Source organism: Podarcis bocagei (genome assembly GCF_964188305.1).
Source record: "Podarcis bocagei genome assembly, chromosome: 7".
NCBI lineage: Eukaryota > Metazoa > Chordata > Lepidosauria > Squamata > Lacertidae > Podarcis > Podarcis bocagei.
The window spans coordinates 64,930,413-65,072,439 of NC_138132.1; the positions used below are offsets into that span (position 1 = coordinate 64,930,413).

General features: G+C 46.2%; 5 protein-coding genes and 1 long non-coding RNA gene across 8 annotated transcripts; 2 read left to right on the plus strand and 4 right to left on the minus strand.

Moving 5' to 3' along the window:
* Positions 1 to 4,022: 4,022 nt before the first annotated feature.
* On the minus strand, positions 4,023 to 15,480 carry PPIH (peptidylprolyl isomerase H). Its single transcript, XM_081204042.1, has 10 exons — positions 15,320 to 15,480; positions 15,140 to 15,204; positions 11,654 to 11,677; positions 10,549 to 10,593; positions 10,015 to 10,057; positions 8,570 to 8,662; positions 6,631 to 6,718; positions 5,706 to 5,746; positions 5,130 to 5,216; positions 4,023 to 4,149 (listed from the first exon to the last, which is right to left on the minus strand). The coding sequence occupies exons 1-9, from the start codon at positions 15,383 to 15,385 to the stop codon at positions 5,148 to 5,150; spliced, it is 534 nt and encodes a 177-aa protein (XP_081060168.1). The 5' UTR covers positions 15,386 to 15,480; the 3' UTR covers positions 4,023 to 4,149; positions 5,130 to 5,147.
* On the plus strand, positions 7,201 to 11,643 carry LOC308592500. Its single transcript, XR_014010529.1, has 3 exons — positions 7,201 to 7,581; positions 9,289 to 9,378; positions 11,336 to 11,643. It is a non-coding gene; the product is annotated as an uncharacterized lncRNA (long non-coding RNA).
* A 1,643-nt stretch (positions 15,481 to 17,123) lies between the features above and the next one.
* On the minus strand, positions 17,124 to 55,345 carry CCDC30 (coiled-coil domain containing 30). Of its 3 annotated transcripts, none has more exons than XM_081203986.1 (26): positions 55,227 to 55,345; positions 51,349 to 51,531; positions 46,495 to 46,615; positions 41,226 to 41,416; positions 40,125 to 40,214; positions 39,375 to 39,522; positions 37,615 to 37,668; positions 34,681 to 34,796; positions 33,690 to 33,800; positions 32,477 to 32,568; positions 31,587 to 31,779; positions 28,194 to 28,286; positions 27,902 to 28,027; positions 27,518 to 27,634; positions 27,038 to 27,207; positions 26,256 to 26,502; positions 24,999 to 25,160; positions 24,095 to 24,304; positions 23,163 to 23,320; positions 22,342 to 22,507; positions 21,559 to 21,680; positions 20,754 to 20,895; positions 20,125 to 20,261; positions 18,807 to 18,921; positions 18,062 to 18,129; positions 17,124 to 17,781 (listed from the first exon to the last, which is right to left on the minus strand). In XM_081203986.1, the coding sequence occupies exons 1-26, from the start codon at positions 55,242 to 55,244 to the stop codon at positions 17,574 to 17,576; spliced, it is 3,558 nt and encodes a 1,185-aa protein (XP_081060112.1). In that variant the 5' UTR covers positions 55,245 to 55,345; the 3' UTR covers positions 17,124 to 17,573. The 3 variants fall into 3 exon arrangements, with proteins under 3 accessions (XP_081060112.1, XP_081060113.1, XP_081060111.1); XM_081203987.1 differs by lacking the exon at positions 55,227 to 55,345 and adding an exon at positions 54,850 to 54,970; XM_081203985.1 differs by lacking the exon at positions 55,227 to 55,345 and adding an exon at positions 54,655 to 54,801.
* Positions 55,346 to 58,749: 3,404 nt separating this feature from the next.
* PPCS (phosphopantothenoylcysteine synthetase) lies at positions 58,750 to 62,251 on the minus strand. The gene is made up of 3 exons (XM_081204036.1): positions 61,667 to 62,251; positions 60,970 to 61,073; positions 58,750 to 59,297 (listed from the first exon to the last, which is right to left on the minus strand). Exons 1-3 carry the CDS (start codon positions 62,181 to 62,183, stop codon positions 58,980 to 58,982), a joined length of 939 nt encoding a protein of 312 aa, XP_081060162.1. The 5' UTR covers positions 62,184 to 62,251; the 3' UTR covers positions 58,750 to 58,979.
* Positions 62,252 to 62,347: 96 nt separating this feature from the next.
* ZMYND12 (zinc finger MYND-type containing 12) lies at positions 62,348 to 68,986 on the plus strand. The gene is made up of 8 exons (XM_081204034.1): positions 62,348 to 62,543; positions 64,165 to 64,306; positions 64,598 to 64,769; positions 65,350 to 65,519; positions 65,741 to 65,863; positions 66,169 to 66,289; positions 67,069 to 67,214; positions 68,753 to 68,986. The coding sequence occupies exons 1-8, from the start codon at positions 62,428 to 62,430 to the stop codon at positions 68,870 to 68,872; spliced, it is 1,110 nt and encodes a 369-aa protein (XP_081060160.1). The 5' UTR covers positions 62,348 to 62,427; the 3' UTR covers positions 68,873 to 68,986.
* Positions 68,987 to 69,755: 769 nt separating this feature from the next.
* On the minus strand, positions 69,756 to 111,771 carry SLC2A1 (solute carrier family 2 member 1). Its single transcript, XM_081204006.1, has 10 exons — positions 111,461 to 111,771; positions 86,975 to 87,067; positions 80,637 to 80,797; positions 79,278 to 79,518; positions 77,140 to 77,302; positions 76,569 to 76,756; positions 76,078 to 76,182; positions 74,639 to 74,740; positions 73,240 to 73,447; positions 69,756 to 72,405 (listed from the first exon to the last, which is right to left on the minus strand). The coding sequence occupies exons 1-10, from the start codon at positions 111,479 to 111,481 to the stop codon at positions 72,209 to 72,211; spliced, it is 1,479 nt and encodes a 492-aa protein (XP_081060132.1). The 5' UTR covers positions 111,482 to 111,771; the 3' UTR covers positions 69,756 to 72,208.
* Between the last annotated feature and the right edge of the window lie 30,256 nt (positions 111,772 to 142,027).

A 142,027-nucleotide genomic window follows, 5' to 3' on the forward strand; every position in this document is an offset into this window, starting at 1 on the left:
GGTTTTCTCAAAGACCTTACAGAACTCTAGTTTTTCCCTCACAGAGCTACCATTTCCAGCACCCTTACTTCCCAGGAATTTTTTTTTTTTTGGGGGGGGATAATGTTCTTTAATTGTATACTGCGGATCTGCCCTTAGTCAGTGGATAATAATAATTTTATTATTTGTACCCCAGCCCCTCTGATGGGCTTGTGCCAGCCAGTCTGGGAGGCTTCCAGCAAATATAACATAGCACGAAACATTAAAAACTTCCCTATACAGGGTTGCCTTCAGATGCCTTCTAAAAGTTGTATACGTAGTTCTTTATCTCCTTGGCATCTGATGGGAGGGCATTCCACAGGGAGGGTGCCACTGCGAAGAAGGCCCTCTGCCTGGTTCCCTGCAACTTTTCTTCTCACAGAGGGGACCACCAGAAGGATTGCTATTACTCTTCTAACTTGAAAGTAAACCCTGCTCTTTTCAATGGAGTTTTCTCATGCATCCAAAGCAGAATTACCTAAATGTAGTTCTTAATTGTGGGTATACTTGCATAGGACCGCCACATGCAGAAGAAAATGGCTTTATTTTCCCTAATGTGAGTGTTCTATTGCAATTGACTTCAATAAGGCTCGGAGCCTGATGTACACTTACCTGGAAGGGAGGCCCGCTTACCTCAGTGGAACTGACTAGTTAGTAGATAGACATGCATAGAATGCCACTGTAAAACAACTCACTCCAGCACCTGAAAGACTTCCTCAGTTTTGTTTTACCTATCTGTCTATGATCACTTAGGAACAGAGGAACCTGGCTTATATAGTCAGAACATTTGTGCTATCTACACTGACAGTGAGTCTCCAGGGTTTCAGGCAAGCCATGTCTCTCAGCTCTGCCTGGGGTGATGGGGTATTGAACCCAAACCTTCTGCATGTAGAGCAGATGCTGGACCACTGTGCCTTCCACCACAAGAAGACTGGGACTGGCAGTGTTCACAAGCTCTGACCCAGCCTTAATGAGAAAACAGATGGGTTGGTTTGTTCAGCCTTACACCAAGGCCATCAACATCCTGTTAGAAACCAGAATTTTGTATAATTAATGACACACAAAGCACCCCCATGTAGTTTTTACTCAGAACTAAGTCCAACTGTGTTCATGTATGATTTGAATCTGGTTCCCCAAGGTCCTGTTCTTTACTAACAATCCTTGAACATGCCTGGGAACTTTGTGTCCCTCCTCATTTGAACAAACCAAGGAAACTTTGCCAAAGTGAATTCTAGCTTCCCCCATTCATCCTGAAGCCCCTGTGAACATGATGGCTTTGAAATAAGCATGGTTTAGATTCATTCGACCCTCTTACTCGGACCACATTTTGTCCAACCCACATCAGCTCATCTTCCCAGGCACCAGCTCCTAGTTCTTACCTTGAAAGTTCTCCCCAACTTTTTCTATCTGCTTTCATTTCCTTTTAAATGTTTGTCTGAGACTTTTGCTCCTCCAGCTCTGCCACCCTCAGGCCATGCAATGTCAGCCATTCTGCATTGTTTCCCCTTAGGCAGCAGTGGTGCCAAATTTGGGGCGCCCTCTGCAAGTGCACCTGCTCCTAGCATCTGGTTGCTCAATATTTCAAAGAGTAGACAGACCCTCATGTTACTTTTCTTTATTTTTACATGTCTGAGTTCTGATCGTGCTCCTCAACACTGAAGACAAAGAGCTAAACACCAGGAAGATCTATCTGGCAGTAAGAACTGCTTGACAGTGGAACAGACTCCCTCGGAAAATAGTGGACTCTCCTTCCTTGGAGGTTTTTAACCAGAGGTTGGATAGCCCCTCTGCCATGGATACTTTAGTTGAGATTCCTGCATTGCAGGGGGTTGGACTAGATGACCCTTGGGAATCCCTTCCAACTCAGATTCTATGAGCAGATACACTTGCATGGCAAGGACTGCTGGCATAGTTCAATCCCAGTATTGGGCTATGGAAGCATCTTGCTTCTCTTCTTCACCCAACCCTTTGCTCATTCCCCCTCTTCATGGCAGGGATGGGGAAATCTGTGACTTTCTGAATGTTGCTGGGCCATGGTTTTCACTGGGGGAATTGGCCATGGTGTCTGGGGCTAACAGGAGCACAGCATCATCTAAAGGGCAGCAGGTGTCCCATAGACTAGTGCTTGAAACTGAGTATCTGATGGAACCTGCTGCCATAGCAGCATGGAAGACTCGGCTGCATCTACACCCTGTGATCATTGTCTGATCAAAGTATCTGGCAAGCCAGGAAGCTATTTTGCCAAAGATCAGAAGGGTAAGTCTGTGCCACACGTGATGCACCACAGGCTGGCTAGCGTGCAGGCACCACCTGCAAACAGCACACTGGGCAGGTCCATGGATGACTGCAAACAGGAAGCAAGTAAGAGTTGGCAAAGACATTTCTGTAATCTAGGAGAGTGCTAGCTCTAATCCCTCTCTCCTGGTCTGCCAGAAATCCCATTAGGATGTTATAGGCACACGGGCTAGCAGAAAGTTATAGACAAATAGCTTTTGTGGCGTATTGTGAGATTTCTCAAAAGGGACACTTTAGATCTGTATCTGTTCGCTCTATTACTTCCTCTCCCCCAGTAACCCATTAGCCTCTGCTTGAAAATCGGGAGGTAGACATTTTTTTATAAAGTAGGGTGAGATCCAATAGGCATTTGCAACTGTGGCAGCTTAGCTACTGCCCCTGCCAAAGCTGTTGCCTCCCTCCAATTATTTTGCTGACTTTTATGCTGTTCCTTCAGTTAATTGCTTATTTCAACCTATAGCTATACAGTGGTACCTCGCAAGACGAATGCCTCGGAAGACGAAAAACTCGCAAGATGAAAGAGTTTTTTGTTTTTTGAGTTGCTTCGCAAGACGAATTTCCCTATGGGCTTGCTTCGCAAGACGAAAACGTCTTGCAAGTTTGTTTCCTTTTTCTTAAAACCGCTTGAAGAGGTGCAGTTGCGACTTGACCGTGCTTCGCAAGATGAAAAATTTGCAAGACGAAAAAACTCGCAGAACGAATTAATTTCGTCTTGCGAGGCACCACTGTACTGTATCCTTTTGGGGTTTTTGGGCAATTTAGAATATGCTTTTAATAATAAAGGGTTTTGTGCAATGCTAATTCTACTGTATACCCACTTTAATTATCGAACATGACGTAGGCCCATTTCTTTCACTGAGAAAGTTAGATATAACCCATTATTCCTGCTACACCCACACAAGAGGAAAACACCAGGCTGTGTTGCTGTATACTCCTTGCTATGCTCTTCTGGGGAGAGGCAGTGTCCAAATACCCAAACAACCACTTCCTGGGCATTGTGCTTGCTGTCTGCTGAGGATTGTATCCAGTTCTCGCCCTACTCCGCGTAGGACCACTGGAGTTAATGAACACAATAACTTGAGTCCACCACTTTCAGCAAGTCTCTCAGAGTAGGACATCATTGGATACACCCTTAAGATTGAGCCACAGGTGCTTAATGAATCACACAAGGTTTCTCAACTGGATTTTTTCCTTCCTATTTCTCTTGAGTAAAAAATGGACTGCCACACCTAAAAATAAAATGACATATATCTAGCATATATACTGAGAACAAACTTGATTCTCCATGCCATTCCTCATGTAGCCAAAACCACCACCAATGCAGAAAAGAGGGAGCAGCAGGGCTTGAGTGAACCCAGTGGTTTGCAAAAATAAATTTCATGGGGCAAAAGCTTTTTTTGAGGGGGGAGAATTCAACCCAGTGAGGACTAAGAATACTCAGTGGTCCAAAAGACTAATTGTTGGAGGGTGGGAGGGAAAACAGGGGAGAGGGAATGAAATGGAGAGTTCAGGAAGAATCCTGGTGGAATCCTGACCAGGAGGCATGGTGCACTGCAATCTTTTATTGGAAGCCTCACTTGCAATTGACCCAAGTCCAGGTTCCCTGGGATGACTCACTCGATGGACTTTGCTGATGTCACAAGACAATGGCCCCCAATAATTCTTCCCATTTGGCAATTCCTTGTGCATTCCAATGGAACAACAGACACTTAACCAAATTCCTTTATTTACAATGGGGGGAGAAAATTAGTTTGGAATGTGGGGTAGATGAGACACCACAGGAAAAACATGGAGCAATCGGGAGGTGATGGTGATCCAAGATGGAAAGAGACTAACCTGGAATCAGGAAGAGGCAAAGAGTCAGTCATCATCACAGCTGTAACACAGTGTACCAGAAACAGCACATTCCAGCCCAAATAAGATGCTTTGTGAATGGATCTTGGCAATGCCACTAGAGGTCCGTGTGGGGTTGCAGCACCCAGAGATCCTAGTGATCCACTCAACTATGTAGCTGGGGAGCTCACAGGATTGGTAAACTTTTTTCCCAGCTGGAGGGTCACATTCTCCCTTGTCCAACCCTACATGGGACTTTATGCCATTGGTGGATGTGGTCACACCTGCTGTAGGGGTTGGTGATTGCCAAAGCCTAAGAAGAGTCTTAAAGGATGGATTTTATGCCAAGGCAGCTCACACAATGCAGTATATGAGTGTTGTCAGTAGACAAACCTGATTTCCTTTTGATTAATATTTTCTGCATTTATTGTACTTAATAGAATTTGTTTAGCAATGTGCTGTGGGAACTTGAGGGCTCTCAAGGAGAGTGTAGCCTCCACTCTTGACCACTGTAAATCTTTATTCAGCAATTGGTCTGTGTTGGAGACTCCACCAGGCTGAAACAGGATTTCACCACCAGATGAGCAAAACACTCAGTTTCAAAATGTTACATGATAATTACATACCTGCCTCTAGTTTGAATGAATGTTAAGATTCCTACAAAGCTGAATTCTGCACTTTTATGGAGCACAGCATACACTAAGGTTTCATTCAACTGAAGTCACATTCAAAAGTAGACCCACTGAAATTGATGGGCATTATTAACTTAAGTTTGACGATTTGATGTGGTCTACTTTGAGTCTGACTTGGCTGAATACAACCCTTGGCATATGCTGTATTCCATAAAAGGAAAGAATTCAGCTTCCTAAAAATCTTTATTTTTTTACTCAAGCTAGAGATGGATATGCAATATAGCTTATCCACCCTCCCCAGCTTCATTGGGCCAGGTTGCAGCTATCTCAGCTATGGAGATGGGTACCTACCTTGAGAATCGTTTCCCCCTACATCTCACCGCATTGGGCAATCACCACTGGCAGCTTGGGCTTGTTATTTGGACCGGTGGGCACATTCTGAGGAGGGAGCAAAAGGCAGCATTATGAGGAGACCCTCAGTCCCTGCTGGGAAGAGCCATTATATACTTTTCCCACCCCTTAGCAAGCCATTTTCAAGATAATTTTTCTCATCTATGATTGGTTGGTGTCCTCAGGACCTTATTTTTCTACTGGCAAACCTGCAACCCACAAAGTTGTGTCTCACAAACTGACGGAGATCCTTCTCAGTTTTGAACTGAAGAGCTGCCTGCCACTTTGAATGATGTAAAGCAGCAGCCCCATTTACAGTTAACAGATCAGAATGGTTAGAAAGGCAGCAGAAGTCAAGCCTGATCACTCAAGCCCAGGGTGGTCAACATCTTCATGTGCTTTACATTCTGCCACAATAAGGACTAGAATCTTAACTTAGATTCCTAAGCTGCCCAATTCTGCATGGTAATCAGACTGCCGACGTGCACCAAACCCGCAAATTAGCACAATAGTTACTTCTCTGGCTAAAATACTTACTTCAATTTTTCTCATGACAAGCAGCCCGTCAACTATTTTACCTGCCGGGTTTAAAAAAAAAAGAAAAAAAGGATGATTTTAATTTTTCAAGTATTTCCAACTCATCGTCAGCAAAATTAAGGTCAAACAATGCAATATACAGATGTGGCCTTGCTTGACCATGGAGATCTGCAGGGGAATCTCTTCTAGGGGTTCCCTATGGCTCAGACACATGACTCATATCTACTAGGATCTGTGCATTTGGTATTGTAGGATTGATTCTGTGGAACTCCTGACTGAGACCCCCTTCCTGTTAAACTTCTGATGACTGATAAAGACCTTTCTATTTCAGCCAGCATATAAGTGAACTCTCCTGTTTTTATTATTGATTCTATCTACTTCATTTCCTTTGTAACTTTATTGTATGCTGCTTAGAAGCTATGCGTTACAGGCTGAATAAGTTGCCTAAATAAATAGAGGGGGGGGAATGAATCATTCAAAAGCAGATAGCAGTATGGGGATGGGCGATGGGTTGTTTTTTGGGGGGAGGGAACTAAAAGAATTCCCACAGGCCCTCCCAAGGCCATGGACACACCTAAAGGAGCTTTTCTAATCTTGGTCCTTGCCCAGATTGGAACTAAGAGCATAAGAACGTAAGAAGAGCCCATGGTCCATCCAGTCCAGCATCCTGTTCTCAGAGTGGCCTCTTCTGGGAACGCTGCAAGCAGGATTTAAGCACAAGAGCACTCCCCCTTCCTGTGGCTTCCAGCAACTGGTATTCAGAAGCATTACAGCCTCTGACCCCTGGGTCAGACCACAGCCATCTATAACCCTCTCTCCTCCATGAATTTTTCCATTCCTGTTTAAAGCCATCACTGCCTCCTCAGAGAGAGTTCCATAGTTTAGCATGAAGGTAGGACTTAAAAAAATTGTCCTGACTACTCACCAAAGACTACATGCTTCCCATCCAGCCAGTCACACTTGGAGCAGGTGATGAAGAACTGGCAGCCATTGGTGCTGGGTCCACTATTTGCCTGGGGGGGGGGGAATCCACATAAATCATGGAAGGCAAAGGCCCACACTCAGCCTCGCTTTGCCACAGCTGGTCTAGTGCACAGGATCCCAAAGGAACAAATAAATAAAAGGTGGTCCTAAGACCACCCTACTGATATGTTGACTAGCACAGAAGCTCTGATCTGGGCAGCGAAATGAAAATCACTTCTTTTCAGGGTGAATAAGCTAAAAACAGATTAAAACATATACCTGGACATGCCTGACTAAACCATAATACTTTTAGCAGGTGCTACACCAGGCCTTTATTATGGCAGGAAAGGTGAAAAGTACTTTGAGCCCCTGCTGAACGACCGCAGTTTCAGACAGCTTATGAGGAAATTCTGTTTCTTAAAAACTGTTTAATGAGTATTGTGCAATGTATCTGGTTATCTGTATTATAATGTACATTGTAATGTGTTTGGCAGAGGAAATCTTTTCTCTGGTCAACTGAAAGTTAAACTCTCAGTATGCAACTGAAGGACAGAAGAGATGTATACTCTGATTGGTGGTTGCTGGTTTAGAATTCTTAGACTGACAATGTGATTGGATGAGGATAGACTGGGAGGGGCCAGAAGAAGTGAATATAAGGCTGGGTGCTAGTTAGCCGGAGTCTGTCTCTGCTGGACATCCAGAGGAAGAAGATAGCAGAGGCTGAGAACTGAGGAAGAGCAGAGAATACCTGAAAGGAAGGTGGAAGGGCTTGGAGGTCAAAGAGTAGCTGGGGTAGCCAAGTGACTTGACTAGCCAAGACAGGGGAACATAAACAGGTTTGGGATTCAGCAGGGCTGGAAACAGAAGCTTCAATGAAAGCTCTCAGTTAAAGTGTTGGTGAAGTTTGACTGAGGTGGAGTATAATATAAGATCAGTCTGTCAAAAGTTTTATTAGGATTCCTCAAAGATGCCTTTGTTTAGTCATAGTATTGTAAAATAAGCTGCTGGTATTAAGTATATACACATTCAAAGACACAGTAACTACATACGCTTGTGCATTGCATCATAAATGTTAGTACCTTGTCAAATACAGTCATACCTCGCAAGTCAAATGGAATCCGTTCCAGAAGTCCGTTTGACTTCCAAAATGTTTGGAAACCAAGGCGCGGTTTCCAATTGGCTGCAGGTAGCTCCTGCAGCCAATTGGAAGCAGTGGAAGCTGTGCCAGATGTTTGGGTTCCAAAGAACGTCCGCAAACCGGAACACTCACTTCTGGGTTTGCGGCGTTTGGGAGCCAAAACATTCGACTCCCAAGGCATGACTGCATTTGACAAATATATTAACGACATGATTGGCTTTGCCCCATGTTTACATCTCACAGGCTTAGTGGTTGTAAGGGTGTAAGTTATACTAAATGGTGTTAGCAGTATAGGTTCAGGAAAACCATTACAGTGGGAGTTGGGTTTTCTTGTTATTAAGAAAATTATCACCATGGGCTTCAATGCATGTACAACTCTCACATGCCGCAAACTGATGGCTCTTAAGGGCCAGGAGAGATTGCTACCTTTGCATATGGGCAAGAGCAACCCCAGCTGCACCCTAGTTCCAAATGTAGCCAAGTTGCTTCCAAATCTAACTGAAACGTGAGGTGGTGGATGTAGGGTGTATCCCATTCTATCCTTACAGTCATCCAGCAAGGTAGGATGTGTGAGTGGCTCAAGGTAATTCAGCAAGCATCATGCCCAAGTAGGGTACTCCATGCCAAAGACACTTGACGTCCCACTGCTTTTTAAAGGCACACCAAATGGCAGGCCAACCCCATCCCTTTATAGGGGTCAGAAAAGGGAGCCTGAAGTCAAATTAAATTGCTGGACCACAATAATTTTCTCCAGGCTACTTACCATGGACAGCAGACCAGGAGCGGAGTGTTTCAGCTTGAAGTTTTCATCTGCAAAGGGACCCCGGTAGATGCTTGCCACTCCGGTGCCATCTCCCTGTTTTAGAAAGTGGTCATGCACTCAATTCCACAGCTGAAGTTTTATTGGGAGTGAGTAATGTTCTCATTTATTGTTTATTCTGGATGCTGACAAGTGTCTCTTGATAAAACCAGCCACATAATTAGAACACTTGCAGAAATGTGTTTTGGGAACCTCTTTCCCTGAACAGCTACATGGTCCTCCTCTCTTCCTTCCTTCAAATCCGCCCTTAAAAAACAGACTTTCCTCAAGTGGCCTTTGGCTCATCCTCTTAAATCTGTTTCCAGCAGCAACATAGTTTTGCAATACAAGTGTAAAGGCACATTCTTGGGCTGCCCAGGTCTGTTCCTGACACTTTGGCCACACTCATTTTTATCCTTTGACTATGTCCACATTTACTTGTGGCCCTAGGGCAGTTGGCCATTGCTCAATGTGGCCCTTGGTCTGAAAAAGGTTAGCCTGCCCTGATTTACATAAATTGTATGTAATAATAATAATAATTAGCTAATTGAGGAGTTTTGTGTATGGTCTAAATCAAAGTGCTGTGGGCTGATTATTTATTGCATTTACAGTGGTATCTCAGCTTAAGTACTTAATTTGTTCTGGAGGTCTGTTCTTAACCTGAAACTGTTCTTAACCTGAAGCACCACTTTAGCTAATGGGGCTTCCCGCTGCCGCCACGCCGCTGGAGCACGATTTCTGTTCTCATCCTGAAGCAAAGTTCTTAACCCAAGGTACTATTTCTGGGTTAGCGGAGTCTGTAACCTGAAGCGTATGTAACCTGAGATACCACTGTATATACTATTTTTCTGTCAAGGCACCTAAGTAAGTTTACAATTTTAAGGTACTAAAGCAAATGATATAACATCTAAAGTTGGCTGTGGGGCAACTGAACGTTGTCTGTGCCTGCCTCTCTTGACTTCCTCTTCCCTCTTATTTTACAACTGAAGTGTTCTATGCAATATCAAGGCTTGTCCATTCAGGCACCAATTCAGGTAAGTCTGCCAGAACATATCAGACTACCTATTTTGTGAAGCTTAAGGGCAGTTACACAAAACTTTCTGCAGCCTCAGCTTTTCTTGAGCACCCACCAAAGAATTATATTTTGTTGGGCAAAACATGGCTTAGGGTGAACATGCAGACTCCCATAGAGGAGCTCATAGCTGCTTTGCTCCTCCTCTGGCCCTGCTTCTGTGGATTAAGCCATGGTTTGTCTCAGCATGTCGCCTGAACTTGGGTTCAACTCAGCCAGATGGGCGGGGTCCCAACAAGCAATAGGTTGTAACTAAAGGTAAGATTCCAAGAGGAAACACTGCAGTGTCCTTCCCCTTGATGACAACAAAGCAGAATGAAAAAAATGGAGCACTTACATTTACAAAATCGCCTCCTTGGATCATGAAGTCCTTAATGACCCTGAAAAAGTGGATGAAATAAATAAAGTGTAGGCTAGACAGACAAAACAGTTACTCTTCAGCACACAGTTGGGAAGATTGCCAGTTGGCTGTGTGTTCTTCAGTGGCCTTGCAACCAGCCAAAGAGCAAAATTGCACCCACAGGGCCACCTGCTGATCATTGCCGGCATTGGACTAGTTGTTAATCTTACTCAGAGCAGATCCACTGAAATCCATGGTCATAGCCATTTCTATTAATTTCAGTGTGTTTACTCTTGAGTAGGACTGATGTTGGCTACAACAGACACCTATTGTTTTTAATGAAGGAATGGGAAGAAGCTGTGCTGCTGTTCCCAAATTCTGCTAAGCCTTGTTTTCTATATCAACAGTGGGTGATCCAAGACAAACTCTTGAGAAACCCTTCAAGGCTTGCCCCTTGAGCAACACTTCCCAAACATTGGGTTGTTGCCATGCATCGAAAGCTTCACTTTAAGAGTCAGACAAGCAATGTACCTGTGAAAAGTGCTGCCTTTGTAGCCGATAGGAACTCCATCTTTCCTAGAATACAAAGATACAGACATGGTGAAGTTGTGCAGCCTCGGACCACAGGAACTACCCCACCCCAGTCTTCAAGGCATTCACATCTGCAGTGGGTCTTGAATTGGTGACCTGAAAGATCTCAGATGTGGCTTCAGTTGTGTGCCACCAATGAGCTTTGGTCAAAGAAGTGGATTGCCAAAGGCCACCCAGCCCCAAAAGGTCAAGGCAGGTCATGTGCTACTTTCTGACCCTCAGCAGATGTGTCTGGGTCATCTGGCTACATATGGAAAGCAGTCATAGAAGCCAGCTTGGACAAAGTGAGAGGCTGGCTTTCTGTAAGATGGGCAGAAAGTGTCCTCCTCCCCCTTCAGCCTAGTGCAAGTCTGCTTTGATGAAACCAAGAGGCCAAGTGCTCTTTTTACACCTGTCTGCACACCCAGGTGAAGGGCAAGAGAAAATACCACCCAGAGAGGCATCAGTGTTATAATTATATTTAGGACTTATTAGACCAACACTCATCAACACACAAGGGACTCAGACTGCAGAAATAAGAACTTGCAGCTTAAATTGAATGGGGAAAGTGTGAGGGAGAAATCAAGGCACAGTATTTCTGCAATCTAGGAACTCCTCAAAATCCCAGTTTTCAAACTTACAAATTCCCAGTTCTCAAGGAATGTATACACCAAAGAAATTGCTGACTTATGACCACTGTAAAATAAACTCCCATGTCACTCTCTGAGCCTTTCCTTTTGCACTCCAGGTGATAAGAAAACAAAAACTCCAAACAACAACCAAGTACATCTCCGGAACCAAAGAAATGTTGTACACAAGCAGAGATGAGGCATTTGCAAAGCCAGGTAGGTTATTCTTTGGGGGTTTTTGATTCTTCTTCCAAGGCGACAAGCCACCATTTGATCTTTAAAATGGTTTGTCTCCTTGATGTTGTGCACTGCTGCAGTGAAAAGTGCAGCCACCTCTGGTTCTCCTAAGTATATGTATCACAGCTTTAGAACCCAGCCAGGGATGAAGGTTTTCCTGCTTGCTCAAATGCTTATTTTTTTACACCGAGACAACATACCTGAATTCACCTGTGCAAAACTGCCTGAAAAGAAGAAAAAATCTACAAGTTAGTTCTTCTTACAGGGATGTTCTTTTTTAGGTCCACAAGTTTAAGTACTCCTGAATACTGGAATAACTGTTAAGATGGAATTCAGTATTAAGTTGGAATTCTAGAATTCACAGTGATTGCTAGAAAACCAACTTAAAACTTTTAAATTATTTCTGTTACAAAATAGTACATACCAAGTAGTAAGGGACCAATAATAATCTAAGTTCAGTGCTGAGCAAATATTTTTTGGCTTGTGGGCTACTATGAAAAAGACAGAGAAAAACCATTATGTTCTCCCTCCATGGTATGCCATATTCTTTTGAAAAGGATGGAAGTTTGCTCTGCATTTAGAGAAAGACGTTTAGTCCAATACAGTGATATCTTGATTCTCAAACGCCTTGGTCCTCAAATGCCTTGGTTCTCAAATGCTGAAAACCCAGAAGTAAGTGTTCTGGTTTTTGAACGTTTTTCGGAAGCTGAACGTCTGATGTGGCTGTCGGCTATTGTTTCCAGGGCGCCTGCACCAATCAGAAGCTGCGCCTTGGTTTTCGAACACTTCAGAAGTCAAGCGGACTTCCAGAACAGATTAAGTTTGGTGCTTTTGTTTTTGGTGGTGTCAGGGCTGCTTCCAGATCCTAGCTCACAGAGGATCACGCTAGCCAGCGTTCACTTTATAAAAGTCTTTATTGAGTTACAGTTTCCAATTTCAAACAGCCGCATGCAGCCCTACGTCTTATCAGCTAGACCGGCGAAGCTCCGTCTGAGTCCCCGCCTCCTGTACACCAACTTAATAACCTCGCCTTACTCCACCTTTTCCGCCTTCCCCTCCTTTTCTGGGTCCCTCTGCCCCCCGTGGTCTCTTCCTTCCTGGACTCTTCTGACGCTGACCCCCCGGACCCTTCTGTCTCCTTGCGGCGGGCTTTAGGACCTGGCTCCCTTTCCGGGCTGCTTACTCTGCCGCCTTCCTGTGCATTTGAACTTGGCGCGCGCGCCCAACCTCTCACTTTCCGCTTGACCGTTCCTTCGCTCCCCGATGGAGGTGTGGCCACTCCTGACTCATGCCCTCCCCCCTGCGGCGAGCCGCCGGGTCCCGATACCTGGCGCCCTTCCTCCCCACTGCGCTCTGTTGGGGACGTTGGCCCCGATTTCCAACTGCTGCTCTCTGAACCCCCTTTTGTCCCTTTTTCCTGGGGTGTCCCCTTAATCTCCCCCCTTGCTCTGGCCACTGGCGCTCCTTTCTGTGAATCTTCCGATTCACTGGAAAGACTCGGAGATCTCGGGTCGTCGTCATCGCTCATCTTTCCTTCGGACTCCTCCCCCTCGCTCTCTGTTTCCTCCCTTGCCCTCGCCTCTGCTCCTGAACCCCTGACAGGTGGTTTTGTGTTTTTGAGGTTTTTTCACTTTTTGTGACTGTGTGGGACCCAGTTCAGCTACTGATTGTGTGATTGCAGGAACTGATAAAAGCCCCACATCCAAACAATATCATCAGTGCAGATAAGAAAAAAAGTTTATTTTTATTATCTACAATACTATCTTATTTATTTTATAGTATAGTACATTGATTATTGCTTTCATTTTATGGATCAATGGTCTTGTTAGATAGTAAAATTCATGTTAAATTGCTATTTTAGGGGTTGTTTTTAAAAGTCTGAAACGGATTAATCCATTTTGCATTACTTTCTATGGGAAAGCATGCCCTGGTTTTGGAATGCTTTGGTTTTGGAACGGACTTCCGGAACGCATTAAGTTTGAGAACCAAGATACCCTTGTACACAAAGAACAGATTATGTGTAAGTCTAGTCCTTTTCTCTTTCCACCCATTGCTTTCTAGCACCATGTGACAGATTGCCTGGGAAAGAGATGAAGAAAACCCAGAAGCCTTCCCAATCTAGTGCCTTTGTAGTTTTGAACTACAAGTCCCATTAGACCTCCTCGTATAGGGTGGTATTTAAATTCAATAAATAATAATGATCATCAGCCCCAGTCAGCATGTCTAAAGGCTGGCAATGATGGAAGGTGCAGTCCAAAATACCTGGAGGGCACCAGATGGGAAAGACTGTGCCAGAAGAATGGCATAAGGAATAATATTTTTTCACGTGCACTGGCTGAACCAATCTGAGGAAGGGAGGGGAGGTTATTTATCTGGAGATGGTGAACTCCAGATTCAGCCAGTGACCTGCCAGTTACTGTCCTCTGATCAAATCCAACCCTACAGGCAAGAACTAGCTGTGTGGTGAGAGAAGACAGTCCCCAATCAAGGTTTATTGCTGTCTTAATACAGATCTGCCTATGGGCACATTTTGCCATGACAGGTTTTCTGCCTAGATGGACAGCAAGCCAGTAAAACCAGTGGTTGCATTGTTTACTAGACTCTATTTAAATTCTAGTCAACATGAAAAGGCTGGGGAAATCCAAAGTGCCAAGTCACTATGATAACCAGTGACTACTTGAGCAAATTATTAGTCATTGGATCACAATGAGTAAGACTTTGAGGGGCTTCCCATTTCATGAATCTAAGAGTTGACAAAAGCATAAAATAAGGAAGCTTTGCTTTAGGGAACCTGTGGCACTCTTAATGTTACTGGATTACAAGTACCACCAGCCCGCAACCAGTATGGCCAATAGCCACGGATGATGTGAGTTGTAGTCAAGTGACATTTAGAGTGCCACATAATCCACACAAGACTCCTGGTTTCCAACAGTCTTTAGAGAAAGATGCCTTCAGTGGACTTCAGCTGCCTCCTCACCTTTGTTAATTCATGCAGTTGCCCCTTCATCTGATGTCTCCCCTAAAACCAAGACTGTACAACTGCCTAGGAAGGGAAAACATCTGAAGGTTGGTCTCCTGACTCACCACTCCCCTGCGAACTGGAGACAGCAGTCACAGTAATGGAGGGGCCACAGGAAGAGCAGGCCCAGGAGGCTTTAGGGTTGGCAGTGGGGTCCCTGCAGCTACAGGGCAAGGCCAATCCGTAGCACCAGTCCTAGGAGCAACCCAGAGTTGTGACTGGTCACCAGAACAAGCAGCATCAGCGAGGAGCTTCTGCTTTTTCTAACTCAGCATTTCTTGTTTGTTTAAGTACCCACACAAAACAAGCAACCCCACTTGGCTAACCCCATTTCTGTGTCGGACGTCTAGGGTTGCCCGTGCCGATTTCGACAGAAAAGGGGATTTTTTAATTTTATTTTTTAAAAGGGAAGGAAATCAGCCACGTGGGACCAGCGCAGCTTCCCGCGCGCATATGGGCCGAGACGCGTCGCTCTAGGCCTGCAACTCGTTACCCACCGCTACCATCATTGGCATAAAAGGGCTGCCGGAAGAAAAGGAGGCCGGGAGACTATGCGGCCTGGGGCCCAGAGGTGCCGCTCTCGCCGCGCATCTTTATGGCATGCCGTATTGTCTGTCACACACAAACACACGACCAATCCTCCGCCGAGTTTTCTCCTCAGGCTTACCTGAAGTTCTCCGCCGTCTTGGGTACCACGTCGGCGAAGAGCTCCACTTTCATGCGGCCGACCTCCTGGGCATGGGCAGAACCGTCAGAGCCTCCTCTTCCTCCTCCTCGCGCGCCCCTCCCTCCACCCCCACGCCCAGACCCTTCCCCCCCCCTTCAGCCTCCCCCGAGCGAGCCTTACCTGGCCGCCTATCGTGACATCAAAGAACACCACAGGGTTGTTAGGATTGGAAGCCAACACCGCCATGGCGACCACCTCTCACCCGGAAGTGGAAGCTCGGGCCCCCCCTCGCGGTTCACGGAGAGGCACCCGGTTGGGAAATACGTCACATCCTGTTACTTGCCGGAAATTTTGAATGCTCACCGAGTTAAAAGCTGCCTCGCGGTCATTGTTCGGGTTTCCTGTCTGCCGTTGCGCTTCTATTCGTTCGAAGCTTCGACGGAGGATTTTTGTTTCTTTTTATAGAGATGAGTGGGCTTACCTGTTGCCCTCCGCATGGCGCTGGAAACCAACTCTTTTATCAGCCCCCTACTAGCGTGTACAGCAGTCGAGGTTGATGGGAGTTGTAGTCCAGCAGCGTCAAGGCAACCACGGGGTGGGTGGGGCTACCCTGATATGTAGGTAAGGAAGATACGCTGTTCCACCCGTTTAAGGAGCTGTGGTGAGAAGAGTTTCCATTCCCACCCACCCACCCACTGGTAGTCTCTTAAATTTGACTACCCAATTAGTTAATTAATTAAAATCAAATTTGTATACTGTACCATAGCTGTCAACCTTCCCCTTTTTTTGCGGGGAAATTCCCTTATTCCAGCGCTGTTCCCCGCTGCTATCCCGGATTGTTAGATATCCCGTAGACTGTCCCCGGGACAGGTGAGGCTGCTGATCCCTTATTTTCAAATCTGAAAGTTGACAGCTATGTACTGTACCGTCCTATACTCGCAGTTCTCGGGGCAGTTCACAGGATAAAATCACAACACGGCAGCTTCCTTTGTTGGCACAGAGCCACGTGGCAAATATATCTGTGTGGCATTTTAAGTGAGGCAAGGAAAACATGAAGGTGCATGTTTTACTCTAATACACATTCAGAGATTAAAGATGGAAAAAATGAAGATGTTGGATGTGAGCACAACAGAAGGACATGTAGTGTTGATGAACTTTGAAGAATGTTGCCATTGACTGATGAACTGATAGTTAATGGTTACAACTTGGCCCTTGTGATCTACATGGTATTGTTGGATCTTCAAAATCTTCATTCAAAATGCTGTTCAAAATAGGGCTTTAAACGAGGCTTCTGAAGATTCCTGCAGGCGATGTCATTGTGATGTTGGGTGATGCACATTTGGACTATCAAACCTGGCCTGTGAGGGCTGGGGAACATAAGCACCTGGCTTGCCAGGCTAGAAAGGTTCCCCAACCCTGTCCTACCTCAACAAATCCACCTTAAAAACAAGAAAATGGAATTCCTCAAGTTTTGAAAGCAACAGGAAAAGCATTGAAAATATAGGATGAATGTGTAACTATCCAGGAGGCAAGAAAGAGCTAACCTGCATAAGCTTTGTGAAAGCCAGTTAAGATGAATGCTCAATAAACATCTGGAAGGGCCCTTCGTCTGCGATAAAGCTGAGATTATATAAATCCATGCTACGAGATGGAAGGCATTGGACTTTGCACCACTGAAACCAAGTGTGTTCCTCTGAAGCCTGTTGCCTATGGTGTGATCCCTCCCATATTTTGCATTGACTCTGTATGAGATGGCAACAGCATCTCAATACCATTCAAGCTCCAGGGGTTTAGGGCCCAGAAAAAGTAAATGCATATGGAGGCCCAAGGTGTATGTCCAATGTTACTCTTACTCAGAGTAGTCACACTGAATATAATAGGCATGACTACCACAGGACTATTAATTTCAGCAAGTCTATTCGGAGTATACCTTAGTTGGATGCAACCTTCTGAGTCCTCCTTTGTTCAAAAAGTTTGTCACAGATACATTTCTGGAATATTTATTTAAAAATCTGGCACAAGATAAAAGACTTATAACTAAAATAATATGTGGCATATTCAGCAGGAGAAGACAAAACAATTACAGTAGTTTCCTTTCAAGTGGGCATTTCCTTAAGGTATGGAATCCCCACACAGACATGCCAAATGAAAAAATGAAGGAACAAACAGTTTTGCTGTTTTCTTCTCTCTTTTTTGTATGTAAAACTATCCCTCTCTTGTTATAATTTACAAATTTTAATAAAAAATATAATTTAAAGACTCATAACTACATCTGTACAAGTCACATTTTTAACAAAGACAGTAAGGTCTTTAGAAGGTTTTTTTAAAAGCTAAAAGTCTGATAAAGCAGCCTGACAAATGGAAGCAATACTACCTAGCAGTGACAAGAGGTTTCTGTACTGTTACTCCACTTCGGAATTTCCCCCTTGTCCCCTTAGACGTGATCGCAGCACAAGGCTTGACTCTGCTCCTCTGTGCGTAAGTCTGAGGTTTCCCCGGGAGAAGCCACGTTCAAGTAGCCAATCTCCGAAGGTGGGCAGGGCAAAGAGGCAAGCAGAGACCTTTCTGTGTGGTCCTCGGGTTTGCCATCCTGGACAGCTTTCAGAAGGCCGTGAGAGTCCGAAAGCTCCATCACTGAGAAGCTGAAACAGAAACCATTAGCCTCACATGAGCCACTCAGGCTCATAGCATCATCTGACTGAACCTAAACACATCTCCGAGTCCCTGGAGAAAGGCTAGGAGGCCTGCTAAAGAGGTTGGCAGAGCTTTATGCATGTTAAGCATAGAGCCAGAAAACATGGGAGGCAGTTACAGAGAAAACAAATGCACCTGAGCACATGCAAAGGGCATTTTCTATTATTACTATTCCCTCCACCATCCCTCCACCCAGCCCCCCACATGTACAGCTCAGGGGCACAGTACCTTACGCTGCGAAGGGGGAGAACTTTGCTTTGCGGTTGGAATTCAGAGAAGCCGATACTCTTCAGCTCCTGGAAAAGGGGAACATGCACAAAGTAAGACCTTTAACAAAAAAAGAAGAGAGGGAGGAAGAAATCGGGCTGTTATCCATAAATGCTTTGGGCTGCAGCCAACTCAATTTTCTCAGAGTAGACACAATGAAATTAATGGACCAAAGTTAGTCCTGTCTAATTGCAGTGCGAGGAACGGCCAGCCGGCCCAAGAAAGCAGGGAGAGGTCCTTCACCCAGCAGTTCAGTGAACTGCTCTGTGCAGCAGCCTCCTCTCATTTAAAAGGGGGTGGAGTAGAGGGGCAAGGAGATAGGGAGGCTGTAAAGATTTGGGGGGGGGGTGTTGGTCAGATGCTGCCAAAGTGGCAAGAGGAGTTGGTGATCAGAGTAAGCAGGGGCAGGATATTGTGTGTGTGTGTGTGTGTGTGTGTGTGTGTGTGTGTGTGTGTGTGTGACTAGCTATACTGAAATTCTTGGTGGCAAATGAAATACCACAAGGAAAATCATGGCTGTGATCTGAGTATAGGTAACTACTAGAAAGAGCCAAGTGGCAACCAGAGAGAGGAAACGGAGACCTGGTGGACCAGCTGAAAAGGCCCAAGCCTATAAATAAGATGGCCCATAAAGACACTGACTGAGCCGCAAGCCCTGATTCTGCAGAGGAGAAGACCAAAAGCCGCCACAGCAGCCTATCCTTACCTCCAAGCTGTGGCTATGAATGCTCCTCAGCGCCCGCTCCAGGAGCCCAACCTGACCCGTCAGCTGCAGGGTCCATTCCTGGAGCTGCTTGTTCTCCTCGTCCAGAAGCCGCACTCTGGAAAAAGCCACAGGGAAGATGCCTCAGTGGCATGTTCATCCCTGCCAAGACGGAGCTGTGGGAAAGGATGTGGCACAGGACTGCAAGGGAGGGAAGCGACCGGGGCCAGAAGGAGAGAGGAAGGGGGAAGTCGCTCTGGCTGGGACCAGAGCCACTTTCCCCTTTCTCCATTTGGCCCCAAGTGTCACCAGAAGGAGGTGACATCTCCTGCCTCCTCCCGGGAAGGGAATTGTGGCATATGGAGGGCAGCCTGACCCCATCCGTCAACCAGAGAAGGGGCAGGGTGCTTGCACTCCCTGCTTGAAGAAAGCTAAAATAATTAAATCACCTGTTCAGGCCTCTTCACAACTGTCATTACTGAATATATGGACCAATAAGATGAAAGCTTGTTGCTCTAAAGCGCTTTTGACATGGATGTTAGCTGCAGCTAGGATTTCAATAGCTCAGCAATGGAAAGCCCTGAGAAACCTGCGGTATAAGAATTTATGGACTTTGGCTATTGCAGAAAAAATAGTCTGCAGAGGGATAAGGGCAGATACAAAACACTTGTATGTCATCTGATCTGCTTCAGACTTAGATGCCCAACATTCACCATCCATGGCAGCTCAGGAAATATAGATATCTTGATTTATATTGGTGTGTTACCACTTCTTCCTCTAATTATTTTTTGTTTCCTTGCTTGCTTTGTATACGATATGGTGTATTACCCTGCTACTGCACCTTTGGGTTGTTAGTAATGGTCATCATGTTACAATAAAAAAAATAAAGAAACAATTAAAAGAAATACTTATAAAAGAAAATTTTATAAAAGGGGAAAAAAAGAAATGAAAATATGGGGTGCTGATTTATCTTGTCTCGTTTTTATCCAAGTGCTCCTCTTTATCTGTCTTGGTTAACCTCATATCTTTCTGATGTTTTGAACTACAATTCCCATCATCCTGTGCAAGCGAGGTGTGTATGGGAGGTTGGTGAAGGCTGTTCTATTACAAAGGAGACAAATTTAATATTTGGACAAGGTCTTTGGACAAAGCGTGCATTTCATACATTTTAAACAACAAGGGTGAGACCAATGTGGTCAAGATGACTCCTGCGGCTGAATGCCAAACAGCACAGACACCTCAAGCTGCATGGCACTGAATCACAAGGCTTGCAATTCTTTTTTAAGATTTTTTTTTAAAAAAAAAACAAAGCTGCTGCTACCTGCTCTGGATTGTGGAGAGTTCCTGCTTGCTGCTCCGCTCCGCTTCCTCCAGTTTGTGGAGCTGCTGAGTGAGCTTCCGCTTTTCTTGGAGTAAACTGTCGTTCTCAGTGGTCACCTGCGCGATCAGCATTGCATCCTGCAAGGAGGGATGCCACACAGAGCAGCCCCGTCATGGGATACGTTTCCAGCATTCTCTGCTCCTCTTCCCTTCCCCTCCAGAATTGTAACCCCATCAAACCATGGTTAAAATGCAGAGGGGAAAGGGAGCCTCCAGACCGTCAGGATTTTGCATGAGGCATTCAAGCAAACAGGAAAACATCTAAGAGTTGGCACCTGGAGGATTTGAAAGCTTCCACATTATTTTATGGTGACATTTTGATGGGCCTAATAAAGGTCTTGCTCTATTAGGGATTTTGGTGTTATTATTCTGCTACATGCTTTTTTTGTCCAGCATTTTGGCAGACTAAACTCCTTTTTCTTCTTTGACATTTATGATCCAATGTGACTGGGGGTGCAGTTGTAAAACGTATCTAACAAGAAATTTTATTGGAAAGCTTCTTTTTTTATATAACAATTCAATTACTGTTATTATTTTTAGAAATAAACCACCATCTGAGAGGGCTCTCACCTTTTCTGACTGACTTTTGGAGAGCTTGAGTTCGTTCTCGAGGTGCCTGATGCGGACATCACGCTGCTTCACTTCGCAGATGAAGGTCTCCTTCGCTCGCCGGAGCTTGGCCTTATGCCGGAGCTGTCGCTCTTTCTGTTTCCTGGGAAAACAGGCCGCAGCCATCAGAAAGGGGGCCCTGGTGCCCCAGACACACAGCCAAGTCAGCGGAGGCCTGGCAATCCATACCCAGCCTCTGTCCTCCCTTAGTCAGCACCCAACTCCTGACTTCCAACCAGTCCAGGGGGTGGCTTCCTCCTCACCAGTGGCACTTAGATCTATAGATGAACATGAAAAGGGAAGAAGCATATGACCCATCCCAAAGACTCGAGACATGTAGTATTTATTGCCACTGGTGCATGCAGGAGAAACCCCCTATGGATGGCCACTCTTGCCATTAGCCCAGGGCTGAGGAATCTTTCCCAGCCTGAGGCTACATCCTCAAATGGGCAACCTTCCAGAAGCCACAAACCAGTGGTGGATGAGATCAGAGGCAAAGGTGGGAAGAGCAGTGACTGCCCAGTAGGCTGGTTTCTGCATAGGGAACCCTCTCTCTGCTGTCCACCCAAGCAAGCAAGAGGCACGATCAGAGTTCAAGGACACAGTCTAGGCAGACAAAAGTATGCAAGGAGGCTGCAAAGCAGAGCCAGGAAGGAGTGTGGCCTGAAGATAATCCCATGGGAAAGGCAGATAAACCTGGAGGGCTGGATTCAGACCCCAGGCCAAAGGTTCCACAGCCATGCTTTAATCTCATTTGTGTAGTCACCTGACAGAAATGGCCACCTCCTTCAGGATGTGCTCATACTCTTCTCGGAGGGTTTCCCTCTCCTGTTGCAACCCCAACAGCTGCCCTGAAATCTTCTGGCTGTATTTCTGACACTGGAGATGCTGAAAAGGAGATTTGGCATGGGGTCATCAGTCAATTGCCAACCAAATTCAGCCAGAGGCCAGCCATGTGGACAAGCAGGCAGGTGGTCACTTGTGACAGAGCCCATCTAGCTGCTGTTCTAAAAGGACAATCCCTGGTCTCAACCTTGCAGAGCCTGGAACCAGAGCATCTAAGGGCTACCTGCTCCCATATGCTTACCCAAGAGGCACTGTAAAGGCTACCAGGAAAGGGTCTATGTGATGCTGTGATAATTGTTCAGGTAACTATAATACATGATTTAAAGTATGTGTCAGGTTAGGAGGGGAAGACAAAATGTGCTTGGAAGTGATTGGTGATTGAATAAGCGTTTGAAAGGGAGTTTGAAAGCTGATGGGCTCAGTTTGGGGTGGGGGTCAGCTGAGTTTGGGAGTGAGTGGCAGTGGAGAAAGTGTTTGGATGGTAGCAGGACTGGTTTAATAGAATAGGATCAGTAGTGTTATCAACCACTACTTTATATGAGACAAAGTAACAGGTAAGAGAACACAAAACTGAAACCATCTGCTTCTGTACACTAAGTAATCACAAAAGCCTTATTTATTATTTCTGTCTTCGTAGATTGAAAAAATGGTAAACTGAATTCATTGCTGGATTTGTCCATCCCTAGCAGCGACCTTTTCTCACCTCATTGGAGAGGGTTTTCTTCTCTTCTTCCAGGATCCGCAACTGGGCCTCCTGATGCTGATGCTGGATCTGCAGCTCAGCAAAAGTCCTGGCCAGCTGCGCCTCATTCTCCTGGGAGTGCCTGAGCTGCTGCTGCAGATCTTCTGTCTGCTGATCCAGGAGCTTCCTGGCAGCCAACAAGGAGAAAAATCCGGTGATGCAAAACAGGAAATCATCCAGTGTGGTTCGTTTTTCAATGGTCATTAGTAACAATGGGTTGTATCCAACTAAGTTCTACTCAGAGTAAACTTATTAATGTACCTGGGTTAGTGAATATCAATGGGTCTAGCTTTGAGTAGAGCTTGCACTGGACATAACCTAATGACTGGATGCCAACTGCAAATATGGTATTTGGCAAGTTTGACATTTTTGAAGCTTTTCATTTTGTTTACTAAAGATAACTAAAATAAACATGCTAAATTGGATCACTCTCTGGGGCATCACCTTTTTTTTTTGGTAATGCCAATTATCCAATTCAAAAATGCAAATTATCCTTTGCATCTTATCCAATTCAAAATAGCCCTATGCAGATTACCCCATTCATAGTCTCTCAGCCAAGCCTACTTCATAGAGTTCTGAGGATAAAATGGGAGCGAGAAGAAACGTGCATGCCACCTCGAGCTTCTTGGAGAGAAAGTGGAATGAAAATGTAATAATTAATAAAAAATAAAGAGCAAACTTTTCCTGGCCAAATTCCTGCTGATTATCAGCTGGCCAAATCTCCCTACACCACAGAATTTGTTCCTGTCTTACAGAAGAGAAACTGAGGTGATTTCTGCTACCTTTTTCGCTGCTCCTCTTGGAACTGCCGCTGGGCCTTGGTTTCCTCTTCCCTGGCCTCCTTCAGCTGCTCCTCCAGCTGCTTCCTCACCAAGACGTGGGTCTCGGAGAGCCGTACTTGGTGGTGAGATTCCTTCAGTGTTTGCTGCAGTTCCAAAATCTAAGAAGAAGGTGATGCGAGACAGCAAGGACTCTGAGTGGCCCAGGTAGGTAACCCATTAACAAAAGGGACCTGAAGAATTTAGGAACTAAATAGTCACAGCTGCATGGGATGCACCTTCCCAGTCTGCCGGAGAAGTTGGATGGGAGGAAAGAGCAGCCTCAGGAGCAGCAGAGATTTGGAAGGAAGAGATACACAGAAAGCAAAGCATTGCCTCAATGTGGGAGATGCAGCAGGAATGAACAAAGAACTCTTTATGGGCTACAACAACCCAGTGACGCTCATCAGGAAGCAGCAAGAGGGTTGTAGGAGGATGTTTCAAACTAAAGAACATTACTTAAGAACATAAGAAGAGCCTGCTGGATCAGGCCAGAGGGGGCCTGTCTAGTCCAGCATCCTTTTCTCACAATGGCCAACCAGAGACCTATTATGGGAAGCCCACAAGCAGGACTCGAGCACAACAGCACTCCCCCTCCTGTGGTGTTCAGAAGCATTGCTGCCTCCAACCATGAACGCAGAGCGCAGGTATCCTGGCCAGCAGTCCTCAATAGCCCTCTCCTCCATGAACTGGTCCAGCCCTCTTTTAAAGCCATCCAAGTTGGTGGCCATCACTGCCTCCTGTGGGAGCAAATTCCACTGTTTAACCAAGCCACACTGAGGCACATAGTGCAAAGCAGGGTCTAATTTTTTTAACTAAACAAATACTTCTGCAACTTTTCAAGATGGCATTGTCGAAAGCAGCTAGGGACCGTGAATCCAGCTGTGGCCACTGACCTTTCTCTCAGCCTCAGTGGCCCTGGCTTTCTCCTGGGTGATCTTCTCCCTCAGGCCGCTCAGCTGCTTAGCCGCCTGCGTCTGCCTGAGCAGCTCCAGCTCCAGCTCTTTGACCTTCTGCTGGCTGAGCTCCCACTGTGAAGTGAGTGACGAACAGGCCTTGGCGGAGTCGGAGAGCTTCAGCTGCATTTGCCTCAGCTCGGCTTTGACCTGACAGGGTGGGACAGAGAAAAGGTGGCACTTTCAGGAAAGTAGGACAACAAAATGGCAGTTCCCTGATAACAGTCCAGGCCCTCCTTGCCAGGCAAAGAACTCCAACTCCTAGCTATGGGTCTGCCAAAGGCTTCAACACTCAAATTGGACTGGGGCATGAGGCAAACAGGAGGTGACACAGTTCAGCTGGTACATAAAAGTATTGATACAGGGCTAAGTGCAAGCTAAAATGGTGATCCAACAAGCAACACCTTTTGTTTGGAGAGTTATTTGCATGGCAAGACTAGGCAAGCAAACGCCAACCGAGTCTTACTCAGAGGAGACCTACTGAGATTAATGGACCTTAAGTTAGTCATGTCCACTAATTTCCAAGGGTCTGCTTCAGGTGGAACTTGGTTGACCACAGCCCACAAAATCCAGCCTGAAATGGCCAGGAACAAGCAAAGAGATGTCTTTTCAAGAAGCACCTCATGAATATCATAATGAAAATTACGTGTTAGTCAAGTGGAGATGCTTTGGCCTAACAAAGCCAGGGCATAAATCTGTTCAATGAACACATGTCTTAAAAGGAGGAAGAAAAGGAGGAAAAAGAGGAGGAATAAGAAGACAAAGAAGAAGGGACATGTCCCCATCTCTTTCAAAACTGTCACTTGGCTTTCCTGCCCCTATGGGTGGGGATGGGGTCACCTACCTTGATGTTTTCTTGCTGAAGCAAGATGTTGCATTTCAAGTTCTTCTCCCTTTCGTACCTCAGCTCCTTCTCGGCAGAGCTGCCCAAGTTCTGGATGCGCTGAACATCCTGCCAGAGAAGATGCCCGTCCTCCTTCTGCTCAGGTCTCTCCCCCAGCAGACCCTGTGAGACAGAGCAGAAGCTGTGAGGAAGGCAGCTGATACAGTTGCCAGATGAATGCAGAGAGGAGCAACACAGGGCTTGGACTGGGACTGGCACCATTTCCTGCTCTCTGTGACACAACCTGAGCAGTATTGGCCACATGAGTTGGGGACATGCCCAACACTGCCTAGGAGCCTTCTGGGAACCAAGTGATGCTCAGTAGCCAATCCCATGCCAATACCTGCCACAATGCTCCTAGATCTGCTGAGCTCTCTCAGCCTTACCAACAGACCACTGAGGGTTGCCAGTAGACCATGGGTTGTATACATCTATCCAATGTAAGTCCTACTCAGAGTGGACGCACTGCAATTAATGCATAGTTCAACCATAGTTCAACAACAGGAGGCAGTGAAAGCCACCAACTTGGATGGCTTTAAAAGAGGATTAGAGAAATTCCTGGAGAAGGCTCTTGATGGCTACTAGCCATGCCAGCTATGCTGGAAACCACAAGAGGAGAGAAGGTGCGTGAGCTCTGGGTCCTGCTTGCTGGTTTCCCACAGGCATCTGGTTGGCCACAGTGAGAACAAGATGCTGGATGAGGTGAGCTGCTAGCCTGCTCCAGAAGGTTCTTCATATGTTCTTAATGGGAATGACTAATTCAGGTCCATTCTTTTCAGTGAGTCTAGTCTGCATAGGGCATACACCTGTGACTATGGACTATCCACTCACCGCCGAAACATTAGGAAGAACTTTGAGCATAAGAGCTGTTCAACAATGGAACAGACAACCTCAGGAGGTAGTGAAGTCTCCTTCTCTGGAGGTTTTTCAACAGAGGTTGGGTGGTCATCTGTCCAGGATTATTCAGCTGTTATTCTTGCATTGCAGAGGGTTGGACTATAGGACCCTTAGGGGGCCCCTCCCAACTCTACAATTCTAAAAAATAGCTTTGGAAAGTTCTAGGTTCCTCTGTTTACATCTGCATCTGCAATGATTCCGTGTTCCTACTGAGACACCCCCCCCCCAAATCACAGTACTTTCTCTTTTTTGCAGAAGACTGTCTTACTTTGGGGGACCTCTGTCTTGCAGAGAGGTATTTCATTCAGGAAGCCTTCTTACCTGCTTTGGTTCCCCATCTGTGCTCCCCATGGAAGTCTGTGTCTTGCGGGGTGGATTCTCTCCAAAGCCAGCCTCGCGCTTCGCCCTGACGTTTGCCGTGCTCTTGGTGTTAAGCTGACACTGGAGATCCAGCATGTCTTTCCTTAACTGCATGTTTTCTTCCCACAGGCGTCTTCTCTCTTCATAGCTCTCCTTAACCTTCTTTTCTAGTTCCTCCGTTTTCTTCTTGCTCTCTAACAATTTAACGCTTCAGGTTGAAGGTGGAGGGGGGAGGAGAGGAGAGAAAGAGGCCAAAAGACATATGCCATTTACTGCAGCATAACCTATTAAAAATGGGGTGTGAGTTTTGTAATTCCCCCAAGGGACAAAAATATAAGCATGGATACTTGCTGGAGTATTGGTGGCTTCTTGACATGGGCTGCGTACAAACCATCTACTTAAAACACATGATATACCCCAGGGAATCCTGAGAACTGCAGTTTGTTAAGGGTGCTGAGAGTTGTTGGGAGACCCCTCACAGAGCTACAGTTCCCACACCCTTAACAAACTGCAGTGCTCATTTATTAGTGTGGTGGCAGGGAGAGACATGACTGCAAATGTGCTTTAAATATATGGTGTGAAAGTGAGCCAAGCCCTATTCAGAGAAGCCCTATGAGAGTCATGTCTACTTATTTCAGTAGGTCTGCTCTGAGCAGGCTCGACACTGGAGACAGCTCGGTATGCTTAGAAAGGCATACATTGGGATAAAATATACTTTTTAAATCTTTATTTAGATATTTTACCGCAGCTGCTCTCTTTCTTCTCCCTGGCTGTGGATCTGATCTTCCAAAGCCCTCTCCTTAGCTGTCAGCTCAGGGCACATCCTCCGGCTTGCCAACAATATTTCCCCGGGTTTTTTCCCTTCTGTAAGAATGTGGTTCAGCTGCTCACATTCCTGGAAGAGCTCTGACACCTGCAAGGTTAGGAATGCAAATATCCCAAGTTTAGAGTGCTGACCAGGACCAAGTAGTGTGGCCCTAAAGGGGTGGGCTTGTGCAACTCAAACAGCACCCTCACCCTTCCAAATATCACATGGCAGTGTTCTGAAAATGTTGGGGGACCTCACTCTGTAATGTGATGTGGGTCCTACTGGTTCAAGATGGGGAGTGGGAGGCTAAGATCCAGTCATAGTGTACTCGATTGTCTGTCTCAACAGAAGGAAGCTTATTCATGGGCATTGTTTTCAAAGCACTTCTGATTACTAAGCTTCCCACAAGGCTCACCTTCATTTCCAGCATCACATTCTCCTGCTGTAGTTTCTCAAGAGTCACGTGCAGAAAATCTCTTTCCTCAGCTGCTCCCCGAAGCCGCAGAAGCTCTGACTTGGAACTGTGCAGCTCCTGGTTGAACAGCCAAAGGAGTTAGCTGGGCCGGCTTGCAATGAGAGCTCTTTAGCTGGCAAGTTACTGTTATAGTTTGGGGGGGTGGGCTCAGTCTGGATGATACCCAGGGGTCCTTTCCAAGCCTGTGATCTTCAGTATGTGAGGCTGGAATCTCTAACAGGAAACTTGCTGAACCAAACTATTTCCTTTGTCAAGGCATCAGCTGACCTAGTCCTTGGAGGCTCTCTAAAAGCAGCTGACCATAGTAATTTGGGGACCACTCACCTTCTTTCCATCTTTCAATGCTTTCTGTGTCATTTCGAGGTTGCAGGCCAGCTGCTTCCTCCACTCTGCCTCCTCCAAGAGTTTGCTTTCCAGCTCTTCCACTTTCTCTTGCTTACTTTTCTCCACCTGAGACCAGTGAAAATTGCAACCATTGTCAGCCTGCTGAAAGGGGAGGTCTGCAAGTATGGACCATGCAACCCAATGGTGATGGGCCTCAGAGCTGCACCCCCACCTTCCACCTCCTTCCCAATCTAGGGGCCCCCAAAACACCCCCTTCAACCTTGCTCCTTGCCTCTTGGGAATCTGCCACTTTGCTTGTTTCTTCGTCAGCCATATCGGATTTACTCTTCTGCGCTTTCCAGAGTTCTGCCTCTAAACGAGAAATCTTGACACACACCCCAAACAAGAGGGAAGAGGTTTTATTTTAAAAAAAGAAGTGCCTTTTTCAGTCCCCCAACCCCTTCACACAACTCCTGATGTTGGAATACATGGCTTGGCTGCCCAGGTTACTTGAAAGCTCATATGTCCCACTACAAGCCTGGCCTAGTTTTAAGATCCTCAGGGGAGTACCTTCTCTCCGAGAGGCATGGCTGGTGATGACATGAGAGCCTTTTCTGTAGCTGCTGCCATATTGTGGAATTCCCTCCCAAGAGAGGTTACACCCTCTTTATTAACCTATCGCCAACAGGTTAAGACCTTCCTGTTCAGGTAGGCCTTTGGAAACGAAGGGGCAGATGATGCTGACCTGAAGTCAGGGCAAACTGGATTTTAATTGCTGGTTCTGAATGTGTTTTGATATATTTTAACAATTATTTGTATTTTATAACAATGTTTTTAAATGTAACCTGAGAGGAAGGTGGGATAGATGTGTTATATATATTAATAAATTATATTTTAAGATGTGGTAGATATAATATTTAATATGCTTTATAAATTTGCTGAAATTTCAGCAGCCAGTATTCTTTGTATTTTGATTTTGGGATTCATTGTTTAGATTGTATTTTTATGCTGTTTACTGCTCTGAGCTCCCACAGGAGGAAGGGCAGTATAGAAATGGAATCAACCAACCAACCAACCAACCAACCAATCAATCAATCAATCAATCAATCAAAGAAAAGCTGGTTGAGAGTGTGAGCTGAGAACTCATGAGCTCAAACCTCACCTTCCCTCTGAATCCTTTGAAAAGTGGGCTATGCACCGCCACACATGCATGCAAAAAAAGGCCTGGCTTCAGGTGCCGGCATATCTCATGTAGCAAGGACCACACAGGATCACTGCCAGTGGGAAGACACAGCTCTGGGCTAAATGGAGCACAGGCCTGACTCAGGACCAAACAGAAAATACGTTAAACTGGGGCTCCAGATCCTGCTAGACTCCAGCCCCCATCAGTCCTAGCCAGCTGGGTCAATGGCAAGAGATGATGGAATTGCTGCCCCAAGCCCTATGTTAGGGTAAAGGACAGACAATAATTATGATTAATAAACAATGTCCTATCCAGGAGACTTTCCCCATGAGAAATGTCAGCCACCCCACTCGTTCCCTCATTTTCTATTGCTGTGGCACCGGAACAGAACCCCACTTAGGAGCAAAACTGAGAATTATTATAGTTCTGTTCAGTGCTTTTTTTCCTATTAAAAAAATGTTTAGGAGTACTCTCATTTTCCTACTCATATTGAAATACTGCCCCTCAATGAGGCCAAACTGAAATTCACAAAATGTTTAGGGGTATGCGTCCCCCTGCGTCCCCCCCCCCAGAAAAAAGCACTGGTTCCATTCACCTAGGAGAGATAGGATTGTTTTTGGTTTTGCAAAGAACCCTCCATCTCCATCAAGAGATGAAACCCAGGACCTTGTGGTCTGGATGAGGCCAGGAACTGGGCTTAGTAAGAAGCGTTGGCCCTACAGTTAGGCCAGGGCTAAGGAACCTCTCTGAGCCCCCAGATGTTGTTGAACCACAACATCCATCACCCCTGACTGTTGGCCATGCTAGCTAGGGCTGATTAGAGTTGTTGTCCGGGAGCATCTGCAGGGCCACCCTTCTTACAAAGTGAGGAAAACCAAATGAAAATACCTGTGTGCCATGTTCTCTCACTGATCTCCTCCAATTGAGCTACTCCTGGGTATATTATGTTTCTTTCTGGCTCCCTATCACTGAAGTATTCCTGTAGCTCCATCTTATAAAGGGAGGCACACGAGGCCCTTGGCTCAGGAAGACTCCAACTGCTCTTGACAGTTGGAAACTGTTAGCTCAGCCTTATAGCTTCCAATTGTTCAGGGTTCTAGATCGCTTTCCTGCCAGGGAGATTTCCCCTGCATTGGATCCAGTGATCATGCCCCACATCAGTCCTTTTTACCCATCAGCGTATATTCACCAACACAGCATACAAAAAGTATGTTATGTAAGGGCAAATGGCTGACAAGAATGTGCATATTTATTTATTCAGAAGCCTTCTTTTTCTAATTTTAAAATGCCTGCTGAAAACCCTTTTATTCTTCAGTCAGACTTACTGCAGGCAGTTAAGAAGACATGTTTCCACAATAGTACAGTACGATGATTTCTTATTTTAACTTTTCAAATATTATTTTTATTGTGTGGCTTTATGTGCAGATCACTGTGATCACTTTTGTATTTTTAAAATGAATTAGCATCATATAAATGTTTAATAAAACATATGCCACTTGATTGTAAATTGGGAAAAACTGTATATAATGCATATGTTACGGGAAATGTGCCTGAATTTATTGAATAAAGAAATAAATAAATCACAAACTGATGTGGAAAAGGGATGAACTGAACTCAAGGTTGTTTAAAAAAAAGGAACTGAAAGAAATCAAAACTGATAGATTGTCTGTCCTAATAAAACAACAGCAACAACAACAGCAGCAGCAACAACAAATTATTTATACCCCGCCCATCTGGCTGGGTTTCCCCAGCCACTCTGGGCGGCTCCCAATAGAATATTAAAAACAGGATAAAACATCAAACATTAAAAACTTCCCTAAACAGGGTTGCCTTCAGATGTCTTCTAAAAGTCAGATAGTTGTTTATTTCCTTGACATCTGATGGGAGGGCGTTCCACAGGGCAGATGCCACTACCGAGGAGGCCCTCCGCCTCATGCCCCAGAACTTAGAGACTGTCTCCTCCCTCCAAATCCTACCTCAGCCTCTACCCTTTTTCGAAGTTCACTGCCTGCTTGCCCTCCAGTTCAACCAACCATTTCACACCGTACAGACATTCAACCCCAGCAGAGAAAAACAACAACACAAAATGCCTTGATGGTCAACAGGAGTCCAGCTTGCAAGAGTGTGAACTGGGCTTTGAAAGCCCCTCCTGGATCCCAAGGCCTAGAGAAAAGACAGCCCTGTGACTTGCCTCAGTGGGAGAGACAGGAAGCAGAAGGCTTATTCCATCAACTTTGCCAGAGCTCTGGCTCCACCAGGCACCTCCTGCCCCTGAAACGGGGCAGCTGATCATTATACGAATAACTGTCTAGAAATTGGTGTCTGAGTTTTGATTTTCCTCTTCCCTCCCTAACCCTTTTCCCCTGCATGTCATTTTTTAAAAAACTGTAAACTTTCGCAGGCAGGGACTGTCTTGTTTTGGTTGTATGTGGGAGCCTTTGGGGCTGATGAGCGGGGTATAAAAATGCTCTAAACAAGTAACACCTGGCCAGTCGGGGTTACCTTCCTCTGTAGTCCGTCTATCTCACACTCAAACTGCTCCCGCTCATCCTTAGTCTGGTTCTGTGTCTCCCCTAGGAGGGACTCCAGTTCCTCATTCCTCTCCACCAGGTCCTCGTGTTCCCGCTCCAACTTCTGGAGCTTGTGGAGGAGCTGTGAGTTTTGGCATTCCACGCCTTCAATGGCTTGGCGGCACCTACGTCAAAGTGAAACACATTGGCAGGAGGCCCCTGAAGCAGCTGGTACAGTTTAAGTTAAAGATTTGAAATTACAGTGGTACCTCAGGTTAAGTACTTAATTTGTTCTGGAGGTCCGTACTTAACCTGAAACTGTTCTTAACCTGAAGCACCACTTTAGCTAATGGGGCCTCCTGCTCCTGCCGCGCCGCCAGAGCACGATTTCTGTTCTCATCCTGAAGCACAGTTCTTAACCTGAAGCACTATTTCTGGGTTAGCAGAGTCTGTAACCTGAAGCGTATGTAACCTGAAGCGTATGTAACCCGAGGTACCACTGTAATGTTGCCATCTTCAATTGGGCCCGGAAACTGACTGGCAATCAGAGGTGCTGTGCTACCTGATGTAGCCTGAGATTCTACCAGTATGTGTGAATGGACCAAAGCAGAAATTCACAAAATATAGTTTGCAGAAGCAAGGATCGTGGGCAATGAAACAACTGCATGAAAGAAAACAGCACATTTACATAATTTAAGTGGTCACAGAATCACAGAATTGGAAAGGACCACAAGGATCATCTAGTTCAACCTCCTGCAAAGCAGGAATCTTTTGCCCAATGTGAGGCTCGAACTCACAACCCTGAGATTAAGAGTCTCATGATCTACCAACTGAGACTTGGTGGAAATCATTTGCTTTTTAACATTTGCTTAGCTTATTCACCTCTGATGAAGAGCCTTGCTATGTTCAGATTCTGAGGCAGCTTCATCCGAAAAGCTTGTTTCTTCTTCAGCTTTCAGCTTTCCATTTTTATCCTGTGATCCAAGAAAATTTAGGAGCATAGTAAACTACCTTCTATCCAGACAGACCACAGGTCCATCTAGCTCAGCCTGGCCACCAGCAGCATTCCAGGTTTTTAGGCAGGAATCTTTTCCAGCCCATCTTGATATGACCTCCTGCATGCAAGGTGGGGCCCTAACTACATTGTCCCATAGTTGCAAATCCTATTCAGCAAAGGTCCTCCTACAATGTTAATTAGAAGCTTCCTTCTCCAATTACTTTTGTTCATCACAGCTAATGAACAGGCTCTTTACTGGTCCTTAGTTAGCCAGTTCTGTTCTCTGCTTGAAGGCCCATGTTAATTACTGCTTTTTTCTAATTTTTTGTCTATTCTTTCAGGTCTGTTTCCTACCCTCCATGAGAAGTGGGGTTCCTCTACAAGTGTTGCCAGGGCTGGGGGTAAAACACTCAAAACATATATTTAGAACAGCATGATTCCACTTTAAATAGTTGTGGCTTCCCCCAAAGGATTCTGGGAGCTGTTGTTTGGTTAAGGGTGCTAACAGTCATGAGGCGGCCCCTTAGTCCCCTCACAGAGCTACAATTTCCAGAGTTCCCTATGAAGTGGGATGGATTTTTAAGCCACTCTGGGAACCTTAGCTTTCGGAGGGGACTAGGGGTCTTCTAACAACTCTCAGCACCCTTAACAGACTATGGCTGCTTTGGGGGAAAGCCATGACTGTTTAAAGTGGTGCTTTTAATATTTCTCTAACTGTATGGGGTGAATGTGGCTTAAGAGCTGGAAATAAGTGGTGGGTAGGGGAAGTGTTGAAGATTAGCCCCTTCAAATCACAACCTCCCCTCTACCACTTAAATCTGACCCTTATGTGGGGTGGGGTGAGAAGAAATAGACTGCCAGTATGGCATAGAGGATAGACAAGACTGGGAAGATCCAGGTTCAAATCCCCTGTTGGCCCCAAAGCTCACTCAGGAAACATGGGCCAGTAACTCTCTCTCTCTGACTAACCTACCTCACAGGGTTGTCATGAGGATAAAAGGGGGGAATCAATTTATGCCACTCTTAACCTTCTTGGAGAATGCAGGGGACACAAAAATAACAAACAAACATGCAAACAAACAAACAAATTTAAAATACCTGCAACAAGCAGCTTTCTTGTTCTTTAGTTTGGTCCGTCCTGGCTAATACATATCTTGGCTCTTCCTCAGTCACCTGATACTTGGGAACCTCCTCATCAAGCTTTTCCGCCTTACATGCCAAAAAGAAAAAGAAAAAGAAAAAAGAAAGAAAGACTTCCAATGGTTTCATTCAGAAGAGAGAATTCACATCTAACCTCTGCTCTTCTGGGCCAGTTCACTCAGGTTAGAAAGACTCCCCCCCCCTCAGCGCAATTCCTTGCCTGCTGAGGATTTTCCCCTCCAAAATAATCTTGCGTAATCTAAAAACATGGCAACTTCCTTGGCCCAGCACAGTTTCTCTCAGTTTCTCATCTTTCCATTCTTCAGTTCTCCACAATTCCACATCATTATGCAATTTCTTAAAGTAAGTTCTCATGGGAAAAGTACCAGAATTTTGGTGTGTAATTCTCCTAATACACACATTTTTGCAAAGCAATCCCCCCTAATATAATGCATTTTTTATGCTCCCCCTCCCCAATATATGCACTTAGATGCAAACTTTACCCTAGTACTGCATAAGTATTTTTGTACACATTACTTGGCTGGAGAGCTGCATTATAAAATTCAGAGACGTCTTAATTTCAGTTCGCCTCTAAATGCAAACTGAATCGGAATTCTCCCCTATCCCTCCTCAGCACTGAGAGGACCACCAAGCATGGGTAGCTGCAGTTAGCATTTTGGGTCGGCAGTGTAATAGGGTCAGCAACTTGGGCCATTGGCAACTGCCTGAGGATGCCAGCCCTTAGCGGCGAGCCTGTCTGAACAGATCAACACAACAGTTTAACAAAAAGCCAATCTGGTGCTCCAAAGGTTCACGTGCACAACCCCAACCTCCCCTGCCCTGCTCAGGTAAGATGCAGCAACGCTGGTGATGGATGGATGGCTCTTCGGCTCCACCACACCGGCAACTATGGTCACTAGTACTCCAAACATTAGTGACCCAGACTGACCTGCTCCAAGAACATTTGTCTCTCCGAGTCGAGGAGCTGGACTCTGCTGCGTAGTGCCAGGATTTCTTGGTCCAATCGGATGTTCAGCTCCCTGGCCTTCTGTAGCTCTGACATTTCTAAAGGCAACCAGGGGCCATGACCAGCAGGTATCCAAGTAGACGCTGTTCTACATCTCAGAAATGGCACCGTTTTGCATTTTGTGACAGTGGCTCAGGCCACGATTGCCAAGTTTTGGAAGTCTTTTATCTCAACAAGCTGGAATATTGGTATTCCAAGGCATGGCATAAGGTAAAAGTGTCCAGGGGCCCAATTGCTTCTTTGCCATAGGGTCTAATCTTATTTTATATACAGATAGAGAGGCTCAGGAGCATCAGGTCCCACAGGACCATGCGACTGTCTTGGGTTTAGTGCAGTTCAAGGTTACTTTTTATCTTTTTTCACATTAAAAAACATAATTGTTTTTTATGTTTTTGTTTTTTATTGTTTTTATGTTATGGAAGCCTTTGTAATTATAGATGACATATCCTTCCCCTCTTGGTATGTTTTACTGCTGTATCCTCTACTTATTTGTTGGCAATGTGACAATTTTTTTAAAAAACGGGGAAAACTTGTTGGTTATTACTAAAATTCAATTTAAAAAAATTGGGAAACAAGAAAAATTAATGACCTAGTTCTTTAGAGGAGGCACACAGCCCATTATGTTTCCTCCACCAAAATCCTCCTATTATCACAGCAGTGCAAATTCCTGGACACATGACCAGGATATTGTTACTGAGTTGTGTCATAGAAAGTGCTTTTTTCTGGGGGGGGGGGGGACACAGGGAGATGCATACCCCTAAACATTTTGTGAATCTTTGTACTTCTGTCCATTTACTGTATTTATTTTTCCCAATTTGAACTACAAAATGGTGATTTTCATGAGTGAAAATGAGAGTACCCCTAAACATTTTTTTTACAAAAAGCACTGGTCCCTTCACCTGCCCTCATGCCAGCGACCTCTACGTCTTTCAAGGAAACTCCATGAAGCTGGTGGACCTGCAGAGGAGCCCCCGCCTGCCAGGCCCAGCGCTGGCCACCCCCCACGACCACGTGGACAGCGCCTTCTGCACCGCCCAGGGGGTCTTCCTTTTCCAGGGGCCCAACTTCTACCACTAGAGGAGTGTGGACCATCTCCTGGGGGCCCCGGGGCCCGTGCCTGCCCAGAACACGGCTGCAGATGTTTTCTGGTGCCCCATGGCAAGGGGGGCCCCACACACCCCGCTCCCCAGACATGAATAGCAGGGCCCCTTCCTCTGTGTGACTGCCATAAAACTTAGGGAACAAGCTGTACCAGCAAAATGATTAAGGTTTTAAATGATAATTGTAGGTTATATTTTAGTGATTAAGATTTAATTTTTTTTTTAACTGCCGCTATATCTGAATTATCTCTCTTATACCCAATTGTATCCCTGTTGTGTTTTATGATTTTCCTGATATTGTAAGTGACCCGGAACTGGTCTGTGACTGTAATGATAGATTCTGATTCAGGGTCCCTTCCTGCCCTGAGGTGACCCACCAGCTCCCACGCTCCTCCGCAGGAGCCCTGACCCACCTGCACCCAATAAAAGCCTCTGCCTGGTGCCAAAAAAAAAAGCACTGGTCATTACCCCTGCTGGAAGAACCCTCTTCAGAGTTTAGCCTGGCACTCCCAAAGCAATACATCACAGGGGAGCAGTCTGTGAGGCCAACCAGGGAGATCCAGGGCCCTCAGGGGAACTAGCAAGCCAGCCTACCCCGAATGTCATAAGTAGCCCCTTCTCAGGCTGCATTCAGATGACACTTTATTCTGTCTTCTTGTCATTTCTTTACATGCTCAGTTTTCTGTTTTATTTGATCTTTCATCCAGCATAAAAACCACTTCTGGGAATCTAGTGGAAGTTTAATGCTCATCCACGTTAATTGTTTCCGGGAGGAAATATAGCTGTACCACTTCAGGCTACAGGTGGGGCTCAGTTGACTGGATGCTCTTTCTGCACAAAAAGGCTCCTTCTGCCTAGAAGACTAGACGATGGCTCTAGCCCAAGCTTTTCCCCTGGCATGTTTTCAAGTACAACTGGGGGTTGAAGGAACATCCAGTCATGCCTGTTCCTACAATGTGGAGTGGTGCAGCTCAGATGCTAGTTGACTGCCCCAGGGAAAATGTCGTCAGAGAGGGACTGGGACTGAGAAAATACATGGAGACACTGCTAGGCAAGGCCAGGATTTGGCTGTTGCCCAGAAACATTGATAGCCAATGAGGGGGAACCAATGAGCTGCCTGGGCAGATGCAGCTATGATGGAACCGAGCAGGACAGCACAATTCTCTCTAATAACAAAATCAGCTGGTTGAGTGCCAATAGGATCATGCTCTTAAAAGCCACAAAGAAATAAGAGAGGTATGCCAGCATGCTTGTGGGGAATCCTAATGTTTGCAGAAGTACAAAAAAGAAAAGAAAGAAAAAAGAACAAGGATCTTAAGGAAAATCCTTGTGGGGGAGAGAAGGGGAAGCTAAGGGAGCAAACAAACCCTGAAATATTCTTCAAAATTTGTTCATTCACCCCATCCCCCCAAATTGTTAAGTGATTTTTAGGAAAAGAAAAGGAGATGAGGAATGGAACGGAGTATCCAGGTCGCGAGCATGCTGGGGCAGGAGTACTCCATGCTGCCTCTAGTATCAATTTCAGATGATGACTGCGACATTTTGTTGCAGTTCCCCCCACTTACATCTCTGAAAACCAAATGCAGAGAAGGCCTGTTGCCTTCATGCTCTGCTTGTTAAATGCTCTGCTTGTTAAACATCTCTTTAGCCACTGCTGCTAACAGGATGCTGAACCAGATTGTCCTTTGGTCCAATACAAATCATAATTATTCCTGCAAATGGGCTAAGCAAGTGATATAGGCAGCATGCAACTTACCACTGTCTTTCACCTTATTCGCCTCTTCTTTCAAGCTCTCTGCCATGGATGGAGCTGATTGAAAAATGGAGCAGTTTTTTGGGGGGTGGGGGGAGGAGAGTTATAGATTACTGCTGTCCCTATAATTAAACACATACACAGTAAGTACAAACAGTGTGATGGAACAGTGTTCTTAAACCTTGGGTTCCCAGATGTTGGGACTACAAATCCCATGATCCTGGTCAGCATCTGGGGTCCCAAGGCTGAAGAATGCTGCTAGAAGAACTGTCCCAGAAATCTCTGATCAGAGGGGTCTGTGTACTTTAGGCAATGCTTCTCTATTTACTAATTTTTTAAAATCCATTAATTTATATTTTAAATGGATGTCTGTGGGGCACCAATAAACAACATTAAAGCAATTGCTAGGGACTAGCCACATTCATCTATCGTTGCAAAAACAAGAAATAATATTGTTGTTAACATATAATAACCCACAGTGATCTATTAAAAGTGAAAAAGGTTAGGAATAGCTGTTTTGTACCTAAAATAAATCAGGGATTCCATCTGATTTGTTTTGAAGAGGTAGAATAAATCCTTTACAACAGATTTCACAAATTATTAAAACACACAGGTCTTCTTAATACATCACCCAGAAGCCCAAGTTTAACCTAAAGAGCCTATCTGGATAAATTTCTAACCTTGAAAATGGAATGCCACAGAATAACATAAAATTCAAAATACTAAAAGCCATAGATACACAAACAAGTGTAAAAAAAGAAAACACCACTTGCAAATTGTAACAGATTTCTCACTGGCTCAATGCACTCGAGGGTCACCCAGAAAATGAATCCACCAGCAGCTCTGATGGGGATCTGGCGGCGCACTGCTGTCAGGAGGCTGAGGCACATTGTGCAGAACATGCCCTCTGAGGCAAAAGCTGCCCTAAAAATAAATTGATCAACCAAAGCAGAGCAGGAGGTTGGACTGTGCTGAGCAGAGCAGCCAGTCTGGGACCCACACTAACTGACAGTTCTATGGTGATTTTGCAACACTCTCTGCCTTAAGGGAAAAAGGAGTTTAGAGGGTCACATTCCCAACTTGTCAAGTCTTCCGGGGGGGGGGGGGAGCCTCCTGTGTTTCACAAAACAGCTTCCACGTCTTTCTCCTGGAAAGTAGATATTTTGGGGACAGAGGCTGAATATCTCTCTCCTTGAACTCAGCTTCCAGGTGAGAGTTCTTGACTGCCTTGAATGCAAGTTAGAAATCTGAGCTGGCACAGATACCAAAATGTGTGTCAGGCTGTGTCCATCCCCATTTCCTCTTGATGGAGATCACCTGGTCACAGTGGCCCACGCTCTGACAGCACCCAGATTAGACTCCTGTAATGTGTGCTACATGGGAAGTTGCCTTTGAAAACATCTCAAAAACTCTCTTGGATAAAACCAAACCAAACCAAACCAAACCGTAAGTGCTACACCACTAGCTGTGGCTGGCTATATGGAGCACATATTGCCAGTCCTTAAAGAGCAGTGCAAATTCTTGGACATGCAACCAGGCCATTGAGGGCAAATAAAGAGAATAGATCTGTAGCCCCCTTGGCCATTGCTAATATTTTTATATGTTAACATCATCTTAATGTATTCGTTTGTGTTTATATCTTATGTAAGATTGGGGGGGGGGGTTGACATAGTGTGGCATCTTCCGGAGAAGAAAAATGGATCACAGCCAAGGTCCGCCAAAAATGTTTGAATTGTCAGTGGCTGCAAGCAGTTGGAACTCACCCAGTTTGCTCTGGTTTTCCTTCTGCGTGGCCAATTCTTCTGTCAGCCTCTGGATCTCTGACTGCGCCAACTGCAACCTGTGTGTGGCTTCCTCCAGGTGCTGCTCAGTGTGCAAGGCACTTTGTCTAGCCAGCTCTTCAGCTTGAGACTAAAAGACAAAGTAAAATATTTAGAGGAAGGGCCCTGGCTGGGGATGGCCTCTCTGCATCCTAGGTGACAGAACCTTCATTTTTAACAGATGGACACAAGTGGGCAGAATTAAGGGCCAATGACATTGCTTCTCACTCAGGGATAGGAAGGTGGTTGTGGGTGGAGCAAAGCTTTCTTAAAACTGGTGGCTTCATCTTACAATAGCACACAGCCCTAGTACAGAGGTAGCAAATATGGTGCCTTTCAGGATTACAGCTCCCATCAATTAAAACAAACAAACAAACAAAAATCTGTGGGCAAAATAGACCAATCTTCTCCTGACTTTGTACAGGACAGCTTCATAAATTCACATAGATCTTCATCCCATAGGGGACTTTCCATTTCATTCCCCAAGGTTTCTGTCAGTGCTGTATCTGGTCCTTCCACTACAACTTCTATAGACAACTTTTTCCAGGAATTATGTGATACCTTAAAAAAAATCCATGCATGGCTGTCTTTCAATTGACACCATGTTACCCTTGATGCGCCCAAGATACACTACGATGCTAAGCAGCATGAGCAGAAGTGAAAAAGGTTGGACCAATTTCTTCTCTTTATTACTTTATGCGTCATCTCTTTGGTGCACTGCATAGATTTCCGTTGCTCCTGAAGCTCATCTTCTAGTGTCCGCTGGATATGATCCAACTGATCCTTAGACAAAAAAGAAAAAGTAAGAAAGAAGAATTATTAAAAATACATAACTTCACCAAAATACTTCCCCTTGCATTTCTTCATAGTACTAATATAAATAACATGGAGAGTAAAAACAAACATAATGTTTTATAGGGTGAGCAGATGTTATCTGAAAACACCTCTTCTGCTCCTTGAATATACATACTTCTCCCCTATCAAACTGGAGGGAAATTAACTGGGAAATCTTATGTTTTCCTGTCTTAGTGAGACCTGGAAACAAAATGGACAATATATTTTTTTTAAAGGAAAAAGCCAGCTGAGGTGGCTAGCACATTAAGAACATAGGAACAGCCTGCTGGATCAGGCCAATGGCCCATATAGTCCAGAATCTTGTTCTCACAGTGGCCAACCAGATGCCCCAGAGGGAAACCTGTAAGCAGGATTCGAGCACAAAAGCCCTCTCCCCTCCTGTGGCTTCCAGAAACAGGTATTCAGAAGCATGGCTGCCTCCATCTATGAAGGGCAGAGCAGAGTCATTATGGCTAGTAGCCTTCAATAGTTCTCTCCTCCATGAGAGGTCACTGGTCTTCAGCTGCCGAGTCAGGACCCTGTGCTACAGGGTGGGGAACTTGTGGGCCTACAGATGTTGTTGGACTCCCGTTCCCATCAGCCTTGGCCAGCATGGCCAACAGAAGTTGTAGTCCTCGTCAGAAACCACTGCTGATCTACAACACATCACCCAGAGACCTACCAGTAGATTGCAACCTAGCTTTTGTCCACCGCTGGTGCAGACAATACTGAACAAGGCAGACCAATGGCATGACTCGGTATAAGGCAGCTCCCTATGATTCTAGGGCAGAAAATGCTGCCTCAGTAATCCTGGCCCCATATAGACACCATGGCATTTCTGTTTCCGATGCTACACTTGAATGAAGACTATACTATGACTCTTTCGCAAGTTGCTCTGGGAGCCTCTCAGGGCTTTAAGGCAGAATACAAAAGCATTCCAAATAAAGAAGGATGGTGTACCTGAAGCTGAGCAGCGCAAAGGCTTTCCAAACAGCTGGGGGATTGCAGTTTTTGCTCCAATGCATCTATCTTCTCCAGCAGGGTGCTTCTCTCAACCAGCAAATAAGCAACCTGTTCACTGGGGCTGCTGTGGGCGATATCAAACAAGCCTTCCTGCTCCAACATTTCTTCCACTTCCTTCTGCTGAGATTCTGGTGGGGAAGAAATGCACACCTAAGCATCCTAAAAAAGGAACCAGCTTTCTTGGAAAGAGTTGCTGGGCTTCAAAACAAGGCCAGAGACAGGAAAGACCCACCTCCAAGATCCATAGCCAAAGAGGGGGCTGCCTCCACGCCTGCCCAGAGAGCTGAAGGCAATTCAGCTGCTGCTTTGTTGTATTCACTCATTCCACTTCCACCTCCAGAAAATAAGATTTGCAAGATTTTTGTCCCATTTAAAAACAAAACAAAACTCTGTTCTCCACACTTGTCTACCTCTATTCATAAAAAAATATCACTATCAGAGCACTTTACAATAACCAAATACATATACAATAAAACCCACATAAAACCATAAAGGATAAAATCAAAGATCATCAACTGTCTGCAAAAACTTGGTGGCACAGAAAAGTTTTGAGCAGACATTTAAATGTTTAAACAGATGGCACTTGCTAAATCTTTATTGGAACAGCATTCCACAAGACTGGGCCAACAACCCTAAAGGCTCAGTTTTGTGTTACTGTCAGATGAGGCCTCCCAACTTGGGGAACAACGAACGATGCTCCTGCAGGTGATCTCCATGACTGAGCTGGGTTAAAAGGGTTCAAGAGGTATCCAAGTACCCTGTGCCTAAGTTGTTTAGGGATTTGCAAGTTAATACAAGGCCCTTGAACCCAGCATGGTAGTAAGTGGGCATTCAGTGTAGCTGTTTCAACAATGGGGTCACATGTTGTCGGACAACAGCTCCCATCAACAGTCTGGCTGCTGCGTTCTGCACCAGATGGACCTTCCGAATCAGGCCCAAGGGCAGCGCATTGCAGTAACCAAGCCTCATGGCTCCCAATGCATGGACTGCAGTGGTCAGGCTATCCCAGTCCAGGAACAGCCATAGCTGGCAAACCTGACAAAGATGTGGGATAAATCTAGGGTATCATTTGGCTACTGTCTCTAGTTGATCTCTGATTTTAAAATTTTAAGTCGTTTTATTGAATGGTTTTATGTATGATTTTTATGTATGTCTTTCTTCATGAAATATTTTTATAAACAAATAAATAATCCATGCAGCGTGATTCTAGCACAGCCATTTCTGCTCCCCTCTTGCTCCCTTTTTGGTTGTTACTGCCTATCCTCGGCCTTTTGTACACCCCCTTTATTAAACTGCAGTTTAAAATCAAAGGGGATAGTACAGAGTGGAAACTGCAGAGATGTTTTCGATTCCAAGAGCAAATGAAACCGGCAGCAGGGCCTCTGAGTGGAAACATGCAATTGATTTGGTCAGGGAGTACACAGTCTGGCTTTTGCTCTGTTTAAGCATGTGGAGCTCAGGGAGTGGATGGAGGAACAGTCGTGCCTAGGTCCCACAGCAATGATTCCTATGTACTTTCTGTTCACATAGAAACATAGGAAGAACCCTGCTGGACCAAAAAGAGCCCATCTAGTTCAGGATCCTGTTCTCACAGTGGCCAACTAAATGCCTGTGGGAAACAAGCCAACAGGATTTGAGCACAGAAACACTCTCCCCTCCTGCAGCTTCCAGCAACTGGTATTCAGAAGCATTGCTGCCTCCAGCTGTGGAGGCAAGTAGCCATCAATAGTCCCTCTTCTATTTGTCCAGTCCTCTGTGAAAGTCATTTAAGTTGGTGGCCATAACTGCCTCTTGCGGGAGCGAGTTTCATAGTTTAACTTTGCGCTGTGTGAAGAAGTCCTTTCTTCTATTTCATCTCAATCTCCCAACATTTAGCTGTGTTGGATGTTCACAAGTTCCAGTGTTATGAGAGAGGGTTTTGCTCACTTTTGTTCTGTAGGCAAAACCACTGCTGTTCTTCTCTCTAGATTCTTTCCTTCCTTCCATGTGATAAGCCCAAGCTAATCTGGATGGTTCAGACATCAATGTCACTGGACAGATTCTTTTGCATTCACTGGGCTCACATTCCATAAAGATGGCACAGGTCTTGCTGATGACTGACTCTACTCTGCCAGCTGCCTCAGGCCAGTGGAGAATAAGTCGTAGCTCTTCAGAAGTTGTTGGACTCCAGCTTCCATCAGCCTCACCAGCATAGCCAATGGCCAAGGATGAAGGGAGCTGGACCCAGCAACAGTGAATCTTGGATCTTCTGCATGAAAAACAGATACTCTGCTGGCGAGTTTCAGCCTTTCCCCTTACTTTTTTCAGCGGCCCACTTAAGTGGTCAGCTTTCCTCAGTGGCTGACCAGATGCATTTGGGAAGCCAGGAGGACCTGAGTGCAACAGTGACTCTCCTCACCTGCGATCCCCAGCACACTGCCTTTGATTCCCTGCTTCCCCTTCCAGTCCTGGCAAGCACCAGCCACCAATGGTCACTTGGGAGGTGTGAAACCAGGGCACTGTGACTCTCATTGGGGAAATATGCTTTTGTTGGGAACCTTATACTAAGAGGAGAAGAGAGCGCTGGGAACCAGGTTTCAAAGTTAAGATGTGATATGTGGCATGGGTTGAATCAGATGAGAGCTGGAATACCATTACTGGTTTTGAATATGCTGGTCTCTTCTACTTCCATCTCTTTGAGGATACATTGAAAAGGTGATGCCTGTTTTATCTTGCTGCTCTCTTAATTATTTTCCATGTAACTTTTCTGTGCATTGGCAACTGAGATTTAAACTGCCGTAAGCTGCTTCAGGAGGCCAAGTTGGCTGCACAGCCAGGCACAAATACAATAAACGAGCAGGTCAATTTTAAAAAACACTTACAGTGGTGCCTCGCAAGACAAAATGAATCCGTTCCGCGAGTCTCTTCGTCTAGCGGTTTTTTCGTTTTGCGAAGCAATCCTATTAGCGGATTAGCGCTATTAGCGGCTTAGCGGCTTAGCAGCTATTAAAGGCTTAGCGGCATAGCGGCTAAAAGGCTATTAGCAGCTTAGCAGCTTAGAAAAGGGGGGGGGAGCGAAAAAAAATCGCAACACTCGCAAGACGTTTTCGTCTTGCGAAGCAAGCCCATAGGGAAATTTGTCTTGCGAAGCAGCTCAAAAACGGAAAACCCTTTCGTCTAGCGGGTTTTCCGTCTTGCGAGGCATTCGTCTTGCAGGGCACCACTGTATTTGATTCTAAAACATCAGCAAAAACATCTACTCTGTGAACGCTTAAATTGCTCCATTCTTTTTCTTAGTTGGTTTGTGTGCAGGGCAATTTGGGCTTTGTGGTTTGGAGGCTGAGCACGCCCCGCCCCCGCACTAAAGCTGTTGATCCATTATCACATAATGCATCGATCCACTCACTAAATGAATAGCACGGGTTAGGCAACAGCTGTGGAAGTAGCTTCTTCTCAAGGTCATCTCTCCGCTTGCGGCACTGTTGAGAACCACTGTGGGCAATGAGCAGAGGAAAGCAGCAAGAGCTCAATTCTGGTTTTGCAACTATACTCATGTGTATAGTTATTACTTTCCTAACTCATGTTCAACCCTTTAACTTAACCACCTTATGTTCAACATTTATTTAACAGGACGAACTTAACAGGGTTTAACAGCTAAATGGCAAATATATTTAACAGGATTTAATAGGTTATCAATAGCTACTAGCTATTGATGGCTATACTCTGCCTCCACAGCTAGCAGCAGCGATGACTCTGAATACCAGTTGCTGGAAATCACAGGAGGGAGAGTGCTCCTGCGCTTGGATCCTGATTGCTGGTTTCCCACTGGGGCATCTGGTTGACTACTGTGAGAACAGGATGCTGGACTAGGTGGGCCATTACCTGAACCAACAAGCTCTTTTGTAATTAAATTAAAGCATACTTATTGCATCCACATTTACTGCCTGGTTTGTTTTATACTGATTCCAATGCAACAAAGAAGGAGCCAATTTTTCCTTGAAGCCTCCACTGAATGAATCTCTCTCTTTGTAGCTGTATGTCAGAACCCAGATGTTTGCCCACTTCCTGTTTAGTCATTTTACAGAGAAAAATATGTCTCCAAAAAGGGCCAAAGGAAAGCCATTCTGTAGCCCAGAAACATTTGGAGGGCCACAGAATTCTTTGCCCCAGTCCAAAGTCAGTATACCTCTAGATAACAGATGCCGAGGAGGGAAAACGTCAGGAGAGGTTCTGGCCCTCAAGCTCTGTTTTAGGATAAAATACATTTGGAAATGTGTACACTGAGATAAAATGCAGGTCGTATTGAACTAAGCTGTACTCAGGATAGAATCACTGAAATCGCAGAAGTTAAGTCCATTGACTTATCTTATTTTTATGATAAAATGCATATTTAAGAACATATTTAAAACATGGATTTCTGTACAGACTTAAAACCACAGATTAATCCAGTAAGCACATCACAGACACCTGGACTGTGGTTCTCAGGGCTCCTGAGGTGAGCCATTTCATGAGTTCCCCCGGAACAGTCAACAGTCAAATAAGAGGTGCCCAGCACCTCTTATTTAGGGAAACTGGGGGTGGAAGTATAAGAGGAAGAAAGTTACTTCATTGGGAGAGCTCATTCCATCAGCCAGCAGAAAGACCAATTCCATCTGGTACCTCCTGCCTCTGAGCTGCTTCCATGCCAACTGGCCATTATATTTATTATTTATTTGTAAAAATATTTATATACCACTGTATCATAAAAATGTGCCAAGCAGTTTACAATATAAAAACAGAAAACCAGACAATAAAGCAAATCTCAATAGACCATTGTAGTCTAGTTATCGTCTTCCAAAGCAACTACTCTATTCCGAACTTAAAAATGGAAAGCATAATAATGGTGGTCAACAAAAGAGGTTTAATTCTGCTTTTTTCCTCTTCCCTCCCTATCCCTTTCCCCTTGTGTATTGCGTATTGTGCTTTATACCTTGTAAGCCTGTGGTCAGGGACTGCCTTGTTTTAATTAGTTGTATTTAAGCCACTTGGGGAATGTTTCTGGCTGAAGAATGGGGTCCAAATGCTCTAAGTAGATAAAGTAATAAAAAGCAGGTCTACGCCCCACTTTCCAGTTTGATCAAGATCCTTGTGAGCAATGGGCTAGCTGAGGGAACACTTTGGGAGGGTGGCCTCAGCTTCACTGTGCTGGATCTGACACATTCAGCAAAGTGAGGGGGAGAGAGAGTACCTTGCTCAAGTTGTAGCTGTGTAACTTCCACCCTAAGCTGCGCATTTTCTCTCTCAAATGCAGTTGCCAAAGAATCCCGTGCTTCTGTCAACATACGGATGTGGGCCACGTAATTTTCCACCTGAAAAGAGAAGGACAAAGCAAGTCTGTGATTCCCAATCAGCAAGGACAGGTCAGGCTGCATTATTTGCCCATTTTTTTATATATTTAAAAGTACATGCCGCTAAATAATAAAAATATATCTATGCACTTTACAACATGAAAAAGATAAAAACCGCACAATAAAAGCATAAATAGGGGGAAACAATTTGAAAGCAAGAAAGTTAAAAACAAGCATCAATAAACCACTGCAGAAGGATGAACTCTCAATTGCCTGCATAGGCCCTGAGGAAAGGTTTTCAGCAGGCTTTTCAATACTGGTATAGAAGGTGCCTGAATCACTACTGGAAGAGTTCTACAGAACCTGACCGATGACACTAAAGGTTCCATTTCTTGTTGTTGTCAAATGAGCCTCATCAACTCGAGGAAATACCAGAGATGAATAGCTGTCAATGTTTCCAATTTTTTAAGGGAAATTCCCTTATTCCGAATAGGATTCCTCACAAGAAAAGGGAAAAATTGACAGCTATGCAGAGATGCTGCTGTAGATTATCTCACCAACTGAGTTGGGTTTAAGTGGTAGCTGTAAATTAACACAAATCCCTTGAACCTGTGTCATTAGTAAATGGGGAGCCTGGGCAGCTGTTTTAACAACTTTGCTGCATGTTTTCTGCCAGAAGCTCCCATCAGCAGTAACATCTACTGTGACTGGCACTAGCGTTCCAAGGTCTCAGGCATAGGTCTTTCCCAGCAGTTAATAACTGAAACTCTTTCGCTCATGCATTCATTCATTCCTGTCTTCTATGGCAAAACCCAGTTTTTGTTTCTGGGCTCAATTTAAAGCGATGGTATTAAACTTTAAAGGCCTGGTTTATTTGGGATCAGGTTGTTTGAAAGACCATATACCCATACTAATCTGCACTGTGCTGAAATTAGGTAATTTCTTTAACTGTCAGCAGATGGAGTCATTGCTTTGCTTAACTCTTGCTGTGACAAATGAGTTTTTTTCAGCGGACTAACTCACTTCAACACTCCTGAACTTGCTTCAGGATCACAATGCAACTTCCTGTCAGATCGTGCAGCTCTCCAGATCTGACTATGCGGTTTAATGTACAAAAGTAAGGGCACACACAAAAATATATATTTTAGCTAAAATAAGGCACACAAAATGTGTAACACAGATATGAGTTTGGGGCACATTTTTTTTCAATGAAGCTGTACAAGACAGAATGGCACAGGCCTATGCCTTAGCACCCAGCGAGTCAGAGAAAGAACAGAATTAGGTTGCTCAGTCCATCCCTACGAGTGCCCTGCCTGAAAACACTATGGGACTCCCTACACCAGAGCTTTCCAAACTTTTCATGTTAGTGACACACTTTTTACACAAGCATCATTTCGCAACACAGCAATTCAGTTTTACTAGCAAACTCGAGGTAAAACAAACTCCTTTCCAGCCCCGGGAATAGTGTAGGGAGCATTTGCGTGACACACGTATACGCTGCAGCCGACACACTAATGTGTCACGACATACAGTTTGGAAAGCTCTGTCCTATCTTCTGCTCAATACTGAGGTTAACCTTCATGTGGATTTTCACATGTTTGAGAAATCTCCAGAGTCCCCTAGATCAGAATGGATTTATGCCGTTCATAGCTAAAGAAGAAGCCTTCAAACTGTCTAGTGCTAGAGAATAATTTCCATGTTAACTGGTGGGCATGGGACCGTTGGTACATCTGCCACAGAGAACTCCTGCACATCACAGAGGATTCAGGTAGCTTTCTTGGATTATGCCCATTTAATCCAGTGCTCCACTGTCAGAGTGGCCAACTGGATGTCCTAAAGGGAAGCCTACAAGCAGGTCTGGAGTGCCACTTTTCAAAGGTGGCAGCACTCTTCCCACCTATGAATCCCAGCAACTGCTATTCAGAGGCAGATTACCTCTCACAGGGAAGAAAGAACACACCATTTTTGGGCACATAGATCCATCATGACTGATCTTCCCCTTATAACCAAATGGACAAAACCAACAAAACACAGTTGAAAGCCACTGATCTAAAGTTTGAATCAACAAGAGTTTAAGGTCAAGACAAGGGAAGCCTGAAGCCCCCTGCCCACGCCAATATATTTCACTAGAACAAAAGAAGCTGTCCTATACTGTTAGCTCAGTATTGTCTGCACTGAATGGCAGCAGCTTCTCAGGAGGGCTTCAGGCAGAGGCATTTCCAACCCTATCTGGCATTGATAAGAATTGACAGGCTCTTCCCCACTTTATCATTTCCAAAGGGGTCCAGGTCTGGCTGTGCTTGTTGACACTTCCACAAGCACTTGGCCTCAGACTGTGATCTGACCATTTCTTAAGTGGACTCCTGGCATCCTTAGCCCCTGAAGCAGGACACATCCAATGAAATGTGCACATGTTCAAAGGGTCATATTCAATAGAATAGAATAGAATAGATTCTTTATTGTCATTACACAAGTGCAACATTGTACAAAGTGCAACGAAATTGGATGCCATCCCTTAAAACATCAAAAGCAAGACAACAACAACAACCAAACAAACCACATTCCAGCCACACCCACACCACACCCATCAAACTCCCAGGTCACACTATCGAGTTACAGCATTCAATCCAGGACAGGTTGAGAAGTGCAAGTAGGAATTATATATATAATTTAAAGTATATATATAATTTAAATTATATATTTCCAACTGTTATTTTAGACTGCCAGTTCCTTAAGTGCAAGGGTCCCATCTTTTTTTTTTTTTAATTCTTACATTTCCAGAAATGTGAATGGTGCGCGGGGCCAGGAACAGAAAAGCCACACAAAATGGTTGCTGTCTGTACTGTCTCTTTGAAACACTTTGCTGATTTGAGGATTCGAACATACTTCTCCATTCATGCAAGGGGCTTTTGCCACGTTGGAAGCCCATTAGTCCACACAACCAGCTTTCTATGCTGAGGGGGCAGTTCCAAAGCAAACAGCTTTGGCATCATCCCTGCAAGCCACCCCACACTCCAGGCCCTGTAAGGGGGTGTGGGAAATTGCCCTATCTCCTGGAGCGGGCAACATAATAGCATAGGAAGAGACTACTGGATCAGACCAATGGCCCATCTAGTCCAGCATCCTGTTCTCATAGTGGCCAACCAGATGCCCCCATGGGAAACCAGCAAGCAGGATTCAAGCACAAGAGCACTCTCCTCTCCTGTGGTTTCCAGCAAATGGTGACACAGGAGACATCTGGCTGGCCACTGTGGGGAACCTGGACACTTTTCTGAGATGGACTTTTGGCTCTTATCCAGCCGGATGATTCTGGCGTCCTTCAAGTCTGGGAAAACCACCAACCTGAGACATCTATTTTGCTCCTTTTCCGTTCAATTAGCACAAAAAGTCAAATGGCATATTAAATATATCCAGACATATTTTACAGACATCCTCTGTTCAAAGCAGGAGGAGATGTGCTTACACAGCCTTCTGTTGCTCACAGTGGGCAGGGGGTTCTTTACAACTGTGATGTGGGCAGATTTTTCTCTTTGTGGACATTCAAGCCACATGGCAAAGATCTAAATTTCACCTTGTCAAGCTGACGACAGTTGAGAAACGCAATCAATCCTTTGCGTCAGACATAAGAAAGACCCTACCACCTGCTGTTCCTATTATTTTTGCTCTTCTCTTTGAAGGCCACAGGGAAAAAACCCACCTAGAACGATTCCCATCACCAGCCAGCCTGAATCAAACGGGACTTGCCCAAGAACAAAGGATGCCATCCTGTGCAAATCCTGTTCCTTTCAAGAGACCTTGCACAGGAAGGTTCCCTGTGAGCTATGCACTATGAGTACTTTTCCTCTCCTATTGACAACATACCAAACACCTATGACAACCGGATGCAAATTCCAAAACAAAAACCAGGAAACCAACAGAAATCATGGAAAATTTTGCTCCCCTGCCCCATGCCAAGGTAAGTAGGATTTTTTGTTAAAGGGACAAAAAGATAGAGCTGTGTTTATGGACATCTTTGGGAGGCCCTAAAATATGAGAGGGATAAGCAATGGGCTGAACTGGGACTCATTCACACAAAGCTAGCCCTCTCTGGAGAAACCACATCAATTCCCAGTAGCTGTCACGGTAAGCCTGGAAGATTAAAATGTACAGTTCAAACATGCTCCAGCTCTGTAAGAAGATTTGTGCTGGGGCAGAAACAAACCACAGACTTCTATAACATGTTCACACAGCAGCTATATCAGCCTTCGCTAACAGGGCACCCTCTGTGGGTTCTGAACCACAACTCCTCTCAGTCCCGGTTGAGAGAAGCTGAGCTAAAAGCTCAGATCCTGTGCTGTGCCAAAGATGGAATGTAATGCATAAACAAGCCCAGGTCTATACTGCACATTATTAACATTATGGCCCAGAGGACAGGCCCTCCATGCCCCTCTCGTCGTAGTCTGGGCACCTTGAGAGCAGCCACTTTCAGAATAAAAAACATTGTAAAATAAGCACAACATGCCCAACAACTGTGGTGTAACATCCACCATATGCATAAAAATGGCACACAACGTATTTTCAGTCCATGTACCCAATACTTATTTGCTGTGGGAAGTTCTTCAGCATGGACTTCTACCTTGAGCAAATTGTCCACACCTAGCTTGGAACAATCCCAAGGACTGTAAACCTGAAAGCATCTACCTTTGAAAAACCCTTTAGAAGTGGTTGGCCTACTCCAGTGTCAGCAGCCAGTGGCTGACAATCTTCTCACCTACCTCTCTCATCTCTTCCACTTGCTGTCGCCTGAGTTTCTCTAACTCTCCGGCAGCAGAATGCAACTCCTCTTGACTACGTAGGAACAAACTCCAGACATAACAGAGCTGGTCCTTTGCAGGCGCTGTAGTGTCAACCCCTTCTTCCTTGAGCTGCTGAGTTATGTCTTCTATATGTGCTTGCTCCTGTATAAAGGAATGTAGAAAGGAATCAGAAAAGGGGTCTTCCTATAAACAATTAATAAATATTTTTATTTATTATATTCAGTCTTCTCAGCTATACTGCTTCAGCAACTGTATTTGGAAACATTCTGCTAGCCCTTGTGGCTAACAGCTATGGATAGATCTCTCTTCTGTGGAGCAGGCTATATCTTTCGACACTGTAAATCGTAATGCCCTGTGAATTGTCCTCCTGAAAATTGGCTGCCCGGATAAATTTGTGAACATCATTCGGCTCCTCCATGGTAATATTACAGCAACAATCACAGATAACAATGGCTCTCAAAGTGAACCATTCACAGGGGGATCAGGTGTTAAACAGGGTTGTGTTACTGCACCAACTCTATTCATTATTTTCATTGCCATGATCTTACACTTTGTCCAAGGGAAACTCCCCACCGCAGAAGAAATCTTATATCAAACAGATGGAAAGCTCTTCAATCTGAGCAGGCTGAAAGCAAAGAGTAAGGTTACCGTAACTTCCGTCATAGAGTTTTAGTATGGTGATGACAACGTAGTGTGTGCACATGCTCAGAGGATGCCCTCCAAACCATCCTAAATATATTTGCAGAAGTTTACGAAAAACTTGGCCTATCACTCAACATCCAAAAAACCAAAGTGCAAAAAAGTGCAAAAAACCACCAAGTGCGAAATAACCCTTCTGCAGTGCCACAAATCCAACTCAATGGTGTAGCATTGGAAAATGTCGACCACTTCTCCTACCTGGGCACTTATCTTTCCACAAGGGCTAACATTGATGCCAAAATCTAGCATCACCTGAGCTCTGTGAGTGCGGCTTTCTCCCAACTGAAGTGCAGAGTGTTTGAGGACCAGGACATTTGTAGGGAAACAAAATGCTTGTTTACAAAGCTATTGTACTACCAACCTTACTGTATGCTTGTGAAACATGGACCACTTATAAACACCATCTCCAGCTCCTTGAAAGATTCCATCAAAGGTGTCTCCGAAAATTTTTACACATCACTTGGGAAGACAGGCGAACTAATACCAGTGTACTGGAAGAAGCAAAGATCACCAGTGTTGAAGCAATTATTCTTCAACATCAGCTTTGTTGGACTGGTCATGTTGTGCAGATGCCTGATTATCGTCTTCCAAAGCAACTACTCTATTCTGAACTTAAAAATGGAAAGCATAATGCTGGTGGTCAACAAAAGAGGTTGAAAGACTGTCTCAAGGTAAATCTAAAAAAATGTAGTATAAACACCAACAATTGGGAAACACTTGCCTGCAAGCGCTCCAGTTGGAGAACAGGCTTTACCAAAGGTGTCATGGGCTTTGAAGTCACTTGACCTCAGAACGCAAGGGAGAAACGTGCTAAGAGGAAGGCACGCTTGGCAAATCCACACCATGATCAACTCCCGCCCGGAAACCACTATGGAAGGACATGTGGATCCAGAATTGGCCTCCACAGTCACTTACGGTCTCATTGTTAAAACCGTGTTTATGGAAGACAATCTTACTTGGCTACGAGTGAGCGCCACAGAAGGACAAATCTCTGGGCCCAATTCAAAGTGCTGGTTTTGACCTATAAAGCCTTAAATGGTTCAGGACTGCAATACCTCAAGGACCACCTCCCCACATATGAACCGACCCAAACCCTGTGTTAATCATTGGAGGCCCTTCTTCATGTGCCCTTTCCACAAGAGGCTCAGAGGGTAGCAACACAAGAATGGGCCTTTTATGTGGTGGTTCCGTTTGCAGAATGCGCGTCCCAGGAAGGCTCCCCTGGCGCCTTCATTACATATCTTTAGGTATCAGGCGAAAACATTTCTCTATAACCAGGCCTTTGGCTGATTGAACATTCCATGGCCTTTAAAATGTGTTTGTGGGTGGGGGGTTATTGGTTTGTTTTGGTTCTAGTTTTATTATGTATTTCGTGTTCTCATTTTGTATTTTTGTGTTGTGAACAGCCCTGTGATCTTTGGATGAAGGGTAGTATACAAAATAAGCAAGCAAGCAAGCAAGCAATCACATGCTCTGCATGCAAAAGGTCCCATGTTCAGTACCTGGTATCTCCAGGTAGGGCTGGGGAATGCTCCCTGTCAGAAACCCTGGAGAGGGGCTTCTGGTCAACATAGACTAGGGATAGGGGACCTATGGCTCTTCAGATGTTATTGCACTCCAGCTCCCAACATTCCTGGCTACTGACTATGCTGGCTCAAGGAAGTCTAGCAACATCTGGAAGGCCATAGTTTCCTAATCCCTACTGTAGACATTACTGAGTAAAGTGGAGCAAGGGCCTGGCTTGGTATGTAAGGAAGAATCCTATGTTTCCTCCTCCCTTCAATTAATGCATTTAATTCCCTTTTGAAGCCATCAAAGTTACTGCCCCTCACCACATCTTGTAAATCAACATCTATCAGCTGCAATTGTCAATTTTTCAACCAGTCCATGTAGCTGCATCTTTAACAGCCGCATTATCTGCAACAATTGGCCAGTTACAACACTGGTCTCCAAAACATTCAAGACATATCTAGAAGAACATCTGGGCTCTTGCCAGATTGTTGGCACATTTTTCTATCTTTGGTGGGAATGTTCCTTGGTTTCTAAATTCTGAACTGCCGTTTAAATCTCTAATGTTTGTTAAATCTCTGGGGTGGCTAAGTGTGTAATACACACCTGAAAAGATCTGATAACGTGGATGCTGGCTGCACCCAGAATCTCAGTTGCCACAATGGTGGAAAACATCGAAGCACTGACATTTAACACAAATAGAAAAATACATGAACTCTAGGGTTTTTCGGAGAAACCTTCCCAATCTCCAGGGGGTCAGAAGACCTGGAGTGGTTTCACATTATATGGTGGGACTTTATTTCTTACACTTTTGAAACAGATGCACAAAATTGTCTACATGCACTGATGATGGAAATCAGGTTGTCTTGATGGACCCTTTTCCTGAATACGCATGTATGATGCAAAACTTACTTTTGATATTCCGATCCAGTAATTGTTTAAATAAAGTTGTTGGCTTTTTTTGTTTTAAAGAATCTCACACAAAAGAAAAACAAGGGCAGGGCAGGGTGTGTGTGTGCGCAGCAGTTCAGAGGTGCACTTTTACAAGAAATTTACACGAAACAGAAACTTGGCAGCGTAGAGCGATCTTGTTCCAGTTTTCATTAACACAGCAGGGATTTTTTTTAATCTAGCCAGTATGATGTAGTGGTTAAAAATTTTGGGCAAGACTTGGGAGACCAGGATTCAAATCCCACCATTCGCCCACTGGGTGGCCTTGGGCCGGTCATCCTCTCTCACGGCCCAACCTACCTCAAAGGGTTTTTGGGGTGACTTTGGGTCCCTTCCAACTCTACGAAAAGGGCAGAAATGTATCTACAGCAGATATGTATCTTGTCAGGCAAATTCACTGTTGAGCCTCCCCTGGCCAGGCACAGTCTACCTCCCGCTGCCGGTGCGAAGACAGCAGCACAAGGGGAGGTTCGCCGGGGGCTTCCGTGGCCGCTGCTTCTCGGCGGAATGCCGCGCGGCTCTTTTCTGAGGCGCTTGTAGTGTGTTTTGTTTCTCTCCCGACCAACAGCCTCGCCGGGGCAAGGAAGAAGAGAGCTCACGCTCCGCTCCCCGCTACTCCCAGCTGCCCTTCTTTTGCCTTTCTCGGAGGAGCCGCATCCACCCCCTTCCGTACTCACCGGCTGGGCTCCCTCCATGCGAGCTCGGCAGCGCCAGTTGAGAGCCGGTTCGGATTACCCGAGCCCAAAGCTAGGCCGCGGTCACCATGGCAACGAGGCCTACCCTTCCAGGCCCCGGCTAAGCCTCAGCGCAGTGGGGGGAGAAGGGCGCCCCCCTCCCGCGGAGCATGTAGTCGTGGCAATGTGACAACGCCCCCGCCCCCACCGCGGGTAAAACCCATTTCGCTTGCATTGCATGCGTTACTCGGAAGTAAACTTTGCTGCTTTTCTCCCTAAGGCAAGCACCCACAGGGATTTATTATTTCATTTATATCCCATATTTTCCCGCACCCCCCCGCAAGTTGTTTAAGATGGTGAATAGTTCTCCCCAATCTCCTTTAATCCCCCCTCCACGACAACCCTGCGAGGTAAATTAGGCTGAGAGGCAATGACCGTAAAAGGTAATGTGACTTGCTAAACGCACACAGGGTTGTGTTTGCTGTGGGAATTGTGCTTATTTGGAAGTTAAGTTGCCCAGCATTCAATGGGGCTTACTCCCAGGTAAGCATGCAGGAACGGTAGTCACGCACTCGTGGCAAGGTAACAGGGTAAATTCAAAGAGTTCACTAGGATTTGTACGTAAAAGACATGCATAAGTATGAAGCTTTCTGCTAAGAAGTAGGTGCCAATTTCCGCTTTTGAAACATACGACCAACCCTTAAGCATGTTGACTCAAATGTTAAGTCCCAAAGAGTTGCTGGGATCAACTCCAATGCAAGATAGCACAGAACTGCAGCATATGGGGTCAAAATAATCACAGGAAAATCCTATACATTTTTGGATGAAAGACAACTGGAATGAGAGTATTCCCACATAAGGTATGTATGTATGTATGTGTGTGTGTGATTCTTATTCTATCTGCTACACATGCCAAAATGTATGTATAGGATTGCAACCACACAGCTTAGACAGATACATTTTTAACTCTGCTTTGGAAACAGCGGAACTTACCTGTGCATAAATATGCACAGGACCCAGCTTCAAAGTCAGATATCAGACCAGCCTGCATAGAGATACCTGCTGCTCTCCACTGTGAGCCAACCTTTGTCCATACCCATGTCCCTGTCCCTTGTGGGCAGTCAAGATTAGTGTGGTGGGTGGAGAAATAATAGGAAGTCTCAAAACCCAGGTTTTGCCACCCTAGCCAGTTTTTGTGACATTGCTGCTTGATTTTCTGGCATTGAAAAATCAGAACATTAATTCCAATTGTGGGTGACATTTCACTGGCATTACAAACCTATGCTCCAGATTTTCTCAAACTAGATACTTCCATCTCCTGGCACTGCTACCTTATGGTAGGTTGTTTCCTGAGGGTTGTTTCCAACTAAGTCCTAGACAGAGTAAACCCAATTGAATTAAGGGGTCTAATTAGTCATGTTCATTCATTTCAATGGGCCCACTCTGAGTAGGGCTAATGTTGGATACAATCCATTCCTCTGTCAACTATCCCCACAAGGAGACAGAATCTGGATCCTGTATACCTGTGTACTCTGTTATTACTGCTGTTGTGAAATCTCGCTGTGCTTGTTTTCAACATATATATGCCATTGCAAAGTTCCTTTTGTACTTTACATATGGAGGCATATGGATGTGTGTACCCCGATCCCCATTTACTGAAAGACATTAGAGATTTAACTTCACCAGGATTGAAACATTTAAAGAACAATTTTAGTCATCTACCTGGTTCTGAATCTGAACATGAACAAATACATCAGGCCTTGAAGCAGCCTTCTTCAGCCTGTTGTCCTCAATATTTTCGGCTTAAAAACCCATCATCCTCAGGCAGCACAGGCTACTGAAGAGTTGCTGATGGGAGTTGTTATCCAAAAGGTCTATAGTGCAGAAGATGGGGGAGGCTGCCTTTCAGACCATCTAGCACATATTCTTCTTATATACAGTGGTGCCCCGCAAGACGAATGCCTTGCAAGACGGAAAACTCGCTAGACGAAAGAGTTTTCCATTTTGGAGGTGCTTCGCAAAACAAATCTCCTATGGGCTTGCTTCGCAAGACGAAAATGTCTTGCGAGTTCCTGCGGGTTTTTTTTCCTTCCCCCCCCTTTTTCTAAGCCGCTAAGCTGCTTATCAGCTGATCCGATAAGCTGATAAGCCGCTAAAAGCGCTAATCCTTCAATGGGCTTGCTTTGCAAGACGAAAAACCCGCTAGACGAAGAGAATCACAGAACGGATTCTTTTCGTCTTGCGAGGCACCACTGTAAATAGACTTTAAAATAAATGCAACACCATTTTGGTGGAGCTGTGCACTCAAATAAATGAACATAGAAAGAACTGAGGAAGCATGGAATCACATGGCAGGAAATGGACAGACACAACATTCCTTTACTGACCTGGGAGGAAGCACTGCTGAAGTCAAAGGGGTTTACTTCTGTGGAGACATGCATTGCTCCTGCACTGATGTTCTGTGCTGCTCTTTTGTTACCTTCATCACTGATTAGTTTTGTGATTTCATTTTATGGTTTTAATATAATTTGTACCTGGCTTAACTCCGGCGTTTTTGAAACCTACTCTCGGACCATTTGATTAAAGTCCAAATAAATATATGCAAGATTATGCTTTGTGAAGCTAATGGGATTTGTAGTAGAAAACACCTGACAGGCACCAAATTGGGGAAGGCTAGCAAAAAATGGTACTACATACATCACTGCCGCCTTTCAAATCCATCCTCAAAACCACCCTCTCTCAAACCCTGTTCTTAATTCCCAAATGGAAAACTCCTCAGTATAATCATTTCCTTCCTTCCTCTCCCATCACACCATCATCTTGTCACCCCCAACTATTGAAATTCAGATTACTGTATAGCCTCGACATGACATGGCTGTTGTCATTTTCAATGCTTATGGTGCCCTCAACTGTGATGTACATGAGGCACCATATACCAATTTAAACCATGGAAAGTACAGCTGAATACACAGTATTTTACTCCTTAGCAGGAGTAAAAAACGACCCAAATTAGTGGCACATGGCACAAAGGTGAACATCTCCAAGCCAGAGGTGGGTTTCATTCAGTCCTACAGCCTGATTTCAAAAGCCCCTATGCACAATCAGCTCAGGCCTCCAGCAAGCGTGAACTGCTCCTTCCCCAGCAGCCCACAGGGTGGAAAAGAAAAACCATGCCAACTTCTGGCTCTGCCCACGGCTGGCTTCTGTCCCAGCCACTGCCAGCACACAGTTTACCACTGACAGGAATGCAAAAGGAAGGTACCTCGGCCCTGCTCTAACCCTATATAGTATTTTAACATAGACCCAGAAGGTTATGTATTAGCAAGAACCTTTATATAGCAATGCAAACAGCACCAGGGCCAGTCTTGGTCAGACTATGACCAAGTGAAATGGCCAGAAGTCATCATGGTCAAGGTGTAGCCATCTAACCTTGCTTGCAAGGAGAGAGTATGCAAACATTCCCTGAGGTTTGATCACACAAGGCTAAACAAAACAGGAGATAGGGATGGTACACTCAGAAAAGCCGTGACTTAGGAATGTTTAGATTTATATGGTATATATTTCTAACAAGCAGCAAACGTGTGTTGTGCAAAAATAGCCAAAATTATGTCAGAATTTCACCCTTTTGATCCTATACACCATTGTAGTAAAGTTTTGACACGATTTAGCATTAATAAAAACATCTTCGGTTCACCTCTTAACCATTTGTCTATTCTGTTCTGAGGAATCAAAGAAGTCACTTTTACTCAGGAGAAGTCATTTCTCCATAAAAGCCCTGTGCTGGGACTCAAGATAGCTGACAATCTTCTCTTCGATTTCCATGCCTTGGGCCACTTCGTCATCAGAAAGCGACAACTGAGTCTCCACGTCCTTGGTGACCACAATCACGGAGGTTCTCCGGGAGTCCAGCACGTTGGCAACCACCACCTGGTGGCGGTATTTCTCCAATGCCTGCTTTGCTTTGTCAATCAGGATGGAAGGGTTTGTTTCCAGCTTGAATGAGATCACAAACGCCTCTGGAGCCCATTCCTTAACCAGAGGGGATAACATCTTTGGCACCATCTTCATTGTGATCTGCAACAAGGAAAGGCGTATTAGACAAATTCACAGAGGAGATGGCCACGGCTGGAGACAGTAATGATTCTGTATGCCAGTTGATGTAAACCACAGGAGGGGAGTGCTCTTGCGTTCAACTCCTACTTGACAGTTTTCTACAGGCAGCCAGTTGCCCACTGTGATATAGGATGCTGGACTAAATGGCCCTGTGACTTGATCCAGCAGGGCTCCTATATTCTTAAGAAAGAAGTTCAGCATAATGCACACACACTAGGCCTGGGCGATATATCACCCAGGACCAGTATGAGGAGCAGACCGTGAAGTCGGTTTCACTCAGCAGTACATTGCTGGTGAAACAGCCACGGCTCCCGAGCCCTTCTGCTAGCAGCGATCACTGGAGGCACTTGCAGGCAGAGCCAATGCAGCTCATTTTTTCAACTTTGCAGTATATAGCCAAAACGCAATGTTTAGCTGGTGATACACCACAAAGTTGAAAAACTGATATCGCCTAGCCCTAACGCACACATGCTCTTGATGCAGTGATAGCCTGAGCTTGGGAAAGGGATGAGTTAGCACAGAGAGAACAACAAATAACCCAGCCTTTATAAGCAGTCCTAATTTAAAAATCAGTGAACCATTTCTACCTACTCATTGTTTGACAGAGGTTATAACTGTGTCGCAACCCTCTCCCTTATTTCCACATTTCAAGCATTAGGTATCTTGCACACCTACAGCTATCACTGGAGCTGCAACTCTTGTTGTTTACACGTGGACTTTGCTGAGTTTCCAAACACACATCCCCAAACCTCCCTATAAACTAAGCTCCTTGCCTTTAGCTTCTCTTGCACTAAGAGCAACTAACTTGATTATGATCCAAGCAAGGTAGGTTTGCCATGTATTGGACTAACCACCTTCTACTACTCTATAACTGCACTGGTGGTTCTGGCCACAAAGTCAGTTTTCTTCCCGCCTGCTATTCTGTGAAAACAAACATTGGTGTTCCTTGGGTTTGGTATTTATTTGTGTTTTCTCATTTGTCCCAGTGTGATCATTCCATGAACACATGTACAGTACAAACAGACACACAAGCAGATCAAGTAACAGGGCCTAGACTGCCCTGTCTACCCCAGTTTCCAAGTAAGAGATCCATCCCAGGGCAACAGAGGAAAAGCTGATGAGTGCTTCTAGAGGGGGAATATCAAAAAGTGGAGCAAAGTAACAATCTTGTACTACAATCCAGGATTCTGGTGCTTGGCTACAGGCCTCTGTAGCCAAATATATTGATGTATATGTTGTTAAGTAGCTTACATGTGAAGAAATATTGTTAGGAAAATCTGTGAGTGTTTGTGCAGGGGAAAACTAAGCTTAGGACCAGTTTGACATAGACACTGAATTCTTGCTGAATCAGGCATCCATCTCTGATAATGCAGGCATGCTTCCCCTCTGAAAATATTATTTTATTTCTATGCATGCGGAAAGCAAAGGCAAAGGAATGCCTCTATATAGGCCTGTCTAATTTACAGGCCTTTAGCCACTACTTTTGTGGATTCCCCAGCAGCCCCTGTTGCTCTGACAACATAAAAGTAATCTTATACATCACAACTGGAGTGCTTAATTGAAGAAAAGCCACTACACCTCTTAATGGACCACAAGTCTCCAGGAACAAAATTCCAGTACCTGCTGACCTCACCTGTAGAGGTCCATCAGTAGACTGGATCTTATGCTCAGGCATCTCTGAAGCTGGGATGTAGAAATCAGACACAGCTGCTGCCAAGTAAAACATGGCACTGGAACCTGGTTGAGGATTAAGCAAGTGAGAAAAATTGGTACCATAAGTGGTGCTAGTTGAAAGACCTCCACAACAATTTCCACATGAATGTGCAAAATTTTAGACTGGAAGGTTTTAAGTTATTTTGAATTTATTTGGTTTCCAGAGTGTTAATGTTAATAGAAAATTTTTAAAAAGTAAAAAATCCCTAAACCATAAAAGCGGGCATGGAGGAGGCAGAATGTATTTAAACTTATTATCTTAGTCTGTTTTAATTCAAATTTATGATTGTTCTAGACTGCAGTCCTGAGCACGCTTACTTGAGTGTAAGCCTCACTGAATCAGCAGTCCTACAACAGAGCAAATGTGCTCAGGACTGGGCTCCAGAGCTGCAAGCTTCAATACACAAACCTGGATCCATATTACCCAGTGGAAAGCACCACCCAACAAACATGCTCCAGATCCTGACCCGCAGAAAACGACCATAGCATTGCTGGCAGGAACTCCAAGGCTCACACTTGGAACCCAGGAGAAAACTGCTGCCGGCAATACTGAGGTGGACGAGCAGGCGCGGGCACCACGCCCTCCTTTCCTCCGACCTCCCACCACCTCCGCTTACCGAGCGGTGCGAGGGCCCGGGCGGCAGCGCGCAGGAGCGCCAGGTACTCCACCAGGCCGGTGAATTCGAGGACCAGGAGGGCGCCCTCCTCCTTGGCGCGGTGGTAGGCCAGCAGCGCGGGCACGAGGTCCGGTAGCGCGCTGCCGCTGCAGTCGACCAGGACGCGCTGCCCACCTGCGGCGCCGCTGTCGTCACCATCGTGCACGCGCAGAACGTCCAGGAGCGCGGGCCCGCTGAGCGGCAGGGCGCGCGCCCAGGGAAAAGCCGACCGTGTGCGGTAGAGGAAGCAGACGCCGTAGCCGGCGCGCACCAGCCTCTCGGCCGAGGCCGCCCCGCGCCGCCCGCTGCTGAAGTTCTCCAGGAAGCGGACGGCTCGCGCCTCCAGCGGGACCTGCGTCCCACCCGACGTCACCAGCGCCACGCGACGGCCCCGCGCCCGCTGCGCCTCTGCCCACGCCCGCACGCGTCGCTCCGCCTCGACCTCCACAGGAGACACCGGAGGCACCTGCTCGGCCATGGCGGCGTCGGCAGAGAAGGAGCTGCTCTGGCTCCGCGAGCGTTGCAGCTGCTTCTGTTTGCGCTACTTCCGCTTCCGGGAGAGGTGCGTTCATGCTGCGTGTGTCGCTCTAGTCGCCCCTTCTCTATGGGCGCTCCCTTGAGGCTTCAGGATTGGTTGGTTGTGCCGGAAGCAGAAGGAGCGTGTCGGAAGTCCGGCCCGCCGCCTTAGCGACGGCTCCCCTAGCAACCGATGCGTCGGAGCGATGCAGACGCAGCAGCTGGTGCCGCTCGCGTTGCCTCGCGGGCAGAAGCTCTTCTGCGAACTGTGCCGCGGGCCGGCCACGCTGCGCTGCGGATCCTGCGCTGTCACCTACTACTGGTGAGCAGGGCTGCGCTCCCTACTTCCCTGCCCCCACCTATGCCCGTAGGCACGGCAAGCAGGCAGGCATTCGTAGGGTGAAGCTGGGGAGATGCTATGGAGCGGCGTCCTCAGGGGCAGTCGCCTCCTGTGGGCTTATTTATTTATTTAGTTATTTATTTTGCATTTACATGCCACCTTTTTCTCAAGGTGGCGTACATGGTTCTGCCCACCCTCTTTTTTAATCCCCCACGACAATCCTGTGAGGTAGGTTATAGGCTGAGGGGTCGCCTAGGTGAGCTTGAAGGCGACCAAGTGGCGATGCGAACCCTGGTCTCTCCCAGGTCCCAGTCCGACAGGAATAAGGAAGGGCTAGGTCTGGTGATGTGTGGCTTTTTAAAGGTCTATCCAGCAACCCCTTTAATCAATTTTGAATGACGGAGATGGATCCATAAGCAGAGCAAGCTTTTTGTCTATATTTTATTTGTTTTATTTTTTTAACAAGATTTATGTATCACTTAAGGAAAGAAAGAAAAAACCTCCAAGTGGTTTACAAAGAATATAAAATATATGTTGATAATAAGGAAACTGTAAGCATGATAAAACCCAAATATGGATAAAACTGTCAGTTTTACTATATATATGCACACTGTTATTATTTCTGTTCCTTGAGATTATATATAGATAAATAGATATATAGATATATAGAGAGACTGTGTGGTGTAGTGGTTAGAGTGGCAGAGAGACCAGTGCTCAAATCCCCACTCCTCCACAGGGTTGTTGTGGAGATTAAATGAGGGTAGGGAGACCACCTTGAATTCCTGGTTGGAAAAAAGGTGCAGTATAAATGTAAGAAATAAATACAAATATATTAAATAAAAAGCAAGCAAAAATTCTCTCTGTCACTGATCGGGATGCTTTAAACTGGTCACTATTTTTTGTTCTTTCTATCTCTGATTGTCGTCGTCGTCCCATTATATTATTAATTAATTTATATCCCACCTTTTCTCCAAGGAACTGAAGCTACCTTGAGTGTTATGTAAAGAGATGCAGGATATACACCAGAACAATAAAGAAATTGTTTTTTCCAAAATTGTGTGATTGTCATTCTAGCCACTATAGAAGATGCGCTTTTTGTTACTCTTGACAAATATAGATAAAAGTGGTAGCTGAGAAGTTGGGATAATGTGGCAGTTTAGGATCTTAGCAATTTCTCTGAATGCTGTTGCCTAAAATTATTGCACTCTAGTACATCCCTACCATAGGTGGAAGTTTATCCAATTTCTGTACATCCCCTCCAACACCTTAGGGATGCAGATTAATTTTTATATGAGAGTTTTCCAGGAGTCATGTAGCATTTATGAATCAACTTTAATGACAGGCTTGTGTTTAACTGAGTTTTAGTGATAATTTTAAGAGAATATTTTATGTACACTACTTACAGGTTTTTGCAATTAAGCAGACTATCAATTCCATTAATTTAAAATAAATAAAATGAATAAACAGTTGTTTTTTTATACTAGTAAACTGCTTAAAGCCTATTTTGGCAGGAAGCACTATATAAATTACCTAATATTAATTATAATTCATGCACGCATCACAATTTGTGCTGCTAATAGCCATGTCTCTCATCTTTTCTCAGCGATGTAGAACACCAGAGTGCCGATTGGGTCAGCATCCATGAGAAAATATGTCAACTTCTCATCCCTTTGCGTACAACGTTACCTTTTTACAATTCGGAGGAAGAAAGGAAGCATGGGCGAGAGCAGAAGTTAAGAAGAGAGGTAAGGGAGTGGTCCAGGTCCGGTAGGTTCACGGATGGACAGCAGGGTCCCATTCAGTTCATATGGGGAGAGGTGATCCTTGAGGTGTTGGAGTCCTGAGATGTGTCAGGTTTTATAGGTCAGAATAGGCCCCGAAACAAACTGGTGGCTAGAACAGTGCAAGTACCAAAACTACTCATCAGAAATAAACAACAACAATAAAAGCTCTGTGTGTGTGTGTGTGCGTGCGTGCGTGTACGTGTACATGTACCTGTACCTGAGAGTGGCTTAACAATCCATGCTTGTCCACAGAAATTCCTGGCCGAGTTGACCCAGGCAGTCGCTCAGAAATTTCTTCTTGAAGGCAAACACGAAGATGCCATTCCAGCTGCGTTGCATTCGCTGAAGTTCAGCATCAGTGTACACAGTTCAAATGCTGTGGAACTGGTGCCAGCGTACCTCATTTTAGCTGAGGCAGGTCTGGGTGAGTTTGGCTGGAGCTTTGCTGAAGTAGTTTGTCAATTTCTAGATAGGAACAATGGTCTCTTTTTTAAAAACGTAATCGTGTCTTGCGCAGGGATTACGTTTTGGGGATGGGGTGTATATGCGAAAACGTGTATACTCAAACTGCCCCCTTGGAACCACTCCCACGTGAGCATCCTTACCTTTCTGTTGCGTGCGCTGAGTGGGCTTTGCCCCCCAAAGCAATGCAGAGAGCAGATATATACAGTATGATCACAACTTGCACATGTATAAGTTGTGCGGCATCAATCGTGCGCAGTTGAAGGCCTCCTGGTTGAAATTGCACAAATTAAATACAGACAAGTTGCAGATCTTAAAAGCTCTTTTTCGCATCAGCAAAAGCTCTTTTTTCCTGGTGCAGGAAGAGCTTTTAAGCTCTCTGCCTTGCTTACCAGGCAAGTCCTGCTCAGTTCACAGGCTCTGGGGTGCTCTCTCAAGATGTCTCAGGGTTTTCCGAGATCTTGATCAGGATACTGTTTGCACTACAGACACAGACTACCACAGATTGCTGAATCTTTCTTGGCTTCTCTCCTTCCTGCCAGGCCTCGGGCACCTTACCCAAGCAGAGGAGTACCTCTCACAAGCCCAGTGGATTATCCTCAAGAATTCCCACTGCAGCAATGCCATTCAGTCTGACTTTCATCGCAACCTGGGCCTCCTTCACGCTGCCAAAGGGAACTTTGAGGACTCTTTGTACCACCTGGCTAATGACGTAAGCCTCTGCTAAAGTGCAAGGTGGACCTATGTGCCCCCCCCCCAAATGGCTACACAAAGCTGCTTCTGTTGGTGGTTGGTTTTTTTTTAAAAAATAATTTTAGTTGATTTTATCCATTGTATGTTTTTAATAATCTTATTGTAGAGCCCTTAGAAACTTTGGCGATTTCAGTGGTGTACCGATAGCTGAAATAAATAAATACATTTATCCCATTTCAGATTTACTTTTCCTCTTGTGCCTTTGGAACGAACCACATGGCCGCCTCGGGGGGATACTTCCACATGGCCAATGTCTTCTTCCGTCAGAACAGAATGGACATTGCCGATTCCCTGTACACTGAGGTCAGTCGGCTTGAGACAGCTGGGTTGGAAGTAGAGGTGCTGCTGAACGCGGCAGCCTCATCTCAGGTTCCATCTCCCCTCTGTGTCATATCCCCATGGAAAAGTGTTATTTTTCTCAAGTGTGCCTTGCGCACACACACAGCCAGCTGTGCATTGTTGGTAGCGGAAGTGGGGGGATATAGCAGCTATATTCTGGATCAGTTCCAAGAAATGTTCAAAGGTGGCCCCAACATACAGTGGACATTAAGGGGACAGGGATCACCACACCCTTTTCTTCCTTGCTTAATGAGCCCTCTTCTCATCAGGTGACCAATATTTGGCACCACCATTTCAGCCACTTCATCGGCCTCCAGTACCACACGCTTATGACTCCGGCAGAACTTGATATGCTTGCGGAAGAAGAGGAGACTACAGAAGAAGTCCTTGGTAACTTCTGCTCTTTCAGGTGGCTTCCGCTTCTCCCCATTCAAAGAAAATGGGGTGGTTTAAAATTCAGGCTGCTTCCCTCCTCCTGCCAGAGAGTTAGGTGGGGGCAGGGCAGAGAGATGCCTCTTCTGAGCCTGCTAACTGTGGCACATGGCTACATCTTCTGAAAAAGAAATAATATTCCTCCCCGTTCCTTTTCTGAGCTATTATAACATCCGCAAGTGGGTGCAGATTCAGTCAACCATATGAGGCACCTCTTTTTGCAACATATCTGCATTTTGTTTACTCTTAGGTCAGGGGTGAGGAGCCTTCATCCCACGGGGCTTGTTAGGCTCTCCAGGCTCACATGGATATTTTGGCCATGTCACACTCACCTGCCCTGCACCTGGTGTCATATATGACACCATCGTATACGACATCAGGCACAGAGGGCAGGTGAAGACTGAGCTCAGCCAAAACAGTGTTTGCAGGCACCGTCAACCAGCAGTTGGTAATGCCCTGCAAAACCTTCTCAAAGCAGTGTACAAAATGGGGCTTTTCAAAAGTCACCTGATGTCCTAATAATTGGCAAGTAAGCGGTCTTGACAGGTGCATGGAAACTTTGCCTACAAGGGGTGGATGAGATAACAGCCCAATCCATTGTGCTAAAAAGAGAAAGGTCCCCTTCAGCTCGGTTTGGTAAGGCTCTTGCCTAAACAGGTCAGCCAGGCCCAGAGATGGACCGTGCTCTCTTGACTGCAGTAGATCCTCCTTCATGGAGTTCCCTTTCTCCCTTACAGATGCAAAGCAGCGAGCTGAAGCAAAACAGATGCTGAGCGCCATCTTAGAGATCCGAGAGCAGTCTCCGCGACCTCAGCTGGCTCAAATAGCCAAGATCCTCCATACCCTGGCCATGTTTCATTACTTGATCCTGGATGTGCCAAAGGCAAGTTGACAATGCTGTCTGTTTGGGTTGAAATACATCACATATCCCAGACCAGTGTCATCACCTGGCATCCCTAAGCAATTGCATCCTGCCAGGGCCTGCCAGCAATGTTTGCTCTGGTCTTTGTGTAGTTTCCCCCCCACTCGCTCTGGCCCAGCATTCCGAACAGAGTGCAGCATGGGAAATTAAAATGGGGGCTAGACCCAGCTGCTTGAGTTGTTGCTGCTCCCTGACCAGTTTGTGCTTGGCCCCTTGAAACCTAGAGTTTATACCATGTCAGATTATTTGCCCACCTAGTGCAGCATGGTCTGCTCTTTCCTAGTTTTGGATCAAATATTTCTCCTGAAACTTATCCTCTTGACAAATTAAAGAGGCAGATGTGGTGCCCAACGTAGAATGATACTCGGAGCTGATTAATTTTTGGGGTGTGTGTGTGTGGTTTTCCCCCCAGCGCTTAATATGTTCAAAGGAGGCTACAGAGGGAAATGCCTTGTTGGACATCATTGGGAAAGGAATTGAAAATAGAACTACCAGTATTGTAGTGACCTTTGTACGAATAGATGGGGAGACTACACTTAGAAGGTTGTTTCTCAGTGCCACACCTCAAACATGACATTGTAGACCTGGAAGAGGGACCTAAAAGAGGAAATGAAATGATCCAAGGGCTGGCAGAGTTGCTCCTGAGGAAAGGGCTTTTCATTGTGGAAAAAAGGAGAGAGTATAAAATGATGCATTTGTGTGGTTGGAGAGATGTTTTCTCCCTGTCCCATAACACTAGAACTTGAGACATCTAATGAAGCTGAATGTTGGAAGATTCAAGACAAAGAAATTAGTTCTTCACACAATGCATAGCCTAAACTATGGAAAATGCCCCTGTAAGAACTAGCGATGGCCAACAACTTGGATGGCTTTAAGAGAGAGCTAGACAAATCCATGGAGGATAAGGCTATTGGTGGCTACTGGCCACAGTGTATCAATGGCTATGTTCTTCCTCCAGTGGTGGAAGCAATATGCCTCTGAGTGTCAGTTGTACAGAGTCATGAGCAGGAGAGGGTCTTACTTGTGGGCTTCTTGTAGGCATTTTGATAACTGCTGTGAGAAATGGGATGCTGAATTGATCTGCTCCAACAAGGCCTTTTGCCTGCTTCCTTTTCTTTAATGAACATACTTCGCTAAACTACCCATTGCCACTTGAAACCGCAGCAGAGTTCCCTCCCTTCTTCTTCCCCCAAGTGGCCCAATGGGAATGATGTTACATTATGACACAATGTGGTTCCCAGGGGCATTGCTGGAGAAACAGACAGGAGTGCTTTGTGATGCAACATTTTGTTGCATGCCCAGCTTACCTATTTAAAGAAGCAATTGAGGATCATCCAACAACAGAGATTGTGTGAGGAAAGGAATATTATGTTAACTGGAGCCAGGGCAGGGCTAATAGGAATCAGGCATTTAAAAGAAAGTATCCTTTTTAACAATTGCTAAGGAATAATGTTGCATGTTCTTTCCTTCCTTCTCTTCCTCTTGCTTGTCACTCTCAGGCTCATGAACTTGTGATGAAACTTCTGCAAGTTATGAAGAAGCTGCCCAAGTATGAACCAAGTGAATCACTTCACCAATTGGTTAAATTGTTGAAATCCAAACCAATCTATGCAAAATAGACCCACCACTGCCACCCTCAGGCCTGGCTTCCCAGATGAACATTAGATGCCAGTCGCTAATCATCCTTTCCTGTTTCTACTTCGTTTTAATTAAATTGGCACTTCTTAGATATATCTGTAGATTATATTCTTCAACCTGGAGAGGAGCAGATGAACCTCCAGTCCATTTCTTTCCAATTGCCAGAGGCCACTTATCTTCCCATCTGAGCCCCCCACCAGCTGAGTAACAAAATCCAGACGATGATAAATATGCCTTGGGCAGAGAGCAGGCAGGACCCAGACATCCTTTGCAGAGCCAGTTGCTTCAGATTCCTCAGCCAAATGGAAGATAAAAACTCACACACACACCCTCCAAAGGTGAGCTGCTGAAGCTGAAAGCAAAGCATGGCATTTAACTGTATCTAGGGGGCTCTCTGCCCTCACTGCTGTCCCAAATCACCCAGCTGCACAAAATTTAAAGCTGTGAAAATTAACCACCACATTGGTGTTTTTTTAAAAAAAACCTCTGTGCATATGAACGTACAGTTGCACCATGTCTATACGGAGCATGGTTTGGCTAGAGCAAGGCAAACTCCAGAGCCCAACCTCAGGCAATATGCTAAGCCATGATTGCTCTGGGTAGCCCAGGAGCAACAGGATGTAGGGAGGAACGAGACCCGCATGTGCTTGCTGTGGGAGGGAATGATGTTCCAGATTTATTATAGCAGCTCGCTGAGAATTCCCTCAGGGAAGAAAGTTGAGGGCCAATGGAGGGGTGGCCTCCAACCCACAAGGTGAGCAGGCAGGAGATTCCTTCAGAGGACCCCCCAAGCCCAGGCTGACTCCTCCCCCTCAAGGCACAGGATTTCCTGCAAGGGCTGAAATGAAACAACATGACACAGTCCAGGGTTCTCAAACGCTCATTTCATTTATTCTGTCCATACAAGGTTCTCCTTTCTGTGTGTCTTTTTTTCTTCTCTTTACCCTCCCACCCCTTAACCATTGGCTCTTTAGAAAGGAGTTCATTCTGACATCACACCATACACAGCAAATGCAAAAAGTTAACATTTCATTTTCTTTGCAATTCCTAAAAACATATTGTCCTTTTTTTCCAAGTGTGGTCGTGTCTTCAATTTAAAAACAGAAAAATAAATTTTAAAAATACTTATTTTTAAATAGCTGTGTGTCCATTTTCTCTCTTTTATTTTTTTGCAAACCTGCCAAGAGCTTCTATCCAAAAAAACACACTTGCTCAGGGTCCTTTAAGGGCTTGGGGTAGTTGACTATATGGAGGAAGGTCTAAAATGTCAGTGCATTCAGATGCCACTACAGTGCATATTAATTTTATCTATACAAACAAACGAACAGTCATCTTAGTTAAATACAACTCTTGCTAGAGCAACTAAGATCTGTTTTATCATATATTTATTTACAGTAAAGTTGCTTGTCCATCTGAAACCACACTATAACTTAGTGCTCTATTAACATGGTGGAACAAAATAAAATACATACATATATATATATATAATATAAATATTTTCCAGTCTATACACAGTAAGCAGGAAATGTGTGCAGCCATTTTTCACTGAGTCTCTGTCATTTCAGTGAGTCCAGGGTGCTAAGGGAGAGGAGAGGAGCTTGCCAGAGGCCCTCTGCAGCAGACACAATAGAACTGTGTCTTTATGGAGCCTTTTGGTAAAAGATCAATATGTGAGGTTCAGGGTGTTCTTTTGGATTCCTCTCCTGCCCCCATTTCCAAGGCATTTGTCACACCGCATGTCATTAAATGTCTGGAATTTGCTGGCAGAAGGAACAGCCGTGGCCACCGGCTGGCTTAGAGGGCTCTAAAAGGAATTTAGATGAGAGGTCTTTCCAGCGCCAGGCTTCTGTTTCCATGGCTACTGGTTAGTGGAACCTCCATCTTCAGGAGCAGTCTACCTTTGAACAGCTAGAGGTGGGCAAAAAGCAAGCGGGGTGCTTGTCAACTTCACGCCCTCCCCTTGTGACCTCAGTAGAGGCAGCTCATTTGTCACCATTTGAATACAGGGTATTTAATGATCAGATAGACCTTTGGGCCTGATCCAGCTGGACTCTCCTCATAGGGTGGGGAAGCAGTAAGGAGGGAGGGCGTTAGGGCTGAACAGGGAAACCTTGGGTTATGTCTGCTTTGTTTCCTCCCATCCCAACATGTGGTTGTCCACTAAAAGCTAAGCTATGTGGAGCAAGCCAGGACAGGTGAAAATACCCTCACCATGGCATAATGGCCTCAAGGGTCTAGCCCTCCCCCCACCTACAATTTTAAAGAGGGAACAAATGGCTGCATGATAGCTTTAGGGCAACAGTGGGGAAACTTCCAGGCTGAGGGCCACATTCTGGATGCAACCAGAGGCAAAAGTGGGCAGAGCAATAAACATTCCTCTTTGTAGTTTACCTTTCAGACATGCAAAATCAGAGGTGGATACACACACATATATGTATATGTATACGGATGCCTCTCCCCAGCCAAACAAGCAAAAGACACTATCACACTGCAGGGTCAGAAAGGGGCATGACCCTGCGAGAGTCAGCTCCCGGGCTTGAGCCTTTTACGGCCTCTGCTCCACCAAGCCAAAAAAACGATTAAATTTTTCCTAAACTGACTCACTTCTCTCAGCTTCCGCTCTGGCTGCAGCCACCTCTCTCCTCCTGTTGAGGAAGGGTAACCGACAGAGAGGCAAATTAGATGTGAGTGTTAAAGGGTAAGGGTCCTCAATCACTGACCTTTTAAGAAAATATCAAACCTCCTTTTTGTAACAGCCTTATGGGAAGGATAAAAGAAGCAACCTCAATCGTTTCAGGGCCCAACCCAGCAGGAAATTCTTTTGTCATCATGGATCAGACCTACAGTCTCCCCACACCCCTTCAAATTTTTTTAAGTGTCTCATTAAAATCAGAATAGGAACAGTTGTCTTTGGATTAAAATGGGCTGTTTCTGTTATTGCAAACTTGGAAGGGGTGTGTGTGTGTGTGTGTGTGTGTGTGTGTGTGTGTGTGTTCCTGCTGTTCTTTTTTTTTCCTTCTAAAAATAAAAGTGAGGGCCTGGTCACTGGAAGGACTTACTGCTGCCCCACGGAAGAGGCTTGGCCTCAACCACAGCCGCGGCTTCCGAACCTTGTCAGCATTGAAATCCTGGACGTGAAAAACCAGCTAACCGTTCCTAGGGCTGGGCGTCAGTTCATCGCCTGGAAACCAGGCGGCAGCCCCGAAAAGGAGGCCTCGGCGCCTGCTTCGCCATGAGCCTGGCTTCTGTTTACAAGCGTCAAGAACAGGCAGCAAAGGAAGTGAAGCGAAGGGAGGAGCCGGTCGGGGCTTCGGGGCTTAGACTTGGGAGTCTGCGCCCAAGCTGTGAAATTCATCCGGCGTCTTGTTGTCGCTCTGCCCACCGCCCCCTTGGCGGAAGCCGGAGGCAATCTCATCAAAGGTGCGGCCCTTTGTCTCGGGCACCTTGAAGTAGGTGAAGATGAAGAAAAGGATCAGGAGCACCATGAAGATGATGAAGACGTAAGGACCGCAGACTTCCTGCAGGGAAAGAGAAGGGGCGTGTTTCATATTGCTGGATCTGCCCTATCAGTTTGGGGCTGTAGTTTGGGACTGCTGCCAGTCAGTGTAGGCAACAATGAGCTAGTTGGACCGATGGTCTGATTCAGTGTAAAGGCAGCTTCCTATGTTCCTGTTGTGTTTTCCAACCTTATACCCCGCCCCGGCAATTTCACTCCCTCCCTATTTTATTTCATAATTTATTTTATTTCACAAAATGGATACACTGCTTGATTGTAGAAAACCTCAAAGTGGTTAACAAAAAGAATTTAAAAAACAATTAAAACCAGCAATTGTAAGAGTTAATTGACAAATGCTTCTCTTTCATACTTTTCTCATCATTTAAGGGTCCTGAGCATCCTCCTGTTTTGCCTGAAAGGTCTGCAAATTAAGTGTACTTTAAACAGCCATGGGTTCCCCCAAAGGATTCTGGGAGCTGCAGTTTAAGGGTGCTAAGTTTGAAGACCCCTATTTCTCTCAGAGAGCTACAATTCTCCAGGGTTGTTTAACCATCCATCCCTCGTCACAGGGAATTCTGGGAATAGTAGCTGCAGTTCCCTCACAGAGCTACAACCAACGCGACAAACTACAGCTCCCAGAATTCTTTGGGGGAAGCCATGACTAAAGTATTGTAGTGTTTTAAATGTGTGGTGTGGATATTGCCCTAATAACATTGCAGTGCAATACGAATGTAAGTTGACCATTAGGAGGTGCTTTGTAAAGAAACACCCACCCCTTGACTCAAGGGACTGAAGCCAGAATCTATGGGGAAGGCCGCCTTGCCCAGAGTGAAACTGGCCCAGTAAATCAACTTGCCTCAATGTACTGAAAGCTCATCCCCACAATGAAGTTTGACGTCCAGTTCGAGAGGCCAGCCACAGCGAAGGCTGCAGGCCGGGGGCCTTGGCTGAAGAGCTCCGCCACGATGAACCACGGAATGGGGCCTGGGCCGATCTCGAAAAACGCCACAAAGCCAAAGATGGCAATGATGCTGAGGTAAGACATCCAGGCCATTTGCTCCTAGCGTCGAAAAACAAGACCAAGTCAGAGCCAAATACACACAGGGGCGTCGGTCCTCATTGCCCACAACAACATTTGACCCTCTATCCCATGAGACGCGTGAGCCTGTGAGTGAGAGAGCGGCCAACCTAAAGTCATACAGGGAGCATCACAGGAAAACCAAGCCCCAAATCAAATATTTCTGTATACTGACCACACGTAAGCTTATCCTCATTGAGCTGTTTCGTGCTGCCCTAATTTTTTTTTTTTTTAAAGGATGTATTTTATTTTTTACTTCTAAAAAACCTCAGAGCGTTCCCCCAAGTGTGCAGACAGCACCTTCTGGCTTCCATTACTGCAATTAAAAATGTATTCATTACTTAAAATGGTGCTCCTCTGCTTTTCCAGTGGCCTCTTTCACCACCCATTTCTAGAGCTAAGGCTGCTCCATCTGGTGTGCAGCTTTGCTACCTGAATGTAGTAGCAAACCAAGTGCTCTGAAGGGCATGCTTACAGACCAGGGGTGGCAAACGCAGCACCCTCCAGATCTGGTCTGGCTTCCAACTCCCATCTGCCCCAACCAGCATGGCCAGTGGTCAGAGGTGATGGGAGTTGTAGTCCAGCGACTCCTGGAGGGCACCACGTTGACTAGCCCTGTGGTAGATGAAGGAAAGCAAACTAAGCCAGGGACCCAGCCTATTTTTCTTATTTATTTGCTCCATAAAATTTATACACCGCTTGATTGTAACACCTCAATGCAGTTTGCAAAAATAATAAAAAATATAAAATCAATAAAAACAGAGACTTAAAACATGCAAAAAATAATTAAAACAAGCTAGAAACAGATGTACATCTGTCCGGAAAGGCTTTCCTTTAATAAAGTGCATTTAGAAGGTGCTGTAAAGAGTACATTGAAGGCGCCACCCTGGTGTCTATAGGAAGGGAGTTCCAAAGAGCCAGGTGTTGCTACAATATAAGGTTGATTTCTTGCAAGTACAGAATGGCTATTATCTGGCAACTATAGCAGCACCAATTCCTCAGACTGAAGCGGCCGAGTGCGCATGTATGGGGGGAGACAATCTCGCAGGTAAACTGGTCCCAAGTAGTTAAGGGCTGGGGCATTGGCCAGGATACTCTGCAGTTATTTCAACCCCAAGAGGTGGAGGTATACTCTCAGCTTATTTCATTGTCTTCTGATCAAATGCCACTCACCAGAAGCGCCAAAGCAATGGTCATGAGGACTGCGCACCCTGCCATTCCGGCCAGGCCCACGAGATGCAGAGTCCGCCGTCCGGCCCTCTCCACCACAAACAGCTATCAAAAGGGAGACAAATAAATGAGTTCCTCTTTGGAAGGATGAATAAACCAGAAGGGCTCTACCCAGAGCAGTCTGTCCTGAGAAATAACTTTAGTTAGAAGTTCCTGGGAAGCCCAAGGGACCCACTCATAGAGGAGCTGCTTGTTGTGTTTCTGCATGACTTAGAAGTTGTTTTAAAACATAGACCACTGGTCTACCTAGCTCTATACTGTCTATGCTGAGTGGCAGCAGCTCTCCAGCATGTCAGACGAGGGGAGTTTATTCTAGCTCTACCTGGAACTGTTGCAGGGGACTAAACAATTGATGGGATAGCTCAATTGATAAGAGCACGAGACTCTCAATCTATGGGTTGTGGTTTCGAGCCCCACGTTGGGCAAAAGACTTCTACACTGCAGGGGTTGGACTAGATCCCTTTCAACTCTATGATTCTACAGTGGTACCTCTGGTTACATACTTAATTCGTTCTGGAGGTCCGTTCTTTACCTTAAGCACCACTTTAGCTAATGGGGCCTCCTGCTGCTGTGCCGCCGCCACATAATTTCTCTTCTCACCCTGAAGCAAAGTTCTTAACCCGAGGTACTATTTCTGGGTTAGCGGAGTCTGTAACCTGAAGCGTATGTAACCTGAAGCGTCTGTAACCCGAGGTACCACTGTATCTGCATGCAAAGCAGGCAGATGCTCTGCCACTGAGCTACAGCCCTTGGATCCTCCTGCCGATCAGTCTCTGCTGCCGGAGTCAGTCATTTGAGTCACTCCTCCTGCAGCAAAGTGGCAGAATGACTCCAGAAGAGACAGACCTAGAACAAGGACTCGTGCAGAAACACAGTGGGGCATATTCCTCCGACAGCATAGGACAGGAACGGGCAAACTCCGGCCCTCCAGATGTTTGGGACTACAATTCTCATCATTCCTGACCACTGGTCCTGTTAGCTAGGGATGATGGGAATTGTAGCTCCAAACATCTGGGGGGCTGGTGTTTGCCTATGCCTGGCATAGGAGCACAAGATCCACCCGTTTCAATTTGGACAGCAGAGGTCCCATACAGAGAGGGACTTCCCCCAGTGTCTGCCTCCAGGAACCCTGCACAAATCTCATTATCTTTAAAAATATTAGGGAACTGTATTTGGGAGGGGTTAATGAATGCAACTAACATGGGTCTGGTCTGAGTAGCACTTACTTGGATACAGCCAACTGCAGATAGAGACTGCAAGATATTTGGGACACCATTGCCGCCAGTGAGCTCCAGTATTAAAATAGCCCCTGGCATAAGGATGCCCCCTGCCACTATATTTGGAGCACCCCCCTTCTGCCAGCAGCAAAGGAAGGCACTTACCGAGACCACAGTGAAGGCCGTGTTTACAACTCCAGACCCGATGGTAGCATAGACGGGCTGCTGCACCCCAGATTTTTCAAAGATGCTGGTTGAATAGTAGAATACCTGGGGAAAAGAAAGAAGAAATGTAAAGAGGTGACCTGCACAGGACCAGTGCCCAGAATCCAGCATCGCAGGGCACGGGAAGCTACCTTATACCAAGTTAGAACATCAGATTAGCTCAGCATTGCCTGGTATGCCACTGAGGATTGAAAGCAAACCAAGTGTTGTGCTACTGAGCTATGGCCTTTCTCTAAAAATAAAACAAGATTCTAGTCCTCACCGTAATGCATATAGGATTGATTTAATCAGCAACTAGCCCTGGTATAGGAGGAAAGGGGCAAAGAGAGAAGATTCCTAGCCACGAATGGTGTTGTGTCAGCAGACCACTCACAGAGCCTCTTCACCCTCGAACCAACCACCAGCTCCTCCGCCCCTCTGCAGCCACTTACCGCATTGATCCCAGAGAGCTGCTGGGAAAGCTGCAAGACCACGGCGATGAGGATGGGCTGGCGGTACATGGGCGAGCGGAAAAGCTCCGGGATGGTGACTTTCTTCTCCTGCATCATCTGCCGGCTCTCCTCCTTCATTTCCTGGAGGTCGCTGCTGACGTCGGTCGTCCCTCGGAGCTTCTTCAGGACTGAAGACAAATGAGGGAGGAATCAGGTGAGATGCACTCATGACTTGCAGGTGAAGTAAGGAAGGGGGGAAGAAAGAATAAAAGAGGGCTCTTACACCTTTAATAGATACACATAGTAAGCTACACATTAAATGTGCACGAGCCCTGTGTTTTCTTCTCTTTTCAATTGCACAGTGTTTGCAGCAACTGTTTTATTTACTTGTGGCATTTCTAAACTACCCTTCATCTCGAGGGATCCCAGGGCAGTGGATAAGACAGCATATGACCTCAGTCACATAGCTCCACCCAGAAGCATGCTACCACTGTGCCACATGCCTCCATGGGCACTGAACATGTGCAGGCCCCACTCTAAAGGCCTCTTTCGCAAGGAGGCGGCTGCTCACCACTCTTGGCTTTGTTCTCCTCATTGCGGTTGATTAGAAGGAAGCGGGGACTCTCTGGGGCAAAGGGCAGCAGGATGCATTGCGCCAAGGCAGGAACAAAGATGAACCCCAGCAAGAGCGGCCACAGGCTATCGCTCCCCATGATCAGATCCATGCCGAACACCTGTAGTGAATGACATAATAATAATAATTTATACCCCGCCCATCTGGCTGGGTTTTCCCAGCAACTCTGGACGGCTTCCAGCAGAATATTAAAATACAACAATTCACCCAATATTAAAAGCTTCCCTAAACAGGGCTGCCTGACATAGTAGGGAAGAGGAGGCAGGTTTAATCTGGGAACTCTGAATCTCAGAGGGGTAACAGTGTTTGAGAGTTCTACATTTGCCTGGATCTCTTAGGGTGTTGTTATGGGGTAGCTGACACAAGCACTCTCTCTCTCTCACACACACCGTCTTTTGTACCAGGCCTCAGATCTCCTGTCCTGACTCCCCACTTAAGAAAAAATTCTTGCAAAAAATATTGGGTTCTAGCCAATGCTCCTCCTACACAGAGCAGACCATTGGAATTAAAAGACAGGTCCATTCATTTCAATGGGCTTACTCTGAACAAAGCTGAGCTGGGTACACCCCAAAATAGTTACGAATAAAACACACACTAGAGGGTTGTATCCACCCGAATTCTACTCAGAGTAAGCCCCAATGAAATTAATGGACCTAATTTGACCGTGTCCATTTCACGGGGTCTGTCCTGGATTGGACCAGCGCCAGGAACAACCCACAATATTTCATCTACACATGTAAACACAGTTTCATAAAGTCATACATCCATTTACAAGAAGTCAATCACAGTTTATCCGCTGCGTATATTTATTGGGGGTCTTTGCTTATTGTTCTTCTTTAAGCAGAATGTCAGATTATAGGAATGAAAGTAGAGAAGGCTGAATGCATTCCCATAATTAACAGACTCCATTCTTCAGCCAACATGTTCAGTGCACATCCTTCAATATCTCTTTCATAATATGCAAGTGCTCTAGCCCATATGGGTGGTAGTGTTTTTTCAACACTGTAGGATGGTCAACTCCTTTATCTGACTTTTAATGTCTTGCGCTGACTAATCTGGCTGCAGTGATCACAACCGTTGCCAAACTTTTGACATTTACTATGCCTTGCAGCTACTCCAATAAAGTATACCTACAAACGTGTGAGGACACACACACACACACACACACACACACACACACTTTGCTTACAGAGGAACTTTCCCTCTGAAACTCAGCTTTAATTTGCATCCATGTGTTACAAATCAACATGCGGAAGTTGTATGCTAAACTGTCCCATTTTTATTGCCTTCCCCTTTAACATTTATACTTGGAACTGAAGCAGGCAGCCTCTGTCCATCGTAATTGCTTGGCCCAGTGCAAAGCATCACCACACCCGTCCCTGGGAGATTTGTGTAGCTGGGACTCTGGTTTTTTGGACAACAAAAACTCTGATAGATAAAGCACGTTCCTTCCCCAAACTGAAATCAGAGGTTTCACCCAGTGTTAGAAACTGAGATATGAAAACTAGGAGCTAAATGGCACCTTAAGCCTAGGTTATGGGCACAACAATGGAATGTCTAGGCACACAATTCTATAACAAGAATACAAAGCTGAAAATGAATGAACTGCAGCTAAAATATTATGTTCATTTTTCACATGGTCTAGTCTTTCCCCTGCCCACCCCCCTAATATTCATAAGAGGGTCTCTTCTCCAGTCTGCAGAGAGTAGCTGGAAGTGGAGAGGCAGAAAAAGGTCCTCCTTTCCTTCCCCTCTGCAGTTTTAATCTGAAATCTTAGGCGCAGTACTGAACCCAGAGCTCGGAAACTGCTTGTGCTAATGAAATTCCGTCACAAAATGCGCCTAGAACAATGGGAGTTTCAAGCACTGGTTTCACCTCATTCAGTCAAGTGGGCAGGTATGCATGCATTTAAGGGGAGCCCAGGAGGCAATGACTTTTTGCACAGGATAATTATCACCCTCAAAAAGAACCAGTTTCCCATCATCCCGGAAAAACCATTTGCCCTCATCGACCCCTTTTGCAGGTGCACAGTTTCCCATCCCCCAGCAGAGGGAGCCACCGATAGCCCACCTCACCTGCGCTATGAGGATGCCTACGACGATGCCCAGCTGGTGAAGCGTCCCCAGAGCCCCCCGAAGGGACGTGGGCGACACCTCCCCCACGTACATGGGCACGAAGCCTGTGGTGAGGCCAGAATACACCCCAATGACGAAGCGACCGAGGACCAACATCTCAAAGGAGCTGGCTATCTTCGAGAAACCCATTAGCGCTGCAGCCAGGAAGGCAAGACTGTTGGACATCAGCATAGAATTCCGCCTGCAGGAGGAAGAAAGTTGGGTTAAGTGGGGGCATCCGTAGAAGTAGAGTGTCCAGCTCAAGGAAAGCGACAGTACTGTTCTATTCCACCTTGGCCCAGGGTGGATAAAAATCCATTTTTTAAAAAAATCAGATTTTTTTATTTAAATTGAATTTTTAAAATAAAACGCTTTTGGAGGAAAAATCTTTCTAAAGATAGTTTTCTGTTTAAGTTACATTATAGTCCAAAGGCTATTCATCAGGAAATAAGGATTTGTCATGTGTGCTAAAACTCTTAGTTTAATTGTTTAACCACATCAGTTAACAAACATGGATACATATGCCATAATGTTATTGTTTTAGTTAAATAAATTGTTTAAATTTTTATTAAGGAAATAATTATTTTTCTCCTTCCAATGAAGTACAGCAGAAAAGTTGTCCAAATATAAACAGTTAATTTATTAAACCTCGCAATAATTTCATAATTTTCTGTCTATGCATTTCTAATAGTATAACCAAATCAGTAATTTTTTATGTAACTGTAAAAATCACTCTGAAAATTTATTATTCCAAAACCAAAACCTTCATCTGGTTGTCAATATTAAGGTTATACCAGCAAGAATGAGTCTTTCTGTTAAAAAAAAAAAAGATTCAAATCAAGTCTTACGGACTAGTGATTTAAATCAAATCCACCCTGCCGTGGCCAGACCCCACCTGGAGCCCTGTGTCCAGTTCTGGGCAGCACAATTTAAGAAGGATATTGACAAGCTGGAAGGTGTGCAGAGGAAGGAGACCCAGATGATCAGGGTTCTGGAAACCAAGCCTTATGAGGAATGGTTGAAGGAGGTCTGGATTGGTGTTTGCTCCAGAAAAAGGATGAGGGGGTGTTGAAACAGCACCAACGGAACAAACCAGGAACATAAGGAGCTGTCTAATACTGAGCCATACCATTGGCCCCTCAAGCTGAGTATCTCCTGCACAGACTGGCTTCTCCAGAATTCTGGGCAAGACTCTCCCCCAGACCTACCTGGAAATATGCCCTTGGGAGTTGAACCTGGCAACTTCTGTACAGAAAGCAGGTGCTCTAGCACCGAACTAGGGCCCTTAACCGCGGAAAGCCAAAAAAGCTCAGCGCTCACCGTCCAAAGCGGTTGACGAACAGCCCCACCGAGAACGACCCAATCATCCCGCCCACCGAGAAGATGGACACCGAGAGGGACCAGAGTGTGGTGAGGGTGCCGCGGCTGATGTACTCCCCATAGCGGTTGTACCACGTGTAGTTGTAGAATTCCTCAATCACCTGCAGAGGAAGAGAGCAAGGAGAGACCCGGTGAATTGAGCCATCCCTCAAGGCGGCCACTTTAACAGATTGGTAGCTGCCCTTCAGAGGTCCTGAAAAGGTTGAAACGTGAAACACCAAGCCATCTGGTAAAAACAAAACCTCTTCCCAATATTAGGGTACAGTGGTACCTCGGGTTAAGAACTTAATTCATTCTGGAGGTCCGTTCTTAACCTGAAACTGTTCTTACCCTGAGGTACCACATTAGCTAATAGGGCCTGCTGCTGCTGCCACGCCGCCAGAGCACGATTTCTGTTCTCAGCCAGAAGCAAAGTTCTTAACCTGAGGTACTATTTCTGGGTTAGTGGAGTCTGTAACCTGAAGCATATGTAACCTGAGGTACCACTGTAAATCCATTGTGGGTTTTAGGGGCAAAGAAGTGTCGTGGGGCTAGGAACTGAACTGAATTTTATGGTTTATTTGCTTACCACATTTTGCATCCTTTAAGAAGAGCCACAAGGCTGGATCAGGCCAGGGGGGGGGGGGTCCCATCCAGTCTAGCACCCTGTTCCCTGCAGTGATGCCTCAAAGGCAAGCCTGTAAGCAGGGCGTGAAGCCGGTGACCCCTTTCCCACCATTTCTTATTAAGAATATAGGCAGAGTCTGCTGGATCAGGCCAGTGGCCCATCTAGTCCAGCATCCTGTTCTCACAGTGGCCAACAGATGTCCACTATGGGAAACTCGCAAGCAGGATCTGAGCACAAGAGCCCTCTCCCCTCCAGTGTTTTCCAGCAATTAGTATTTGGAAGCAATGCTGCCTCGGATTGTGCAGCCAGATAATAGCCTCCATAATGGTTATTAATGGCTAGGAGCCCCCAATAGCCCTCTCCTCTACAAATTTTCCCAATCCATCCCTGTTGGTGGCCCTCACTGCCTCTTGTGGAAGGTAAATTCCATACTTTAACTATGCACTGTCTGAAGAAGGACTTCCTTCCATCTGTCCTGATGATTAAATTATGATTTGTTGGACTTACTAGTCACTTTTTAAAAAATGAGATATAAACTCAAAGTGAATTGCAATACAATAACATACCCTAGCATTCAGTAATTCAGAGGCGATCAAACCTGGAGGCTTCATGATCTGCAACCAGAGCCCATTTTACCTGCCAGTCTTGCAAGACCTGCTGCTCAGGACGCCTAATACAAGGGCAGGGTGCTGTTTAGGAGATTTGTTGGGGTCAAGATTTAATTTTGTAGATGCTTGATTTTTTGGCTCTTATTGGTATCAAAACTGCAATGGTTAGTCAGTCTCTGATTTTAAATGTTTTTAAAGTTTTTTTACTGGATGGTTTTATGAACGATTGTTGTGATCAGCTCTTTTTCTCCCCAAAGACTACCTTAAATAGCATGGGGGAGCTTTAGTCCCAACTAAAATATCATTTTGGGGCTTTAAGGTGGTGATTACTTTCTCCACCAGGTGGCAGCGAGGAGGAGCTTGGCAGGGCACCCAGCCAACCCTCACCTGGAAGGAAACAAGAGTCTTGGACAGGTGCTTTTCTGTCACCAGTTCATAAAAAAAATAATCCTATGCCATACAGTGCAACTTCCTGGAGCTTTGGTTCTTTGCTGAGTCACCGTGGGATGCTGAGTCACCGTAGGCATGCAGGAATGGACTGGGGCAAGGGGAGGGGGGAAGGCAGGGAGAATACAGCAATGGGGAAAGAGATCCCCCTTCTGTCCCTCAGAACTGCATTTAAATTCTTAGTTTCTTCACAAAAAAGGGCAAATGCTGTTGTTGGAGGCCAGCCTCTCCATCCTGGAGGGAACATACTCTTTGGCGTTTGCATTTCCAACAGGTGCTTTTGTTTGTTTACAATATCAAATATATATATATATTATTATTTAAACAGGATTCCAAGAATAACTCACGAGTCAGGACCCAACAGCTCACATTGCATGTTCGGAATAAGCAATGGATTCCTTCTTTCCTCTCTCACCCGAGGAGACGGCAAACCCCAACTGTTTTTGGACAATTCTGCTGCATTTAATGGTGTTTTCTTTTAAGCTCACTTCTCCCCCATGGGAACCAAATTGGGGAGGGGGGATTAAAGAAACCAAAGCTCTGTGCAAAGAGGGAAAAGGCAGCAGCAGGCCTTTGGAAGTGGCAAGCGAACCACTGCTTTGCTCATCCCCACTTAGGACTGTGCGCTAAATCAGCTCAAACCAACCTGAAACCTTAACAAGCAGCAAACTTGCCTCACGTTTTCATGAATCAGGGATGGGAGACCTGTAGCCCTCCAGGTCCTGCTAGGCTACAGCTCCCCTCATCCGTAGCTGGGGCTGATGGGAGTTGAAGTCCATTCCCATCTAGACAGCCGCAGGTGAGCCCACACCATCACCACAGAGCAATACTGCAGGGGTGGAGAGTCTGTGGTCCTCCAGGTGGGGATGGACTCTAACTCCCATTAGCCCTGGGCCAGTGTAGTCAGGGCCAGAGATGGTGAGCGCTGGAGTCCAGCAACATCTGCCCCCCACTCCCATCCTGTTTGATGTGTCTTTAAAAGAAGACTTCATCAAATGCGAGGCACCTAAAAGGCAAACACACGTCTTATTCCAGATGCTTTTATGAGTCCATTCCCTCAGATGCAATGCCCCCCCCCTATTCATCAGATAAAGCTTACAGCGTAATCCGTTTGTTAGTCCTGTGGCACCAAAAAGATGCTTGACTGGTTCTCCCACAGCAGCCTTAGCACAGCTGCTTTTCTGGGAACCATTAAATAAGGCTCTGGGCGGGTCTACGAAGGGCTCGATGAAGAGATAAGACAGAATTGAGAGACTCTCCTCCTCAATCGTAATAAGGGCTGTTCAATTGTGTTCAGCATTGTCTGCACCAATTGTCCAGGGTTTTAGACAGGGTCCTTTCCTACCTTGTGATGCAGATAGGGATTGAACCTGGGATGGCCTGAATGCAAAGCAGATGGTCTACCATTAAGTCACAAAAGCCCTGACGATAATAATATGATAATAATCTATTATTTATACCTCGCCCATCTGGCTGGGTTTCCTCAGCCACTCTGGGCGGCTCCCAACAGAATATGAAAAACACGATAAAACATCAAACATTAAAAACTTCCCTAAACAGATGTCTTCTAAAAGTCAGATAGTTGTTTATTTCCTTGACATCTGATGGGAGGGCATCTGACATCTGATCTGATGCAGAAGGATTCTATAGCACAGAGCTATTTTACAATGAACAGAGCTTTGTTTAAATTTAAATTTAAATTTGTCAAGTAAACATTTTGTTTACTTGACAAAATTCAAGTAAACAAAAGAACCCCAACAAAACAAAACAACCTCTTATAGAATCAGAGTTGGAAAGGACCACAAGGATCATCTAATCTCCTGCAGTGCAGGAAGCTTTGTGGTTGACAACCATATAAAACATTAAATGTGCCAGTATTAAAAATATTCAAAAGCACTGGTTACCAAAAAGAAGTAAATACAACATTCTACATTCTCTGGACAGGCTTGCCTGAACACAGAAGTCTTTTAAGGAGGCATTGAAAGAGAGTACAGCGAAGGCACCAGTTTGATGTCAATCGGCATGGGGTTCTGCACCCCAGAAGATCGATTTCTTACAAGGATGGAACTGGGTATTATACAGCACTTTTAACAGCGCCAGTTCCATGGACTGGAGCAGTCAAGTGGGCATATGTGGCGTAAGACGATCCCACAGGTAAACTGGCCCCAAGCTGTTAACTCAGAAAGCTGTTCCTCAGTTGTTGCAGTGAAAGAAGTGATTACTTAATTAGCGACGGGGCAACCTCTCTTCAATTCAGTTTGGTTTAATATCTTAAGTAGCAAGTGCACAGATTAAAGGACGTCTAAAAGAGGCAGCAGGGAGGGTATTAAAGGAATCTCAGAACAATAAGCAGGGGAATATCATTTATGCCAACCGTTTGCAACTATCATTGGCTGGCAATTCAAAGAAACATGTGTCTAACCTCAGCAGCTCTTGGCTATGTGCTTAGTACAACAATTATGACTTGGGGTGGGGAGCTTTTGGCTTTGGATTCTATTATTCTGGAATAATCAGGGTGAGGAAGGTCAGTTTTCTTAGTTTGCCGAAGGAGCAGCCCCCTCCGTCACATCAAACTGTGGTGCATCTAAATCCTGCAGCCTGCATCCCGTGAGGAACAGCCCAGGAAGCCCAGAGACAGAGCACAAAGGGAAAAATTCCTTCCTGTTGCTGGTCCCCCAAGCACCTGGAAATCAGAGGTCTCTGGCCAAGGAAGTTCTCTTTAGCCACCCAGGCTGCTAGCCATGCCACACTACTCCTCTTGTGGCTGTGGGCTCCATACACTCAAAGGCTGCAAGTTCTATCCCAGCTGCGGACCACCTGCTTTGCATGTCAAGCTCCACGGTTCAGTCCAAGTGGGGCTGGGGATGCCCCCCAACCAGAAACCCTGGAAAACTGCCGCCAGTCAGTGCAGACAACACTGAGCTAGATGGACCAGTAGTGTCTGACTCAGTATATTCTTATGTTCCTATTATTGGACACCAGTAGTGTCTGACTCAGTATATTCTTATGTTCCTATTATTGGAACATATGCATCATGTATATGCAACACCATGCATCGTTTTCTAAATCTCTACTGTGCCCCTGGCTAATCAAATTGACAGCCCTTTCTCGCAAGGAGGGCTCCAGCTCCCCAGTCGTTTTCGTTGCCTTCTCCAAAGCTTTCCCAGCTCCACGTTATCTTGAGATGGAGCTGATCCAGACCACGGTCTGAAAATCATCCTGGGCATGCTTAAATCCCACTCTGGAATCCGTCTCAGGGGCATTGGGTGAGTATTAGCCGAGAAGGGTTGAGAATGACGCAGCCGCACCCCCCCTCCTGCCGCCCTAGTCCTTTTAAACAAAACACTCAGCACAAGAGGGACTGTTAATTCTCCTGGGAACCAGCTTAACAAATCCCATTAGAGTTGGCAGTAAGCTGGCTAACCGGATGTGCTATTTTTGGGGGGTGGGCAAGGGGGGAAGCAGAGGGAGGGAGCCTGAATTTCCCACCTTGCACAGCATTTTCTTCATTTCGAAAGGCAATTTTCCTGTATAACCAGGCCTTTGGCCTTTTAGAATGGGTGGGATATTTTTAATGTATTTTTCCTATTGGTTTTAATGTCTCTGTGGGGTGTTTTGCTGTTGGCTTGTGCAAGGAAAAGCAAAATAACTGATAGTTTTTTTTTGCAGTTTTGCAAAGCGGGGGCTTATGAGCACCCCTTTAAAAATTATTATTATTCATTAAAAGGGGTGCTCATACACCCCACTTTGCAAAAGGAAACTCTATGAAACTAATTCATAGCCCGTTCATGCACAAGCTGGAAAAAAACAACTTTTTTAATGCTAGGTTGCTTGGACACAGTCCTGACTCACCACAGGCAACCGTGCAAGCAGGTATGGACAAGCCTTGGATATATACAGCATGTGCTGGACCCACACAGAAGGGCAGGAAGACACCGGCACTGTGCGGATAATGTATCCACAAAGAACCTCTGCACAACCAGTCAAACCAGGCTACATGCAGCCCACACATTTACAAGGGCTATTAAGTCCAGATATAACCTCCATAGACAGAGAAATTATACCTGCGGTTGCTGGGGTACAACACCAGGGAAAGGCTGCTGAGGGCCTTTCCCCGAGGCCACTATGGAAAGCAAGGATGCTGAACTAAACAGGCCTTCGGCCTGGTCCAGAAAAATAAGAAGCTGCTTTATACTGATACAGGTCATTTGTCCATGTAGCTCAGTACTGTCGGCACTGACCACCAGCGGCAATCCAAGGTATCAGAGATGGAACGTTCCCAGCCCTACCTGAAGATGCTGTTGGGGCTTGAATCTGAGACCTTCTGCACGCAGGGCAGAAGCTATACCACTGGGCTACAGCCCTTCCCCTTCTTACACCCTTGGGGAAATTGTTGAGGCCTGGAGCACTATGTATCTGTATACTCTGAACCCCTGAAAGAGCAGCTGCATTCTCCTAAGGAGGTCGACTGAACATGCATCAGATGTCCTCCCCACCCTGCTAGCACATCTTTCCCTACCATGAACAAGTTGCCTCCTACAAGACCAGCACAGAGGCCAGGTGGGTTTGCCCATCAGAGAAACTGCAAGCCATTCATTCATTCCCCCAGCTCTCACCTTCTGTGGGGCGTTGATGACTCCAGTGTTGTAGCCAAACTGCAGAGATCCTAGGACTGCTCCTCCAACAGCCAGCATCAACTGAACCGTCATCTGCTTGGGACGGGGGTGGGGGGGGGGAGAGAAGAGAGAAAACAAGGCAGATTTTTAATCAGTGGGCAAAGCGACAACTTCTGGCACTTGCTCCCCGGGTACCTTCAGACAGCCCCTTGAACAAGGGTTCCCTTAAACCGCACCTGTGAAGTCAAACGTTTGCATCATTCTGCAAGCTGTGGGCAGGGAGTCTGCTTCACTGTTAAACGGTCCTTAATCTCAGAAAGTTCTTCCTAAGGTTTTGTTGCAATCTCCTTTCTTGTCATTTGAATCCATTGGTTTGAGTCCGTCCCCCGTCCCCCCCCCCCGGCCCCGGAGCAGCAGGAAATAAGCTAGCTCCATCTTCCATGGGACAGCTCTTCACATATTTGTTGAAGGTGGCTATCATATTGTCTCTCATTTTTCCCTGGGCTCGTGTGTTGCATAAGATGGAAAGCAAAGATACGATTTTAAATTAATAATAATGATGATGATGATGAAGAAAAACGGTCCTCTCAGGATATCAGCTCTGAGATGGGATAGGAAGAAAACAGGCCGCTATTGTTATTCCTCCCTAACGAAAGAGGGCAAAACCGGGCATGGAATCTCTCCAGCAGCTCTTTGGCAAAGCCCCTTCCCCACCTCCTTTCTGGCTAAGCCGAAAGCAACAATTAGGGGCTTGTTTCAAGCTGGAGGTTAACAGGGGCCACCAAGTTTGGACACCAGCCTGATTGTGGAGGTGGGGGTGGAGGTGGAGAAGGGGTTCTCCCTCAGCCGCAATGGGAAAGCAAAACAGGGGCCCTGATTTTTGCAGGCTGAACTAAGCCGCTTTGGGTGCCCAAAGCCCCTTTTCTGTTCCCACCCACGTCACAGTGGCTCTTTGTTTTGGGAGAGTGGGATCCGGCCTTGGCTAATCCCAGATGGTCTCTCTCTCAATTTGGGGTGGGAGGAATTTGAGGAGCCATGTGAACCTGCTTTTAGGACAATCTGGCTATACCCTTAAGCTTTATTGCCGTGAGGTAATGTTCTCTCTCTCTCTCTCTCTCTCTCTCTCTCTCTCTCTCTCTCTCTCTCGCGCACACACACACACACACACACACACACACACGCCACATTCACTCCATACACTCAAAGCACGGCAATACCACTTTAAATAGCCATGGTTCTCCCCCCCCAAAAAAATAATCCAGGAAGCTATAGTTTGTTAAGGGTGCTGAGAGAGTCATTAGGAGGACCCCACCCCTATTCCCCTCCGAGTGGGTTAATAATCCATCCTCCTTCACAGGGAACTCACAACTTTCAGCACCCTTAGCAAACTGCCAGTTAGTTCTGCAGGCAAGGGGCGACATAACTGGGCTCCTGAGCCCCACAGGGGTGCCACAGAAAGAATGGAGTTGGTCAAGGGAGCCGTGGACTCAAAAAGGTTGAAAACCTCTGGATTAGACAGTTGCACCAGGATCTTTCTGGTCAGGGTGGGGGTGTTTTGAACCAGGCGCTCTCTCTCTCATCTCTCTCTCTCCCTCAGCTGTCCTCCTCTGATAGTCTAATGCATTTGATCAGCCTTACAGATCTGAATAGAAAGGTTACCAGTCCCTAACCCTACAAGGTCAAATACTGCAATATGGAACGAAAGCTTGTTTTAAGAATAAATGGGTGCTGAACAGTTTGTAGCCCTCATTATGGCCAAACACTCTGATTTCCTCAGTTTCTACATGGTAACACCAAGGTCTGCATTTCCTGGCCAAAATAACAGCAGCTTCCCAACGTTACCATTCTGCACGGCAGGAGAGTGGAGCAGAGATTTCAATGTGGGAGAGGAACGTTCAAATGCCCATTTACAATCTCCCCAAAACAAACGATCCAATTTTGTTACCACCCTGTTACCACATGTTGAAAGCTGCATGTGCTTTTGAGGAATACATATGTATTCACACCTTTTCTTCTTCATTTTCCTGGAATGTATCTCAATACTGCCTGCACTGACTGGCAGTAGCTCCCCAGGGTCTCAAGACAGGAACCTGCCCCAGCTCTAACTAGAGATGTCACTGGAGATTGAACCTGCATGAAAAGCAGCTGCTCTGTTTGCTGAGCTACAGCCCTTCCCAAGATTCCAGATTTTCAAATTTTGCAGGCTTACCTTAAAGGCTCACCACAGCATCCCCAGATATGTTCGTTACTGCTTGATTTTTTGAAATTTTATTTTGCAAAGACAAAAGAATGTTCACCTACATGCTAACTGCAAAGTTCTACGAACCAGGGATGGCCAAAAGGGTCTTTGACTATAACTCCCATCAGCTCCTGTCCTAGCACGGCCAATGCTTAGGGACGAAGACAGACGTGGTCCAGTAACAACTGAGCATCACAAGGCACTCTGTGCTACATCACGTGTTTTATGCCCTTGGAAGTGATAAAAATGCCGCAGCAGAAACTGGCTGGCCGCACCTGGAACCAAGCAGCTGCAGTCTGCTGGGCTAGCATCTAGCTCCTGTTAGTGTGGGTTGCATAGCTGTCAACCTTCCCTTTTTTGTGGGAAATTCCCTTATTTCAGCGCCGTTTCCCACTGCTTCCCGCTGCTATCCCGGATTGTTAGATATCCCGTAGACTGTCCCCGGGACAGGTGAGACTGCTGATCCCTTATTTTCAAATCTGAAAGTTGACAGCTATGGTGGGTTGGGTGGCCACATCTCTGGGGCTTCAGGGCTGTCCCTTGTGAACAGAGTGCACCTAGCAAAACAAGGGGAGACCCAGCACAGCAAACTCCCAGTCTTTTCTGCCACAGCAGCCCTTGTTACATTCACTGTTTTATTCTGGGTTTATCTGGTGTTTTGATGTGTTGCAAACCGCTTTTGAGATTCTTTCTTCAAAACATAAAGCGGCGTAGAAATGAAATGCAAAAGATTAATGAATAATATTGGAAAAGTTATAAAGAAAAGCTTTGGAAAAAAAGAAAGAAGAAAAGAATTGTGAGAACCTTGAGGAGGAGTCACTAATAAGCTTCCAAGGAATCCCAGAACACTCTGGAAAACCTCTGCCTGCTGCGAAAAAAAACTGAGCATCTGTAACAGTCCATGATGCTCTGGGCAAGATCATAGGATTGTAGAGTTGGAAGGGACCCTAAGGGTCATCCAGTCCAGCCTCTGCAATGCAGGAATCACAGCGAAAGAATCCGTGACAGGAGCAGAACACATGTTTGTGCCATCTTCCAATGCCCTCGTTTCCCATTTCTCCTCCCTCCACATACTTTTCTCAAATCAGCTTTGGAGGCTCGGGAGTGGGGAACCATAACAAATTTAGGGGAGGGGATGTGTTGGGGGGGAGAGAATGTTCCATTGCGCAAGGGCAAATCCGAAACGGGAAACTTCAGAACTGCTTTGGACGCAAGCCCATGTCCGCAAATTAACCCAAACCCGAAGGCTCAGCAAAACCCCAAGGGACCAGCCCCGCAGCGAAGGAGGTTGTCAGAAGGAGCGGGGGACTTAGCTGATGTTCCCATTTCCTGGACCAGCCTTCCATCAAAGCAGGTAGGAAAAGCCTCCTGCTAACTGGCCTCCCCTAATCTCAAAGGCGCCCACACAGCTGTCAGGCCCTGGCAGGAGTTCATAGAAAATCCAGCACAAGAGAACCACAAACATTGTCCAACATGCTTCCATTCAAACTTAAAAGGGAAAGGGCAGGAATTTATTATTATTATTATTTTTAAAAAACCCTAAACACAACCAAGCTTGCACACCACTCAGGAGGTGTCTGCCAAAATAAGATAACTTGGCATAGCCTAGTAACTAAAGGAGAGAGAGAGCTATATAGAAGCATGTCGCTGTGTTTCTATTTCCTCTTTCTTCCACAGAGCTCAAGGCGGCATACAAGATTTTTCCTCCACCCTCAATTTTATCCCAAACAACAACCTTGTGAGGTAGGTTAAGTGGAACGTGGGTGACTGGCCCAAGGTCACCCTAGGGAGCTTCATGGCCGAGTGGAGATTTGAACCCTGGCCTCCCAGGGTCCTGGTCTGACACTCGTAACAACTATACCACACTGGCTTGAGAAATCAAGACGGGACCCCTGGTTCGAATCTAGCCTCTGCCAGGAGCTCATGCTTCAGTCCCTCCTGACTGCATTATGGGGGCTCATAATTCCAACTTTAAGAGAGGCGTGAGGAGCCCTCCAGATGATGCTGAACCGCAACTCCCATCCTGCCAGGTGACTGGCCATGCTTGCTGGGGCTGATGGGAGCTGTAGTCAGGCAACACCTGGAGGGCCTGCAGGTTGCCCACGCCTGGTTTAAGAGAAATGCACACAAAGCACTTCAAAAGCCACAATGCCTGACTGCCCTTTCCCCAGCAGTATTTGGGTGCTCTGCAGAAACTGTATGTGGAGACAATGAGGACTTGCTCCTTGAGGTTAAAGAGAGTTTTGAAATGTTGTTGCCTCCTCCTTTTTTAACCCCCCTCCCCACAGTAGCCTCACTTCTGCAGAGACCAGTCCTTTGGTTCCCTGCTGTTGAACCCGACTCAACCCATCCTCTTGCACTTCTTGACCAGAAGAAAGGGGCAGCGCAGTTTTTGGTGTACTGCACTTGGAACTTGCCCTGCCCAGGGACAAATCCCATCCTCTAGCCCCACAATAAAAGGTAAAGGCTAAAGGGACCCCTGACCATTAGGTCCAGTCGTGGCCGACTCTGGGGTTGCGGTGCTCATCTCGCTTTATTGTCCGAGGGAGCTGGCGTACAGCTTCCGGGTCATGTGGCCAGCAGGACTAAGCCGCTTCTGGCAAACTAGGGCAGCGCACGGAAACACCATTTACCTTCCCGCTGGAGTGGTACCTACCATTTATCTACTTGCACTTTGACGTGCTTTCGAACTGCTAGGTTGGCAGGAGCAGGGACCGAGCAACGGGAGCTGACCCCGTCACAGGGATTCGAACCGCCGACCTTCTGATCGGCAAGTCCTAGACTCTGTGGTTTAACCCACAGCGCCACCTGCATCCCTTATCCCCACAATAACCCCATGCAAAAGCAAAAACAGGGACTCTACAGGATGCAGGTACAAAGCAACTAAAATTTGTGTGTTTGTGATCTGTGGTTGCCCCTGCTGAGCAACTGAATGGGTCAGTGGGGGAGCAGAAATGACATCATAGTGTTGGAAGGGACCCAAGGGTCATCTAGTCTAACCCCCTGGTTCACAGCGATGGCAGCGACTCCTAACCCGCTGTTCTTTCTTTTCAGAGTCTACTTTTATGAAACAAAAAAATTCATTTTGGTTAAACAGAAAACTTTTAACTGCAAAAGAGGTATGCGTCATACAAACAAACAAACCCATCCCGTGTTAGCACAACAAGTTATTACAGCTCAGCAGCCAAATCTAACTTACACTTACTTGGGAATAAACTCCTTCTGCATCAAAGGGGTTGAGATTGGGAAGCCTGTGCTCCCCCCCCCCACCAATCCAGTAGAAATAAATGTCTCATCCGACACAACCCTATGCCTGTTTGATCACAAACAATTCCCCCTGTGTTGAGTGGGGCTTAAGGGAAAGTTAAAGGGACCCCTAACCATTAGGTCGAGTCGTGGCCGACTCTGGGGTTGTGGCCCTCATCTCGCTTTACTGGCCGAGGGAGCCGGTGTACAGCTTCTGAGTCATGTGGCCAGCATGACTAAGCCGCTTCTGGCGAACCAGAGCAGGGCACGGAAACGCTGTTTACCTTCCCGCTGGAGCAGTACCTATTTATCTACTTGCACTTTGACATGCTTTTGAACTGCTAGGTTGGCAGGAGCAGGGACCAAGCAACAGGAGCTCACCCCGTCACGGGGATTCGAACCGCCAATCTTCTGATCAGCAAGTCCTAGGCTCTGTGGTTTAACCCACAGCGCAGGTGAAGTGTGTGCCTAGGACTGCAGCCTTGATTTTAGACAGAGGAATATCTACAGCTGACGCAGTGGGGAAGCAAAATGGAGACACCAAAACAAGGAATACAGTTATGTTGGAAACAGGTGGGGTGAAGGAATTCTTCACTCTTCCCCTCCTAATAATAAAAAAACTCACAATTTATCCAAGTTAAAATTTGTTGGAGGGCGGGAATCACCAGCTAGCTCTGTTCTTGTTTTGGGGGTGGTTCTCAGGCTGCTCCAAAGCTGAAGTAGTTTGGGGGTGGGGTTGATGGGGATCCACAGAATTGTAGAGTTAGAAGGGAACCAACAGGTCCTTTAGTCTAACCCCCTGCAATGTAGGAATCACAGCAGGAAAAGCAGAACCAGAAAAAGTAAAATGCAATATTTTGGAGTCCTTCTCTCGCCAGGTGAGAATCCGAAGCAGGAAATCACCATTTCGAGGCTCCATGAGGATATCTGCAGGAATTGTGCCCAGCCTGCCTAGCCACAATAAAACAGAAGAATCAGAGCAGTTTGAAACCCAATTTGGGGGTGGGGTGGGGGAGAAGGGACCCCGAATAAATCATCAACCAATCTGGTTCTGATGCCATCTTAAGGCCAAACTGCTTGTCAAAGTTAAACACAAGTGGAGGGGCGGATCAGGATATTGCAGCTGCCTCCTATTTGCATTGGAAAGTTTCCTTCTCAGTGCAAACAGCAACTGCGTAAATCGTGATGTCTGCCGGGAACTGGAGAAGGAGCGAAAAAGGGAGGTTCGCCCTTTCCATACCTGCTCCAGCCTTGATCCCGGTTCTCTCTCCAAACCCACGACTGGTATCTGTCATTAAAAGCAAAAAAACATCAACGCATGCCTACTGCCACTTGCATTAATCTAATAGGAGAGCGTTCCCCCCCCCCCGCCCCCCGCTGCCGGCACACAAACTCATCACTGGCCGTTCGGACACTTTTTGATTCCTGCCTGAACAAACTCCAGGAAGTCCACAGGGAGGTCAATTTCTTTGATGACACAACCTGTGTGCATTTGCGTTGCAACATACAGAGAGGGACAGGCAGGGACGTTGCTCTAACTACTTTAAAGTTAAGTCAGAGACATGAGCATCAAGGCTCACAGAATGGTAGAGTTTGAAGGGACCTTGAGCGTCATCTAGTCCAACCCCTTGTAACAAGAGAATCTCAGCTACAGCATCTATGACCGATGAGAGGGTCTTAAATTAATGTTGGTGACTTTTTTGCGACGATTTTATTATTTGGAGGGTTGGTTTGTTTTTTGTAAAACACTTGGGAGTTCGGTTTGTTTTTTATACAATCAAGCGGTTTATCAATTTTATGAAATGAAATTAATTTTGCGAACTAAATAATCAAACCGCTCCCTTCAATTGCTCGCCTGGAATGCAAGGTCCATCTTTCAACTCGACGAACTTACATTAGCCATGTTCTTTGATTGCAATGGGCCTACTCAGAGCAGCGTCTGGTGAGATTCAGTCCCTGACATTGGGGCAGGATTCTGTCTGCCTCTGGATCTGCTTGTTTTGTATTTTGCTATTATTGTGGTTGTTACAGTATTTTAGATGTGCTTTTAATTTAAATTACATTCTGTTCTTTTGTTGGATACCCTGGGATCTATTTGAATGAAGGGTGATTCACAAAAGATAGATAGATAGATGATAGATAGATAGATAGATAGATAGATGATAGACAGACAGACAGACAGACAGACAGACAGACAGGTAGCAGGGTCTGTCCTGCCAATGAGCTTCAGATGGGAGTGCCTGTTGGACCTCTCCCCTGCTCTGGTGTTGTTTCCTTCCAATAAGCCTTTGCTGGAGGAACGGAAGAGGAGCAAGAAAGGTGTTGCAACTGGGAAGCAACAGAATTCGTCCCCACCCTCAAGTTCCACAGCAGATCAATCAACCACTCACTCCAGAGACAGAAGCATCCTAGAAATAAACCCAGGGGAGGCTGCCCATGGCAGCTCTGAATGAGTCCCTGTTCTCAGCAACTGGGTCTGAAGAGGAGCCACACACCTGAATTCTCAGAAGTGAGCCATCTGAGGATGTGCAAGACAGGCAATTTAAACATGCATGCAAGGTTGAAGGAAAATGTTGCTGCATACTTGCTTTTCTTAGCTTAAAAATAATAATCTGGCTGATAGGTCCTATTTCAAGATTTTGCACAGATGTGCATGTGGGGAACTGGTTCACAGATCAAAAACAAAGTGAAACCTCACAACCCAACCTTTGTGCATTCCTTGCCCCCCCAATCCCCTGCTTCCTGACTGATGAGCACCCTAGGTCATGTTTCATCATCCACCCTTCAGACACCACCATCGCCCGACTCACTTCCTATGACTAAGCATTCTCAACGGATGAAACTAAAGTGCACCAGCTGGTTTATAAAAATGATCAAATGTGACATTTTCTATTTGCAAAGGAGCATTCCTGCTTGGCAGGGGGTTGGACTCGATGGCCCTTGTGGGGTATGATTCTATGATTCTAGGTGCTTTAAGAAACACCCACCAAGGTGTGATACAAATTCCTACCATCACTATTTAAAGACACTTGGGACAGTCAAAGTTTGGATTGTGAAAGCAGAGAACTAATTGGCTACTTGCTAATGACAGCAAGATGGAATATCACACACACATGGATAAAGCCACAGTGGAAATTTGGAATGACGAAGTCTAGGTTTCTGACCATGTCAGAAAAGCCAATGCAAATAAGGATACAACTACTACTACTAATAATAATAACAATAATTTTATTATTTGTACCCTGCCCATCTGACTGGGTTGCCCCAGCCACTCTGGGAGGCTTTCAGTATATATAAAAACACAATAAAACATTACATTAAAAAGCTTCCCTATGCAAAAAGTTCGCTTACTGAGAGGTACCTTTTATCCAGCCGGATTTCACTTTATTTAGTATATAATGAGGGAGAAAAGCCCCCAAATAACCCAGCAAAATATTGAATTTTATGAAACTCTTAACAGCAAAAAAATGGCTCCACATTAGGGATCAGTGACCTGGATCTTGGGAATTCTATGCTGCGCACGATAGAACATGTGGCAGAGAAACAGAAAAATCAGACATAAGAATGTAAGTGGAGCCTTGCTGGATCAGGCCCACTAAATGAAGAAGCAGCTGGTAGGTCAGAACTTAAACCAGGTTTACTGTAGGAAGTATGAATGGGGATACAGTGGTACCTCAGGTTAAGTACTTAATTCGTTCCGGAGGTCTGTTCTTAACCTGAAACTGTTCTTAACCTGAAGCACCACTTTAGCTAATGAGGCCTCCCGCTACCGCTGCACAATTTCTGTTCTCATCCTGAAGCAAAGTTCTTAACCCGAGGTACTATTTCTGGGTTAGCGGAGTCTGTAACCTGAAGCGTCTGTAACCTGAAGCGTCTGTAACCCGAGGTACCACTGTATTTGAGCTACAAGATAGGGATGCAAAACATGTGGCCACCCAGATGTGTCTGGACTACAACTCGCAACATCCTTGACCGCTGGCCAGGCTATAGCTGGAGCTGTTGGGAGACCCACAGCATCTGGGGGGCCACCAGTTGCCCACCTCTCAAATACGGCATCCCGGCTCCGAGGTGGGCGTAGATGATCTCACCAACCCTGAGTCATTCAGAGGGGGAGCCAAACAAACGACAAGGTGAACAATCCCCTGCAACTTATCCGGAGGAAACAGCACAGCGGCCAACATTGTGGCGGGCTTACAGCTTTGAGATTAGTTTGCAGAGCAACAAAAGCCGCCGGCCGCTATAAATCCCCACCGAGGTGTAGCGTGGGACCGGGCAGGCCAACAACCTGTCTGCTTCTGGTTGTGTAACGGCTATTTACCACAATCACATGCCGGAGCTTTTGCAAAAGACATAATAAGGCCCGGCCAGCCCCTCCTGACAAAGCTTATGACAAAGGATTACGCCACATCGAGAAAGCAGCACATAGTCCAACTATGGAACTCACCCCGCCCCCAAAGAGGGCCACCAATTTGAATGGCTTCAAAAGAGGACTGGGCGAATTCAAGTGATAGGGATGCTCTGCCTCTACAAGCAAGGCTTCCGAATACCAGTTCCTGGAAAGCACAGCAAGTGAGGTGTGCTTTGGCGTTCAGTCCTGCTTGCCAGTTTCCCACTGGGGGGGGGGCGTCTCGTCCGCCACTGTGAGAACAGGATATGTCAGACTGGGTGGGCCACTGGCCTGATCCAGCAAGCCCTTCTTCTGTTCTACATATCCATCATGACCAATAAGCCAGAGGCAGTCCTCTCTTCCTCTTCTACCCCGATTTATTTCATCTCATTTATGAATCGCTTCCCAACGTGTTTTAGCATCCTTCCGCGAATCTGTCCAACCCCCTTTTTGAAAGCCAGCATTCCGTCCCATTCACTTTGTACCGTATCCAGAAGTGTTTTCCTTGGTCTGTCCCATAAAAGAATAAAATTAAATTTATTTGCTACCAAAAAAAAAAAAAAAGGAGAAAAGTGCAAACTTAACAAAAAGAAAAGAAACCCTGGCAGAATCCGAGACCAGGGAGAAGAGTCGGTGGAAGAAGATTGGAAGAAATTTAAAGACTATTTACAGAAATACTGCAAAATTAATGAATGTTAGAATGATGTTGGATTGAAGTTAAGTGGTTTTTAGCAGCAATGTTAAAAGGAATATGTAAAAATGGATCGTTAACAGGTGATAATTTAAAGTTATTATATTTTAAGAAGAGATTAAGATAAAATCAAAGAGGGAAAGGATTTGCTGAACTAACTAATTTGAACTGGAATACAAAAAGGGAGGTGTGAGGAGGTCGGGGAAACAAGCAAATGAAAGATAAGACATGGAAAGACTAATCTGTTTTTTAATTGTTTTTATCTTGTATTTTCATTTCCCCCCCCCCTTTATTTCATTTTTTCCTTACTTTTGTAATATGTTGAAACTTTAATAAACATCTTTTTTTAAAAAAGAGAGGGGGGGAACAAAAAGAAAAGAAACCAAGAAACAAAGGTTTGAACCGCAAAGGGTCAAAGCCTCAGAGGGACAAAAGTAGAAAGATACAGCGCAGCTCCAAAGAGATCATAAAGTGTCCCAATTGATTACATCGCATGGCTGGGATGGCTAGTATGGTGGGGAGAAAACCCCTCTTCCTCCACCTTCTCCTCACCAGGCATAATTTTGTAAGTAGAGCGAGATAAATCGGTCTGGCTCCATCTTATGTCCATTTTGCCTGCACTCATTCAATATCCTGTTCTGTCCTATCACCACCACAATCCACATTTTTAAAATTTTGAGCAATCTGCACATAGATCAGTATCCATGTGAATGTTTCTCCCAAAATGGTAACACATTTCTAAACACTGTTTCTCTTGAGATATGCAGCACTTTCCTCAAAGCAGAGGACAGCATTGCAAAATTCAAAAAAAATATGAAATCTGAAGGATAGAGTGTCCCAGGATACTGGGGGTGATACAGAGTATTTAGACTCCATTTCTACCTCCCAAGCACTCAGCAGGAGTCAGTATCATCTCAGTAATCCTTACAACACCCCCCTGGAAGTCAGACTAGGGTTACCAATACAAACTAGAGATTATGGGAGAGTTGAAAAGTAAGAGCTTTGGAAGGGCGCATTACTAGTTCACAGTGGAAAGGAAGATCTGAACCAGAGTTTTTCTGCTTCACTGCTCACTCTCTTATTAGACAGTCCACTGCCTCTAATATCCATCTTGGAAATGTAATGCATTTTATTTCGGCTTTTGGGTGGGGAGGAGGGGCTGCCCCCTTCTGCTTGAAGTGTTCACCTAGCGGAAACAGTTAAAAGCACCAAGGAAATATATTTCCTCCCTCTTCCTTGCTCGGGCAAGGAGGGGGGAGGGAGGCCACGGAAAGAAGATTAAGTGGGGGACTCATTTTGCTCTCCGAGACTAACACCTCCCTCCTTCGTCCCCGCCCCCCGGGACGTGCAAAGGGTCATGTACACACCCGTTAGGTTCCTCAGCCCAGCTCCTGCCTACAGATTACCCACGACACTGGACAAGGCTTATGCATTTGTACACCTCCCCCAGTACGAACTGGACTCCTCACTAACTAAAAGAGAGAGAGCTCTGATCTCAGGTTGCTGGGGGCTCGTCCCCCCACAGCCAATCAGGACGCTGATCCTGCGCATGGCCCTCCCTTCCCCCCTCGTAAGCCAGAGCATCATGTTCACCTTTCGCCCACATTCGCTGGGCTGCTTCTGCCTGCCAGCCCACCCTCCCGTCCCGCCAGGCGGACATGCCAGCAGCACCCTCCCCAATGGAGGAGTGGGGGTGGGGGAGGGGGAGGAGAGAAAGGGGCCTCCCCATTTCAGGAGGGGGGGAGGGAAGCATGGCAAGATGCATCCACTTTGAATATGCCCAAATGCCAGAAGCAACCGGAAACAAGCAGAGTCTCCCATCAGGAGGGGTGAAGGCCTATCCCGCCGCAAAGACTCGCTCTTGCCAGGGTACAGACCCTCCCCGCCCCCAAAATTCAGGAGCTTAACAACATGGCTCAAGTTAGAAACCTTTTGTCATTTGCTTTCCAGACAGAAGCTTGCACAGGCAGAGCAAAAGGCTGGGGAACTGGAGCAGTGACGTCTGACAACTTAGAGGCAGGGAAGCAGCTAAGTTCCTAGTGGGGGGCGGGAATTACTGCTGCTACATCAGGTCCTCCTTGCAGGCTTCCCTTTGGAACAGCTGGACTGCCACCGCATAGCTGTCAACCTTCCCTTTTGGTTGCGGGAAATTCCCTTATTCCAGCGCCGTTTCCCGCTGCTTCCGCGGATTGTTAGAAATCCTGTAGACTGTCCCCGGGACAGGTGAGGCTGCTGATCCCTTATTTTCAAATCTGAAAGTTGACAGCTATGTGCCAGCGTGAGAACAAGATGCTGGACTGGTTGGGCCACTGGCCTAATGCAGGGTCTTCTCACGTTCTTAAAAGGCTTCGGGACCAACTCAGCTCAAATTCAGCTGCTCCACACTGCTGGAGGTGCAGCCTCAAACAGACCTTTCTCTTTCAGCAATCGTTTTAAATTAAATTGCATTATGGATCTTGTGATTTTACCTGTGGGGTTTGTGGTTGTTGTTCATTAAACACATTATATCCTTTTGAGTGGTAAGATTGTTTTATTGATCTTACATAAAACTCTCTAACTATGTATGGTGACAAGTGGCTTAGGGATATTATCAATCAGCCAAATGGCCCCAAACTGGAGAAAACAATGCCTGCAGATCTTACTTTCCATCGATTATGTGATTTTAAAAAAAGAAAATAAAGATTAGAAACATGCCTTGCGTCCAGAAATGCTATTATAAAATTGACCTTTCATCTACAGATCTGCACCCCCCCACCCAAAAAAATCCTTCCTTGCCCCAGGTATAGTGTTGCCAACTAACCAGAAAAAGAGACGCTGTGAGCTGCTCTTGTGCCTTTTAATAGCATGAAGTATCATCATCTGCCAAATGTCTAGAGATCAGGCGTTGGAGGAGCAACCCATTCACTGTAAAGAAAAACACTTTCCTAATCCAGATCAAGTTGGTGTTAAAGGGTTAGAGCAACTGCAGCCAAACCAGAAATTGGCAACCCAGATCTCAATCAGGACCGCCATTTTGGATTTCAACACCAAGGGAGACAAGATGTTCAGCTGGGCTTCTTGGATCGTTCAATATTAATTTGCTTTTTAAAAGAAGAAGTGTACTTTAAGGAGATTTGTCATGGGTTACTTTGCTATACCTGATCATCACTATAGCAATGACATCAGTGCAGGATACGTCCCTTTGGTGCAAATGCTTAGTACACAGACCCACTGAATTGCAGGACAATCATTTCACACAGTCTTGTGTCTATGCAGAAGTAAGCTCATTGTATCCAGTGGGGCTTACTCCCTAGTCAGAGGGTCCAGGATTTCAGGCTTAGTGTGTGTTTTGTGGTGGAGAGGGAGAAACAGGTCTACTGCCTTGTCTAAGCTCCTCCATCACCCCTACCTTGAGTGCTCACTGTCTGGGGTTTCCTACTCCACCCTAATGAAATTTTCTTTATATTTACTCCCCCCCCCTTTTTTTTTACTCTTCTGCCTAGAACAGACTTGCAAGGAGCGACTCGCCTCTTCGCCTACTGCGCAGACTCAGAACCACCAGCAGAAAATTTCCATGAACCAAAAGATGCTCCTTTTCGGATGGAAAAACCCCAGAAAAGGCCCCACGCCCCCCTGAGCAATTGTTTTTAAACTGGTGCAGGATATCTGGAGCCCAGAGGAATCCTGGAGAGCAGCAAAGCGTATCATGATAACAAATGCATTTTGTCAATATTTATTATCCCCATCCTTTCCAACAATGATCCGGGACAACTCCCACTGACCCGGTCTGGTCTAGAGGGGTCTTTGTCCAGGAGATCAAAGGCTGCCCCATTGTGTCCCAGGCCTCTTTGATGAAGGAGCAGAAGAAAAAAGAAGGAACGCCGCCCCCCCGCCTTCTTCATAAATTGTTGTTTTAATCCTATCGGCTTCCGAAATTTTTGGCCTGGGGGGAGCAGAGAAGGAAGCGGACCACGAAAGTGCCCCGCTTCTGAGCTTCTCCATCCTTCCCCTGCAGGACGAGCGCAGTGGTGTGCTCCCAGCTGTCACGTCCCACATTCCTGTTCCAAATCCACACCTTATGAGCAACTCAGCCCGTGGCGCTGCCAAGATTCCAGCCCAGCTCTTCCCTGCCACCACCCTCGCCCCTGCCGACTGTGTCATCAGCAATCAGGGTTCCATCGGCAGCCTTGTGACCAGTCACTGCACACAAGGGGGGCAGGGGAGACACACCACAGCATGGAAAGGAAGCAATTGACAACCCTCTTGCACAATTTAAATCTTTCAAAGCATCCTGACCCAGAAACATTGGATCACACATGAGCAGGGTTGCCTCAAATGCCTTTTGATGTGGGTGAGGCTCTGTCTTGGGCCGGTCTTCCGCCTTTGCAAGCCTAAAGCAGGAATATTTTTTGCAAGCTTGATTTATCAGTGCGATTGGGCCATATGCAGGCACTATGAATGGAAAGTGGAGACGCTATAGGTGCTTTCTCTTATTTGTTTATTTTCTTAATGGAGAAAAATCTTCAATGAAAATGAATAATAATACAGTGGTACCTCGGGTTAAGAACTTAATTCGTTCCGGAGGTCTGTTCTTAACCTGAAACTGTTCTTAACCTGAAGCACCACTTTAGCTAATGGGGCCTCCCGCTGCCACCGCGCCGCCAGAGCAAGGTTTCTGTTCTCATCCTGAAGCAAAGTTCTTAACCCGAGGTACTATTTCTGGGTTAGCAGAGTCTGTAAACTGAAGCATATGTAACCTGAAGCGTATGTAACCCAAGGTACCACTGTAATAAAAAACTTAAGCAGGAAGAGAAAGTGTTTGCATTTCAGGATAGCAAATGGACCCGAGAGACCCTTTAGCTACAGAAAGATAAAGGGCTCAATGGGTTTGCCTCTATGGCAGCAGAATTCGGAAATGAAGAGCAATAGCAAATGTCCCTTTATTAAAAAGGGAGATGGCCCCATAAGAGTCGGACCACGTCTGCAGAGACACGGGTTCAAATCCTCACTCCTTCTTGGGCCAGTCACACACACACACTCAGCAATACCAACTTTATGGGATCAGTGCAAGGATAAAAGGCAGAGAGGAAATTGTATGTGCTGCTTTCGCTCCTTGGAAGCAAATGTAATTAAAACGATGAGTGAGTCTGCGGTTACACACAGGCTTTGAATGGAGAGAGAGCCCCGGGCTCAGTTTCTAGCAATTGTCACTGAAGTGTCTTCAGTTAACAGAGCTGAAAAGGGCCTTGTAAAGCAGGGGTGAGGATCTCTCAGATGCTGCTGGGACTCGAACTCCCATCACCTCTGGTGACTTGGACAGGGCTGCTGGCGCTTGTAGTCCAAAAAACATCTGGAGGGCTACAGGATACCCACCACAGCTGGAAAGCCACCACCAGCCCCTTGGTCTGACTTGGGAGAAGGCAGCATCATAGTTCAGAAGGCAGCCCTATTGAATTGCATGCAGGTTACATGTCTAGCACAAGTCTGCAACTTCATCTAGATAGCCCTGGGAATCTATGTGCTGCCTACCCTAATAGTCAACAAGTGAAGGCACATGGGCTAAATCCAGCCGCTTGACTTGCCAATATAAGGACTGCCTTATACTGAGTCAAACCTTAGGTCCATCAAGCTCAGTGCTGTCTACACTGGCTGGCAGCAACTCTCCAGGGTTTCAAGCAGGGGACATTCCCAACCCAACCTAGACTGAACCTGGGACTTCCTGCATGCAAAGCAGGCTCTCCGCCCTTGAGCCACGATTCTTCCCCACAGTAAACCCAGAAAACCACAGTAAGCAGTAAGGTCTTCGCTTGCAGTGGAGAAACAAAACTGAGACCTCAGGTCCAAACAAAGCAAGCCTGCTGCGTTATACAAAATGAAAACAAGTATACCAATGTACTTTTTTTTAAAAAAGGCAGACGAAAAGCATAAAACTAAGGAGCAGGATAAGACAAAATTGCAATAGAAACGGCACCTAACGAAAAGATTTGCCAGCATCCTAAATCCAGGCTCGGAAGGAAATAGGCAGCCAATTCAACTCTTTTAGAACAGGCATAATGCGAGATGCCTATCAAAATTCTGGTAGGGAAAGACCTGCCAAAAAAGTTGAAAAACATCTTCATGTATGCGACAATGGCCGCGAGAGTTCTGGTAGCACAAGGATGGAAGACTGAAGAAACCCCAAGTAAAGAATCATGGCAAGAAAAATTGATGGACTATGCAGAACTGGCAAAACTGACATATAAGCTATGGGACAAGGATAACTGTGACTTTAATGGGAACCCTTTACAAAGTATCTGAAGAGGCAACAAAGTGAACTGGACTCCTTGGCAGGTTTTGAATAAACATTCACAAACTTTTTATTGACAATAATCAGCTAAATAGTTTGAGGATCTATACAACTTTGTAACATGCAGAAAACAGCATTCTTAGAGAAACCAAAGACTGGAACTGAGGGAAGTCGGGGGGTGGGGGGGGAGGAGGAAAAATGGGGGGGAAAACAAGGATGATATGTTTTTGGATAATATGTCTTGTTATAATTTTGAATATAAAGTTTTTAAAAAAAAATTCTGGTAGCAGCGGTCTGCCCCGGTGGAATTAATATCTGCCTGCCACACCAGGGCTTCCCTCTCTCTTAGGAATCACTTGTGACCTCGTCTTGGTCAGGGTGAGCTGAGAGCATAAGGGAAAGTCACCAGAAGATGGGGCAGCTCCTAAGTAACTGCTTCAATTGCTTTTGCCTGCTCTCTCCTTTTGAGAATTAGAAACCGGGCCAGCCCTACCGTTAGACAATCGCATTAGGTGGCAGGCACTTGTGGGAAGCTGGAGGACAGAAGCAGCAGCCATAGCTCTTGAGCCCTGTGGTCATTCCCCTCTGTTAGAGATCAGGGCTGTGTGCACCCCCTCAGCTCCACTCAGGTATAATGGAGGATATTATCCCATTGGGGCATCTCTGTTGTGATGGATAGGCAAGATAGGGGTCCAAGTCCACAGCCTGTGAGCTTTGTTGAGTTGCCATCTGTCAAGCCTGCCTATCTCACAGGGTTGTGGAGAAAGCTTCCTCCCAAACTTTCATATCAGGAGTTTACCTGCCCTATAGTTCAAACCCTGCACTACAGCTCATCTTCAGGCATCACACAGTAGGATTTCCGCTGTTTTATGTCAGTCATTGCCAGGATACTGACACTCCCCAAATGTAACCCGAGAAAGAACTCAGTTCCAGTTTAGAAACTAGTCTCCTGCATGAGATCTCCATAAGCCAGTGGTGTCCAAACATTTTTCAAAGAGGGCCAGATTTGATGAAGTGAAGGGCCGTGAGGGCTGGCCAAAGGGCCAATCAAAGTTGTTGACTTTTTTAAGGATTGAAGTGGTTGGCCTTTCTTTATGATTTTACCCCAAAGTTGTTGAACTTTTTTTAGGATTGAAGTTGTTGAGGTTTTTTTAGGATTTTACCTCAGGAAATAAACTGCTACAGGGGCCAGACTGATTAAACCGACCGGCAGGCTGGATTAGGCCCCCAAGCCAGACTTTGGACATGCCTGCCATAAGCCAACAGAAACCGAGAAATCCACTGTTGACTCAAATGCATTATTGGCAGGGATCATAGGAGCCAACTCCTAGGAAACGTGGGGGCTTTGGCCCCCACAATAAAATATTTGAGGGGGCTGAACAAAGTTGATGGGTATTCCCATTCAAACGGTGTGTGTGTGCACTTTGTCATGTGATTGATTATGTGGTGCGGGGCTTACCTGGGCCCCCCACAATATTTTATTCAAGTCGGTACCCCTGGCAGCAATCCAATCGAACATTTGCTTGGAAGCTGTACGCCAGCTCCCTCAGCCAGTAAAGCGAGAAGAGCGCCACAACCCCAGAGTCATCCACAACTGGACCTAATGGTCAGGGGTCCCGTTACCTTTTACATATACATTGCAAGGCGTAGACCTGATGACTCTCTACAATTTTAAGTTTCTATACTGTAGGTCTACTTCTCAAACTGTGGAGGTTTGGGCTGAAAAGTGGATGGGAGACCGCCCAGCAGCAATATCCCTGCTGCTTTCATCTCTTTGCAGGACAAGCAGCGTATTTGGTGTAACAAACATATTAGGTCACCCATTTCACAGACAGAGAACTGAGGCCAGGAATATAGGTGGGAGTTAGACCTCAACATTCGAAAGGTGAGTACCACAGATGATTCTTGAGCAGAATTTTTTCCCCCTACAACACCACACTGAAGAACAAGTGTGAGATTCTAGGAAAGCTCTCTTTTTCATTAGTGACAGGGACAATAAATTGAAAAATAAAGATGAAACACTTAAAGCATCATTACAGATCAATGATAGGGAAAGCGAAAGAAGCCGAGGTAGCAAGCCTATACATGCTTACCTGGGAGTATAACCGTTTGAGCTTAATAGGGCTAAACGTTTTATAGGATTGCATTGCACAATTTCTAAAGAAATTTGCAACTGGCTGCCGCATAATCCAAGTTCATTAGCGATGGAAAGGACATTCCTAACCCAAGCTCAATGTTCGTTTTAGTGCTGAGGTTTCACCCTCCATTAACCGAAATGTACGAGACAATTTTTAAACACAAAGCCATTCATTTTAAAGAATGATTAAACATCTCTCTATTACTCCTGGGGAGGAATGTCTGCAGATATTGCACAACTGTCATTTCCTAGATAGGAAATGTTGCAGAACAGGTATGTTTGACATTTTGAGAGGAGAAAAAGTCCAATTACAGACACGTCAGTCTGGACACTTGCAGACATGTACACCGTAAAAGCAGAAACGCACCCTGAACTTAACTGTATTTTAACTGGTTTTCAAGAGGAGGATTTCGGAGAATATAAAATGTGATTGTGTTTAATCAAAATATATTCTGCTGGATCTTCAAAACAGAAACTAACCAAGTTACAATGTGTGGCGGTACATGACAGGCAACCCCCACAAAAAGAGGGATGGGATTTAAAAAGTGAAAACAATCCAGTTATCCCTCCCCCTTGTGAGCCTTGTAAGGAATTTTAAAATGATTTCAGAGTCTAAAAAAAATTTCTAATATAATGTAATAGAAGGCAACATTTTACAGATTAACAACAACAGCATAGCCCTACTGATATTAATGGACCTAAATTAGTCATGCTCACCAGTTTCAATGTGTCTAGTTACAGAACAGCTAACACGCGACCAAACCTATCTGCAAACTCTGAAAACAAAACCCCAAGGTGGCTATCACCGATGGAAGCGAAGGCTCAGAAAAAACTTAATATGCAGGCTAAATGGCCAAAATATTGGGAAATTTTGGAACAAGAAGGAGACAAATTGAAATTGCAGAGTTTTGAGAAATTAAAAGATAAAGTGCGAGACTGGCTACACTACTATCAGATAATGGAGGCATATAACTTGGATAAGAAAATTGGCTTCCAGGTGGAAAAATCAAAATTAGAAACAGAACTGTTAGAACCTAAAACTAAGATTTTGTCAAAGATGTATAACTTGCTGTTGAAATGGAATACTCAGGATGAAACGGTCAAATCTGCTATGATTAAATCTGCTGTGATTAAATGTTGGATATAACATTATGTTTGCTGATTGGGAACAGTTGTGGACCACAGGTATGAAATTTATGGCATGTAATGCCCTAAGATAGAATATTATGAAAATGACACCAGTCAAGCTTGCAAAAATCTATCATCTGCCCGATAATAAATGTTGGAAATGTAAAGAAACTGAAGGTACATTCTTTCACCTTTGGTGGACGTGCCCAAGGATTAAGGCTTTCTGGGAGATGATATATAATGAATTGAAAAAGGTATTTAAATATACCTTCTTGAAGAAACCAGAGGCCTTTCTCCTGGGCATAGTCGGCCAATTGGTGCTAAAGAAAGATAGAACTTTTTTATGTATGCCACAACAGCAGCAATAATACTCATTGCAAAGTATTGAAAGACACAAGATCTACCCACCCTGGAAGAATGGCAGATGAAGGTGATGGACTATATGGAAATGGCGGAAATGACTGGGAGAGTCCGAGACCAGGGAGAAGAGTCGGTGGAAGAAGATTGGAAGAAATGTAAAGACTATCTACAGAAATATTGTAAAATTAATGAATGTTAGAATGATGTTGGATAGAAACTAAGTGGTCTTTAGCTGTAATGCTATAAGAGAATATGAGAAAATGGTTATTAATAGGTAAAAACTTAATGTTATAATATTTTAAAATTGAAGATTAAGATGATTGAAGAGGGGAGGGATTTGCTGAATTAACAATTTGAATTGGAATACAGAAAAGGGAGGCGTGAGGAGGTCCGGGAAATAAGCAAATGAAAAATATGTGACGGAAAGACTGAATTGTTTTTAACTATTTGTATTTTGTATTTTTCTTTCTTTTTATTTTGTAATTTTTTGAAAATCTCAATAAATATTTTATAAAAAAAACAAAAACCTATCTGCAAACTCAGGGGAGAGAGTACAAAAAAACAGAACCGTCTGCCAATAAAGGTACGTGTGAGAAATAGATTACTTGTTCCCAAAATAAAAAGTAAGCCTTACTAAAACACTAGACTGATGGTGTGATCCACAAGCCAGTTAATCTCACCAAAGTCACCATGACTAGCAGACAGCCTGACTTATTTACTCTAAGGCTGCAAGCCTATACCTTGGAGTAAAAGCCCCACTGAACTTAATGGGGCTGACTTCTGAGCAGACATGCAGAGGAGAACATTAAGCTCAATGGGATTTACAAGCAGCACAAAATTGCAGCTGAACCATGCAGCACCAAACACAGTTCTTTCCTATCCGTAAGCCCCATTGAACCTATTGGAATTTAAACACCAAAGGAGAAAACATGCATAGGGGCAGGCATGGGCATAGCCAAGGTGAGCTGCCCCCTAACAAAAATCCTGGCTACACTCCTGGGGACAGGTTACACAGTGTGCTTCCTTGCAAATAAGACCCAATGCACATACTGCAACTTACTTCTGAGTCAACATGCCTATAGGCTTGTTGGGTGTTTAATCCCAGGTCTACCCAAATCCCATACAAATTCAGGGGTGGGGTCCTCAGATTTAAGAGCTGGGGTAATATTGGTAAGTGTAGCTGGATCTTCAAAACTTCCCAGAGACCAGCCTTTCTCAGTCTTGGGTACCCAGATGATGTTGGACTACAACTCCCATCATCTTGATAACTAGGGGTGATGGGAGTCGTTGTCCAACAACATCTGGGGTCCTAAGGTTGAGAAAGGCTGCACTAGACTACTTCCCCTACCCTACCCTGTCTTATTTCTGGTACCTGAACTCAGAGCCCCTCTGGCTGGGAAAATCAGCTCTCCTCCATTTCACCTGCCTTTATACAGCAACGCGGGTGGCGCTGTGGGTTAAACCACAAAGCCTAAGACTTGCCGATCAGAAGGTCGGCGGTTCAAATCCCCGTGACGGGGTGAGCGCCCACTGCTCAATCCCTGCTCCTGCCAACCTAGCAGTTCGAAAGCACGTCAAAGTGCAAGTAGATAAATAGGTACCACTCCAGCAGGAAGGTAAATGGTGTTTCCGTGTGCTGCTCTGGTTCGCCAGAAGCAGCTTAGTCATTCTGGCCACATGACTAAGCTGTATGCCGGCTCCCTCAACCAATAAAGCAAGATGAGCGCTGCAACCCCAGAATCGGTCACGACTGGACCTAATGGTCAGGCGTCCCTTTACCTTTTTAAGTACAATGTATCTTCTGAGCCTTAAGCTGCAACCTCATCGTGCACACTTTCTGGGTAGTCCCACTGAACCCAGTAACATTGCAATTTCAAACAGACACACGTAAGACTGAGCACCAGAACTGGTTTGCAAATCCTCACACACTGCTAGTTCTGGATTTTGCCTGTGCAGAGCCGCACACAACTCAATCCAAGCGCCCTGAGTTTGTGGGTTTGCATTACTAGTCAGCTGTGGCTGCTTCTCCTTTTTGCAAATATCACTGTCCAACATCTCAGATAGCCAATATGATGAAGTCTAGGCTTTGCCAACCTGCTGCCCTCTGGATATTTTGCAGCCTGGCAAAGACTGGGACAGAGGCTAGAAGACTGGGCAGGAAACATCGTGGGTTCATTTATTGTATCTTCTGTTTTATGCTCACAACAGCCCTGGCAAGGCAGGTCATGGTCAAGATAAAGCCAGGGTTACAACATCACCCATGAACTTCCCAGCAGAGCATGATTTGAACCAGCGTCTCTCCTGTCCTGGCCTAACAATTTAACCAACACACCATGTCCTCTGCGTAACTTGAGCCCAGCCAATTGCAGGGTTGTTGTAAAATAAAATAACCCCAGATAAGTGACATACCCTAGCCTGATGACCTTGAAGGATGGAATGCACTTTTTTGTTTAAAAAAATGTAATTTAGGAAATAAAGCAGAAACTGATGCACACAGTCAAATATTCCAGCTTCTCAATTAGGGCATCATCAACAAAAGTTGCCATTTCTCCCTGTTACAGAGGCTGCAGATTTTCTGACAAATTTCCAGCTGACTGTTACAAACAAAGTGGGCTGTCCCAGACTCAGGAGTTTTTGGAACACCTTCTGCAGCCCCAAAGGGCACTTGAACCCTGTTTAATAGGGAACACAAACACACAAAACTTTGCGAATTGCACCCCACTAATGAATAAACCAGTCACAGAATATTGACAGGCGTAAAGTTGCCAAACATCAGGATAGCTTTAAGAAGTCCTCATAAATGATACAGGTGTCCCCCCAATTTCTTTCATTCTTTTCTCTTCTTCAGTTTCAGAAAAATATAGATCTACTGCACATCAATAAACCTGTTCAGTGTGTTGCCAAGAGTTTTGCATCCAAACACAAAATTTCCATTCAGTAGAGGAAAATTTAGACGCTGAAGTAGAGGCAAAAGGTGGAACAAATTATTCTCTGTGGAGGTGGGAGCCCCTCAAGCTAAGAGCGGGCTAACAACACACACACACACACACACACACACACACACACTCCAAACCAAAAATTTCCACTCTGCCTCACCACCCACTCAGATCCGGGCAGCAAAGGAGGAAAAGGCAAAGTTGGACTTTCCTGCATTTTTGTCCAACGTTAAGAAGGCTGCCTTTATTTATGTTCCCTTATTTCACCACCTTCATCCTGATGTGTTCCCCCCCCCATCCCATTTAAGCACAAGGCCCTGAAACCAAAAACCCTATTTACAACCATTGTTTGAATCGGAAACAGAGGCGGGACATGAACGCTGCCATTCAAGCCATCACCCTAAAAACTCAAACAAATTCCGTGGGGGGGGGGAGGAATGGGGAAGAGAGCGGACCCATTTGGTTTCCAGTGTAGAGATTGCCCCCCCCAAAAAAACCCAGTCCCTCTAAAACCAAAGGAAAGCCGATTTAAATATCAAAGCAGCCGAAACACAGGAGACAAAGGACACCCTCCCAGGAGCCTTTTAAAGGAAGTAACACTTTTTCTCCATCAGTGGTTCGTTGCTGATTTTTTGGAGGGTAGGGAACAGTTATTTTGAACTTCAGCCCTTCCTCGACTTGCTTGAGAGTATTATGGGTTGCCCCACGGCCAACCATTTGGAAAGCGACATGATGCAACGGGAGGCAACGGGGGCGGGGGAGAGGAGCCCGAGCGGTGGCGGGACAGCCTGGTGGGGGCGGGGAGCAGTAGTAAGCACGGCACGGCGTTGTAGCGCGCTCCCTCCCCCGTCGCCTTGCCGGCTTCAGCCACACGGGGGAGCCGCTGCCAACCGGCTTTCTCCGGAGGGGTCTAGCGGTCCGGCGCGCGCGCCCGCTCGCTATGGAAGCCCCCCGCCCCCGATCGCCTGCTTGGACGCCAGGAAGGCGCGGGGATCGGGGGGGGGGGAGTCGGGGGATCCGTGACGCGGAGGGATTCCCGGGCAGAGACCCGGGGAAAGAAAAAGAGGGAGAGAGTTGGAGAGGCACCGCGCGCTCACCTTGCCGCCGCCGGACTCCATGGCGCTGCGCCGTGCGCCCTCGTCGTGCGCTCTGTCTCTCCAAGTGCCCGTCGAGCTCCGCCGCGCTGCTGCTGCTTCTGGGCTCCTCGGGGCTGGCTACTTCCAAGCCTGGCTGGCTGGCGGGGTTGGCTGGCTGGCTGCACGCTCCTTCGCTCGCTCGCTCTCGGCGTCGTCGTCCCCGCCAAGCTCCCGTCCGTGGTGCGGCTCTCCAAAGTGGCCGCGCGTCGTGCCTCGCCTCCTTCTCCTTGTCCCGGCCCGGCGCGTGGAAGCTGCTTAAGTGACGGCGTGTGTGTCACGCAGGCCCGCCGCGGATTGGCCGGCCCGGCCGGGAGGTGTGTCGGGGGTGTGTGGGGCTGCTTCCCGAGGAAGCGGAGCCGAGATGGGGCGGGGGGCGCCTCCCGCGTCCTGCGTGAGAAACTGCAAGGCAGAGATGGCGAGGGAGCCGGACGCAAAGGAAAGCGGCGGGGGGGGGGCGCGCTCCGGAGGCTCCTCTGGCCCGCGCAGCTCTGAAAAGAGAGCAGGCGAGGCGAGGGGCAATGAGAGAAGAAAGCACATTTTAAAGCACATTTTAAGGAAAACGCTTATTTTAAAAGCACATTTTTTTTAAAAAAAGCACATTTTTACTTTAATTAAAAATCCCACATGCGCGCCTAAGAGAGAACATCGTCGACATGACGTTGTTGCTTTACTGGTTTTAGGCAGAGTTTCGCTTTAAACGGTCCAGTTATTTTCAGACCTTGTGCCGCGTAGAGGATTTTGTTTTCTTTCAGAAACATTGAGCGTTATATAAGCAGTGGAACTATTAAGCGTTGCGCCTTCGCATTTGTCTGCCGCTTACATAACGCTTGATATTTACTATGGTGCACGTTATTTACCGTTTGTTTGTTTGTTTGTTTCGTTATTTTTATTTTTTTAAAAAAGTCTATCGTGTTTATTTGGTCTTTTAAAACTGCCACTCCTGGGATTCTATTGATCCTTTTTTACAGTTGTATTCTCAAAAATAAAGATATATTTAATCGATCTTCTATACATACTGTATATAGTTTTAATTCTAATTATAGTGTTCAATTGCTTTTTAATGAGTGTCTGGAGAAAAGATGGGACATTAATATTATTTAAAGAAACTGTTTTTGTTAGTTGCTTAATGCACATTTTAGCATATACTGTATCTTTCTATCTCTCACAGGTTCAGCAAGCCAAGTTTCTTTTCTGTTTTTATAAAATTATGTTGCCAAGTTCAAGATTCTATTGCATGAAAATACAGACTGTATCCAATGCTAGTCCTACCCAGAGTAGAACAACTGAAATTAATAGCACATTCATACCAACTGGTCTACTCTGAGTAGGACTTGATGCAGCCTTGCCTATGCATAGCTGTCAACTTTCAGATTTGAAAATAAGGGATCAGCAGCCTCACCTGTCCTGGAGACAGTCTACGGGACAGCAGCGGGAAGCAATGGGAATAAGGCAATTTCCCACAAAAAAAGGGAAGGTTGACAGCTATATGCCTATGCATATTATATGGTACATACAAACAGTACAATAAACATAAGAAATGAAAGAAGCAACTATAATTAAAGATGTCGTGGACCTCTTGGACCATGGGTGGGTCTAACCCCTTATGCCCTCAAGGTATAAAAGCAGGGAGGGATTTTGCGTAGTAAATGGTATATAAATATTGATGATGATGATGATGATACTCAGGAATGTTGCTGGTGGGTGGGAGAGAATTCTAGAGTAACAATCTGATCCTGCATGAACTTTCTTTGTTAGTTCATCCCTGCCTGCTGTATCTGTACTGGAGTTGTTTCAAGGATGCTTTTATTGTCTAATTTAGTGGTTCCCAATTAGCTTAATTACTCAGGACCCTCTTTTTCAAAAGCCAAACCACAGACCCCCTACTTTTGAAAATTTCGATAACTCTACAGTAGTTAACTCTGCAAAGCAATTTTTTGGAATAAAATGTGGGGTGTCCCTAATAAGCAAAGGATTTTAGGTATACCTTTTTTTAAAAAAACAGACCCTAAAAATTGTGATATTACAATGCAAAAATGACAAAAAACTTAGTTGAGGGGGAGGCGAGGGATGGTGCCTTGGAACCCCAGGGGTCCACAGACCCCTAATTGGGAACCATGGGTTTAATTCCTTGTAAATTGCTGCCCTGGGCTGCTTTGGGAGGAAATGAATACCAGTTGCTGGAAGCCACAAGAGGGGAGAAGGTTCTGGTGCTCGAATCCTGCTTGCGGGCTTCCCATTGGGGCATCTGGTAAGCCACTGTGAGAAGAGGATGCTGGACTAGATGGGCCTTGGGCCTGATCCAGCAGGCTCTTCCTACGTTCTTATGGCAGAAGTATTGCATGCTGCAGAATTACTAACAAGAATAATAATTCAGGGGGGCCAGCTGGCACAGCTTGGGCAAATTGGGGCTCAAGAACCCTTTGTATCCTGAGGGCCGCATTCCCTTCTGAGGGCTGTATGATAGCAGTGGGCGGGGCCAGAGGCAAAAAGTGGGTGGGGCCACGAACATCAATCTTACCTTTGTTCCTAGGAGAGTTTCTACGCAAACTCAGACATCCCTTTCTGTCTTCCACCTGGGCAAGCAAGAAGCAGTATTGGAATTCAAGGACACATTTCCAGACAGGCAAAAGCAGAAGGTGCAAAACAGGCCATTTAGGGGTGCAGCCTGGATAAAGTTCTGGGATAAGGTTACCAGATTTTTTTCAATGAATCCGGAGATGCTTTTCAACTTCAATGGATTTTGTATAGAGACTGATTTGTAAATCCGGGGACTGTCCCCGGGAAACGGGGATGTCTGGTAACCTTATTCTGGGAGCCAGAATGAGATAAACGGGGGGGCCTCCTTTGTCCAAATGCCCCCAACCCTTGCAGCAGCAGCTTTTTACTATCTTGCTCATATTGCAACCAACCAACCCCCTTGTCTTGAGCCAGGAAGGCCTTTTTTTCCTAACATCAAGTGTCTGATGACATTAAGACGTTCAACTCGTTTTTCAGCTTCCTTGGCAGGACTCACAGAGCCTCCCGAGCTGTCCAGGGATGATATGCAAAGTTTATCCACGCCTGGCGCGGCGGCTCCTGCCTCCTCCCATTGTGGCGGCCTCTGGGCTGCATGCGAAAGAACAAAACACAGTGGGGCTTGCATGCTGTCCTTAAACATAGCAAGTAGGTTTGCTTAGAATATCTCAGTGCACCCCACGATTCGGGGTCTCAGAGGTTCTAGCATCATAACAAATGAGAAGGGAGTGGGTGGGGGGAGGAAGGAAGAAGGAAAACAAATATATAAATGAATAAATTTGCAAATCCAAATGTATCCTCTAAGGTGCATCCCATGACATGGGGAAATAAAACCTCTTTTTAGAAAATGGCCTTGAGGATTCCTAACGCAAAAAGATTGGAAGTCTAGATATAACTGATTGTATGAACCGTGGCTACTTTTTAAATTAGATGCTACGCTTATTTTTATTAGGTTTTTTGTGATTGCGTTTTGTTCGCAATTGTAAGTTTTTTAAATGGTTTTCGAAGTTCCATTTTTAAATTGTTTCCCTGGGAAGGGGGAAGGGGGGTGTAAAAATAATAATAGTAATCATAATCATATCAGGTCAGCTCACACAGGACATGAAGTCAAACCTGGGAGTTGCAGCCAGTCATAGTTCCTTATTTTAAAACAAACCCTTTGACCAAATTAGGGTTTACCTGATGAGTATTGGCCCTGATCAGATGCAGAGAATGATTAGAAAGTCATTCAATGTCAAGAGAGGAATCAGCAATAAGAGATAAGATTTTGCAACTGCTCACACCGTGTGTTCATGCTTGTGTTTGTCTGGTGAGCTTCAACAAACATGACATGGACTTGATTTCTGGAGCAAAGTTCACACACCCACAGTCGTGGCAGAGGTGCAGAGGGGGTCAGTTTGGCACGGACGCGTGATTCTAAGTGAATGTAAGGTACCCACTTGCCCTCAATCAAGGTTTCCTGCACGCATTGCAAGCATGTGTCTTCCGTGGAATTTATCAGAAGAGGGAGGGACAGAAATGAATCACCAGCAATCATATATTCTATTAATAGGCCTATTTCTTCAAATGCCACCTGTGCACAAATGGGGGGAAATAGGTGCCTGCAGCTTTGTATGTGTGGAGGGGGCGGGGTGCACTTCAGTGGGAAGAAGAACACAGAAACATTGGGATTAAAACTCCAAAAAACCTAATGGCCACTGGTTGACTGTTGCTGGAAGGGGACAGTGATGGAAAAATCACTGAGGAAGGTGAATGGAATGGAGTATTCATGAAAAGAGCATGGCTGGCCAGCCAGAACCCTACAAAGGAGCACTCCATGACACTGCAACATTCCTTTGCAGATCCTGCCAGTTGTAACTGTCTAATGTTTTGTGGGAAAGGTTTTCATTTGACGTATGAACCAAGGATAACTCCCCTGCAGAGATCATTAGGGTGGAAACGGCACTGCTCCACCTGTCCTGATCTACCAGAAAGCATCTTCTGGTTTTTTTGTCCCATTTGCTAGCAAATCACTGTCCTGGTTTGCTGTCTCATGGAATGCTGTGCATACATGTGTGTGAGCGGCATGTCTTGCCGCCACCCCACTTCTAGGGTTAAGCTCTCTTCCTCTTTCCTAGGAACTAAATCTCTAGGTGGGGAACAGATGTATCTACTCCCTAGTGCACATGTGTCCGTGCATGAACACAAGAGCACCCATGCATGCCATGACATCCCTGCTATTTAACACCCTGCAGCTGCTGCACAGTATTCTGAACCACTGATCAAATATCATAGGAGATTTTCACTCTGAAGAACACAAGAAGAGCCCGGCAGGATTGTGCCAAAGGGAGCCCATCGACTCCAGCATCCTCGTGGCCAACCAAATGCCTTTGGGAAATCCCCAAGCAAGACTGGAGGGCAAGAGCACTCTCCCCTCCTATGGTTTCCACAAGAACATAAGATGAGCCTGCTAATATACTTTAGCTCTGATTTCTGCATTGCAGGGGGTTGGAATAGATGACCCTCGGGGTCCCTTCCAACTCCACAATTCTAGGATTCCCACATTTCCCATGAACCTTTTGGTTAAACACCCTGGGAGACAGTGACACTGGAAGATGCGATCCCGGGTGGAATTCACAGGGAAGTTTACAGTGGTACCTTGGGTTACAGACGCTTCAGGTTACAGACTCCGCTAACCCAGAAATAGTACCTCAGGTTAAGAACTTTACTTCAGGATGAGAACAGAAATTGCACGGCAGCAGCGGGAGGCCCCATTAGCTAAAGTGGTACCTCAGGTTAAGAACAGTTTCAGGTTAAGAAAGGAGCTCCAGAACGAATTAAGTTCTTAACCCGAGGTACCACTGTATTCTGTTTCCTTGCCCTTTCCCTAACTGCGCAATTCCATGTTACATTTGAGCTTTCGCACAATGCAGCAGACCACAGCGCAGGTTTGGCATGTGTTTCTGTTACTTGCAAATGTATCTCAGCTACCAATTTTTAGTCTCGGCTAGCAATTAAATTAATTAATTAAAAGCAACTGAATTCCATGAATGGCAAATAATTCAGTAATTCTAAATAAAAAATAAGAGAGCAGGAGCAAACCAAAAATGAAGTGCAGAATGGCTTCACCCTCCATCAGGATGATCACTTAATGCAGTGATTTTCAAGCAGTGTGCCGTGGCACCCTGGGGTGCCTTGAATGATGGTCGGGGTACAACACTGGCCTCTGTCCCTCTTTCCTTCCCTCCGTTCCTCAGGTGCTTTCCCTCATCTCTGCCTCCCAAAGGCTTGCATGGCTGTTTGGTGCAGCAGGCCTGGCTGCAAGCTCCCCAAGTGAATGGTGCTTCTGGGGGTGGGCAGGGGGTGCTGCTTTCCAGGAACTGTGACCCCCGGGACTAGGCAAGCAAGTGGGTGACTGAGGGAGCCCAGTCAGGCAGTCCACCAGCCCTTGCTGTTGGGAATGGACAGAAAAGGGAGAGGCTGGGCAGGCAGGTAGGCGCCCCGCTGGCCTTTCTTGTGCTTGCTGTGTGCAATGCCTGACTGGGAGATGAGTGCCCAATGCCAAAGGGGAGCCTTTTCACCATGCAGGCCCAGCAGCACCTGCTGCTGCCACTGGTGCCCCCCATGTTAAGGTACTGGCCTCACATTCACCTTTGGCCAGTCTCTGTTGGGCCCCTAAGGCTGTGGGCAACCTCTTCCCAGGCCGCTGTTGGGCAGTGTGAGGAGGCACCTCTTTTGTGGCGGGGGGGGGGGTGTAGCTCAGAGACCAGGGGTGGCAGCTGTGGCTGCCCAGAGGACTCCCAAAGAGAGGGGAGAGGAGAGGAGGCTGAGGGAACACTGCACAAGGGAGGGTATTCGAAAAAGGGCAAGAGGCTGCCAGGTCTGCAGGCAAGGGGAGACATAACTGGGCTCCTGAACGCCATAGATGTGCCACAGAAAGAATGTAGTTGGTCACGGGAGCCATGGACTCAGAAAGGTTGAAAGCCTCTGACTTAACGTATCACCAAAAAAGAGGGTATGTACAGTGGTACCTTGGGTTAAGAACTTAATTTGTTCTGGAGGTCCATTCTTAACCTGAAACTGTCCTTAATCTGAGGTACCACTTTAGCTAATGGGGCCTCCCGCTGCCACCGTGCCGCTGCCACGCGATTTCTGTTCTCATCCTGAAGCAAAGTTCTTAACCTGAGGTACTATTTCTGGGTTAGCGGAGTCTGTAACCTGAAGCGTCTGTAACCCGAGGTACCACTGTATTAGCATATGGTTTTCATGTGCTGATTTATTTGTTTAAAAATATTGGGTGATATCGTTCTAAGTCCCACTGAAATCAGTGGAGGGGAGTGGGTCAAGCCATTGATTTCAACAGGTCTAGTCTGAGTGTGAAATTATCATTGGCTATCAGCACCCAATGATGGTAATTTTCACGGCAAAACAGTGGTGGGCGGATTCAGCGTCCTAGAGGAATGGGCCAGCATATTCCGTTTCCCTTGGGGGGAGCAGTAGCAAAGCAAAGCAGGGAGATGGTCGGGAAAGTTTTACCTGTTGTATCCACCTGGTGTTCAGTTACAAAAACCGACAAATGCGGCTGCACATAACTAGAATTGTCTGCGCTGTCTTACTGTCAATGTGCAGGTGAGAAAGTTTGTAGAGAGTCAGTCAAGTTTGCAAGCAGTTATTCAGAGCTGTGCATGCATTAAATCATGGGTCAGCAAACTAAGGCCTGGGGGCTGGATCCAGCCCAATTGCCTTCTGGATCTGGCCCGCGGACGATCCGGGAATTGCCGTGGGGATTCTGATCGTTCAGGCTGCGCCATTTCCCCCCTCCTCCCTCACACACACCACGGCGGCAGCGCCTCCTCCCTCCCTCCTCCTGGCTTCTCCCCGCCCTGCCTAGAGGAGGAAGGTGGCTGGACTTTGTTGAGCCGCGATTGGCTGAGCGCCATTTTAAGCAGCCTCTCTCTGGAGCCACCCCTTTTGCGCCGCTCATTGTCCCTCCGCTGATGCTGCCAGCCCCTGCTGCTCACAAGGCACAGGTAAGCAGCCACTGGGGCTTGTCCGGTGCTGTGGAGAGGGGAGGGGAGAATTGTGGGAGGATCCCCCCCCAAATATAGTCCAGCCCCCCACAAGGTCTGAGAGACAGTGGATCAGCCCCCTGCGGAAAAAGTTTGTTGACCCCTGCATTGAATGCAGGAGTGTCAGCTTGGCCCTGCAACCATGGGTGCCTGGGGCCACGGGTGCCATGCAGCGTACATAGCCCTGGCACTGAAATTTGTGGGTGCCCGGCCCCTTCACGGGGAATTTTGTGGGTGCTTGGGCACCCAGGGCCCCAAGAAGTTGGCACCTTGATTGAATGTGTGTGTGTGAATTATCTTGTATCGATCTTGCATTTTATTCTGTGAACCACCCTGAGATATTATGATGAAGGGTGGTATATAATAATAATAATAATAATAATAATAATAATAATAATAATAATTAAAAAAAACAACGTATACGAGACAGTCAGGGGTCTACTGGACCCTAATAATTCGTATCTGCTTTCTGTCCCCTCTGCTTCTTATCAGCCCAGAACTGGACCAGGACCAGTGGCGTAGCGTGGGTTGTCAGCACCCGGGGCAAGGCAAGTAATTTGCGCCCCCTAACCCGTGGATTTGCGCCCCCTAACCCTAACCCCCAGATGTTGCGCCCGGTGCGGCCGGCCCCCCCTGCACCCCCCACGCTACGCCACTGACCAGGACTCCAAGCAGGGTCTGACCAAAGACAAATAGAGCCAGTGGCGTAGCGTGGGGGGTGCAGGGGGGGCCGGCCGCACCGGGCGCAACATCTGGGAGTTAGGGTTAGGGGGCGCAAATCCACGGGTTAGGGGGCGCAAATCCATGGGTTAGGGGGCGGAAATTACTTGCCTTGCCCCGGGTGCTGACAACCCACGCTACGCCACTGAATAGAGCAGTACAGGACAGTGAAGTTGCAACAACTCTCTTCAAACGGCTTAAAAACACACACACTGATATCAAACAAGCCTCTAAGACCACAGTGGCCTTTGCTGCAGCTCATCAATGCAAGCAGAAAGGGGCGTGTGAGAGCTGGGGGTGAAGGAGGAGGGGGAGGCTGTTGCACACAGAGGGTGCGTGCCGTGCTGCACGATTCTGTCTGTTGGGCATGTGCGCCCCAGAAGGCAAGTCTGGAGAGGAGCACTCCCCCCCCCCAAGCGATAATGCAAAGCGAGGCTCTAAACCTTTCCAGGAAATCTCAAATCCATTGCCTTTTGAGGAAAGCCTTTGTGAGGCTGTCTGCCGGGGTGGGGGGAGGACTAGAGAGGCTTAGACTTGCAAAGGACGTAGCAGTTTCCTTTCAGACAGGGCCAGAGGCTCACTCAGGGGGTGGGATGGAGGTTTAGCAAGAACCCTTGGGACTCGAAAGTCCCAGACACAAGGCGCAGTATGGGGGGAATGAAAAGTGCTCCTTAGACTTCTTATCCCATGAGATCCGAGAAGACGAGATGGGGAGACTTGCTCACCTGGATGCAGATTGTTAACGTGGACCTCAGATATCTGGAAACAGAGCTGCAGCTTGGAGCAAAATCATAGGATTGTAGAGTTGGAAGGGATCTGAAGGATCATCCAACTAGGTGAAAAGGTGCGGGGAAGTAGTTCCTTTTTCATAAAATGTCTGGAAGCACCCAGTGTTCTGAGAGAGGAAGAAAAGCTTTCCTCTGTCTGCTTTCTTCCTGCCGTGCAGTGCTTAGTAACAAGGGAAGAAGAAGAAGAAAAAGAGTTTGGATTTGATATCCCGTTTTATCACTACCCAAAGGAGTCTCAAAGCGGCTAACATTCTCCTTTCCCTTCCTCCCCCACAACAAACACTCTGTGAGGTGAGTGAGGCTGAGAGACTTCAGAGAAGTGTGACTGGCCCAAGGTCACCCAGCAGCTGCATGTGGAGGAGCAGGGACCCTTCTCTCCAGTGGCAGAGCATATGCCCGCGCTACCCAGGGCTGGTGCGCTCCCGAGGGGGGTGGGGCACGGAGGGTGCCCTCCCAGGTGCGGGATAGCTGCTCAGGTGCATGGAGTGGTGCACGCACCCTGCAGCCAGGGGCAGAGTGAGGCGCCAATGGCGGACATTCGGCGCACCGCCCACCCACAACTGCCAAATGCAACCCCCTCAGCGAAGACACTCGGGGCGGCCTGCCCCCACCGCACCCCCTTCCTCCGCCCCTGCTTCTCTCAGGGTACCCTATGCCGTTTTTATCTGCTTCTTCTGTCAGTACTTGGAGCAGAGATGACTTTTCATGCCCAGCAGGTCCTGCCTAAAAACAAACTCAAGCTCTGCATTCAAAACCTCCGCCAAGGAAAGATGCAAATTATACAAATGTCTTTCACCTGCAAATTTCCCTCTGGTTGCATCTGGTTCTTCCTGTAAAAACAGCAAAGTGGTATCTAAACTTTAGCTGGGACAGGAAGAAAAGTTGCTTCCAAGTGTCAGTCTGTATGACTTCTTAGAGCCTACGATCCTGTATCTGTGAGGGTAGAATGTATAAGAAGAAACCTGCTGAACTAGTTCCTTTGTTAAGGTAATGGCCTTTGCCTGCCAGTTAAGTACCACCACTTACAAGTTGCCATGGAGACAAATGAATAGGCCTATTCCCACCTCACCTGACCATATCATCCTAGGATGGAGCACAATAGACCAAGCAAGGCTGCGTGATAAAGTTTTTGGCTGGTGCTGGAAGCTGGAGACACAGAGACTTGTCTTGCTCTGTGCTGGCCCAAAGGTGTGGCTTCCTGCTTCCCTGGAAATCTAATAGGGAAGCAAAACCTCCTGGGGTGTTAATGCTGTGAGCTCCTCTTCAATCCTACGCTCAGGTTATAGACAGTTTTAAATCAGTGTTTCCCAACCTTTTTTGGGCAAAGGCACACTTGTTTGATGAAAAAATTCTCGAGGCACACCACCATTACAGCCCCGTGACGTCAGCGCACAGCGTCACGCCGGGAGGGACGCACGAAAGTGTAAGTTTCAATTTTTTTCCCTCCCCCTTGCCGGGGAACCTCCAAGCTTTGGGGGTGGGAGGAGGCAGCAAAGCGAGGCAGGAAGGAGAGCGCGGCTTGGCTGGGTGAGCTTTGGCAGGGGCAGGGAATGAGAGCCGCGAGGCGGGCGCTGCGGACGGAGGCGCTGCCCGCCGAGCTCGCAGGCAGCCAGGCAGGCAGACGGCGAGAGCCCCGCACTGGGCGGCCTCTCCTCGCCGCCGCCGCCCCGCCTCTCGCCGCCCGACTCGCCCGCCTCCCTCCAGGCAACATCTCGCGGCACACCAGGCAACATCTCGCGGCACACTAGTGTGCTGCGGAACAGTGGTTGGGAAACACTGTTTTAAATAAAACCATGTATGGTATCCTAAAGGCACCACAGTCTCCACAGGTAAATCCTGGAATGCCTGGGATCTCTCACTACTTGCAGATTGGGATGCGCACAACAATACAAAATACCTTTGATAAAAGGAAGCACTCACTGAGTACTTCCAACTGCCGTGATATTTAATTGCATACAGGAAAATTCAGCTTGCACATTTATAGTTGATGGGGAGGTCTTGTGCAACCATGTAAGTTAAGACTTTTTGCAGTAAGGAATGCAATGCCCGGGAGCATGTGGGCTAATACTTGCTTCAATGCAGCGCCAGGCAAGCTGAATTCTCATTAAACAGCCAACATTGTCTGATGTACCAGCAAACAAATCAAGATGTTCATATTTAAAAGCAAATCAGTCAATTTTGTGCTTTCCTAAACAATGTGAGAACCCGAAGAACAGACACCCTTCAGAATTCGCGCTTAGCCAAATTTTGCAATGCAGTTCTTCAGCCAAACAACGTTTACCGGCAATGCATATATTATGTAAAAGTGTGCCTAAAAGCAAAGGCATTGGTGAAAGTAATGCACAAAAAGGCATTGTTTTAGAAGAAATTGCTGTGCATTAGTCAAAACTAATGTGCATATAAGGAGAAATTTTGACTAAAATGCTGATGAATTTTCATGAGGTTTTTTTTAAAAAACTGCAAATTTTTTAAAACTGCGAATTGCTGCAAAATGTGGAGAATTGGAAAAAATGAGGAACTGGGAGGATAGAAATGGACAAATCCTTCCACCCCACAAGCCAGGAACAAAGACTGCAGTCCTAACTCCACATACCTGGAGTGGCGTAGCGTGGGGGGTGCCAGGGGTGCCGGCCACACCGGGCGCAACATCTGGGGGGGCGCGAGTCCAGAGGGCCCAGCCCCGTCGTGCCCTCGGCCCGGCCCTATTGTCAGAGCGGCCGGCCAGCCTCTCCCTGCTCCTACCTTGCCCACCCGAGGACTGCGGCAGCGCCCGCCCCCGTGGCCACCTACCCCCGCCTCGCCCATTGGCTTGCCTCCCTCGGCCCCGCCTCTCTCCGATGGCCGCGGGGGTGTCCTGCTCGGCGCCGGCGCCTTTTTTCAGGAGGTAGGGAGGCTGGACGGGGAGGTGGGGTCGGAAGCGGGCAGAGAAGGAGGGGAGCTCGTAGTCAAAAGGGCTGCACCGGCCGGCAAAGGGCCGGGGAAAGTTTGGAGAGGAGAAACGCACCGTCATGATTTCCCGGTGGAAGCGGCAGGATTAAGGATGGCGAAGCGTAATTACGCACGAATTTCGCTGGGTGAGAGCTTCGGGGATCAATCGGCGGAAATGGGAATCAATTGCAATATGAGAAAGAGAGAGAGAGAGAGGGACCATCATTCATAGGCATAGATTTGTAGGGTTAGGGGGCGCAAATCCAAGGCAAATTACTTGCCTTGCCCCGGGTGCTGACAACCCACGCTACGCCGCTGATACCTGGGAGTAAGCTTTGTTGAATTCTACAGGACTTATTTCTGAATAGACATAGTTCTGTTTCCAGTGTTAATAACCCCTGCATACTGCTGCTCCCTCACTGTGACGCACAAAACCAGATCAGCTGATTTCTCCCGATTGCTTCACTCCTGCACTTGACAGCAGCAATCTGGTTTTCCGACTTCAAAGGCAATCTATGCAGTTACTCATCTCTTGTTTCACTTGCTTCACCTTTATACTGATGCCTGCCTGCTTGTGTCACCTGTGCAAACACTGCCAAGTGTATCTTTGCAGACATAATAACAGCAAGAGAACTTGCTTTTTAAAAAAGTCTTTTTTGAAGTGAGCCGAGATCCTTCAGAAGGTCACTGTTGCACCCACAACTCGTGCTTTTCCACAACTGCTGGGCGACGGAGTGACCACGTGTCTGTCTTTATAGGCAACAGTCCTCTCTCTGAAGGGCTTTCAAGAATACAGGCTCCTGTTTGAAGGGTGTCCTTGGTTGAAGGACTGTCCGGCCCAAGTTCAGGTTAAAGAGAACAAATCCAAAGGCAGAAGTCCATGCAGAGGGCATTATTGCTGGCAGCTTAATAGGCACTAACCCATGATGACATAAATCTGTATAGGCTGATTTATATGTACAGATAATAGAATAATAGAATTGTAAAGTTGGAAGGGACCCTAAGGGTCTTCTAGTCCAACCCCCTGCAATGCAAGAATCTCAACTAAAGCATCCATGACAGAGGGCCAGTCAACTGCTCCTTAAAAACCTCCAAGGAAGGAGAGTCTACCACCTTTGGAGGGAGTTCGTTTCCGTCCTGGAAGAGCAAGTTGGGTGGGTACTCTTCTACAGATTATACTTGGTATCAGGTCAGTGGTAGACTGCCTCTGCCAAGGGAGGTTCTGCTTATTTAGTTACTGCATTTGCATCCCACATTTTTTCTCCAGTGAGCTGATACATGGTTCTCCCCTTCCTCATGTAGTTTAGCTTTCAGAGACGAAAAGCAAATTTTAGCTCATGCTTGGTCTGGGCTTTGAGGTGCCCAACATGATTTTCTGGGGCCAGGGTGTTGTATGTAGAACTGGCTCACAACCCTCCTGTAATCTGTTAGGAAGAACCAATGTCTATGCATCTTACGGTTCTAAGGGTTCTGCGCACATGCAAAAAATGTGCCTCTAGGCAAATTAAGTTGTTGGCTGGCTGGCTTTCCCTGGCACAGAACTTTGCATCAGAACATCGGAAGTGTCCTAATGGATCAGGCCAAAGGGTGTGCACTGAGTCCAAATAATATCCTCCAACACATTGAGCTTCAAAACTGGGATATGCGCCTTCCTAGCTGTGCTTCCATGAGAGTCACATGACCTGCAGGAGATAACGGAGCCCAGAAGATGTGCTTTTTCGAGACCATGCTCTCACAGCGCCCAGAAACGCGTGTTTTGGAGTGCCACGTGAGATCGCTGCCCGCAAAAAAGCACTTTCATGCCATGAAATGGCTGCCATACTCTGGGGGACGGGGGACGGGGATGGGATGTTCCGGTTTTTACGGTACACTTGCTGGGTCTGCAAATACAATTATTATTCTTTTTCTAGGATTTCTAGATCTTGTAACATTTGCAAAAGCAGCATTGTTAGATCAGAACATGCACTCAATCCTCTCTTTTGACTAGCTGGATGTGCCTGTGTGCATTAAAACAAATACACATATTTAGGATTCATGGGGGGGGAGCTCCCCCCATGGAAACCCCTACAGGGTGGGGCAATGGATGTCCCTCTTAACTTCGGCACAGCAGACAAAGGGCTCTACACACACAAACACGGATCTCTCCATCCATGCCAACAAACAAGAAGCATCATCAACAAGAGAGCCAGTGTGGTGTAGTGGTTAGAGTGCTGGACTAGGACGTTGCAGGCCAGAGTTCAAATCTCCTCTCAGCCAGGAAGCTCACAGTCACTCACCCGTAGCTTCACCTACCTCACAGGGTTGTTGTGGGGTTCATACTATTTGTTAGAAGCTGTTTATTTTAAAGTTATTGTGACTTTTTATATTGGATCAGATTGTTACTATTAATGTTTGGTGTTTTATTATCATTTTTATGAGTGTCGGAAGCCGCCCACAGTGTCTGGAGAAACCCAGCCAGACGGGTGGCATACAAATACAAAATTATTATTATTGTTGTTGTTATTACAAATGCGAGTCAAATGCAATAGCAGTTCAAGGACACCTTCCAGCCAGCCAAATAGGTTTCAAGGAGAAGGCAGATCAAGTGTGTATATTCTGCACCTCTGCATTATATTCCCTGGCTCTCTTATTTGAAAATCTGTCCAGCGGGCTGCAAAGGCCACAACACACCCACCCACACCCACACCCACACCCACCCACACCATCAGTCACACAGAAGATGAGCCAGGAGACCAGGGAAGGCAAAAAGCAGCCACTGCTACCAGCATCGCCTTGTGAAATCTCACCCCACAGCAGTGGAATGAAGCTGACTTTCCAGCCAGGCGGCAGGTGTAGTCCTAGGGCGTTGGGCGTGTGTGCCATTTGCCCTTCTTTGGCCAAGTGTGGCTGCATCGATATCTGCTTCCTCCTCCTCCCACACCCGGCCTTCCATTCAACACCTTGACCCCCTGACAAGGAGTCTGGCAGCAGCCGAGTCATCCGTCTCGAATTGCATCAGACCAGACTGTCCCTTGCCGCCACCTCCCCAACCCCCCCTCCCCGCGGCACCGCAGAGGCAGGCCGACTTTAGCCTAGCAGAAATCGGCCCGGAAATCAGCTGAGTGAACTTTCTCCTGGATTTCTCAATGCATCCAGAAGAGTCGGGTTGCTCTGTGTGGGTGCGTTTTTGTAATCGCATTAAATAGGACTTAGACATAACAATCAATGAAGGTGTCTGAACTAAAATGGGATGAGTCCAGGCTGCAGCACTGAGGGTTGGGCTTCACTGGTGCTGCTGAAGCTCTCTTACATCACTTTACTTCCTCCTGCAGCAGTGAGTTCCACAGTTTAACTACGTGCTGAGTGAAAAGGTCCTCTCTTTTGCCTGTCCCAAATCTTCCAACATTCCTCATGTATTTAGGGCGGTGTGTGTATAAACAAACAGGGTTAGGGCAAAGCATTCTTGATGTAGTTTATAATATGGGCAGTCAAGCAAATTATTTAAAATCGTCATAAAACCAGACTCACAGTACAGTACAATCCTCTATGTGTCTTCCCAGAAGTAAACCCTACTGAGTTTAAGGCATGAGCTCCAGGACATGGGTATGTATATAGGATTGCAGCCTTCTTTTTAAAAATAAACCTTATTTATTGATTTGTCGCACACATAAGAAACAACAAAACAAAAAAAGACCGTAAATTACTTTATCCAGTGACTTCCCATCCTCCTCATCCATGGTTTCAGTATTTACCCTTGGACATAGCTGTCAACTTTTCCCTTTTCTTGTGAGGAATCCTATTCGGAATAAGGGAATTTCCCTTTAAAAAAAGGGAAAAGTTGACAGCTATGCCCCTGGATGCTGCGTATTTTACACATACTATTCAATACATCCCATTTTAACCTATTTATCTTAATAATTAACACTGATGCTCGTATTTCAAACGCTGCTTGCATTTTCACCTTGCTATAGGATTGTGGTCTTATTGAGTTCACAGAAGAGGTGCAATTTGAAACCAGGGCCTTCCTAACCCAGTTCATAAGTCTTCATTTGCTGCAGATGAATCTTTACATGCAGACGAGCCAAACAGTGATCATCGTTTGAGCACAGGCAGCAGAGCATTTAACATTTAGAAACATGCATTTCTCACACTTCAGTGCACATCGTAATCTGGATGCAGACCATGGCAGAACCTGCCCATGCAAATCCTCGCTTGCCGCAGCTTTGCCTCAAGTTGCCAGCAGCAGCCTTCTTCCCTGCGCCTCTCGCATTGACTCTCGGCCAACTCTCATCTCGCTGTTCCCTAGGCCTGTCAATGGCATCCTTCCACCCAAAAGCTCCTGGAAGCCGGGCTGCCAAACCTCTCCTGTCTTCAATGCCTGCCTCTCCAGCACAAAACAAACTCCTGGCAATGGGACATTTGATGCCGTGCCAGAGCCACAGGCAATGGGGGCTGGGATGGATCTATAGCCGCAGAGAGGATGCTTCTTAAACTACCTAATGAAAAGCCATTTGGTCAGTTAAGTGCTTTTTGTAAGCTGAGGTGGGGCCATCTGTTTGGAGCTGCCAATTTCAGCTATCAGTATTCGGTTCTCATGCAACCCTCACTTGGAGGAAAAAGCAGGAGCTTCTAGATTACTGCTTCGCTTCTGGGGCAAGTATGGAAGGCTGCAGTACTTAGGGGACTGGTTAAAGAATTGCCTGCCTCTTGCCAAGTGTGGGTGCATCCAGACAGCCTACTTATTGAGCAGGCCGGAAGCAGCAATGCTTCTGAATACCAGTGACTGGAAGCCACAGGAGGAGAAAGAAGGCTCTCGTGCTCAGGTCCTGCTTGCTGGTATTCCGCAGACACCTGGCTGGCCACTGTGACAACAGGATGCTGGACTTAGATGGACCACTGGACTGGTCCAGCAGGGCTGTTTTGATGGGAACCTCCAGGTCCCAAGGCAGTCTATCCAGATTCCTAGGTTGTTTGGGGCATTTGGTCCCTGTGAGGACAGGATGCTGGACTAGATGAGTCACTGGCCGGATCCAACAGGTTCTTCTGATGTTGTTATAGAAACACATTGCACTCGGGTCCTTCTTTGGGGCTCCCCATTAGGGTCATCTGGTTGGTCACTCTGAGAGTGGGATGCTGGACAGGATGGGCTCAGTGGTTAGAGCACCTGCCTTGCATGCAGAAGGGCTCGGGTTCAACCCCTGGCATCTCTAGGTGGAGCTAGGAAAGACCTGCCTGCCTTAAACCCCAAATGGGCAGCCAGTCATTGTCTAGAAAATATGTAAAGCTAAAGGTAAAGGGACCCCTGACCATTAGGTCCAGTCATGGCTGACTCTGGGGTTGCGGTGCTCATCTCGCTTTATTGGCCGAGGGAGCCGGCGTACAGCTTCCAGGTCATGTGGGCAGCATGACTAAGCCACTTCTGGCGAACCAGAGCAGCGCACGGAAACACCATTTACCTTCCCGCCGGAGCGGTACCTATTTATCTACTTGCACTTTGACGTGCTTTCGAACTGCTAGGTTGGCAGGAGCAGGGACTGAGCAATGGGAGCTCACCCCGTCGCGGGGATTCGAACTGCCGACCTTCTGATCGGCAAGTCCTAGGCTCTGTGGTTTAACCCACAGCACCACCTGCGTCCCTAGAAAATATGTGCTATTTATTTATTTATTTATTTATTTGAAACAGTTATGCCCTGCCTTTGAACCAAAAAAGAACTCTCAAAGCAGCTTATGGAAATTAATGCTCAGATGGCCCTGGCCCTCTGGCTCCCAATCTAAAAAACAAAACAAGAAAAAAGACAAAACATGTGAGGAAAAAGGAAAGGGAGGGAAGAGGAAAAAGCAAGATCAACCACAAAATCTTACAGTTCTCAATACACTGTAGATCGGGGTAGGGGAATGTGGTATCCTCCAGATATCCCATCACCCCATACTCTTTTGGGGGTGATGGGAGTTGGGAGTCGAACAACAGCTGGAGAGCCACTTGTTCCCCACACCTGGTGAGAGGTACCCATTGTCTGACTTAGTGCAAGACAGCTTCCTGCATTTTATTTCATGCATATGGGGTGGTGGGGAGAGGCAGGCCTATAGATTTCCTCTTCACGCAGTTAGGCCATCCTTGCCAATTAAGGTGAATGAGAATTAACCAGTCCACCCACACTGAATTTGCACACAGGGCTCTCAGTTAAGAATCGTCAGGAGGTTCATTCTTCTACCAGGGAGCAAAAAAACACCCCATTACTTCTGAATCAGGGTGGATGAGCCTGACCTATTTCTGCTATTCCCTCAAGGGCTTCTGCAGATGGCAACAGTTTTTTCTGCTCGGATGCACTTTCCCAATATGTGGCACAATTCGTCATGACATACATTAGTTTTGCTGCAGACTCAAGAACGCAGCGTGCCGCCCATCCTTGAAGTGGCCTTTCGTAAAGGTTTTTTAAAAAATACTAGCAGCGTAGTGTAGTGGTTAGAGTGTTGGACCTGGGAAACCAGGGTTCAAATCCCCAATCAGCCATGAAGCTCACTGGGTGACCTTGGGCCAGTTACTGCCTCTCAGCATAGCCTGCCTCACAGGGTTGTTGTGGGGATAAAATGAGGAGGAGGAGAACCATGGAGGCCACCTTGAGCTCCTTGGAAAAAAAGACGGGATATAAAAGCATCATCATCATCATCATCATCATCATCATCATCATCATATTCTGCTGAGCCATAGAGGCAACATATTTAACACAACACGCTGGCTCTGAGCCAGTTTGTTGCTCATCCTAGTTTGCTTGTGGTATGTTTATTCACCTTCCTATTCATCATTTGTTCATCCCACACCAATGGATCTTCCCTTCCCTTTCCTAACCACAACAGTCTGCATTTTTGTTTTAAAAGTGGGCATCTTCCACAGTAACATTCTGTGGAACAGCATCCCTGTTGAGATACGGCAGGTGCCGATGATCTGCCCTTTCCAGAAACAACTGGAGACGTTTTTGTTGGGACAAGTTTTCCCCAGCTGGATAAATGGGTCTTTACCATGAGTGTCCACTTTTGGTGTCTAGAGTTGGAAGGGACCCAAAGGGTTATCCAGGCCAACTTCCTGCAATGCAGGGATCTCAGCTAAAGCATCTAGGACCTCTACCTCAAAGCCTCCACTGAAGGAGAGTCCTTCTGAAGGGAGTCTAGTCCACTGCTGAGCAGCTCTTGCCATCAGAAAGTTCTTTCTGAAGTTTAGTTGGAATCTCTTTCCTTGTCATTTGAATGCTTTAGTTCTGCCCTCTGGAACAACGGAAAACAACCTTGCTCCATCTTCCATGGGGCAGCCCTTTAGGTATTTGTAGGTGGCTCTCATATCACCTCTCAGTCTTCTCTTCTCCGGGCTAAATAAACATACCCAGTTCCCTCAACCATCCCTCATAAGCCTTATGCATTGCTTTGGATATTTTGTATTTTATTGCTTGTGAAGGGCCTTTGGCTATGTACAATAAACTTGACTGACTCACAGTAGGCAGTTTCCTCCAAAGCACTCCCGCTTGACCCACACCTGACTGCGTATGTGAGCTTCAAGCGAGCCACAGATTGCTCCTATGCTGACAGTGGAATAAGCTAAACTGGGGTGGGGTGGGCAAAGCATATTTAATTCTTAGCCTCCGGGCCCCCCCCCCCCCAATAATCCATCCCTAGACAGGAGGAGCGGCTGGCTGTTCAGGCCCAGAGCTATAATAAAACAGTGGATAGCTTAGAATGACAGAAAGTCTGCCTCTCCCCTCTAGGCATGTTTGTATAACTGAGGGTGATGGTCATCTTTTTTCTGAAAAGGTAAAATAAACATGGTTGGGGGAAGCCATTCATAAAACAGGCAGCGGCGCAGACAGAAGGGGCAGGCAGGCTGGGTATGAACTCTGCAGCTGGCCAGTTAATCCTCAGTGCCCTCAGGGTTGAGGGAAGCCCTGATGCGTAGCATTTTGGGTCAAAGACCAGATCCCAGAATGTGTGTGTGTGCGTAGCGAGAAGATTTTAATCCTGTGCTCATAAGACTAGGAGGTGTCTGCAAATGGTGTCTCCCAGACTTCTCCACCCCACTGAGGGGGGCAGAGAAATTGGAGTAAGGGGCATTTCACCTGGGTCACATCCACACAAAACATTTAAAGTGCCATGATACTATTTTAAACAAGCATGGCTTCTCCCAAAGAATTCTGGGAGCTAAAATTCATTCAGGGTGCTGAGAGTTGTCCAGAGACCCCTCTACCACCCGCTCCCAGAGCTACAATTTCCAGAGTAGTTTAACAATCCCTCTTCACAGGGAACTGTGAGAATTGTAGCTCTGGGAGAAGAATAAGGGTCCCTCAACAGTTCTCTGCACCCTTAGCAAACTGCAGCTCCCAGAATCCTTTGGGGGAAGCCATACTTGTTTAAAATAGCATGATAGTGTTCTAAATGTATGGTGTGAATGTGGCCCAAGTTTTACTTGGAGCAGACCCACTGAAATTAATGGACCTAAGTTAGTCATGTTCATTAATTTCAATGGACCTACTCTGAGTAGGGACTATCACTGGATACACAGCCTCATGTTTTACTCTTGTTGTAAATCCTACCAGGACTTTTTCATAAGTTCAGCCAACCCAACCGCGATCATCATCCATTGGAATGGACGCCTTCCTCACAGGAGGCCTTGTCAGCATGGTGTAGTACAGGCATCCCCAACCTTCGGCCCTCCAGATGTTTTGGACTACTATTCCCATCATCCCTGACCACTGGTCCTGTTAGCTAGGGATCATGGGAGATGTAGGCCAAAACATCTGGAGGGCCGCAGGTTGGGGGTGCCTGGTGTAGTGGTTAGAGGTTTGGGTATTGGACTAGGACTAGGACCAGGGATCAAATTGCTGCTTGGCCATGAAGCCCACCCAGCGTGACCTTGGGCCAGTCACTGCCTCACAGGGTTGCTGTGGGGATCAAATGCCGAGGGGGAGAAGAACCACATAGGCCACCTTGAGCTCATTGGAGGAGGGGAAAAAATGTGAGATAGAAAATCAATGAATGAAATAAAATAAGAACCAAGAAGGGCCTCTTTTCATTCCTTCCTCACAGGAGGCCTTGCCAAGAGGTGCCCCTTTTGATTCCTGCTGAGGGCAGCTCAAAAGCACCGTCAGTTTGGAGAAGCGTTAAAAGTGTCGTCCTCTCTATCACGTAGGCTGGCTACGCTCTGCTGAGTCAGCCTTGGGAACCGCTCTCCTGTGAAATTCTCTGTAACCGCTCCCCCCCCTCTCTCCTTGATGGAATCAGCCCTCTTCGCCCCGCTGTCCCCAGATGACGATGGAGCAACATTGCCAATACGAGCCCAGCGGTGCCACCCCAAACCACAACGCAGCCTTTCCAGAGAAGGCACCAGGGCAGGGGGATGCCTGGAGGACCAGCATGCCCGAACTTTGCCCCGGCTGATGGAGACGCTAACTGTGTGCCAGAAAACAGGAGGCCTTTTCGTTTTTCTCCGACTGGCTTCTCCTTTGACTGCTCGGGGCAGGATTGCAGGCCCGGGCAGGCCGTGGAGCATGGCCAAACCTGACCACACTCTCTTAGATGGGACCTGCAACCTGGGTGTGCTCATATGAATCAGCGCTCAAGAGGAGGCTGGTTGCAAGATGCGCCGGGACCCAGAGCAAGTTGGCGTCTGTTTGCAGCGTGTGGGGACAGAGCCAGATCGGTCTTTCCAACATGCAAAGGATGAGCTCACCAAAACAGTCTGGTCCCCCCCCCCCCTTATTGCTGTTATTCTGGCTCCTGTCAGGGATTCTGCAGGTACCTGCTGGGTTTGGGAGCTTGTAAAAGGTAAAGGTGTTATGAACTGAAGTTCTCACCCTGGGCTATCAGGGGGATACTGTAGATAGTTTTCACTCAGGTCCACATATGCAAATAAGGCATTGAAAGTGACGTTCAGTGATTGGGTAGTCACAGAAAGTTGTTACAGTTGCGTTGTGCTGGAGCTCTATATAAGCAGGCTGGCTGAACCCTTCAGTTCAGTTCTGTTCTGGCCTGTGAATAAACAAGAGCTGTTTGAAGAATCGTTGTATTGTCTGATATGTTCACCCACAACTTAACAAAAGGGACCCCTGACCATTAGGTCTAGTCGTGGATGACTCTGGGGTTGCAGCACTCATCTCGCTCTATAGGCCGAGGGAGCCGGCGTACAGCTTCCGGGACATGTGACCAGCATGACTAAGCCGCTTCTGGCGAACCAGAGCAGTGCACGGAAATGCTGTTTACCTTCCCACTGGAGTGGTACCTATTTATGAGGTTGGGAGGCAGCAATGCTTCTGAATACCAGTTGCTGGAAACCACAGGAGGGGAGAGTGCTCTTGCGCTCAAATCCTGCCTGTGGTCTTCCGATTGAGGCATCTGTTTAACCACTGTGAGAAGAGGATGCTGGGCTAGATGGGCCACTGGCCTGATCCTGCAGGCTCTTCTTATGTTCTTTGGGGTGGGAGGAGAAGAGGATGAAAGAGGACAAAGACATGTGTAACTTCATTCATTCATTTTCATTCCTTTATTAAATTCATACACTTCCCTTCATCAAAAGATCAAAGGCCAGTATATAACAAAGAACACAACCTAGAACACAAATATCAATACGTAATATCAATACGCAAATATTCATTCAAGATAATAAACCAAAGCAGTTACATGAATACAGTTACAGCAAGAAGAAGAAAATACATAATAAAAAAATATTTTTATAAGAATGGAAACATAAAAATATAAAGGAGAAAACACTGGGAGGGGGAAAACAGTGCACAGATACAAAATCTTTTTTAAAATTGTTAAGCAGAGCTGCAAATTTACACTATATTTGGGGAACTGGTTTGTCTGTCTGTTCTCTTTGGGTTTGGACACCTGACAAGACATCACTTTCAAAGTTGGCACAAGGGTTTTATGAGTGGGGGTGATAATTTTTGTCAAGCTTTCCATGCTAGATGCCCTTTTGAATCAAGTTGGAGAACTGAAACATGACCGTGGCATGAATTTGTCATTTTTTTGCCTTGGGTTCAGCTGCTTCTTGTGATATTGTCACCAAAAATGCATAAAAATGAAGATATTGAGGAAAATAATGTATAAAAATGCATTAGATTCAGAGCAATTCTTTGCAAAAATGTGTACATTATTCAAAACTGCAGACAATTTGTTTAACAGGAGAAATTTGTACTAAATGGGGAAGGTTTTTCATGAGGATTTTTTAAATCCACAAATCGCTGCAAAATGTGAAAAACTGAATTCAATATTGGAAAAATGAGAAATTTAGTGAAATTGACAGGTCCTCCTATCCCTAAGCATGAACTAGGGCTGCAGTCCTAACCTTGCTACCTGGCAGTAACCCTCACTGAATTCAATACGACTGACTTTTGAGAAGACATACTTGTGTTTCCACTGCCAATAACCTTTCACACTGCACGCACTGCTCTCACTGTCACATGCAAAACAAAATTGGCCGATTTCTGCCGATTGCTTCATTTGTACACTGGTTCTCCAGCTATAAAAGATGCCAGAGAATTATTTGACATTAGTCATCACCATTTCTGAATTTTGCAATGCAGTTTTCCAACCGAACCATGTTTATAAAAATTCATGTGTCGTGCTACAGTATGCATAAAAATGAAGATATTGGGAAAATAATATGTTAAAATGCATTAGATTAGGAGCAGTTACTTGCAAAAATGTGTACATTGGTCAAAACCTTAGACAAAAATGTGTTTATTAGGAGAAATTTGCACTAAATACTGCCCCAAATTTCCTCAGCTAAATGCAACCCACCTCCTTGTGATTTCCCAAGTTAAGTGGGTGGCAAAAGTATTCCTCCCACCTTGGAAACAATTAACGTGGAAATGAGCCCTAAACTTCCACTAGGTTTCCAGAAGTGGCTTCTTTGTTGTGTGAAAAAAGCCAGCACCTGGAGAACTGGCCCAAAGGCGTGGCCTGGTATCAACAGTTATTGCCTACCATTTGCAGGCTCCCAGGCCTCATCAAGAATAAAGTGTGACTTGTCACTAACCCAGCTTGCATTGTGTTTGTGCATAAACAGCAGAAGACAATGCAGAGGGACGCAACCAGTCACGGGAAACAAGCAGCCTCCCAGGTAATAGAATCATTGAATCGTAGAGTTGGAAGGGAACACAGGAGTGATCTATTACTGTATATTGTATCTCTGTGCTGCTTTTCGTTCGAATGAATCACCAAGCAGCTTGCAAACAATAAATAACAATAACACAATAATAGTACAGTACATGGAGAGACTCTGTCTGTGTGGGCAACCTTGCGTAGAGGACCTGTACCACTATTTATTGCAATGCCCGCTATATACAGTGGTACCTCTGGATGCGAACGGGAGCCGTTCTGGAGCCCCATTCGCATCATGAGCAGATTGCAACCCGCGTCTGCATGTGTGCGGGTCACGATTCGCCGCATCTGCGCATGCGTGTGACGTTATTCTGAGCGTCTTCACATGTGCGAGTGGCGAAACCCAGAAGTAACCTGTTCCGTTACTTCCGGGTCGCCGCAGGACACAACTTTAACCCAAGGTATGACTGTATAGAACCAAGAGACCAATTTATAAAACCCCTGCTTACGAATGGAACACACTCGAACAGGGCAGAAAGGGTGAAATGGCTGCTGAGTGATACTGATGACTTCGTAACTTATAAAGTAGCACTATATGCGTTGGCAGCTGAGAAGATCAGGAGAAAAGAACTAGATAAAATAGCGGTCAATTGCAAAGGTGATTCGGACATTTAAGCTGGCACTATCTGAGAACCCCCTGCTATTCTATCGTATGCAACAAATAATTTCTAGGAGACGTGACCGTGGTTTATTGTACTTGCAGTGCCTAATGTTTTTATGGTTATTGTTGTTTTTGTTTTTGTTTCCTTTGTGAATGATGCCATGGCCTTTGGCTAGTGCAATAAAGTTTATGATGATGGTGAACAACAAAATAGAACATCACAAATGCAGCACAAATCATATAGCACAATTAACAAATCGTCAGTAAAGTAATTACGATCCATAAAACACCCTCAGCAAAACAACTAAAAAAATAAACGAAACAGCACAATTACAAGAAGAAAGTGCAGCTAAAGAATCCCTTGGCAAACAGCCATCCAACCTCTAGTGAAAAACCACCTTCCCTGGTAGTGTCCCTTACACCTTTGAATGGTTGCTTACCCTCAGAAAGTTCTTACCAATGTGTGACCATAGCTCAATGGTAGAGCTCCTGTCTTGCATGCAGAAGATCCCAGGTTTAGACCCTGGCACCTGCAGGTAGGGCTAGGAGAAACTCCTTCTCTGAAACCCCGGAGAGCAGCTGCCAAACAGAGTAGCCAATACTGTGCCAATTGGATCCCAATGATCTGACTTAGATTAAGGCAGCTTCCTCTGTTCCTAATAAAAATCACCTCCTGAGTTCTGCAGATCAAACCTTTATTGAAGGCAGAGGGATAAAACTGGATGTGTTTTTTTTCTCCAGGCCTCCTGGGCAGAGATCCTGGTGAGCTGCTTCCAGTCAGTGTAGAGACTATAGAGTTAAATGGACCAATCTTTTGACTAGACATAAGGCAGCTCCCTTTGTTCCAGTGACACAACCACCCGCCCACCTTGCAATGCACCAGGCCTGTCTCCCTCCACGCCCCATCCCTTGGGCTTTGTGTGAATTAATAAATTTGCACAGTCCGGAGCCCTCTTGCTTCGCTGTGGACAGCCGCACGGCAGTTGCTGAACTGGAAAGGATGCTGAGGGAAAGCAGCAAATATGATCAACCACGTGGAAGGAAAATAATTTTTTAAAAACCTGAATGAGCTCCTGCAACTGGGAATGCTTGCCTAATCCTCCAACAGATGCCACATTTTCCACTGGGCCTGAAGGGTGGGGTCGGAATCCTGCACCAGCCAATTGACCAAGGTTGATGCCCCATTTCCCCCCCTCCTGCTACTGTTGGTACAAATCTCCCCACTCTCACTCTCTCCAAAATAGGTTGAGTTGCCACCTTGATTCCTAGCAGATGCTTTTATGCATAAATTCTGGAAGAAGGGAAGGGGTGGAGAAGCGGAAAGCCTAACCCTCCCATCCTAAAAGTGGCCATAGGGAGTGAGCTAACCCCACTGCTAACCAAATTGCTGGGGGGGGGTCACTGCCCCCTCAGTTCTATAAACTCATCCACATGCCCCCTGCCTTGCCCTATAAAAACACATTTGATTTCAATTTTAATTTGTAAAATTCTTCCTTTCTAGATTGCAATACTTAAGGCGGTTTACAAGCTGAATGAATGACAAAATATACAACCAAGATCACACATCCTATAGCAGTCTAATTTAGTGCAAACAAGTCATAATAAAAAATACCACTTTAAGATAAACAACTTACATCAAATAAAGTAGTATTGAATAAGCCTTTTGGAATACAATGTTACACAACAAAATGAACTCTCAAATTATCAGCAAATAATTATTAAACAGAAAACCACTCTCAACTATTACAATATATCGCATTCCATTATTTAGAATATCATTTTGTACAACCCACTAAGGGAGATAATAACACAGCAACATTCACCAACTCGGCGAACGACCAGTGCAGGTGATATCGGTGATTGAGCTGGGATCGGGCTTTTTACATATAAACTTGTTCTTGCAGGAGGCAGCAATGGCCACCAACGACTTTAAAAGTGGATTAGACAAATTCATGGAGGAGTCGGCTCTCGGTGGCTAGTAGCAATGAATTCTCTATCCTACCTCCACAGTTGGAGGCAGCAATGCTTCTGAGGACCAGATGCTGGAAACTGCAGGAGGGGAGATGGGTCTTGTATTCGAATCCTGATTGCTGGGGCATCGTGTTGTCCACTGTAAGAACAGGGTGTTGGACTAGAGGGGCCATTGGCCTGATCCAGTAGGACTCTTCTCCTGTTCTTATGCAATGCAAGGGCCTTGAACCTGGCTCGATTTGCAGGGAGAGTTTGGAACGGAGTAGGGTTGCCTGAGGCCTGACTCCCTTTAAGGCGGTGTAGTTCTCCACAAAGGGGTGGAGTCTGATGGGACTCTGGGCCAGAGAGGTAAAAAGCCTCAGTCTCCTCGCAACCTCCTTCAGAGCAAATTTCCTCTTGGCCCTGTCCGTGGTGCTACAGCCGCTGGCCAGTCTTGCCCTGCAGGATCTGGTGTCAGACCAGAACCCAACACTGTTGTTGCTGCTGCTGCTGCAGTCAAGGCTGATGGATGTTCTTCCAGTGCCATATCCTGTTTGCTATGATCATTTATAGTGTAAGCAGACAACATTTACACTAATAGCAAACTCATTCTCCGAGCACAAATCCTTACGTGGTTGAAACAGCATCAGCTGCAGAGAAGAAAAAGGCCTCGGCCGCTTCTGGGGAACCATCCAAGTACAAAATTTTGTTAAGAAACAAAGCGATCTAGCAACTCTAAACAGCCAAAGATGGACCAAACCTGCTGAGCAGGCATGAAATGCTGAGACAGACTGTTGGGAAATGGTTGACTCTTGACTCCCCCCACTGGTGTAGTGGTTAGAGTGTTGGACTAGGACCCGGGTGAGACCTGGGTTCAAATCCCTACTTATTGGCCACAAAGCTCACTGAGGCAACTTTGGGCAAGTCACTGCCTCTCAGCCTAACCTACCTTGCAGGCTTGTTAAGGGGGTTAAATGAGGAGAGGGAGAAACCTTGAGTTCCTTGGAGAAAAAAAATAGGCTATAAATGTACCGGTAATTAAAAAATTAAAAATTAACACAGGGTGGAATGGAGTATGCTGGAACGGGCCACACCTCTGGAGCAGGAACCCTTCAGATTTTGCAATGCTTTTCTCACAGGCTCTACTTGTCAGTTTTATTGGCCGCCTCCAGGATGTATTTTGTGGGAGGGCTCTAAGCACATCCTTGGAAATTTAGGTGTGTGCAATTAAAGCGGATTAAAGTGCTCTGTCAGCTAAGCAGAAGATATCCACTTTGAAAGCAGGCAAGGGGGGAAAGCAACAATAACCCAGGCTTTTTTCTTTTTATCTTTTTTGCTTCAGGGAAATGCTCTAGAAAGTGTGGGATAAATGACTGATTGATGGGAGGGAGGGAGGACCACATCAGCAAATCAGGAAGAAGGCTTGTTGTCGTATGACCAACCCTCAAACCAATCAGAATACAGGCTGGACATAGCTGAACCTCCAATGAGCTTTGTGCAAACAGATTGGGATGAAATGTTCAGTAAACAGGTCACCTGGTGGAGTGTGTGCGTGTGTGTACATGATTGCGATAAACCTGTTTCCATGAAATCAAACGCGATGGCTTATCACTTTTATCCTTTGCCCATTAAACAATCTTCTGATCCCTTTGTGCCTTCTCTCTCCTGCCTAAAAAGCACTTCCAGGAGTCTGGCTCACATTCCTAGAAAAGCTTTCCTTGATCTTAGCAAGAAGAAATCAAACAGGCCAAGATTTCCTCACCATGGCATGCAAACCTGTTGAATATCCACCTGTCACATGGCGGATGTTAAAGGCAGGGAGCCCCCCTCGGGGGAAATGGCGGCAGCACTAGCCAGGCAGGCAACTACAAGAACCTAGCAGAGGGAATCTTGGATCTTGGCTTGTCTGATTGGCGCCCCCTACAGGGTTGATGCCCGGGACAAATGTCCCATTTGTCTCATGCCCAGTCCGGCCCTGTGATTTCCCCCCTCCCTGACCTCCTTTCCCATTCATCTTCTTTGTAGTGAGTAGAGCACCTTCCATCTTTGCAGGCTTTGTATTTAATCAATTGCTCATTAGGGCTCAGGCTTTCATTGTTCCAGCTGAGGCTCGCTCTCTGTGCAATTTCCTTTCTTTAATTGCATTTTTCGCTGCGAGGAACTGCAGGAGAGAGTGACCTCGGCGGGTCTCATCTGCACAGGCGGAATAGCGTGCAGGGGATCCAGTTGCCTAGCACAGGCCAAAGGACAGCAACCTTTTCAACAGAGGGGAAGACGGAGCGAGTGCCCTTTGCATGTGGCAGTGCCAACCCAGCCTGGCACAGGTCGCTATATTGGGTTTCATAGCAAGCAGGACAGAAACAGCTTTGTGCAGTGACCGCAAAGCTTCATAATTCAGGTTTAAGGAACAGGGCTCTCCACTTATGATATCCTTACTCTGGGTGTGTTCCAAAATCCACAGGAGAGCAACACGGCTATGTAGGGGTTAAGGGCTAGAGCTGAGTGACAGAGCATCTTCCTTGCATGCAGAAGGTCGCAGGTTCAAACCCCAGTGGCATCTCCAGGTAGAGCCAGGAATGTGCAACCCGCTGCTGCCAGTAAGTGTGGGCAAGAATGAGCTAGATTAAGGAAGGTCTGTTTAAATCAGCCTTCGATCAGACACAAGAAGACTAGAATCTTACTTTATTTTTCATGGAAGGATGACAGCTCAGCAGCTCAGCATCTGCTGTGCCTAGAGAAGGCCCTGCATTCAGTTCCCAGTGGCAACTCAACGCTAGCTGGGGATGTCCCCTGCCTGGAGCCCAGGGGAGATGCTGTCAGTCAGTGCAGACATTGCTGGCCTAGATGGGCCAACAGTCTGACTCAGTATGAGGCAGTTTTCTATGTTCCTATCTTCTTAGGCTACTTGAGGGGATACCTCTTCCCATAACAACCATCCAAAGTCCAGATGGGCAGAGGAGGCAACATGAGTGTTCCTCATTATGCAGGGTCCTGGAATAAGGCCTTTTTGTTTATGTGTGTGCTGATGCTCCAGTTGTGAAAATGGAAAGCGCAACTCTGAGTTGGAAACCCAACTCTGATGAGCTTTCACAGGTTGGAGAGAACCTTTGGGAGCTGGGGTATGTGTGGTCCAAGTAAGTCCTACTCAGAGAGGACCCATTAAAACTGAGGGGCCTAACTGAATCATGCCCATTAATTTCAGGACATGTCCCTACAATACATTTGAATAAGTTTTTTATGTTTGATGTTTTACTATATTTTTTATATATGCTATAAGCAACCCAGAGTGGGCGTGGCAGGGTATAAATAATATGGGTGAGTATAAATCATAAAATAATAATAATTATGATAATAATTATGATACCATTTTAAGCAGTCAAAAGGAAATACATAATTTCGAACACAGCACATCTCTTGAAGAGCCCTGTTCTTCGTTTCATGTTCAAACCTTCATGTTCATGTTTCATGTTCAAATCTTCAAGAGAGCCTTGTGGTGTCTCGACAGGAATGCTATTCCACAGGGTCAGCCACACTAAAAAGCCCTTTGAGTTACTGCAGAGTGAGCTTCTGAGATCTTTAGAACTTGCAGGAGACACACTCTCACAGACTGCAACAAACTACTGGCTGTAGAAGGGATTAGATGATCTCTCAAGTAAGCTGGTTCTAGAATCATAGGGTTGGAAGGGACCCCAAGGGTTATTTAGTTCAATCTGCTGCAATGCAGGAATTGCAGGTGAAGAATCTCTGGCAGATGGCCACCCATCCTCTGTTTAACAACCTCCAAGAAAGGAGAGTCCCATCACCTCCTGAGGTCGTCCATTCCACTGTTGAACGGCTCTTACTGTCCATAAGG

Bases quoted from the DNA above. Each gene is read 5' to 3' on its own strand.
- PPIH (XM_081204042.1), bottom strand. From the start codon at position 15,385: ATGGCGGTGTTGGCTTCCAATCCTAACAACCCTGTGGTGTTCTTTGAT. The intron at 15,205-15,319 runs GTAAGGCTCGCT...GCCCATGCCCAG, and splicing joins ATGTCACGATAGGCGGCCAG to GAGGTCGGCCGCATGAAAGT. The intron at 5,747-6,630 runs GTGAGTAGTCAG...TAAACCCGGCAG, and splicing joins TGGGAAGCATGTAGTCTTTG to GTAAAATAGTTGACGGGCTG.
- CCDC30 (XM_081203985.1), bottom strand. From the start codon at position 54,702: ATGAAAACTGGAACAAGATCGCTCTACGCTGCCAAGTTTCTGTTTCGT. The intron at 26,503-27,037 runs GTAAAATATCTA...TTCAACCTGAAG, and splicing joins GAAGAAAGAGAGCAGCTGCG to CGTTAAATTGTTAGAGAGCA. The intron at 24,305-24,998 runs GTAGGTGACCCC...CCACCCTGTCAG, and splicing joins TTCAGCAAGAAAACATCAAG to GTCAAAGCCGAGCTGAGGCA.
- ZMYND12 (XM_081204034.1), top strand. From the start codon at position 62,428: ATGCAGACGCAGCAGCTGGTGCCGCTCGCGTTGCCTCGCGGGCAGAAG. The intron at 65,520-65,740 runs GTAAGCCTCTGC...ATCCCATTTCAG, and splicing joins TGTACCACCTGGCTAATGAC to ATTTACTTTTCCTCTTGTGC. The intron at 66,290-67,068 runs GTAACTTCTGCT...TCTCCCTTACAG, and splicing joins GACTACAGAAGAAGTCCTTG to ATGCAAAGCAGCGAGCTGAA.
- SLC2A1 (XM_081204006.1), bottom strand. From the start codon at position 111,481: ATGGAGTCCGGCGGCGGCAAG. The intron at 79,519-80,636 runs GTGAGCGCTGAG...TTCCTCCTGCAG, and splicing joins TTCGTCAACCGCTTTGGACG to GCGGAATTCTATGCTGATGT. The intron at 77,303-79,277 runs GTGAGGTGGGCT...CATTCACTACAG, and splicing joins TAGGCATCCTCATAGCGCAG to GTGTTCGGCATGGATCTGAT.
- PPCS (XM_081204036.1), bottom strand. From the start codon at position 62,183: ATGGCCGAGCAGGTGCCTCCGGTGTCTCCTGTGGAGGTCGAGGCGGAG. The intron at 61,074-61,666 runs GTAAGCGGAGGT...ATCCTCAACCAG, and splicing joins CCGGGCCCTCGCACCGCTCG to GTTCCAGTGCCATGTTTTAC. The intron at 59,298-60,969 runs GTGAGGTCAGCA...TCCTTGTTGCAG, and splicing joins CTACTGATGGACCTCTACAG to ATCACAATGAAGATGGTGCC.